This window comes from Dipteris shenzhenensis, chromosome 12 (genome assembly GCF_047967505.1).
Source record: "Dipteris shenzhenensis isolate YYH24624 ecotype China chromosome 12, Dip_SZ_1.0, whole genome shotgun sequence".
NCBI lineage: Eukaryota > Viridiplantae > Streptophyta > Polypodiopsida > Gleicheniales > Dipteridaceae > Dipteris > Dipteris shenzhenensis.
In genome coordinates this window covers 9899747-10043925 of record NC_141607.1, presented here as the reverse complement: position 1 = coordinate 10043925, position 144179 = coordinate 9899747, and the positions used below count along the sequence as shown (strand labels likewise).

The following is a 144179-nucleotide window of genomic DNA, read 5'->3' as shown; positions in this document are numbered from 1 at the left end:
ACCCGCTAGACCTGGAAGTCCTCCCCATACTCTTGTGTTCAAAGAACCGCCTGGCCAGCCAACAGAATCACCGGTCTTGCTGGAAGCAGCACGGGAGCAGATCAGGAGGAAATCGATCGACGTATCTCAAACGAGCCAAATCCAAAACGGCAATGGGCCGTGCGACATTGACGCCTGTGGGACAGATCTTATTTGGCTTCATTCCCTGAACGATTTTTTCTAATCTGCTTCTTGATGAAAGGTTGTGGGCGGTGAATGAATGTGCCTAAGTTTGCATAATTGGCATCTGAAGAAGAAGGTAGCGAATGCCTTGTCTTATATGTCTGTGCGCTCTGTTCTGTCCCAGCGCCCTGGCATGATAAAGTTTAATTCACACATTTGCTCGCAGAATAATCGGCCGATGCGTTCCTGGTTCGCGGTCGCACAGGCCGGCTCTCCTTCGAGGGGCGAGCGATAGCGCGCCGGTCAAGAGACGTACTGTTAAGATATTTGCAGGTGAAGCAATCTCTCCGTCGATATGCTGAGGCCCTCCTTTACTCTTTAATAACAAAAAAGCCATCGTAGTTGTGCAGTTGAAAAAAACTCAGCAGAAGAGTGCGCACTAAAGCGCAGTTTCAGGAAGACTAGTTATTGCACTAGCATTCGAGCTTCTTAATTGCAAGTTGCAAGCCACCGTGAGGGAATTGCTAGATACGTTTTGAGAAATTTGTAACACCATTTTTTGAAAATAAATAAAGAAATTTGTAACACCATGTCACATTTGAAATTCAACGTTGAGCAAAAACACGGTTCCAGAAATTTGTGATGTGTCCCCCAGTAAAGAAACAAGAAATAGTTGCTACTTTGGATTGTTTATAAACTACCGTATTGGAACTACTTATCTACTTTCGAGAAATTTGTAACACCATGTAACATTTGAACTTCAATGTAGAGCAAAAACAAGGTTACAGAAATTTGTAAGCTAAATTTTAGCATTTGCATTCAAGTAAAGTATTTTCTCACTTAACGTGTCCCCCACTAAAGAAATAAGAAATAATTGCTAGTTTGGATTGTTTATAAACTACCGTATTGGAACTACTTATCTTAGCAAAGGGATCATACTTTCTCTCTCTCAAAAATTGAACGAGTGGGCAAAGCTCATGAGCCAATTTTTAGAGGCTCTTGCTGCCACAAGGCTTGGGATTAGAAGTAGGGGTGGTCTATAATGTTTTTTGCTCTTTAATGATACATAAATTATGTTCTATAATGTTTTTTGCTTTTTAACAAATATACATAACACACAAAATAAAGTTTGAAAAGTTTGGAAAGATCGAATTGTTACCTCCCAACAATGGAAGAGATATATATGAAAGCAATTATCAATGCACTCAAATCCACGGTTTCAAGTATTGTGAAAGTTGAAACCAATATTACAAGAGTAACTACTTTAGGAGTACATCCTCTAAAATATAAGCAAAATGAGTAAAGGAACTTTGCAACAATTCAAAGCGTGTATAATATGTTCAATCTTTCAAATCGAAGGAGAGTGTACTTGCTTAGTGGTCTTTCACTTTGGCTCCAACAAGTGTGACATGAGTTTAGCAGTTCGAATCTTCTTTTCCTTTGGAATCATGGTTTTGGAAAATTCCCCCATAAGATAATTTATAATCAACGTTTTGGAAATTGTTAAAAGATAATTAAAAGTGTGGATCTCTCACGTTACAAATCTCTTTATTGCCCCTTGCTTTTGCACTACTCTAGAAACTGCGCTTAGTAGAAAGCTGTTTAGAAAAGATGGTCATTTTTTGCCCTTTTGATTGTAAAGGGTGAAATTCTCCCAAGAGTGTCTAAGCTGTTGCCTTTCTTGCATTTGCCCTCTTGAATAATGACCAACAACTCATATAACTCTAGCGTTTCGTGCTCTTTTTAAACTTCCATTGGATATGGGCATTGCTCATATGTTGTGTTTTCCCTCCATGTAGATGGGAGCTATTGCATAATTGTTTCAGAAAACATGCCCATTGAGGTAAACCCCATTTTGTATCCACCTTGTGCTATGCATATTTTTTATTTTTAATTGGTTTGATATACCTTACATTGTCAGTTGGATGTATTAAATGCAAGTGAGAATTCTCAAATTAAAAATAAAAAGTTTGGATGTGCATGTGTATCTCCATTTGGCATATACATATATATGTTAGCTCTCTAGCTACTTATATATTTTGAAAATATAATGGAGCTGGTACATACCTTTCAAAGGATGAAGAAAGTAAGAGATTACGATAATAAATATAAAATTAAGGAAAATTTTATCGAAATACAAACAATTATTTCATTTTATAATCCATGTAGATGGTCTTATAAAAAAGCCAAAGGCTAGCGACATTGTGACCATTCATTTATGCAACCTTCCCTGATCTCATCCTTCAAAGACATATTCCACCGTACAAAATTTTAAAGATAGCATATGATAGTACAACACATCATATGAGTACAAGATAACATATGACAATAAATTCTAACAGTAAAAGGACAGTTACCGACAACCATTGGTACATTAAAGATGATAGTAAATGCTAGTATCAAATAGTATATGATAAAAAGAAGAAAAAATGGCGTTATATGACATACTCATAAATGATAGTAAGAGACAGTATAGAAACCCATAACAACAGAGGCCAATATTAGATACCATGAGATAGAATTAGTCAAAAACAACAATAGATGGATAGGAAAGATAATACAAGACACTTTTTTGTTAGTATAGACGGTTGTAAACTAGCATAAGACCATGAATGCTAGCCTTAACAGTAGATAACTTCTTCTAGTAGATGAAAATAGAGATCCAAATACTGACAATAAATGATCATATGTTAGTCATGATCATAAATACACTAATATTCTATTGTCATGCATTCACTCAGAGATAAATTGCATACGTGATTAATCCCTCAACGCAAGCAATGAATGTATCCAAATAGCATATCTTTAGCCCATGTAGTGCATAAGTTAACCTATAATGTAGAGAGTGAACAGGACATGTAATGCATTATTCCACATAGCTATCCCATACCAAATATAGTGCATTCTTTCACATCATGCCTCTGTGACCGTTTCCATGAAGTTTTCAGCTTGTTTAAGCAACCTTGAATGAGTACAAAGATAAAAATCTTGTCAAAAAAGTTAAAATTCTTCCTTAGCAAAAAAAAAATGATGGAAATTGACGAAGGAGATGGAGAGGAAGATGGAAAATTGCACACTAGATTCCCTCGCCCACCACCACTAAGTGCTCACAAAGGACAAGGTCTGGGAAATAAGTATGATGAAGATTTGGTGTCAACAGACAGTACTTATGGCTTGAATCGATAGGATCATCGATCCTAGTCAAATTGGTCTTCTGATGTGACCTTTGAAGACACATTTCCAAAACTCCCCAGATAAAGAACACTCGTTGCCAACCTCTGCCAGTCGAGCCTTAAAAGGGGCTCAGGGACCCTCAGACAAGATTGACTTTCTCCCACCTTGAGTGAAAAGCCAACACCACAAGAAAATAATGGACGCGCATCGCCAGATTTCAGAGCTGGGAGGGGAGGCGCCATGATATCTTACTCGGCTACTGCTCAGAAAGCTAAAGGAGGGTTCTTCTCCCTCCCAGCTTACTACTCGCTTACTACTCGCTTTGCCAGCTCAAGAAGGACAGAGGAGGCCAAAGAAGGACTTGTTGCCTCTACTTCAGCCCCCAAGACACAAGAAACTAGAGCCTTCTGGAGCAGTTCAAAGCTCTTCGATCGTAGCAAAGGAGGTGAAAGAGGAACCTTTGAAAATTCTCCAAAAGCCAAAATCCATCGAAGCGGGAGTGACGAACCCCAAGGGGGAGAAGAAGAAGGAAACAAGGAGCCCCTTCACCGTGAGAAGGAAAAGAATGACTCACAGACCCTAGAAGACAGCACCAAACTAGCTGAAGAAGAAGAGGCTACTTGTGATGAGGGCCAAGAATCTACAAGAGGTAAGCAGATTGTTGCCTTCATCAATGAAGACTTGCTTTCTGATTCCATTGAATGGCTTAGTACCCATGCATTAACTGGTTTCCTCCCAGGGCCTAGACCTCCTCTAGCCTTCATTGAGAATTGGGCGAGAGCAAATTGGGTTAGGCAAATTGGGCGAGAGCAAATTGGGTTAGGCAAGGCATTAGTGTTACCAATGTTAGATTTCTAAGGAAAGGGTTCTTTGTCTTCCTATTTGAGTCCCCAAGCATGGCCTCCAAGGCTCTCAACTACACCCTCTAGACTATCAAACACCAACCTCTCTACTTAGAGAAGTGGAAGCACAACTTTAACCCTGATCTCCCTATATCCACTATTACTCCTGTGTGGGTAGAGCTCCCAGATCTGCCCCTCTCTCTGCAACCAACTAGCTTCCTTGTGCAGTTGTTTGGGTGAGGTAGTTGGAGTTGAGAAGGAAAACTTCATCAATCCTAGAGCTAACCCGCAAGTGTGTATTAAGATGGATATTGCTGAGGACCTTCCCAACACCTTGGTTATGGTCAACACGAATGGAAGTGTGTACAAGGAACAACCCCTTCTCTACAAAAATCTTCCAAATTCTTGTTTCCTGTGTGGACTCTCTAGTGTGGACTCTCTAGTCATGCAGTTAAGAACTACCCACAGAGGAGGACCAAAGCTAAGCCCAAGGATCCTGCACCCACCAGTAGTAAACAAGCTGAAAAAGGGATCCCCAAGTCAGTTTCTACTGAAAAAACCCTTCTCCAAAAGATAATGAGAGTGCTCTCAACGGAAGTAGAACGGAAGCAGGACAGAGAGAAATAGAGAGCCACACAAGTTTTTGGTGGGTGCAAAACACCCTAATCTTCTATCTCATTCATTTATATATGTGTTTGACTATTGTACATAACCGAGGTAAAGGCACAGTGACCTTTAACCCCCACAACCTCCCACTTAAAGGACAATGTGCCTTTAAGGGAGAACAACCAGTGAGCATACTATCCAATGCCCATCAATACACGACAATACTCAAACTACTAACTAGGTAGACTCTTTGTCAGCATATCTGTAGGGTTATCATCTGTATGAACCTTGACAAGCTCTATGCGCTTGTCCTCAAGTACCTCCCTGATGAAATGGTACCTGACCTCAATGTTTTTGGTCTTTGCATGAAAGACCGGATTCCGTGCTAGCTGAATAGCACTCATGGAATCACTATGCAATGTCGGTACACCTCCATGAATCCCCAAATCTCCCACTAGCCAATCAAGCCATATAGCCTCCTTGCAACCCTCTGTGGCTGTAACATACTCAGCCTTTGTGGTAGACAAAACACACTTCTGTGCACGAGACATCCACGACACTGCACCACCTGCAAAGGTGAACACATAACCAGAAGTGGATCTCCTACTATCCACATGCCCTGCATAGTCTGAATTTGTGTACCCAAGTACACGCATGTCTCCTCCACCAAAGCAAATGTACATCTCCTTAGTACCCTTCATGTACCTCATGATTCACTTAACTGCCTCCCAATGCCTCTTTCCTGGATTAGCCATATACCGGCTAACAACTCCCACTGCAAATGCAATGTCTGGTCTAGTAGCTATCATAGCATACATAAGACTCCCAACCGCTGATGCATAAGGAACCTTGGCCATCATGGCCCTCTCCTCATCTGATTTGGGACTATCTGTATGACTCAGTTTCACATATGGAGGCAATGGAGTACTCACTGCCTTCCCCCCCTCCATATTGAAATGCTGCAATACTTTTGTAACATACTCCTTCTGTGAAAGCCAAAGGCGTTTCCTACTCCGATCACGCGTGATGCGCATACCAAGAATATGACCTGCAAGTCCCAAATCCTTCATATCAAAGGCCTCATGCAACTTGGCCTTCAATGCATCTATCTCATAAGTATTCTTGCTAGCCAATAGCATATCATCCACATATAGTGCCAGGAGTATTAGGCTATTATCCTTAGCCCTTTTAGTGTAGAGGCACTGATCAATTTCACTCCTTCTAAAACCCTGGGACCGAATGAAAGCATCAAACTTCTAATACCATTCTCTGGGCGCTTGTTTAAGACCATAGAGACTCTTCTTTAGCTTGCAAACTAAATGCTCTTTGCCCTTTTCTTCAAAGCCTTCCGGCTGCACCATGTAAATTTCCTCATGCAGATCCCCATGCAAGAAAGTTGTCTTGACATCCATCTTCATAAGCTCCATATCCTCTAATGCCACTAGTCCAAGCATGCATCTAAGTGTGGTCATCTTCACAACTGGAGAGAAGATCTCCTCAAAGTCCACACCCTTCTCTTGCTTGAACCCTTTAGCGACCAAACGGGCCTTGTACCTAGGCACATCATCACATGTGACCTTCATCTTGTAGACCCATTTACATGGCAATGCTTTCTTTCCATGTGGCAAAGAAACCAAGTCCCAAGTCTTATTCTTCATGAGTGAACTCATCTCTGATTGCATAGCATACTCCCACTTGCGTTGATCCTCGCGCATCATAGCCTCTCTGTAGCAAGAAGGCTCCCCGCAATCAGTAAGCATCATATAGTCTACCCCTAGAACAAACCTATCAGGTGGTCTAGACACTCTAGATGATCTCCTCAAGGGCATTTCAGCTTGTTGTCCCACCTGCATATCAGTCACATTTGGCTTATCATTTCCACCAATAGATGATCCATCATCTACCCTTGACTGTATACCTGTGGGAGTACTTGATGATACCATTTCTTGCACATTTGGTGCATGGACAGCTTGTTGTCTATCAACATATGCAGGTGGATTCACATCCTAGAAAGTGATTCTCCTCATTTCCACATCCCTCATGGGTGCCTTATGCATCTTCTTCTCATTGAAGGCTACATCATGGCTGTGTATGATCTTCTTTGCTTCTAGATCCCAAAGACGATAGCCCATCTCTCCACTTTCACCATAACCTAGAAAGATGCATTTCCTAGACTTAGGATCTAGCTTCTTTCGAAGCTCTTTTGGCACATGTGCATATGCCTCACACCCAAATATATGCAAATGAGAGTAAGAAAGCTTCTTGACACTCCATGCCTCTTCCGGAATACCACCATCCAAACTCTTACTAGGTGATCTATTGATCATGTGCACTGTAGTCTTCATTGCCTCAGCCTAAAAACCAATAGAAAGACTTGCATTGGAAAGCATTCATTGCAACCTTTCTTGAATGGTACGATTCATCTTTTTTGCAACTGGATTTTGCTATGAAGTATGAGGGGATGTTGGCTCCCCCTTAATCCCACGTGTATCACAGAAATGCTGAAAGTCATGAGAGAGATACTCCCACCATTGTCAGTTCATAGGCATTTCAGCATTCTACCCGATTGATTCTCAACCAAGGCCAGCCATTTCTGAAATACCTGGAACACATCACTCTTTTGAGCTATAGCATAAGCCCACATTTTCCTAGTTGCATCATCAATGAATGTCACATAGTATTCAGCCCCGCCTAATGACCATGTAAGCATGGGACCACATATGTTTGAATGCACCAAATCAAGCTTTTCAAACTCTTTCTTTCCCCTTCTTTTATGGGCTGATTTAGTCTGGTTCCCATCGAGACAATGCTCACAAAATTCAAAATCAGAGAAACTCAAATGTGGTACATAACCCAAATGGCATAAGAGTTTCATCCCATTTTGGCTCATATGGCCCAACAGGCAATGCCATAAAGAAGTGCTTGGCTGCTTGATTATTGTAACAATATGATCAAACACCCCTGATACATGTAAGGGATACAAAGTCCCACACTTGGCACCCCTGGCCAAAAGCATAGAGCCCTTCTGAATTTTCCAACTCCCAGAACCAAAGATGGTCTGAAAACTAGCATCATCTAGCTGACCCATTGAAATGAGACTCTTGGTTAGCTGAGGCACATGTCTCACATTTTTCAAAATAAATGCAGACCCATTTGCAAAAGAAAACTTTATGTCACCTAGTCCCACTATGTCACATGCATAGTCATTTCCAAGATGCACACAACCTGTCTTTCCACTGTCATAAGTGGAGAACCATTCCCTATGGGGAGTAACATGGAATGAAGCACCAGAATCCAAAATCCAATCCTGGGAATATGCATCATCTAAAGTGGTAAGCAACTCTGCAGATAAACTAGACATGAAGAGAATGTCATTGTCACTATCATGTGTGATTGCATTGATCTCCTCGATCTTCACTTTTCCTTTGTCCTCCCTTGGACTCTCTTCCTTCTGATTTGCACCCCAAATTTGTATTCTTTTTCTTATCCTTTTGCTCTCTTTTAAGCTTGTAGCAATCCTTTTTCATGTGGCCCTTCTTGCCACAATAGTGACACTCAATGTTCGATGCCCTGGACTTGCTATGGGACTTCCCTCTTTCTTGAAACTTCCCCCTGAACTGTGATCTGCTGCCCCTTTGCACATTTAAGGCAGCATCCTTGTTGCCTTCCATTGACTTCCATCTAATCTCCTCAACCAACAAGCTACCAACCACATCATCAAAGTTCAATACTCCACCAGGTGTAGAGTTACTGATAGCAGTACGAAAAGTATCCCATGAGGATGGTAATGAGCATAAGAGAAATATTGCCCTCATTTCTGCATCAAACTTCAACTTTTGAGCTTGAAGCTGACTGAAAATGATATTAAATTCATTCAAGTGCAAAGCTATGGATACTCCCTCCTTCATGTGCAGCTCAAACAATCTCTTCATGAGATAGACTTTGTTTGAGGCAGTCTCTTTCTCATATGTAGCACACAGCTTTTTCCATAAAGTTTCTGTAGTCTTTTCAGTGACTACTGTGAAATAAATTGTCTCCCCAAGATGAAGTCTAATAGTAGACTTTGCCAATGCATCCAACTCATTCCATTCGTCTGTGGACATAGTTGCAGGCTTAGCTGCAATCTTTTGCAAGGGTTTTATATGCTTCTTTTGAATAAGCACATCCCTTATCTGTTCTTTCCACAAAGAAAAGTTTGTCCCATCAAACTTTTTAATGCTGAAAAACTCCTTTTCAGACATGGAAGAGGATGCCATGATGCAAATAGAGCAAAATCCTAGATGCTAGTGCCTGCAAAATAGAATCACACCAAATACTAGGTGCACCCAAATGTGTATGCCACAATAGAGTGAAATATCACCAAAACTCAAAGCTCAAAGCATCAAAACATACAGCTGACTCATGTGCATGTACTATGCATCCATATGAGCAAATCTGGCCTAAAAGAAAATGCCAACTGCAATGGCAATCCAAAATGCCAATAAGTGCCAAATGGCTCAAGCATAAACACCGTCCATGGGCATATGCATCAACAATATCTCATCCAAGAGAGCATAACACTATCAGTGCATCAACTGCAATGTGTCAAAGCTGTCCCTCAGCATAAAATAGCATCCATGTGCAAAGCGTCCATAAAAAACAAGGCAATCTAGGCCTATCAGCGCATCCAATAAGGATCACAATGCATCCAAATGGCCTATAAATCATCCACTGCAACCCAATGCACACCATGAATGAGCACACACGACTCAAACTACAACCAGAGTGATCTGCATAAGGTATGCTCAAGAAATCATGGTCGCATGGCAATGACCGCTAGAAAATAGAACCTGAGATACCTCAAAACATGGGTGCCATTGCATAATCAAACTCAACAAGACAATCTGCAAATATCTCTCTTCTTCTGGAACTCCAAAATCCCAACCGATGAGTGAGAAATGGGAATCAGCACTTATCCACTGTCATGTGGCATAAATCTAAGGTTTCAAAACCTTAGAATGAAAAATGCATAACAAAGAGACGAAATCAAATACACAGAGATCTAAAACTCTGAAAATACTCCACCGAATCGTGCAAGAATTGACAGATAGCAGTTTTTAGGCATCTGGAACGCAATGGGACAGACGGTTTTGGAAACCGTGGTCCCAATCACTGGGTCCAACACACAGACTGAAAAACGTTTTTGGAAATGAACTGTTTGTAAACTCCACCAGAGTGCCAATGATGAGCAACATAGAAGTTTTAAGACCTCCAAAGTCCACCGGAACTAACAGATTTGCAAATGGTTGCTCCAAACTTGAGTTCTAACACCCGGGTAGAAAAACATTGAAACTGACACAGTGAGTCAGAAATCCAACGAAATGATCCCAAATTCAAGAATGAAGATGTTTCCAAGCTCTTGAAGTAAAATGGACACCAAAAGCAGGCAATGGTTGCCTCTACAAGTCAATACAGAGTCTTTGTTGTCGAACGGAACAGGGAAAAGCTTAAAAAATGACTTTTTCTTTGAAAACACTTAACAGGCTCTCAAAACCACTTTGCAAAACCAAAGTGACTTTTCCAAAGGTTCCTTCAAGGTCTCTGCACGCTCGGATGCAAGTAAAGTCACCCGTAAAGCTTCCCATGGAGCTTCTCCTTCCTTCCACAGAGCTGCTGAGCTTCCAGGCATTCATGCACACTCAGCTAGATCATACCAGTTGAGAGTGCTCTCAACGGAAGCAAGAACGGAAGAGGGAGAGAGAGAAACATAGAGCCACACAAGTTTTGGTGGGTGCAGTACACCCTAATCTTCTTTTTCATTCATTTATATATGTGTTTGAGTATTGTGAGAGTGCTCTCAACGGAAGCAAGAACGGAAGAAGGAGAGAGAGAGAGACAGAGAGCCACACAAGTTTTGGTGGGTGCAGAATCACCCTAATCTTCTTTTTCATTCATTTATATATGTGTTTGAGTATTGTACATAACCGGGGTAAAGGCACAGTGACCTTTAACCCCCACAACCTCCCACTTAAAGGACAATGTGCCTTTAAGGGAGAACAACCAGTGAGCATACTATCCAATGCTCATCAATACATGACAATACTCAAACCACTGACTAGGTAGACTCTTCATCAGCATATCTATAGGCTTATCATCTGTATGAACCTTGAAAAGCTCTATGCGATTGTCTTCAAGTACCTCCCTGATGAAATGGTACCTGACCTCAATGTGTTTGGTCTTTGCATGAAAGACCGGATTCCGTGCTGGCTGAATAGCACTCATGGAATCTATGCAATGTCGGTACACCTGTATGAATCCCCAAACCTCCCACTAGTCGATCAAGCCATATAGCCTCCTTGCAACCCTCTGTGGCTGCAACATACTCAGCCTCTGTGGTAGACAAAGCAACGCACTTTTGTGCACGAGACATCCACGACACTGCACCACCCGCAAAGATGAACACATAACTAGAAGTGGATCCCCTACTATCCACATGCCCTGCATAGTCTGAATCTGTGTACCCAAGTACACGCATGTCTCCTCTACCAAAGCAGATGCACATCTCCTTGGTACCCTTCATGTACCTCATGATGCACTTAACTGCCTCCCAATGCCTCTTTTCTAGATTAGCCATATACTGGCTAACAACTCCCACTGAAAATGCAATGTCTCTTCTAGTAGCTATCATAGCATATAACGCTCCCAACTGCTGATGCATAAGGAACCTTGGCCATCATGGCCCTTTCCTCATCTGATTTGGGACTATCTGTATGACTCACTTTCACATATGGAGGCAATGGAGTACTCCCTGCCTTCCCCCCCTCCATATTGAAACGCTGCAATACTTTTGTAACATACTCTTTTTGTGAAAGCCAAAGGAGTTTCCTACTCCGATCACGCGTGATGCGGATACCAAGAATATGACCTACAAGTCCCAAATCCTTCATATCAAAGGCCTCATGCAACTTGGCCTTTAATGCATCTAGCTCATAAGTATTCTTGCTAGCCAATAGCATATCATTCACATATAGTGCCAAGATTATCAAGCTATTATCCTTAGCCCTTTTAGTGTAGAGGCAATGATCAATTTCACTCCTTCTAAAACCCTGGGACCGAATGAAAGCATCAAACTTCTGATACCATTCTCTAGGCACTTGCTTAAGACCATAGAGACTCTTCTTCAGCTTGCAAACTAAATGCTCTTTCCCCTTTTCTTCAAAGCCTTCCGGCTGCACCATGTAAATTTCCTCATGCAAATCCCCATGCAAGAAAGTTGTCTTGACATCCATCTCCATAAGCTCCATATCCTCTAATGCCACTAGTCCAAGCATGCATCTAAGTGTGGTCATCTTCACAACTGGAGAGAATATCTCATCAAAGTCCACACCCTTCTCTTGCTTGAACCCTTTAGCGACCAAACGGGCCTTGTACCTAGGCACATCATCACATGTGACCTTCATCTTGTAGACCCATTTACATGGCAATGCTTTCTTTCCATGTGGCAAAGAAACCAAGTCCCAAGTCTTATTCTTCATGAGTGAACTCATCTCTGATTGCATAGCATACTCCCACTTGCGTTGATCCTCGCGCATCATAGCCTCTCTGTAGCAAGAAGGCTCCCCGCAATCAGTAAGCATCATATAGTCTACCCCTAGAACAAACCTATCAGGTGGTCTAGACACTCTAGATGATCTCCTCAAGGGCATTTCAGCTTGCTGTCCCACCTACATATCACTTACATTTGGCTCATCATTTCCAACAATAGATGATCCATCATCTACCCTTGATTGTATACCTGTGGGAGTACTTGGTGGTACTATTTCTTGCACATTTGGTGCATGGACAGCTTGCTGTCTCTCAACATATGCAGGTGGATTCACATCCTGGAAAGTGATTCTCCTCATTTCCACATCCCTCATGGGTGTCTTATGCATCTTCTTCTCATTGAAGACTACATCATGGCTGCGTATGATCTTCTTTGCTTCTGGATCCCAGAGACGATAGCCCATCTCTCCACTTTCACCATAACCCAGTAAGATGCATTTCCTAGACTTAGGATCTAGCTTCTTTCGAAGCTCTTTTGGCACATGTGCATATGCCTCACACCCAAATATATGCAAATGAGAGTAAGAGGGCTTCTTGCCACTCCATGCCTCTTCAAGAATACCACCATCCAAACTCTTATTAGGTGATTTATTTATCACATGTACTGCAGTCTTCATTGCCTCAGCCCAAAAACCACCAGAAAGACTTGCATTGGAAAGCATGCATTGCAACCTTTCTTGAATGGTACGGTTCATCTTTTCTGCAATTGGATTTTGCTCTGGAGTACGGGGGGATGTGAGCTCCCTCTTAATCCCACATGTATCACAAAAATGCTGAAAGTCATGAGAGAGATACTCTTTACCATTGTCAGTCCGTAGGCATTTAAGCGTTCTACCTGACTAATTCTCAACCAAGGCCAGCCATTTCTGAAATACCTGGAACACATCACTCTTCCAAGCTATAGTATAAGCCCACACTTTCCTAGTTGCATCATCAATGATTGTCACATAGTATTCAGCCCCGCCTAATGACCGTGTAGGCATGGGACCACATACATCTGAATGCACCAAATCAAGCTTTTCAAACTCTTTCTTTCCCCTTCTTTTATGGGCTGATTTAGTCTTCTTCCCATAGAGACAGTGCTCACAAAATTCAAAATCAGAGAAACTCAAATGTGGTACATAACCCGAATGGCATAAGAGTTTCATTCCATTTTGGCTCATGTGCCCCAACCTGCAATGCCATAGAGAAGTGCTTGGCTGCTCGGTTATTGCAACAACATGATCAAATACCCCTGATACATGTAAGGGATACAAAGTCCCACACTTGGCACCCCTGGCCAAAAGCATAGAGCCCTTCTGAATTTTCCAACTCTGAAAGCTGAAAGTGGTGTGAAAACCAGCATCATCTAGCTCACCCACTCAAATAAGACTCTTGGTCAGCTTAGGCACATGTCTCACATGTTTCAAAACAAATGCAGACCCATTTGCAAAAGAAAACTTTATGTCACCTGCTCCCACTATGTCACATGATAGTCATTTCCAAGATGCACACAACCTGTCTTTCCACTGTCATAAGTGGAGAACCATTCCCTATGGGGAGTAACATGGAATGAAGCACCAGAATCCAAAATCCAATCCTGGGAATATGCATCATCTGAAGTAATAAGCAACTCTGCAGATAAACTAGACATGAAGAGAATGTCATTGTCACTATCATGTGTGACTGCATTGATCTCCTCGATCTTCACTTTTCCTTTGTCCTCCCTTGGACTCTCTTCCTTTTGATTTGCACCCCAATTTGCATTCTTTTTCTTATCCTTTTGCTCTCTTTTTAGCTTGTAGCAATCCTTTTTCATATGGCCCTTCTTGCCACAGTGGTAACACTCAATGTTCCGTGCCCTGGATTTGCTACGAGACTTCCCTCTTTCTTGGGACTTCCCCCTGAGCTGTGATCTGCCCCTTTGCACATTTAAGGCTGCATCCTGCTTGTTGCCAGCCATAGACTTCCGTCTAATCTCCTCGGCCAACAAGCTACCCACAACATCATCAAATTTCAGTACTCCACCAAGTGCAGAGTTATTGACAGTTGTATGGAAGGTATCCCATGAGGATGGCAATGAACATAAGAGAAATATTGCCTTAATCTCCACATCGAAATTCATCTTTTGAGCCTGAAGCTGGCTGAAAATAATATTGAATTCATTCAAGTGAGAAGCAATGGAGACCCCTTCCTTCATCTGCAGCTCAAACAACCTCTTCATGAGGTAAACTTTATTAGAGGCAGTTTCCTTCTCATAAGTGGCACACAGTTTCTTCCACAATTTTCCGTAGTCTGCTCATTTACTACTGTGAAATAAATTGACTCTACAAGATGAAGTCTAATAGTAGACTTTGCCAATGCATCCAACTCATTCCAATCATCCTCAGACATATTTGCAGGCTTAGCTTCAATCCCTGCCAAGGGTTTAATTTGCTTCTTTTGAAATAAGTGCCAAATGACTCAAGCGTAACGTCCACTGGCATATGCATCAATAATATCTCATCCAAGAGAGCATAGCACTATCAGTGCATCACCTGCAATGTGTCAAAGCTGTCCCTCAGCATAAAATAGCATCCATGTGCAAAGCGTCCATAAAAAATAGCATCCCACAAGGCAATTTGGGCCTATCAGCGCATCCAATAAGGACCGTAATGCATCCAAATGGCCTATAAATCATCCACTGCAACCCAATGCATACCACGAATGAGCGCACACTACTCAAACTGCAACCAGAGTGATCTGCATAAGGTATGCTCAAGAAATCGTAGTCCCACGGTAATGACTGCTACTGAAAATAGAACCTGAGATGCCTCAAAACATGGGCGCCATTGCATAATCAGACTCAGCAAAAAATCTGCAAATATCTCTCTTCTGCTAGAACTCCAAAATCCCAACCGATGAGTGAGAAATGGGAGTCAACACTTATCCACTGCCATGTGGCATAAATCTAAGGTTTCAAAACCTTAGAATGAAAAATGCATAACAGAGAGACGAAATCGAATACACAGAGATCTATAACTCTAAAAATCCTCCACCGAATCACACAAGAACTAACAGGTAGGGATTTTTGGGCGTCCGGAACACAATGGGACAGACGGTTTTGGAAACCGTGGTCTCAATCACTGGGTCCAACACACGGACTGAAAAACGTTTTTGGAAACAGAGCTGTTTGTAAACTCCATCGAAGTGCGAATGATGAGCAACATAGAAGTTTTAGGACCTCCTGAGTCCACCGGAACTAACAGATCTACAAATGGTTGCTCCAAACTTGAGTTCTAACACCCGGGCAAAAAACGCAGAAACTGACAGTGAGTCAGAAATCCAATGAAATGACCCCAGATTCAAGAATAAAGGTGTTTCCAAGCTCCTAAAGTGAAGTGGACACCAAAAGCAAGCAGTAGTTGCCTCTACAAGTCAATACGGAGTCTTTGTCATCGAACAGAACAGGGAAAAGCTCAAAAAACGACTTTTTCTTTGAAAACACTTAGCACGCTCTCAAAACCACTTCGCAAAACCAAAGTGACTTTTCCAAAGGTTCCTCCAAGGTCTCTACACACTCGGATGCAAGTAAAGTCACCCACAAAGCTTCCCACAGAGCTTCTCCTTCCTTCCACAGAGCTGCTGAGCTTCAAGCATTCACGCATGCTCAGCTAGATCACCCAAGCTCTGATACCAGTTGAGAGTGCTCTCAACGAAAGCAAGAACGGAAGAAGGAGAGAGAGAGAGACAGAGAGCCACACAAGTTTTGGTGGGTGCAGAACCACCCTAATCTTCTTTTTTATTCATTTATATATGTGTTTAAGTATTGTACATAATCGGGGTAAAGGCACAGTGACCTTTAAACCCCACATATTGTACATAACCGGGTAAAGGCACAGTGACCTTTAACCCCCATAGATAAACTCTGTCAAACCCTTGCTCCCCCAGGATAAAGGAAAAGGGATGATTGATGACACCATAGCTCTGAACAATGCTTTGGACACCCTGGCAGATAGTGAAACTGAGGAATGGGTAAGAAAAATCAAAACTTGGACATTGACTCTCAGATTGAAGCAGGTTGGTCAAAAGATTTTGAGGAGGATATAAACAAAGAGGATGAGATGGCCTCTTCAAAAATCAATGAGGAAGACCTAGGAGGTGATCAAGATATGGGGGCTGAAAAGGATATTGCTGACCAAGGTAAGGCTTTTACTCAGGTACCAAGCAAGAGAAAAATCTCTCAAGGAAAAAATGCCTCCCCTCAAATAAACAGCCCCAATCCCAGGGCTAGAAAGGAAACTAAGAAGAATGTCAAGTAAACCAATAGCCATCCTCTCACTCAATGTCAGAGAGCTCACTGAACCTGGCAGAGGAGGAGAGTTAGCTTATTGACTGAGAACTAATGCTCTTTCTCCTACTTTCCTTACTCTGCAAGAAGTTAAAGTCTCTAGACCTTTTTTGGAGAAAAGACTGACTGTTATTGACAAGAGAAGGAAATGGTACTTCACTGACCATGAGGAGGGCAAGGGTGGGGTAGCAATTGGTATACTATCTAACTATGCTTAGGGTATTTTGGATGTGGAAGTGGATACATATAACATATAAATTATGGTTAAATGCATGATACATGGGCAGACATTCACAGTGGTGTCACTTTATGCTTCTAACAGTTCACAAGAAAGAATGGTTAGCTAGGAATCACTCCTGCTATAGCAAGAAATAAATGTTTTGCGGCTGGTGACTTCAACATGGTGGAAAGCTCCAAGGATAGATGGATGGGTAAAGGAACAATCATCAAAGGCAGAGAACTGACTTTCTGGGAGGACTTGAAAGAAGAGCTAAGTCTAGCGGACATGGGGATGAAGGGCACCTTCACATGGTCAAACACTCAAGTGGGGGACAACATAAGAGAGGCTAGACTGGACAAGATATATGTCTCACAAGATCTAGTTAGCCAAACCAGCTCTTGCCAGAGACTCGGGTCTTTTCCTATTTCTTTCTTTCAGACCACAAGCCAATCCTGCTCAAGTGTGACTTTGGCCTGGGCCAAAAAACCACATCATGGTTTAAGGCTGATCCCAAATTTTTTGACTTGAGTGTTCAAGAAGGTGTTAAACTTATTTGGCTCAAGGCTTTCACTGAGTCTCCTTCTTCTAGTGAATCCTGGTATACTGCAGTTGACCAGACTCAAAAGTTCTAGAAAGGATAGAGCTAAAATTAGGGCAAAGAGGATGGACAGCATTCAGAGTACTACTCTGGAGACCCTAGCTAGACAGGGAGACCCTCACGCACAGGCTGACTTGGTGCTCAAAAGAAATGAGTTTAGGATTCAAGAGCATATTCTTCTAAATGACTCTAAGGTATACTTCAGAGATTGGTGGGCTGGCAAAGCTGACAGACCTACCAAGGAATACTTTAAAAGTATAAGAAGGAAAAGGTCTAATCAAGAGGTACCCCTTCTTAGAACTCTTTGGCCCTTTCTAATGAGGAGAACATTGACCTCATTCAGCTTCATTTTCAGAGTCTATTGTCCTCCACCATTCAAGTAGAAAATGAAGTGATTAAAGCTAGATAACTTTGCAAGGAAGCTAAAAAAAGCACTATTCTCAGCTTTGATAACAAGTACCTAGAGAAACCTCTGACTATAGAGGAGCTGTTTGAAGTTGTCAAGGTGATGGCTGATGGTAAAACACTAAGAGAGGATGGACTACCAATTGAATTCTACAAAAGATCCTGGTCCACTGTTGGCCCATACCTCCTTCTCTTATGGCAGGAAAGTGTTGAAAGTGGGTTCCTACCTACACATATCAATGGTGGTGTTATAAAACTTATTCCTAAAGGAAGGAGATAAGACTGAGCTAAGGAACTAGAGACCTCTTACTATGCTCAACTGTAGCTATAAAATCTTTGCTAAAGCTCTGGCTAAGGATTAAAAACAGAATGGCCAAGTGGATCCTACCAGAGCAGAAAGGCTTCATAAAGGGCAGACATTTACTTGAAGCTATCATCAACATTTGGGAGGGGTACCTTATATTGGGAATAGAATCACTGACTATCCTTGATGAGCTCTAAGAGAAAGCGGTCCAACAAGAACAAAAGCTACTTTTGTTGAAGCTCAAAATGAAGAATTTAGCAAAAATCCATTCCCACATGGAAATGGGAGAAATGTGTAATACACCCCCGAAGATATGCAAGCATTGAAGCTATTAATGCACCTATCCAATAACAACAAAGCCAACCTCTTGAAGGAATATGACAAATTGACACATAAAATATGGGATAAGATCAACCATGTGCACATGGGAGTCAATTGTCAATTGTATAATCAATTGAGGCAATACATCCTACTATTTCAAATCATGTAGCATCATAACTAGCAGATGCAATAAATGTCAAAACAATTCACTAGTATGGCATTAGAAGATCACCAAAGAGAAATGAAAAGGAAAATGATCCCATCCATCCAAATAAACTAGTAGCAAGCAAAAAGAGAGATCCTACTACTTAAGGCTAACATCATAGAAAGAGATGCGTTTGCATGCAAAAGACTCTAGAAGAAAGTATGAGGAGCGCAAAACAAGCTATAGAAACCCCTCAAAAAAATTAGCCAGAGCTCTTAAAACTATAAAAGAGAAAAGAGGCAGCAAATCATTTCCTCCACCAAACACAACTCTCATGTGATAGCTAGAAAAAGGAATATATGGAATTACTAGAAATGATATCACAAAAAGAGAAAGACGTTTAGGGAATTACACAGAAACCTCAAGGACCATAACGTCCAGGTGTAGGAGTAAGAATGGGAATGCATAGCATCAAGTCAACAAGCCCAAAGAAAAATGCAATAGATTGATGCTCAATACCAAGTGTTAGAACAATTGCCAAAGCTAGATGATTAACTTTTAAATAGGCCAAAGTTCTGCAATAGTTCAAGGAATGCAAAATTGCCGACACCTCTACATACAACAAGTATAAGGATAAATAAATGTACAGAACTGCAATACAACACCACAAGTACAAGGAGAAATGTATAGAACTGCAAAGTCAAAGGACAACTATCTCAAAATTGGAACCCCAACTACTAAGTCAAAACAACAACATAGAGGAACCAAGCAAGGTCTATTGTTGCAAGGCACCACGACACTTTACCAAGAGTAGCTAGTGGATACCCTTAAGGGAGAAGACCATCTTGAAGGTCGAGATCAAGGTTAATGGAAGCAACTGCAACTCAAAATGCACTAAACCCCTTCTAATTGGGAAAGGAAAAAGGGAGACACAAACTGTGAGACACACATGCCAACAAACGGATGAGGATGATAAAAATTGACTATGGCTCTTAGTACACGCATGGCTCTTATAAATGAAACTCGATGTAGTCATTATATATGAATGCCTCATGGGAACTCCTCGCAAAGTACAGTAGTAGGCCTACTACCTTCATTTGAAAGGGAATCTTCCTCATCCAAAGGGTATAATCCCAGGGTGACACTAATCATGCCAACCAAAAAGGTAAGGGAGCTATTTGAGGAATACGTGGCATACATTGCATCAAACCTACCCGATCTTGCTAACCTCTTTGCCTTCTCACATTCCCTTTGAAAGTTGCCACAACAATTTAACTTTCAAGCTACCTTGTACTCCTTACCCCTCCTCTTTTCTCACGCTGCATTTCCACCTCACCCAACAATTCCGATCACACCAACCCATAACCCCCATTTCTTCTCCAATCTCGATAACACTACATGGCATCAAACCTACCCGATCTCGCTAACCTCTTTGCAAACTTCTCACATTCCCTTTGAAAGTTGCCACAACAATTTAACTTTCAAGCTCCCTTTTACTCCTTATCCTTCCTCTTTTCCCACGTTGCCCACAATTTCCAACTCACCCAACAATTCCGATCACACCAACCCATAACCCCCATTTCTTCTCCAATCAATCCTAGCTTGCATGACTCACCTCATCCTCTCCCATGTGCCTATCATTACTGAGATAGTTATGAAACTATCACCAATAGAATCAGCATGGAGTATGCTTTAAAACAAGTTTGGGACCCTGGTGATCCCAATTAATATCCATGAGAGGGGCAAACAATCGAGCTAACCAACCAAAAGGGATACCAATTCCAAGCAATCCCATAAGGGCCTTTTAGAAGAAATACTTAGACATGAAAAATAGGGGAGCATGGAACAACAAGGGGATCCCAAAGAATGTTTAGTCTGAGCAAATCATTAAAACCCTCATGAGCAAGCTAGAGCTGCAAACAAATTGGAGAAGAGAAATCTTATACAAGAAAGGAATATGTGCCCATGACGTTCCCAAAAATAAAACTGATTAATTAGTATGGAGGTGATGGGTGTGATGCGAATAACCTAAGCAAATAGGTGCCAAATTAATGCAGAAATAAATACAATTTGGGAAGGTTTGAGATTAGTAGAGAAGTCCAGAAGCTTCCACGGCTTCCACCTTGGGCGAGTATAAAAGGAGGAGGGAGGGTGGAGGAGGGAGGAGAGAGTAGGGTAGGGAGAGGCAGCAGGGAGAGCAGAGGCGTAGGGCAACAAGGAGAGCACAGGCGAAGGACAGAGCGCTATAGAGCTAATCAACTCGCATGGGATAGCTTTAGGTTAATCAATCGCAGCATGGGATAGCCTTAGGTTAATCAATCACAGGCCACGATAGCACTAATTAATAGCGAAATTATTTTTGGAGAGCGAGGAGAGGAGATTGGCAAAAACAAAAGGATTAGGTGGAAGTGTAGGTATCATTTTTTACTCACACATAGTAGGGAAACAAAGACATGCATGCCTATATGCCCTAAGAGATTGTACAGGAAAATGATGAATGTACTAGACTTGCAAGTAATTAATACACCCCATCAGTAAAATATTTTAGCTTTGAGACCTTTTCATGAAGAATCAATTGTCCTTAAAAACATAAAAGCACCATTAAAGTTCTCAATACCTCGTTGTAGAATTTGGAAGAGTAGAATTTTCTTAGTCCTACTCAAACCAACATCAAAATAGCACTAGCAAGAATGTCTTCTCAGTCGTGTTTCTAGTCAATGGTGATGTAGCCTTAAGCAAGCTATGTACAAATTTTCATGTAATATTCTACAAATCCCATCAACAACAAGACCAAGCCAACTCAAACTTGACTTGTTCCTCACTCTTGACAAAGATCATGAGATGCAAATTAGATTATGAATGGTCTTTTATCTTGCCCACAATGCAATTTTCTATTGGGACATACCTTCTAGAGTATTCTTCGAGGAGGCGATGACTCAAACTTCCTTGTGGAGACCAAACATCCTCTTTAGGGCCCTCTAAGAAACACATTCATAGACCATAGTTTAAACATATGCTCTCATAGATACAAATCAACAAACCCACACATACCTGAACATCCATTTATACAAAAGCCATCATATAGTACATGAAGGGTAGACTCAGCCATGACCAAGGTTGGCACTCAAGGAGAAGGATAATCAAAAGTAGTCCACATTTCCTTCATTCAAGCTGCAACTCCTTGTGAAGATTATATGATTTTATTTTAGTCTCTCCCAAACGAACATTTCTAAGCAAAGAATGCTTAGACAATCTAGCCGCTAGGGCAATATCAGCGAGCCACACATGGACAAAAACTTCACAAGGTGAAATTTAAGTCTCCGCTAATACGGTGAAAATATATATCTAAGTGAGTCCAAGAACATGCCAAAACTCATCCTCAAAAACCACAACACATATTGTAGTTTCAATCTCATGATGAAAACCATGAACTCCATCACACATAGCAAGGAATAGCTACTGTGGCATCCCCACCGACATCATCAGCCCCCAACAGTCGGCGTAGACCTTAGTATAGACATATGCCTCACACATACAAACAACTACATGAAATCTTTTCGCCGACATCATACTCATGGTAATCATGCTTCACGTGTACTCGCCCCATACATTATTCATTATATGCACCCCCAAACATACTTTAAGCATTTATTTATACAAAGGTCTTCATATTGAGGTGAAGGGAAGCCTCAGCCATGACAAAGGCTAGAACTAAAGCAGAAGGCTAATCAAAAAGTAGTCCACATTGTCTTCATTCAAGCTACAACTATTGTGAAGATTATACTTTAGTCTCACCCAAATGAGCGTTACTAAGCAAGCTTAGACAATCTAGAGCTATCTAAGAGATTTGTTTGGATTCCTCAATATCAGCGCCATCACTAGAGGCAGATAAGAGGTATGTTTGAACTCTATCTTTCCAAAGGAGCATATGCCATGATTCAGATTCTGGAAGCTTAAATCAATTGGCACCAGTTGAATTCTGAATTACAGCCCAAGGGCTCTAGATTATGGTCAAAGTCCACACTTTCCATATTCCAAGGTCCCACTATCCTATATGGGGCTTTGCCAATTCAGTTTTCATTGGCATTCAACGTTTCCTTTCGATGATGGATATCATTTCATTGTCTTTCTGTTAGATCTTCACAACTCAACTTTGTTTAAGGCCCTTTACCACTCACCTTCGCCCCCATTTTGACAAAGGATGCAATTGTACCTTGGCAAATCGAAAAAAGGGACACAATAATTTCTGAAAAGTTCCATGCATTTTCATTGAAGATCACTTAGATTCCAATCTCAAAACCAAATGAATATTGTTTCTATAAGGATTGCAGACATGTTTTTGCAGGGCAAACAAAAGGACTACAGTTTGGACTTGTTAAGCATTTATCATGTACAGACGAAATAGATGGCTCTTCTATACCAAGCTGATCAAATAGCTTTTGGAGTCATCTCTAAAAGACAAGTTAGAATCACAGTACGCAAAGTTATGAATCAGACATATTATGAATCATAGTACACGAAGTTCAGCAAGGAAAGCTGCACAAAGGTCCAGGAAAAGGAAGTGAGGTCCTTGAACTCTTTGCAGATCCAGTAAGTACTTGTCCTCCTTGGTTTTGTACAGCTGCAAGATCCATGTTTTCACTCCTTTAGAATAACCATGAATAGATCACATATCATAGACGTTAAACTGATTACAAAGCTTCACTAAAATAAAGAGGCGATGATAGTTAACACTTGTTGCATATCTGATACACACCTGTACCTCAAACTTAACAACATCACGGTCATCTCTTGTTTTCCCATGATCCATTTCAGTATGTGAAAAACAATTTTCCTGCAGAGGGCTTGGAGCCATTCGAGTATCAGACATTTCCTGAACTGCAAGCTGATCTTGTCTAGCCATGGGCAGAGGAGGAAACCAGCGGCATTTCATGTTGTAATGCCCCATCTTCTTCCAGCAAACAGCCAGCTCTTGCAAAGCCTTCAAGACTTCTGCCATTATTTCCCTCGGACTTGCTCGTGACTGTTAAGAATAAGATGCATTCGAACATGCACAAATGTATATTAATATAGAGTGGAAAGGATGATATCATGTCATTCTGTAGAAACTAGCCTTTCTAAAAAAATTTCAGGAGTAAATGCACCGGCTGCATCCCTGCACTATGTCATGTAATAGCACGAGTCAAGGAGTGGCTCCAAGCTACACTGATTTTTGCTTGAAGACACTCAACTGATATCTCAATCTGTTGGAAGGACTTTCTACTGGTCTTCACAGATGAGGCTGTCTTGGTGCTACCAATCACAGTGGTACAGTTGCTTCATCTTTTCAAAACACTGGTCAGCGAGCACAATCCATGCATTCTGTTCCCAGAAAGAACTCACACAAGCTTCTCAGGACAATTAACCCAAGAATGACCAAACCATTTACGGCAAGATTACTATAGATTAGGAATTTTTCTGGGCACCTGCTAAGGACTGGTCAAGATCGTCATCAACATGCACTAACAATCTTCCATTACCTACAATCCCAATTTTTCCTTTGCATTTTTAATTCAAAATTAAATTCCTGCTTGGTGGCAATTGCTAGGAGCGCTACCTTTGTACACCAAAATAGATGGCACAGTTTTTCTCCCATGTCTCATGAGTGCTGAACCTTATGATATTCCTACCTCATATAGTCTAGACAGGCATCTCTCTATATGCTGCTTAATTTCTCACCTGGCAGAAGTATCTATTTACAAAGAAGTGCATGCTCCAATCTATTAAATACAAAGTAAATCGACGAAAGAACCATCAACTTCACAATGTAGAGTGCAGAGAAGGTGACATCTACTCATATAAATAATGTTTATAGCTTACCTGAAGACCCAGCGCCCATTTTCTCTCAGATTGAAATCGGGGCAGCTTACTGCCAACCCCTGCAGTTTCATGCAGTCTTTGTATGGGAGGAGATCCCACTTGATCTACAGCCCTGAATTGTGTTCTATCCACCTGAGGGGGGAACAAAACAGCATTCATCGGCATCAACTGATGACAGATCAATCCAAACATCCTCTCTTAAACTTTGCAATAAAATATCTGATAAAAAACGAACACATCTAACATATTTTTTATCTGTATCACCTTAGACCTTTGTTTCTTTGCGACTGGACCAACTTTGATATACCTGCAGTCTATTTAGCAACAATGAAAAAGAACTCATTTGAACTGTGGAGATAAGAGCTTACTGCTGCTTCTGATAAATCACCTCCCAAATAACCATTGGAAATGCGGCGTCGATTGTCCAGAATCAGATAATATGTAACTGTGGCCTGTGCATCATATAAACATCTAGCTTAGGACCAGCAGGAAACCACAATCAATCATTGACAAACTTTTCCAAAAAAAAGTGCAGAGGTGATACCTTGTTTTGCACCCTATTTTGCAAGGATTCCACAAGCTGGTTTCTCTCAAATCCCAGCCTCACAACCTCATGTAGAATATCCTCATCCACCTGCAGGATTTTAAAAGGAAAAATCAGACATTCAGCCACTTTTAACGGTTTAAGTGCAAAGATGAAGCATTGTTCTTTCCATTAAAGTTGGTGATTGCTTTATTGATGCTGGACATGGAGCAAAAGGACCTTACAAACAGTCATAGATCCTCAACTCTCCAACATCTTCTGCTCTGAGACATGCACAAAGCCTCAGAAGACACACCCTTGAAAAGAAGCCTCGCCTCTATGTGTTATGAGAAGAGTTGCAGGATTTTAGAAGGAAAAATTAGACATTTGGACACTTGTAATGGTTTAAGTGCGAAGGTGAAGCATTGTTCTTTCCATAAACGTTGGTGGTTGCTCTATTGCTGCTGGCATGGAGCAAAAGGACCTTACAAAGAGTCATAGATCCTCAACTCTTCAACATATTCCCCTCTGACCAGATCCTCTGTGCTGCAGGGCAACTCCAAAGCAGTGTGGGATCTTGTCTCCAAATCTCCATCCGTGCAGCGACGGTGACAACGCCCATCAACACACATCTACTCCAGCCAGGGGTCAATGGGCAGACCCCGATGGGCAACCAAAAAGAAAAGGACTCAATATAAAGGCTTCCATGAAAAGAAGCCTCGTTATAAAGTAGTGTCCCACTGTAAAGTAAAGGACTTGATATAAAAGCTCCCTACATTGAAGCAAGTGCCTGAACAAGAGTCGAACAATGAAACACATGTTGAGCATAAGTCACTGTTATCCAGGCACGCTTCAAAGTTGTCTCTTTGGTTCATTGAGATCCTTTGCAAGCAGATATCTTCAGTTGATGTCACCCAAGACATCTCCTACCAAGATTTTTAAAAATATCCCAATTAATTAAACAAGTCATGCAACAGATGCAAATACCGCTTCCAAGATGGTTGTTTCCAGCTTCAGATTTAGTGTATAAAACTATTATTTCAAATGTTCAACACAACATCCTCTGAACACAGAGGTAGCCTATAAAGCCTCTTACGAAGACATGTAGGAGGTACAAAATTTTCAGTCTGTGCAATTTAGCCAGTTTGTTAAGAATTTTGGATATGTGCCATATGTCTACAGAGGGAAAGCATTTGCATTTTCATGCAAACCCGTCAAACTGATTACACAAGCCCTACAATGTGAGAGAGAATGATTCTCAAGGAGAATATCTAGTTTCCGACTATCCTAGCTGGCACTTAAACAACACAAGCGGTGGCAGAGACATGCAGACCAAATCGAACTGATTACACAAGCCCTACAATGTTGGGAGAAAATGATTCTCAAGGACTAGACCTAGTTTCCAACTATCCTAGCTGGCACTTAAACAACAAGAGCAGTAACAGAGACTGGATCTGAGGCTATCCTTCTTTTGCTCGTAATCACCATGCTCAAGCAACACACGTGTTTCATCTTCCTTTCCTGAGAGCTTGCTTATACTTTCCCTCCATTAATATTCTTCTAACTCCTGGTTTCCACCTCAAAGTCATAACTTGTCTGGCTTTTATGAACTGAAATTTGATTTTGGAAGGTGCCATGCTCCTTTCATTTTACTTCCTATAGCAATGGATGGAAGAAAAGGGCTGGATCAGCTATGAAATCCATCTCTTGTGAATTATTTGAAATCTTTCCCGTACAATTCGCCTTCTGTGTAGTCTCAACACCTTACCATGAAGCCCACCTCAAAGACAATTCATCAGATTTCCTTTGACTATATGATCATGTCTACCAAGTTCTCCTTGTCCCTGTTCTGGTATTCTCTTCCTTTAAATATACATATATAAATATTGCATGCTATCTCTAGCACTCAATTACCCTGCATTATCCTCCCCCTTCCTACCTTTGCTAATATATTAAGAGCAAGCTCCTTTAGACAGGTATGCCGGAAAACGTACTCAGTAGGGTGTAGAAACTCTCACACAAGGAATGCAGGACATGCCACACATGGCACAAAGCGCCTACTGCCAGCTACGCAAGACAGAGAAGGGAGAAGGCTCTGCAAGAAGTCTCCTGGTTCAATTCAAACTCCTATTCAACAGCATACGCATATTGGCCATCTCCTCCCTCCTCTCAATTATTCCAACAAGGAAAGGGCAAAAAGAAGGGCCGAGGGAAAAAAGAAAGGGAACGACGGGGAACAAAATTCACGACTCAAGAAATAACACTTGTGTCATTCTCACGTTTACAAAAAAGTGAAATACGTTTGGAGAAACAACCCGTAGAGACTAAAAAACAGAGAACCAAAGATCTACTTAAGCTTACACACACAATAAGAGAATAGGAAGCCATAGCTCTTGTGTCATAGCCATTTAGATCAGCTCTCTTAATGCTGCTAGGCTCTCATTGTCCAACACATTTCCTCAGTAGGAGATCTGATAATGAGAGATGAGGTCAAATTTTCCGTCCATATGAAAAGTTGCCATTCGACAAGTTACTAGGATTTTCCCTCCTTATGAAAACTTTGAGCTTATGAAAACGTGCAATGATTTTGTCATGAGTTTAAGTTACATATCCTTCCTAGTGATTGTGTTCTTCATGATAAGATTGTTTATTTTTGTCATATTTACTTTTCTATTATAGCATCCATGTTTCTGTTATCTCACATAGACATGTGAGACAATGAATGCAATACATCGTGTGCTTGTGTATCTAGTGTGCTCCCTTGCCATCTCCTTCTAAATCTTATTCTTGTCTGACATGGTATCAAAGCAAGCCTTCTCTAACCTGGATTACAGCCACGTAGAGATGCTGTTGGTAAGTGTGTGTCCAAGGAGAAATCCTCACAGCTGTTGTGTGAAAGTAATGCTTACGTGAGCCTACTTGGAGAGCTTTAGGGCTTTCATGCCGATGGCGTGGGGCTTCACGATACTCAAGGGAAAAGCTCAGGATTCTGCACAGCAGCAGGAGTCACTTGGGGTCGCAAAGATAGGACCTCTGGAAAACAATAGGCCAACCAAACATTCCAAAACATCTTGCTGAACTTCAAAGAATCTTGAGAATACATTCCCAGGATGAACATCCTCATGTTGCTGCTTGCTATTGTAGCAAGCACGACACACTTCTCTTGTGATTGTGATTTTTGAGCCATGCGGCAGCCTTGGTCATTCTACTCTTGAAATTTGCACTTTGAGCGTACACTTGTATCTTCCCCCTCAGTGTTGACGGCCTCGTCCTCAGTCTTAGTCTCAGTCTCTGAGCGACAAATGCTGTCCTCCACATAGGAATCTGTATCGGTGCACCTGTGAGTTGTAGAGGGAGAGAGAGCAAAGTGTGAGAGCAGGAGAGCAAGGGTGTAGGAGAGTTGGAGAGCTGAAAGCAATGGTTGCAATAGAAGAATATGCTACAACTGAAGAGAGGGATAGGTTTTGTCTAAGTGACAAAACCTTATCCTTCACTAACCGTAGTTAGTGAACTAACTGTGATTAGGGGGAAAAACCTCTAAATGAGGGAAAAGTGCCCCTAACCTACTTATTACATTACATTGGTCACTACTAAATTATAACAATAATTCTAACACCCCCCTGCAGTGCCAATGTCATGTACAAGGAAATGATCAATCACCAAAAGGAGATAAGTTCAGGGCACTGCAAAATGCCTTCTCTGACGTAGTGATAGTAAACCTCAATGTGCTTCGTGTGAGCATGAAACACAGGATTCTTTGTCACTGCAATAGCACTCTGACTATCAGTGAGAATTGGAGAAGGACCCTCCAATGAAAGATGAAGATCAGTAAATAAACGACGCAGCCAAATACATTCAACTGTCGCTGTGAAAGCTGCCCTGTACTCAGCTTCACATGAAGAGATAGCCACTGTAGATTGTTTCTTGCTTAACCAAGAAATACAAGCTTTGCCCAAAAAGAAACAATTGCCACTTGTGGACTGCCTAGTGTCATAGTCTCCAGCCCAATCTGAGTCACTGTAGGCATGCATCTGCAAGTCACCCCCCCTGGGAAACATCAAGCCATAAGACTTGGTACCTTGCAAATAACGGAAGATGCGTTTTACAGCCTGCCAATGCATAGTCTTTGGGCTGTGCATATATCTGCTCACTTGAGAAGCTGCAAACTGAATATCAGGTTGTGTATTGCAGAGATAAATGAGGCATCCAACAGCCTGACTGTAGAGTGTGACATCAATTGATTCACCTGCATCATGCATTGTAAGCTTCAGCCCCGGCTCCATGGGAGTAGCTATGGGCTTACAATCCTGCATGTTGAATCTGTCCAAGAGTTTCTGCACATACTTGGATTGAGACATAACAATGCCACTTTTCTCTTGAGTGAACCGGATCCCCAAATAAAAGTGTAGCAGCCCCAAATCTGACATGTCAAAAGTGGTCTGCAATTCAGCTTTAAAATCTGCAATATTATCTTCATTTGACCCTGTGAGCAGTAAGTCATCTACATAAAGAATGATGACTAAAATATCCCCCCCATCCTTCTTGATGTAGAAGTGCTCTCAGTTGGACTATTGTGCAGCCCCTTGCTGGTCAGAAAGACATGAATTTTGGCATACCATGCACGTGGGGCTTGTTTCAGCCCATACAAAGCTTTATTCAGCTTGCATACCTGAAGTGCATTTCCTGAAATTTTAAAGCCCAGAGGTTGTTTGACATAAACCTCTTCCAACAAGTCTCCATTAATAACATCTCTACTGACAATAATCTTGCGTGTGACAGGATTGTAGAGACGGTAGCCCTTGGTCTCTGCACTGTACCCAACAAAAATGCATTTGATTGCCTTATCAGACAACTTATGCCGAAACTCAACGGGCACATGAGCATCTGCAAGGCATCCAAAAACACGAAAATGATCCACAGAAGGCTTTCTCCCTTGCCAAACTTCATAGGGAGTCTTGGTCTTCAAAGCTTTTGTGGGAGCCCAATTCAAAACATAATTGGCACACATGAGACCTTCAAGCCGAATTTTGTGAGGCAATTTTTTGCTTTTTAGCATGCATCTATCCATCTCCATAAGAGTACGATTTTTCCTCTCAGCTTCGCCATTTTGCTGAGGAGTTAGCCTCACTGTAAGCTGATGTGCGATGCCCTTGTCTTTCAAAAATGCATCAAAATCTGCAAACAAATACTCCCCTCCTCTGTCTGTGCGTAATGTCTGTATCTTGAGTTCTGATTCATTTTTAAGTTTGAAAACCATAAACACTTCTGATTTGCGTTTCAGCCCATAAACCCAAGTGTAGTTGGAGTAGTCATCTATAAAAGTGACAAAGTAAAGATGACCACCCAATGATGAAGTCCTCATGGGACCACAAACATCACTATGAATAAGCTGTAATTTTCGAACAGTTTTTACTGATCCATCCTTCTTGAAAGGAAATCTGTGCATTTTACCAAGAATGCACCCTTCACAGGCATGTGGAGGAGGTGTTTCAAGAGGAGGCAATGCATCAACCATAGCATATTTTTGAAGCGTCATCAAGCTGCCATAATGCATGTATCCATATCTGGCATGCCATAACTCTGCATTCTGCATAGTAGCAGTAGAAGTGGAAACTGCAAGAGCATGTGCTGGTCTTTTCTCATACATGTCAAGCTGAAAAAGACCACGTAACAAAGTGCTAGACAATCTCAAGGCATAGTCATTCTCTCTGTCATGGACTGCACACTTGTCATCTTCAAAAATGACCTGAAATCCAGCTCTGTTAAGAGTGGACACTGAAAGTAGATTTTTTGTGATACCAGGCACATACAAGACATCAGAAATTTTGAATGTTGAGCCATGTGCTGGTCTTTTCTCATACATGTCAAGCTAAAAAAGACCACGTAACAAAGTGCCAGACAATCTCAAGGCATAGTCATTCTCTCTGTCATGGACTGCACACTTGTCATCTTCAAAAATGACCTGAAATCCAGCTCTGTTAAGAGTGGACACTGAAAGTAGATTTTTTGTGATACCAGGCACATACAAGACATCAGAAATTTTGAATGTTGAGCCATCAATGGCTGTAAGTTCAACTTCTCCTGTACCACAAACTGAATAGGAGGAGTTGTTGGCACATGTGACCTTTTTACCAACGGGAGGTGGATGCAGACATGTGAAAAGACACTTCCTGGAAGTGATATGCTTTGAGGCACCGCTATCAAAATACCATGTATTTTGTCTCATTGACACTGAAAGCTGATGCATCCTTGGAAGAATCATAACTGCATGTCAGAAAAGCATAAGAGTCATCATTACAAGTGGCTGTAGTATCCGGAGCAGCCAACTGAGAGTCTGAAATGCAAGACAAGAAGGCATAGTCGTGCTCCACAAAGTTGGCTGTAGCTTGCTCATTGTCAGATGCATGAGGAGCTGAATCTGAAACAGCCATACCGAAGCTGTTTTTCTTTCCTTTTGCGAGCCTTTTCTTGCATTCTCCAATGTAGTGACCTGGCTTTTTGCAATAATGACATATTCCCTTCTTCTTGGGCTTACCTGCATCACCCTTAGCCTTTTGAGAAGGCTGTCCTAAACCACTGGAAGGCTGATTTGCTGATGTCTTTGCTTGTCCCTTTACTTTAGGCTTGAATTTTGAAAGCATGGCATGTTCACCTGCTCGTGAAGCCATGTTTTTCCTGGTTTGCTCTTCCTGCAACAGAAGTCCTATCAACTCGTGAAAATTAAGAGGATTTGCACCCCCCCTCAATGACAAATTCAGCGAGGTATGAAAGCTGAGATAAGGCTCAGGAAGAGAATTCAAAGTAGTGGTAATCATCTCTGAATCAGGAATGATCTCATCAATGTTCAGCAATTGCTCTCGTAAATCCTGTAGCTTTGTGAGGTGCACTGACATGGAGTCACCCTCTTCCATATGTGTATGAGACAATTCTCTTTTCAAAAAAGACACCCTGGCATCATTCCGAGCTGCATACATGCTCTCCAAAATATCCCATGCTGCCTTTGAGGTCTTACACGACCGGATATGCGGAATGATGAATCTTTTCACTGAAAGAGAAATACACGACAAAGCTAAAGCATCACGTGAATCCCATCTCTTTTGCTCTGGAGTGGTAGGTATAACTGCACCAATAACTTGTGCTGCAGCTGTACCCTGTGCACGACCTCTGCCTCCTCCTTGCTGGGGAGGGGTATTAGGTGCCACATTTGCTGGCCGGATCTCATCCCCATTTACATAGTCCCACAAATTACGGGAAATCAGAATATTGCGTACCATAAAACTCCGGAGGGAGTAGTTGGTACCATCCAGCTTATCCTCTTGTGAGAGACCACTGAACTGGAAATCATTCTGATTTTGTTGGGCAATGTCTGAGAAAGAAAATACAGCAAATGCAAATCTGAATTCCCTTGCTGGGAATGGAGTACACAATTCCCAAAAAATACAGCCAAACACTGGCTAAAAATGCAACTCAAATCTCTGTAATGTCTTTGTCAGAAATCTGCCAGAGCATCCAATCTCTCCCAAAACCTGCCAAAAGTGCCTCAAAACACTCACAGAAAGGTAGTGTGAACTGAAACCTGCAAAATTGCTCTCCCAACACAAAAGCCCCAATTTGTGGCTTGAAATTGCAACCAGAAAGGGGCAAATGGTCTAAAAGCCCCAAATGTTGCACAAACTGCTCTCTGCCTGCAAAGGTCCCAAATTTCACTGCAAAATTGCAGTGTCATTGCAAAAGCCCCAAATTTTTGCAATCTCTCCAACAAATGCAAAAGCCCCAAATTTGACAAAATTCCCAATACACAAAATGTGTCCAAATCTGCCCACAAAATGGCCTACAAAGCAAAAATCTGCCTCGAATTTAATTTACCAACCAATAGCTCCCTTGCTGTACGGATGGGTACCCTCCTGTGTACGGGCGTACGGCACAGAGCATATTTCTCTACGGATCTGACAGAGAGCTGTACGAAATTGTACGGAATGTACAGTCATGCTGTACGGATGGATACCCTCTTGTGTACGAACAGGTTCAGCTCGGGCTGGCACGACAGTACGAACTGTACGGGCTGACGACGAACGTACAGACCACTGACAACGAACTGTACGGGCTGACGACGATGGTACGGATACCGTACGAAATGTACGGGAGCAGACACAGCTGTACAGACAGCGAGAGCTCCGTGAGCTTGTACAGCTGTACAGACGGAAGCTGCACAGTGCAGGAGCTGGTACGGACGACATGCTTGTACGGATGGGCAGCGAGCTGTTGAGCTTGGAGCAAGGAGATTGCGAGCAAGGAAGCAGGGAGCAGGGTCAACCCGCTCTGATACCAAATGTGAGTTGTAGAGGGAGAGAGAGAGCAAAGTGTGAGAGCAGGAGAGCAAGAGTGTAGGAGAGTTGGAGAGCTGAAAGCAATGGTTGCAATAGAAGAATATGCTACAACTGAAGAGAGAGATAGGTTTTGTCTAAGTGACAAAACCTCATTTTTCACTAACCGTAGTTAGTGAACTAACTCTGGTTAGGAGGAAAAACCTCTAAATGAGGGAAAAGTGCCCCTAACCTACTTATTACATTACATTGGTCACTGCTAAATTATAACAATAATTCTAACAGCACCAGCACTCAAATGCTTGACATTCTGGTTGTCACCCCACTGTTTGCAAATAGAGTCTCTTGGATGCTTGGGGTATCAACGAAGAACAACTCATTCGCCAAATTGGAGGTTGGTTCTTCTCTTCGGGACTGGTTCTCCTCCTGTTGTTAATCAACCTTCTTCAATCTGTAGTCTTTTGCTGTGTGTCCAGGCTTATCACAGTGGAAGCATTTTCTTTGTTTCTTCTACTCCGAGACTCTCTTTTGGGCTTATCTTGTCCAGGTTTGCATGTTCACTTTTGCTTTTCTTGATGCAAGGAGGCCTTGTTTTACATGTTCACAGTTCTTCTCCTTGTTCCTCAAAATTGAGTTGCTTGGATCGCTCTGCAGTGGTTAGTGTCGTTACCAAAACCTTGAAGCTCTTGGGAAGCATATTCAACACTAACAACGCTATTCGATTTTTGCCAACCTTTTGATTTATAGATGCTAGCTGATCTTTGACAACCTTTTTAATCAAATGCCCACTTACCAAATCTTCTTCCTCCATCTTTATTTTAAACAATGGATTCTAGAGCGTAAGAATCCGGCCAATGTTGTTTGTCTCGTATAAGTCTTATGTATGGTCCAGTCTCCTCTAAAGTATCCACCACATTAAGTATGTGCAAAATCACGCCATCTGAGGTCATGGTAGTGATTAGGGAACACCTTCATGTCCTTCTCCTCCCATTTCCCGCATCATTTGGGTCTTCTCCTCCCATTTCCCGCATCATTTGGGTCAGTTGGTTTCACTACCTTACCTATAGGATTCACTTGATCCTATGGGTTTCAATTCTTCGTCTATGGTGACTTTCCAAACCTTCCTAGCCACCATGCATCTTCTTATCTTCACCTTCTAGACCGGGTAGTTGCTCCCGTCCAACTTGCCATCGTCTCCAAAGTTGGGCAAGGGCATCTTTCACCTTTCATGGCTTTTACATCTCTGAATCGTGAACTAGCTTTGATACCATGTTGGAGTTATATATGAACACGTACTTCTAGCTCAAGTCGTAGCTTCTGGTACCATGTTAGAACACAAGCTATAAAACGAATTGTCCACAAGGTCACAGCTCACAACTCTAGATCGTCCTCGTGATGTCCACACATACTTATTAATGTAAACCTTGGTGAGACCTAGAATAGACAACAAGATATAGCAACTGATAACTGAAAAAGAACGTCCAAAGAGAGGACAGAAAATGTAGTACAAAGGTGCACTCACAAACCACACACGGTGGACAAAGGGGTGCTGCCCACCAGTGCTGGAACTGAGGTCACAAGTGTTTCCCTAATATGCTGCTTGCTTCATCTGCTGCGTGCCTCTGAATGAGGTCTTTGGTGGCTATGGGAGCAACCCAAAATTCTGTCACTGTTATCTCCCTTTCTGCATCTCTGTGTTCCGCTCACTGGATGAGCCCTACACATGGCTAAGGTCTGATGCTGCTGCTGGTGCCTCTGCCAGCCTGCTGCTGCCTCCGTCTCCACCTTCTCTAGTGCCCAGATGCACTTCTGAGGCTTGGGATAGGACAATGCCCCTTGCTGGCTTTCTGTAGTACCTTGGGTGCAATGTTGAGGGCCTTGCCTGCAGCCTGCAATAGGCTCTTCCGAATGGTTGTGTGCCTTCCCAATGGGGGCCCTAATAGGGCTGGATGTCCCTTGGGAACAGCCGACTAGGGTTAGGGTTCGGCCCCCTTTACAGCCAACCAGTCTGCTGGTTGGCTGAGACAGTCTGTGGACTGGGCCGACCAGCCCTTTGGAGCCTTTAAAATCCCCTGTTGGCTGCGCCATTCCTGCCCATGTCCAGACCTAACAGCACCCCCTTGTACGCCTCCAATGGGGCCTCAAATAGGCTGTACACCTGCCCTGAATCCATAGTTACAATCAAACGTTTGGAGGTCCCAAACGTCTGGAGTTTCCAAAGGTTTGATAAGTTTGATAAAATGAGGTGGAGTTTCCAAACGTGGGTTTTTTAGATAGCATAATTTCAATTTAAAAAACGCTATGCTGCATATTTTGACATAGATGTCATTACTATGCTGCATATTTTGACATATTGTCATTACAAATAATAATACACAGCTTACAAACTAGAAATTTCATTTAAATTTAAAATTTTAAAGCAAAAACCAGTTACAAACTTACCACTGCCAAACCAGTCACATTTTTATTTTATTTTTCAAGAAAGAGAATTCTATTAAGTAAGAGAAAAAACCCGCAAGAGCAAGCTCAAAGCGGAATACATCATGTAACCATGAGGATAAATAAACCCCCTCAAAATGAGGTGGAAGACAACCAAGGCTGAGGCTGAAAGTGCCGCCTCAACTCTGTAAGAGTCTCAAAGAATAAAGGAGAATCCTTCCATTCTCTGAAGAAAAAAGCCCTCCTAGCTGAGGCTACACGGGAGTCTCCCTGCATGCTCCTCCATACGGCCATCAAAGTATATATGGTGTCTGTCCAGATACTAGCCAATGTGTGCGTGGGATAAGCCTGAGTTCCCTCCAATGCCTGTGTGCATCTGGCTCTCCAGATATGCCAGGCTGCTATGCTCACCGATATCTCCCAAGAGGTATCCACAGAGGCATGTACTGCTGCAAAAGGAAGGTGTGGTACCACATCCAAAGAACAAGACTCAACCTGATGACGTCGAATCGAAATGGCCCGAGAAGAGTCATGTCTCTCATAAAAGACTTGAGGCCCAGTAAGAGAAAGCCAAGCCATTGAGCCCCATGTCATAAAGAATGGGGAGTGCACAAAGTGACTGAAAATCCTGGCTACCCCCATCCAAATCATCCTCGCATGTCTGCAATCCCATAAGCAATGCTAAATCGTCTTCAAAGCAAAGAGGCAACGAGGGCAAGTAGGGTCGGCTCCGAATCTGGATCTCCAAAGGTTCACTGCAATCCCACCATGGATAGAAAGCCAAAAGAAAAGAGTGATCTTTCTATTCCTGTGGGATTTCCAGAGTCTCCTCCAGAAGCACCTCTACAAATCCGCAATGATATCAAATGCCTCCCAACCAGTCACATTTTGAGTTTTGACTCTCAAAGAGTTGAACTACAAATCTTGGAACTTGGAGCCTAGGCCCATAAATTGAAAACAACATTACAAAGTCAAAAACGAAACCTTTTTTCTCAAAAAACAGCTTAGAAGTTAGAACTTGCTAGCTGCAAAATATGAAACTTGAAAGCGATGGTGTACCCAAGCATCAATGTCAAGGCTAGGAACTACTAACTAGCTACTAAGTAGCTGGGAGCTAGTAGCTAGCATCTAAAAGCTAGAGTAGACTGCACCATCCAACCCTAGGGACAGGAGAGCACAAATGTCACGACCTTGGAGGTAGAGCTTTTGCTTTCAACGCAGGAGGTATGGATGCCATCATGCGGATATGGGTATCAAAATGGGCATGAAAAAAGAGGCGAAATCTTCATAGTTTAAGACTTAGGGTCTTTTTTAAACGTGGGGTTTTTCAAACATTTTCACGTTTGAAATTTTTCAAACTTGTGCATGCAAAGCAAAGTTTGATTGAAGTTTCCAAACGTTCCTTTTTCAAACGTTTCCAAACGTTTGGTAAATCAATCAAACGCGTTTGATAGTAACTATGCCTGAATCAGGGACCATGTGTAGCCCAACGAATGACCAACACCATGGCTATCTTTCCAGGACAGATCTGCCCTAAATGGTGGTTACCATTAATAAACCTAAGAAGGAAGCCCACATGACACCCTATGTGCTGCCCATGTGGCAGTCTGTGCATCCTCCCCTTGCCCCCTATTTTCTCTCCTCATTTGGGGGCTTTGACAGATGCTGGGATGATACCACTGTTGATGAAAGATTCTGTACGGGAGCTGATGGGCAATTCTTTAATAGAGTGGGTATCGGACCACGATGTGTCATTTAGAAGGGGTGTTGGAATATAAGGGTGAATGCCCTACCTCTTACCCCCAACTGAGGAGTGCGAAGGGGCTTGATACCTATAGCATGTTGGATGTAAATTTTACAATGTGGGCGTATGCAACAGATGCCACATGAACACATGTAGAGGGATTGAGAGGGGCTGGGACATGGGCAGCAACGACAATGACAATCCATCCTTCTTGAGTTACTATTAGGGCAGCCACATAGGCCACTATATAGTTTTTTCCATTTGCGTATTGTTCATGTACCAAACGTATGCAAACGTCTGGAAAAAATACGTATGAAATGGCATATCATATGTGACCCAAAATTTGGCAGAGTATGTTTTGAATATCATCCTTTTCAAATGTCTAGATTGAAGATTCTATCATCTGTTTAATGGTTTGAGAGAAATTTTTGGAATGTAAAACTTAAATTTGTTAATAAAATTTTCTATACCTTATGTTTTGAAACTATGACAAATTTTAGGGCCACGTATGGTTCAGCCAGCATACTTATTCCATACTTCCATACCCGTATGCGTATGCCGTATGGAAATGTATGGAAAAAAATATGGGCCACTAAACCCTCCTGAGGTGGTTGTCCTACACCCCTGGCTTAGGGCTGATAGTAATCCCATCTTTTGGGCTGGCTGTGGGGCTGAATGATGCCAAGAAGGCCATCTAGTGGTAAGAACTGCATAAGGACCTGTATGGAGGGTAGTCAGCAGAGGCTACCCTGGTCGGCAATTCCACAGACTACAGTCTGCCAGTCTTGGAAGGAGGGCCACCTGTTTGTCAGCTTGAGGGTTTACAGTTCAGTTAGGAGCAGTCCCTCATCCATGTGGGGCATGTCCTTGGACTATACCTTCACCATGAAGGAGAGCACAAGTCTGGAGGAGGAAGCAGCCTGAAGAGCTTCACCCTTCTGTTTGAGGCACATGGTATTCTAGGAGGAGCCTACAGCTGGAGGTTCAGCTAACAGAGCCTGAGGTTGGTGCCCTACCTCAGCGTACGTTTGATTGGTAGGTTTTGTACATCGGATTTGACATCTATACATGATTCCATTTTGGCTGTACATCTGTGTGTACTTTCTCTCTATCAGGAGTGTACTCTATCTACTTGGTGCGCTGCTAAATAGAGATAAAGTGGATGCAGTATTCTAGCACATCTTCTGCACTATATGCCTTGTGTTCTCAGGTGGTGATTGTAAGAATGGATTTATCTACATGCATAGACAAATATCGGTATTTTTTCCACCATCCACAAGCTCCAATTTTAAGTCTGAATGTGTGAAACTTACCCCACACACGTGGACCTAGAGTCCTAGACCAGTGAATGTACCACCAGTCCAGTTTTTGTGAAGTCTCAGCCTCCATGCTTTGTAAACAAAATTGCAAGCCTTCCACGTAATTACGATTCTCGTGCATGTGTGTGCTGAGTCCTATCAAAACATAAAGGCCTTGAGTCCCCGTTTTCTTAAGGCCAAAGACTGTGTGTTTAAAGTTTTGCATGCTTGAGGCATCTGTTAGGATTCTAACTTGACTGCCACAGTAGAGTACCATCAGTGACTCGACGGACAGATAGAGGGGGTAGTTTCAACATAGAGGTATGTGACACCTTCTACATGATGGCTCAGAGTTGGTGACACAGACTTCTTGGCGGACATGGAGCTGACAAGGTAGGTTGTCAAACAAGCCTTCCCAAGAGTTCTGGCGATGGGAGAACACAAAGAGAAAACAAATGTTACCTTGGAAGACTCAGGACCCGAGACTCAGGACCCGAACCTAAGGATTGCTTGCAGGGAAAATAATCCGAAGAGAGTCAGAGTTTCTGGATGGGGATTTGTCAGATGCTCGCCACTTGAAGAGCGACATCATGGACGAGTTACCAAGTATGACTCGAGTGGAGACTCGAGTGGAGTGTGGATAATGTGGAGCGATTTCCAAATGACAGGGACCATGCCATCAAATAGCAGATGCTAGAGTTTGATCTATGGGTGTTTGGACCAGACATCAAGGACACCTTCCACGTGTTCCTCAGTGCACTTCTCAGGGACTAGATGGAGCACACTCTTCGAGAGAAGGTTGCATCTCACAACGGCTCATTGAGAGGGGGTGTCAAAGAATAAGGGTCAAGTCCCCTTTTGTAAGCCCCTAAATGAGGAGAGCATGGGGGAGTGACACCTCTAGAAAAACAGGGGGCAAGGGGAGGGATAAACAGGCTGTCACATGGGCAGCACATTGGCTTCCATGTGGGCGGCATACACACTTCCTTCTTACGTTTATTTATGACCCACCCTTTAGGGAAGATCTGTCCTGGAAGAGACACACATGGTGTTGGCCACTCTTTGGGCCACACATGGGCCCTGATTTAGGGCAGGTGTGCAGCCTATTTGAGGCCCCTTCGGAAGGCACAAGGGACTGCTGGACATGAGCAGGAATGGTGCAGCCAACAGGGTGGGGTTTTGTAGGCCCCAAAGGACTGGTCAGCCAGTCCACAGACTGAACTGGCCAGCCAGCAGACTGGTCGGCTGTACAGGGGGGCAACCACAACCCCAGTCCAACGTTCCACGGGGCATCCTATATGAGGCCCTATTGGGAGCACAACCATTCAGAAGAGTCCATTGCAGGCTGCTGGCAAAGCCCTCAAAAGTGCACCCGAGGCAATAGAAAGAGCCAGTAAAAGTGCAGCACAAGGGGCAGTGGATCAAGCTCCTGTTCCAGCCGTCAGAATTGCCCAGATGCACCAGAGAAGGTGGAGACGGAGGAGGCCTCGGCCTTTCTCCAGCCATTGGGCAATCAGTGTTCACCTTTCTAGCTGGAAAACACATACACTTGTCTATAGCATAGCATATCTAAAACAACATGCAGATAAGCCAATATCTTTGCAATCACCAACAAGAATTCTAGTGCCGAGAAAACAAAAAGGAGAGTTCAGTTTTAACCTCGTGATGAGTCACCTAAAGACTGAAACCTATTGAACCAAAAGACACAGTTCAGTTTTAACCTCGTGATAGTCATCCAGAAGGTTGGAGCCTATCAGCAAACTTATGTCAAAACAAATGTGGTACTTTCCTACAATTCGATGCTTCCATTTGAAAGCTTGTGCTGATGTGGAGAGTTACGTTGTCACTGGTCAGGAGCCCATACTGGCATTCAAACTACACTACTCGCTCTTTAATGGAGACGATGCAAGCAACGATGTATAGAATGCAGCATTGCATGCCCACAGGGCATCAGTCCAGCTAGCATATATAAAATATATACCCTCTTTGCCTGTTGAATTGTATCCAGCGGAGGAACGGCAAGATAACGGGGAAGTCGGAACTGGAACCAAGGATGCTGTTTAATCTCGGGAATTGTAACCCGCTTCAAAGGATCCACAAGAAGCATTCGTGGGATTAAATCCCTTGCACCAGCAGACAAGTGGCTTGGGAGCGTGTATATACCGCCCTACATAAAGGCACAATGCCAATAAATGTCAGAAGCACAATGTGCGAGATGTTCTACCATCACCCTCCCAATGAACTGCAGAACAACGGTATAACAAATAAATCGCAAGCGCACATTATCTTCACCTTAATTTTCTTGAAGAGATTGGGAATGTTCTCATCATCAAATGGTAAACTACCACAGAGAAGAGCATACAATATAACCCCACAACTCCACACATCAACTTCTGGGCCCGCGTATAATTTTCCCGAAATGACCTGCATATATTCATTAACAGAGGAAAACGTGGCATCAAGATACATACGTGAAGGAACCTCAATGGTGTCCAAATAAGATCAAGGTATACTATCTCCAGAAGAGAAGTACAAAGAATTAGAAAAGGCATAGACAAATGTATTGTGCACAAAGGAGAAAGAAAAGTCACCTCAGGAGCAGCATAGTTAGGGCTTCCACAACTGGTTTTTAAGAAATGGCCATCACGCATAACATTACTGAGACCAAAATCAGCAATTTTCACATTGAATTTGGAGTCCAACAAGAGGTTTTCTGGTTTCAAGTCACGGTGAACAACCATATTTCTGTGGCAGTATTCAACTCCAGAAACAATCTACACAAAAGGGCCATCAACCTGTTTAGAATCAAAACGTTAAATCTGCTCTAAGTCTGCAATTATTACAGCTACTAAAATTACCTCAGAACTCAGATTGAAGGAATAGAAATTAAGTTTGATTTGCGGGGCTTTTATTTTTATTTTATTTGGAAAGTTTAAAAAAGCAAGGAGGACCAAAAGACAAAGGAAAACGGGTCAAATGAAGGGAAGGGACAGAGGAGCCAACATGTGGGTTGTCAAGAGTCTAGACCAATGCTCAGCCTGCTCTCCCTTTCCCTCCCTTGTTGCATGTAGATTCAATAGCAATCAGTCCACTCTCTCCCTTTTCCTTCTTTGTCACATTAAAACTAAACAGCAAGCAGCCCTGCTATGGATCTGGTAGTGCAAGGGTGTAATCCTTTCAAAGGTGCAGTGCAAAGGCAGAAATAATGCAAACTTAGGTATCTTAAGCAGATTTTAAATGAAAAGGAAAAATATAATAACCTCAGTAAACCTACTTGGAAAGGCATGATATAATTTGTGACACAATTACAAATGCGAGCAGATCCTGTTCCTTCCAGGCGGTTGACAGTAGATTCCATTCCTAAACCACTCAAAAGCATTCAAAGGTGGATCTCAATGTTTCCCCAGGTAAGCTCTGGACTTGTGCAGAACACCTATGAAAGAATGATCTTAAGACAATGGGAATATGTTGGAGAGAGAAAAGAAGGGTTAGCATGTGCATAGGGCGGTGGGCGTCGTTGGGAAGGGGGGCAGCAGTGTTGTCAAGATTGCAGACAGATGCTCAGTCTGTTCACATCTCTCTTTTCTTGCTTGCAGCAAGTAGACCAAATACTGGTTGAAACTCATGTTTGATCAGAAGGACTACCCCTGAGAAAGAGTGCTCCCCAGCATAGAAAATATCATCATGAAGTACGTCACTAACAACAATGATGCCTTTAGACGAAACAAAATATGAGTGCCCAGGTTCCGGCAAAGTCAACTGCAAAAGTAAATGAGACATCATAGCAGCCCAAGGCTGATCACACTGTAAAAATTGCAGCATCATTTTCCCCTTAAATATGGATATGAATATTCAATATGTTCAAGCCACCATGCATCTTTGGGGAACATAGATGCCGCACAGAGGGTAATCTAATATTCTTATTGCCATGCTTTGAGCACTAGAGAGTCTCCATAATAGTGGACATGAAAGAAGGAATGTGTTTTTTATCAAACATTATCAAAGGCAAGAAAAAACGAATATAAGCCACCAAAATTGATTGCTTTATAATCTTGGTTGACTAGTTGGAAGGTACGTCATAATTTTGTGACACAACCTGTCAGTTCTAAGCCCAATCCTTCTGATTCCCATGGGTTCCATTCCCAAAGTAGCCAAGAGAATTCGAACTTACAAAAGGATCCTAATGTGTGCTCTTCTGTAACCCCTTTTCAGTTCTGTATCAGTGAGGCTTCACCAACTTTGATTTTTTTGTTCAGCTAACACCTTGTATGCACGAGTGCCTTAGTCTCTTGGCATCAAAGCTTAATCTTACATGATTAATGACAGGGAGGTTACCCTACACCTCTTCCTTTCTTTTGGGGCCCGATTTAAATACATAGAACTAGGGAAGTTAGTTCATGGGATAGGTTTCTTTTTGTATAAGATTGTGTGCATGCAATCATCTCAGTCAAGTTGAGCAGCTGTTTGAGGCTGCAGAAGGTGGTGATTTAAATTTGTTCTGGTGGTCCATCCGGCTATCCATCCTATCGGGCCTCCCAAGAAGCTTTCCAGGATTTGATTGCATTCATCTCTCTCTCTCTCTCTCTCTCTCTCTCTCTCTCTCTCTCTCTCTCTCTCCCCCCCCCCACATGCACACACATACGCACGCACGCACAGATGTGGACGCACGCTTGCATAGATTATGATATGGCGTGTCCTTTTGGTACTTATTTTGAGATGCCATTGAGGCAGTCTCTGTTATGGAGATGTGCATACGTTGTACACAGTTTTTGGTCTCATAGACCCTTGTGGTCTTTTGCAGACATGAATAACGTAAATTTTTCTTTAATGCGTCCCCTTTAGAGTTGAAAGGGAGAAGATGAAAAACATTTATTTCCGATCTGTTGGCACATTTTTATCACCCTTATTCTGCGGTTCAGCAATGGTGAAGCATGGAAGAACTTCAAGCACTATTTCCAAGGAAAAACAGACATCTTACCAAATCATGCCCACTCATATTCAAGCGTGGCACGAAAAATCGTGTGAATGTATGTACACAGCATTTCACAAAGAATTCACCCATTAACACCCCAAGGTGCTTTGGCTCAGCCTACACTTCCAAAAAGAAAAAAGAAAAAGCATCAAGGGGCTGGACTAGACCTGTACTTGTCGAAGCACCGAACCTGCCGCCACAACTCTACTGGGTAACACTTCACAGTGCTATAGACCACAATAGAATTCAAGAACAAAGCAAAAACATCAAGGAGCTGCAATAAAACTGTGCCTATCAAAAATTCACCCCTACTGCTGACCACACTGCTAGCTACTGCCTGGCAAATCACATGTCTTCTCAATTGGCTGGTAGGGACAGATCTGGTAGACCCGCTTGGTCTGCTGGCCTGGCTTGTCAGAGCAGCGGATTGCTGACGTGGTCAGGCAGGAGATTGGGGTGATGCCACGTATGGGGGATCCTCAAGCCCCCACCACCTAACCACACATCCAGAGTGCCACTAGGTTCCATTTGAACACACAAGCAGTGAACACTCCCTGTTTCCTGACTCATGCATGTAGATAATTCACTATTTTCAAGGCACCCGGAATGGGCCTTTAGAAACTCAACTCCTAGAAGACATAATTCCTAACTATAAATCCTTCTTCCAGAATCTCCTTCCAGCAGTTGAACAAAAGCTTGGAATGGATCAATCCACCACCTTGTCGGTTATAATGGAAATTTTCAACTTATTTATTATCTGGTCTCCATCAAAGATTGCCTCATATTTTACTTGCATTCTTTTATTCACCTTCCATGGAATAAGTGTCCCGAGGTTTATGCCATGGAGAGTTTACCCGAAGATGATGTCTCTCTTAAAGCATGAGGTGAAACATTACATGACCTTTTACTTGTATTCTCTTGAATGGGGGATCTATTCACTTGATGGCGATAAATGAATCATTTACTTTTCAGTTCTTTTGTGCATTCTGCTTCAACAGAAATACATGCATCTTCAAATTTAGACAACATTAAAAGTGCTCTCAGGCCAAGGAAAGAAAGTGGTATATCACAATAATGATTTCCAAAAAACTGGAGTTTGTAAGGAAGAAATAGTCATTAAGTAGAAAAGTTCAGAAGAATAGTATGCTTTGATACCTGCTGAAAGAAACGGCGCGCTTCATCCTCATTCAAACGGCCTTTTTCAACTATATGATCAAAGAGCTCTCCAGAATTCACATACTCCATGAGAAGATAGATATCTGTATCAGTTTCTATGACTTCATAGAGGCGGATTATGTGTGGGTGCATGAATAGCCTCAGAATTTTTATCTCTCGTCTTACTGTCACAGAAACAAAAGCAAATCAGACAACTGTCAGCCAGTTACACTATGATGGAGGTCACAATATTCATTTACTACCCTTTTCTATTTCTGCTAAACAAGGAACTTAAAAACACGCAAACAGATTAGTGCCAAAGTTAGCTTGAAGATTTGAAGAAATCTATTGAGTTAAGTAAAGCCGAGATTGCAAGTACTGCCATGTAAACAAAAGCAAGTCAAACATGACTGTCAGCAAGTTCCTAAATGAAGAACCTCACACTCTGTGTCTCATACCCCTTACTAAGGCTAACACCGAAATAAACTGAACAAGCAAAGAGGTGCCACACTATGCCTTGATGTACAGATTTGAATGAATGCATTGATTTTAATAGGAATTCCTATATTCAATTTGGAATGTTAGCTGCAATAATTTTTATGATTTAGTTTCTCTAAGCATTATGAACTATTGCAATAGAATGAATGATTCTAAAAGCATGGCATAAGCTACAAAATAAGGTTCACTATTTTTTATTCCAAAGATGTATGCATCTTAAGAGATGATACTTTACATAAATAATTCCATTCATAACTACGAGTAGCATTATAATCCTCTTTATTGTAACATGTCACACTCCATACAATGCCACAATGTTGTTTATTTAGTGAAGAGGCAAAATTGAAGTAGTCCTCATCAAAATAATAAATCTTTGTGTGCACTTGCATACATGTACATAAAAGCAAGTACGTATGTATTTGTTTGCAAGCACGTACATACATGCATGTGTGGGTGCATGCATGCAAGAGAGAGAGAGGAGAGAGGAGAGAGGAGGGGGGTTTTTTAACTTCATGGAAACAATTCCAAGGAGCCAAGTATGTCTTACTCGAAGTCAATCCAAGGATCAAGCACGTGACACACACAACATCATGATCACAACACATTAAGTCTGCTCGTAGTGAGTGACAAAAATGTTGGTTGTGATGTGTCTATACAAAATGGAGAGGATGGTTTTTTTACTTCATGGAAATAATTCAAAGGAGCCAAATATGACTCATCTGAAGTCAATCTAAGGATCTAACACATGACACACACAATGAACGATCACAAAACAAACCACCAAGTCTGCACGCAGTGAGTAGTAGAAATGTTGGTCGTGATGTGACTATACACAATAGTAGAGAGGGTCGTGATGTGACTATACACAGTAGAGAGGAGGGAGTTTTTACTTCATGGAAACATTGAGAGAGTCATGAAAATCTCATACAAACCTGCATTTTTATCAGAAAAACAATGGCTAGAGGGAAGATTTAGTCTTTGCCCAAATAGTGGCCTCCCCAGCACAAGACAAATGAATAGACTTTGAGTCTCTACTAGTAGCTTGAGACCCTCTTATAAGGGAGTCAACCTCTCAAAAAGTAGATAGAAGAGGTAATAGAGCACTTAGCCTCATTGGAGACCCGAGTGTACAAGCAACTCAGCCCTAATCTCATTCAAGGAGCTATATAAGTGATCCTCCTTTGCATGTCATTTCTAAGCTCGATAATTTGATTTCTCAAAAGTATATATACCTTTGTAAGACTAGAATAAGTCCAATCATACAAATTTAGATTTTATTTTATTTTTTTTTTTGTTCTAAAGATCAAAAATCTACAAAGAAAATAAAAGAGAAAATGAAAGAGAAGAAAAAAGAGGTAAACAAAAACTTTTATGAAAAGCAAAAGGAAGACATACTTAGCAAGCAAAGCAACACTTATGTCGTCATCAGTGCCCAAGCATAAGCAGCTATACTGGGTTTCTAAAGACCCGCGGAGTCTCTTGGGCAAACCCAGTGCTTGCTAAAATACGTCAAATAAACAAAAGAGAATGAAAACAAGAAATAAAGAAGAAACGAAGCAGGTGACTTAAGCAAAAATAAACAAGCAAGTCAAGAAACAAAAACTTCCAAAAAACTAGAATCTCTCTCTCTCTCTCTCTCTCTCTCTCTCTTATTTAAAACATAAAAAGTTAAAAAGGCACTTTAAAGGTTGAAAGCTAATGCCAAGAATAATGTTAATTGGGAAAAGCTAACGTTTCAAATCCAAAGGTCGATTTAACCTCCTTAAACAATTTTTCGCTCAGAAACATAAAACACCAAACAGAAAAAACTTGCAAGGTACATGACTAACAAGCAATCAATCAAGGAACAACCCAGAGCACATTTATCTGACAGCAATAGTGAAGGCCAAACAAATCATTTGAATACCTTTCATTTCAGAAAAGAAGTAGGGATGAATTTCCAGGTTGAAGCTAAGAGTGTCAATAACAAGGTGCCTAGGATACTCTCTCACTAGCTCTGCCTGTCCTAACTACTGTGTGGAATGCTGACTGGAGAGAGAAGAGAGAACTGTGGACATTTCTTGGACGACATCACATCATGGTTATGCTAAATACTGGCTTTATTCCTTATGTTTGGGCATGGCAATCATGAATAATACCCCTCTGTGCAATTGTTTGTACCCTCTTTGAAGAGGGCATGCATCTGAGTGCCCGTTCAAGGGCCATGCTGAGGCTATGGAACTGTCCATGACTGAGGCTATGAAACTGTACACAATGACACTACGCTATATGGCCTAGGGGAGAACTGACCCTATGCGAGGACGGTCCATGGAGAAGCTATGGGGACTACATCTGCTGCTGAAGAACTTAGGTCTGCTGGAGCTGATGAAGCCGCTGCTAGATCTGCTGCTCCTCCCTGAATACTGCAGGAGGTGCTGCTGCTAGAGCTGGTCCTGGAACTGAGCTACTGATGGAGCTGAATGAGGGGAAAGGCCTCCTTTTATACCCTGAAAGATCTTGTAACAGCCATCTCAGACTGATTTGTAACTCCATTCCAAGACTGGTTTGTAACTACCATTTCCACAGACTGCTCTGTAACTGCCATTTTCACAGTCTGGTCTGTGAGTTACAGACTGGATCTAAGCCTATAAAAGACTGCTGCAGATCCCTATTGTATGTGCCTGACCTATTCTGGGTCCTATATTCGGCCTAGAGTAGCTGCAGCTGGCCTGTCCCCTACGTTGTGCTGCTGTACTTATCTGTGGGCCAGGCAGCCCCTGTTGGAAAGGTCACCTCCCATCTGTAAGCCCCCATATGAGGAGAGCGTGGGGGAGGGAGACCTAGGGCAGGATGTGCCCAAGAGAAAAGAAAGAGAAAGGGCCGCCACATGGGCAGCACCTCACATCAAAGAGACAGCATGGCTGCAATGGACGGAACCTGTGGAAGGAGCAGATGGCGGGGACAGCAAGTCCTGGATCTAACCTGGCAGGAGGTCAGTCAGGAGCAGCAGACATGGCGGGGGATTGCACAGATAAAGGCAACTATGTGGAGGGCATCTGTGTGCATTTGGAAGCCTGCAACAGAGCCTACAGGTGGCGCAACCATGGAAGGGAGCAGCAGCACCTGGGTCGGTCATTGGCTGAGGCTGGTAGGACTGGTTGGAGCCAGCAAATCAGGCCTGAAGAAGGGCCGGCCAGGGGGGCTGAATCCTGCAATAAATGGAGGGCTTTATGTCCTGGAACAAAGGCTGCAAAAGGGCTTGGAAAGACCCTTATATAGGGCCCTGGTTGGGCTGGTAGGGGCAGCCAACCAGGTCAGTTTTTTAGGGCAGAGAAAGTTGGCCAGGAAGGGGTCTGCCAGTTGGCTATTTTGAGGGCCCTTGGGGCCTATAAAAGGAGAGGCCCTGGGCCTCACAATTCATCCAACAGATCAGCCATCAGAGGAGCAGCAGGAGCAGCTATACTCACACCCTCAGGCCTACATCCAGGAGGCAGAGGAGACTAGGAGTTGCTGCAGATAGAGTTCAGCTAGGGCTGGACCTTGGCTGTCTTCTAGGGCAGCAAGGTGTTTGGATCTGGACAGAAAGTCTACAGAAGCTCGAGGTGGAGCACGCGGGCTCGAGTCTAGAGATAGCCGGCAGATAGGAGAAGTACCTTGTGGTAAGATCAGAGGACCACACCATTGATGGGACTCTGGATCTCTCTCTTTTGTATTGTGTCCATAGCTTTGGACGGAAATATTTTATTTTGGTATCTTCTATATCTGGCTGGTTCATTGTCTATTGATGAGTCTGCACACCTATGCTATGCACATAAGTTTAAGAAGTTTGTGATTCCACACCCCAGACCACACTGTGTGAGCTCCTGGGCTATTCTATCAGTCTTCCGCTGTGCGTACCCTCTGTTGGTCGATTTCTAACAGCCCCATGCCATGGACTGCAGATGCCCATGACATCCCCTTCTTCTGAAATTGGGCACAAGGACAAGCTGAAGACCCTGTCCAAGAGTACCTGTACCTGTGGCTGGTGCCTAGTCATTGAGAGACAGTTACTAACTGCTCATAAGTCAGTTTGGGCACCTTCCAAAGCACCCGGGACCTCCCATCTGTATCATGTACTGAAATGGAGCGGTGCTGCCAACTGACTAATGCTCAGTGCTCAGTTAACCATCGTGCACCTAAGATAATGTCTGTTGTGCCTAACTGGGTGGCAATAAAGGTTCACTTCTCTACCATATCAATAATATGGAGCTCGACTTCCTGGGCTATCGCACTCGTACAAACTGGTGGCTAGGCACTCCAAAATGCAATGTGAAGTTGGAGCACCATTGTTGACTGTATTATGGGAAGATGGAGCTTGATGGCTAGCAAATCCTTAAAACTGCCACCATGAAAAAGGACAGTGACCATTCTACCTGTTACCTGTCCGTAACACACGAGAACCTCTCAAATGGCTTCTCTTGGAGAATCACTTCTTATGCTGAGTTTCCGCCACCTGCAAGACTGCTGAGACGGCTCTTGAGGTTGTGGCAGTACTTGATGGAAGGGAAGCTGTAATAGCTGCACTATCTGGAGGACGTAAATGAGAGCAATGCCGCTTATCGTGACTGTGCACATGGCAGTGATAATAGAGACGCTCCTTGTCGTGCCTCTGCTTCTTCTTCGCGTTGAGAAAACCCCTATAGTGACTGTCAGTTGCAGGCTTGCTGTCTTGAATCTTGGTCGTCTTGGCACACACTTGCCCTGAGGTCTCCCGATACTTCCTATTGAGAGGGCCCTTGCTCATGACCCTCAAAGTTCTGAGTGAGCTCATGAATATTGCCGTACATCATTGGCCTGAAGCTACAAACATAGCACTGAATATAAGACCGGAGACCATGACGAAACTTACTGATCTGGTCCTTGTACGAAACCTAAAACTGAATGGCCACTTGTATGAAGCGATTCACGTAGTGGTTGACCGAGTTCGTGGCCCCTTGTACCAGCTCAAAGAACTGGGCATGAAGACGGTCCATATATTGGGGTGGCAAGAATCAGCCTCAGATGTCCTTGATGAACTCCACCCAAGCATAGTGAGCTATCTCTAATACTGCATTATAGTGCTTTGTGCACCACTTGTGCCACCAAGTGACAGCTTCACGTTTCAAGTACCTGGAAGCTAAGGTGCACTTCTCACTGTCCTCGGTCTACGCAACGAAAAAATAACTCTCGAATTGGTCGAGCCAAGACAAGAACTAGTGGCTCCATCTCTCTGTCATAACTAGCGAAGTTTGGCTCCCCTGGACAAGAACGCCTGACTAGAGGTGGAGCTAGTCGGTTAAACTCTGCTATTTTGGCCTGTAACAATGACAATATCAATGCTCGATCCTATGGTCGAGCCAAGACAAGAACTAGTGGCTCCATCTCTCTGTCATAACTAGCGAAGTTTGGCTCCCCTGGACAAGAACGCCTGACTAGAGGTGGAGCTAGTCGGTTAAACTCTGCTATTTTGGCCTGTAACAATGACAATATCAATGCTCGATCCTATACCTCCTTTGCTTCTCGAGCCTCCCGGTCTTGTTCCTTCTTTGATTCTTGCACAACTTGAAGACGCTCTTCTCTAGCATCCTAGGCAGCTTCTATGGCTTCCTTGGCCAGAAACATTCCTCCTAAGCTGCTTCATTCGCTTCTTGGGCAGCTTGGAGACTATCTTCTCTGGCCTCCTCACGGGTATCCTTAACACCTGGAGTCATAAAATGTAAGCCACGAGATTCTTTGACTCCTGAGCCTACATCTGCATCATGGCCTACATCATAGCAACCATGTTAACAAGGGATACATGTGCCTCCAGTAGAGCTGCCGGTGGTGGAGGTATGGCAAGGCTTCCTCCTGCATTGAAGCCGCTTGTTCCGCCATGCCAAGGCCCGACCATTCTCCAGGACTCATGGTCATCTTGCCAGAGCAGGTCATCACCATGCTGAAAATGGGATCTCTTCCTTCCCACCAGAGGCTCCTTCCTTCAACATTGGCAAGATCACGAGAGGGCCTCCGTTGGCTCTGATACCATTTCACAAATAAAGACCTACTTGCTGCAGCAGATCCCACACAAGCAAAGATGAAGGAATCGCATATTAACTCCAATATTATTCAAGTACATGAATTATGAACTGGAAATTATGACAGAATGGTGGAAGTGGATGATATTTTTTATCCAGTCAAAGAATATGCCAAGCATGCCATCACTATCTTTTTTCCAGGACGTATGCCTGCTGCTGCTGTAGATGTTGGTAATTGGTTGACTAGAACCCTGGGTGGTTGCTATGTCAAAAAAGTTCACTATGCAGCAAGAGGCTTTTTTGAAGTGATCATGACAGATGAAGAGCACAGGCAAATTTTATTGGAGCACTCTCCTCTTTTCTATGGACAGCAGATGGTTCATGTGTTGCCCTGGTCTTCCACCAAAGATTATTAGGGGTTGACCCGACACAGATGCCAGTTGTGGGTGGAAGTGGTGGACTTCCCTCAATGTCTGGCTTCTCTTTTGCCAAAAATTGTAGCATCTCTTGGCAAAGTGGTTTGTCCACCACAACCTAAAGGCAATTCAAACAGATTTGGTATTTTGTGGGACACAGATAATTCAACCCCAGACTCTTATGCGGCTACAGTGAATAATGTTTCGATGGGCAATGCCTTCTATAAACTGAAATGGGATCTCTTTGCAGGTGTTTGCTTTGAATGCAAGAAGTTTGGGCATATGGCTTCGCTGATAAGACATTTTCACAACCTTCAGAACCAGCCTTTCTATGCCTTTATGGAGATCATCGTCTTCTTGAAAAGCCACAACAGTACGTGGTATAGGAGGCTATGGCATAGAGCCAAGCATCTGACGAGGGTTTCTACTGCCTGGATGAATTGAAAATGTTTCTCTCCTTGAATACAATATAACTTTACACCGAACCTTTATAGAAGGTACCAGATACCTGTAGACAGCATTTGCTCCTCCCTTAAAAAGGCATAGTACAATCAACTAGGGCACAACACAAGGTTTCAGCATTCTTTTCTAGATCCCTGATCAAAGAAACACTCCTTTCCTACTACGGACTTGAGGGCAACTAATGCATGACAAAGTGTTCTCCACTTCAGGCAAATCTTGCAAGTGAGTGTACAATCATTCCTTCAGGTTGTGGCAAAACCTATTTCTAAAATGGTTTCCAGTATGGCTCAGCTTCAATAATTCTGCACTCAAGTCAGTTCCCTTCCTACTTACACTTTTTAAGTGGGAAAAATGACACACAATCACCGCCTTTTTCTTTTGCCTACTCAAACATGTAATTGAATAAAAGTTCGTCATTTTGCGCGTGCGGCCTGTAATTGATGAACGTAAAGACACATGCATGTCTGTGAGCGTATTAAAAGAGGACAGTGTAATTACAATTGCTTTGAAAGAGACAATAGCGTTACCTTTTTCCTCCATGTCCATTGTCCTACTGATCTTCCGCCTGTTCAATATCTTGATCGCAACTTTGTAGCCAGTGATTACATGCTCTGCTAACTTTACTTTCCCAAAAGAACCAATTCCAAGTGTCTTCCCTAACCTATAATCAGGTAAAAAGGACTCCGTACCCCCATGTATGCCGCTTCCTCCTCTCGGATTGCTGGAACCGTCCATTTTCGTGTCTTCTTAGAAGATTCAATGGCGTACTTCTTTGACAGCCTGCCAAAGCTAAAACCCTGATTCCCACCTGTTCCAAGCTACCCTACAAACCTGTAGCACATAAACAGGAAAATCGGGCCCTGCTCATTGCCAGCATGTCTAATCCAAAAAGCTTCTGATTGCCTTTCAGCTTTGTCTCGGCAGCTCACGTCAACATTTCTACGATTGTAAATGATCACTCCAAGTACAGGTCACGAAGCCCTATCAGACTGATTCACGCGTCGTCACTAGCGATGATGTGCGAATGGCAAGAAAGTTGATTGCTCATATTTTCAGAGGCTCTTCCAAAGCTAGCCTCTGCTGCACGCAAAAGTTCTAAAAATCAACGAAGCAGCTAATGCGCGGAATCACGGCAAGCCAGCGAGAAGTACTCACATTCAGATCAGATAAGATCGACATATGGTCCGATGATCATTCTACATTCGCCTGCCTGAAGAAATGGCGATAACAAACGACACTGCTAAGCTGCATATCTCGTCAAAAAAGCGTCCCGGTAAATCCGCCCCGAGCAATAATACGGAATCATTTCCAGAAAATGACAATGACGTGTCAGATCCACGAGATTTGGCAATTCCTCTTGGGATTTACCTCACAAGGAGGCTGTTTCCACGCCCTGCATATGTGTGCACTGCTCTAGCGCTGGCGGCACATTGAGCGATTCTCACACGCCAACCTTTGATAGTGTGTGGTGGCAGGATGCGAGGACTGGTGCCGCACCCAGCCCCCAGTCGACTCCTTGGGCCATTGGTGGGTTTGCTTGCTCAAAGGGCATGCCCAATACATTGGGATGTTTTCTGATGTGCACCTCTTTGACTCTCGGCGGGACATCCACTCGGCACAACTGGAGATGCACCTCACAGACTAGTGTGGGAACCACACCGGTGTGTAAGGCCACCATGATGGCATGGAAACAGCCTCAAGGATCACTCCAATATGCAAAGCTCGTTCCACCTATACTATGTGCCATACCTTAGAATTATTTGTTTCCCTTGGAAACTATTACGAGCAAAAGAGGATTACAACCAAAAAATAGAGAAGAGCCTCCAGAACTGGGCAAGCGTCAACAATTTTTCCTACCAAAGTAACTCAAAGTTGTGTTCAAAACCTCAATAACCTCATAAGAGAGAGAGAGAACCATGCACCCCCTAAAACACCAACTTATTACAGTATGTCCAAATGCACTTGGTAATCAATGCCCGAACCATCTGCCATACTTCCAAGATAGACTCATTTAAATTACCCCTAATCACCAAGAACAGCTTGCTTCCTATCACCTTTAGGATTGCCCAATCCTACCCGATGGGCACCCATGAGTTGGTAGTCTTCAATGGGCAGAGGGTTTACACACCGCTCTAGCAAGAATCTTCGGAAAGGCTAGTATTCACTACATTGTTGACAAAAGACCACAACTATACTTAAACTTGATTGGTGGGATGAGTGGTGCTCGATTGGGTGCACGGCTAGCATTGTCCAGATATGAAAATCAGTACAACTAGTACTAACAAGGTGTCCCTACAACACCTAAATGTTCTAGCGATCTTGACTGTACTAGGACACAAATGGGAAGTAGCCAATGGGTTTAGGGGTGGCCAACGGTGCATCCAGAGGCTTCTAGTTGTTGTGCCTCTACGATGAACTATTGCAGCTAGATAGTGAATCATTCAGTTGCTTTCCTCATGGTCTAAACTATGTGGTGTGGCCGCGCATAGGCTTAAACGTGTGTGCCTGTCCTTTTGTGAAATCCATCCTAGTCCCAAAGGAATGGACTTTGGGGAGGACATCTTACCAAATCGTATGGCACCCCATCCCAATCTGTATCTAACTTGGTCAGGAGCCCAAAATGTCTTTATAGGCCAAATCAACTGGAGGCATTAAAGAAGGCCTTTATAGTGGGATTCGCTCCCACCAGCCCAAAGTGGAGTCCAATTAACTAGTTGTATGAGGTCAAGAAGAAGGAACACAAAATCTTATGAGAATATATTGCAAGGATTAAACATCTAAATTTCCACTATGAGCCTCATGAAAGAATGAGCGATGAGCGCTTACTAACACGCTTCCTCATTGGGTTAAGGGATGCCAAATTGTATGACCATTTATTCACCCTAAATCCCACATTGTTCGAGTTGTATAGCAAGATTGTTGTGCTCTTGGATGACAATATGAAGGATAAGGTGCAACCAAAAAAGTCACCTGTGACTCCATCCAAAGTGTCACATACGGGCAGGACAATTAGCACAAGAGAGGCTAAGGAGGCAACTCTGCTGGCTAAAGGTGTGAACATAGAGGAAGTAGCCACAAATTTACTAAACTGAGTGGCTCAACCACTCAAGGGCCTGGGTTGGCCAAGCATAGGAGGTCCTAGCAATCCACACTTGTTTCCAAGATGAGACAATATGTGGTCTGGAATATGCATGGGTAACCACCCTACAAATGAGTGCCCTCACCTGCAGGCTAGGCTGGCGCTTTACCGTGCTCATTGTGCTAGATGGGAAAACTGTGAGACTTCTCAATGTCGATACCCAAAAACTATGCCCCCGCCCATGTACCAGCAAAGGCAATCATTGCAACATTCCACCATCATGAATGCCTTCTACGTGATTGTGAATAAATGTGATGTAAACAAAATCCCCAAATCAATATAATTAGGGCCAAATAGCTATAGAGGGAGCCTTGGCCAACCAAGGGCCACTTAGGGCTCAAAACATGCCTTTGCCACTGCCTATCCTAAGACCACAACCCCCAGCACCATGGATCTCACCTATAAACTAGGTTATCATTAAAGAGCCACCGAGTGAGTGTGAGCACCGTGACTATGCCATACCGGCACGTGATCCCTCTCCTTATGAAAGTCGCGTGTATCAAACAAGTCAAATAAGCCATTATCAGATAAGCCATTATGTCATGCAAGATGAACAATATATTTTTTGTGTATTAGACTGCTCCCACCATGCAACGAGCTAGGGACATGAACATTGTGAATCATAGACCGGCTATCCACTGCTACACTTGTCAAGGTCCACACCATGCAAGTGAGTGTCCTTACAAGGCGGTTGCTAGTCAGTTTATGGCCTGTTCTGAATGCCAGGGACCTGACTTCCTTAAGAACTGTCCCTACAAGGATGACCAACCCATGCCTGGAATAACTGCAACTAACTTGAATGCTTCGTTATTTTTTGGCTGTAGGGTGGACCATTTATACAAGGATTGTCCCATGAGGAGGGCACCTAGAATGACTTTTGACCATAAAACTAGCATAAACTTGCTGAATATTGAGAGAGGCCAAGTGTCCTCACCATTTTTAGATGTGATCATGAGGGCCCAAGCTAAATCCATGAGTAAGGAGCTCTATAAACAAGCAAAGAGAAAAAAAAAAAAAACAAGCTAAGAGGGAAAAAGCAACCACATCTCAGAGTCTAAGGGTAAAGGCCGCACATGTGCAATTAAGGTGGGAAAGGGATCGGATTGTGTCATCATTCAGAGTGGCTCGGATGAAGAGACGGAGACCATCTCCACCTCCACATCATCAGGACCTGCCTGATCAACCATAGATCCTATTGTACCATCGCCTAACGAAAAGGATAGGGTAAGAGAGACACAGCTACATAGATGTGATGTAAGTCTAGTTGGCCATAACAACTACCTCAACCGTGCTACACTGAGAAACAATGCCTTGCAGAGGCACAACAATTAGTTCTTGATTGTCAAGAAAGATTTGAGCAATAGCTCAAGACTAACAAGGGCATGGACACCATCCATCTCAATCATCACGCCCTAAAAATATCTCCCAAGCCCTTGCCTACCTTGGATAGTCTCAGCACAACGATGGGATGATCTCTCTTACGTCATAAGATGTTTGACAAGGATCATATTTGGCACTAGGCTACAGATGAGGACCCTGTGTCCTTTTACAAGTTTGAAGAACCATAGTATGAAGGCCAAGAACCAATTGTCCAATCTCGAGATGTGGCAGGGCTCACTGCATTCTTGTCCACAGAGGTGAAAATGCCTATAGTAGCTCGGTTAAGAGGGAACCCCATCCTTTGGAAAGATCTCTACAATTGGATGAATGGACAAATGGTCACCTAGAAGGAAGTGGCCATTGGGGTAGTTGAAGGCCCTGTAGAAGAGCCAAATTTGCTAAAGGTACCGGTCAACAAGCTGGGCCAATACTTTGAGAGTGATGATATGAATGTTGTGATCCCGATTTTCTGCCAAAATAAAAAGGCCATGACAATACTGGATGCGGAGCAGGTGTCAACATTGTTACTAAGCACTATTGGGCTAAAGGGGAAAGCTTGAAATGGAAAGCACCAACTTGATTGTAAAATTAGCTAATGGTGTGACAACACAACCAATGAGAGTCATAAAGGACATAAAGATCAAGACCTTCGGTCTTACCTAGCATGTTTGGTTTGTCATGATGGATTTCCATGGGCAGCCAGATGGCTATGATGTCATCTTAGGGAGACCCTTTATGGTGCTACAGGTCTAGTCCACAACTGGGCCTCTAATATAATTTATATGTGCAAGGATGAGGAATTGTGAGGGTCAACCTACAAACATGGAAAGCCCTCAACAACTTATTTGTGGTCGAGTCAGACACTACATAAAGAATTGTCCCCATTAGACTGGGAAGGAGTTTCCACCCAAAGCTTCATTAAACTAGTGAGAAGTTTGGCTCTCTTTCAACACCTTTAGCCCATCTTCCAACAAGAAGGTGAAGCTTGTGTGGGAGATCTCTTCACACAATCCATTTGAATTGGCCCGATGCATGTCTTTCAAGTCCACTCAGAGAATTAAAGATTCCATGACATTGTGGCATTGTTCATCTTGTGTTCCATGTCACTTGTACAAGTAGTGAATCCAATATGTTCCAAGCTTGTAACGAGAAGGACATGGGAGAGGAGCGAGATGAACACTGGTATGCTCTGGTACTAGAACCCAAATTCTCTTAGAATTGGATGCATGTCCTAGTGACCATAGACGTGGTCGAGAAGACAGGAACAAAAATGGTGGTCTTTGACCCCAAGGTGATAGGGACTATAGTTTCCCTAAACATGATAAACATCTTGAGGGCGCCACCGGATGATCATGGGGTATGGAAGGTGAAGACAGATCTTCATTGGTTAAGATATGTGGTGAAGACGGATCTTCATCCAACCAGGGAGCTAGATTGGACAGAATTAAGGCCCACCTCGGATCCCTTAAGGTAGAGAAAGCCCCTCTTGTTGAGGTTAAGCCCCTTGTGAAAGAGAAACCACCTCTAAGAGCAAGGCTCCCAAGGGTCAAAGGCTCTAAGACCTCACCCATGGAGAAGAAAACCACCCTAAAAGTTGTGGAGGATGATGAGGAAGAGGAAATTGATCTGCGGCAAGTCCCCAAGCACTTCTAGGCTTATATGGTCGAGGACCACAAGATACTTAGTAGATCAAGCAAGGCTTGTTCTTGCTCAAGGGTTAGGTCATCGACTATATAGACCGATTTAGGGTCCTTGCCTTCAATGGCAAGGTCCACTTCCTTGACCTTTGCTAGACCATCCTAACCGTATTGGTTCCCTTGCTTAGGTGACCATTTAGCATGCTCAAGATTGTTTTTCTTGGAAGTACACGAACATGAAGGGCATGCTGCCAGAGGTTGTATAGCATCCATTGTTTGTAGGATGTTTCTGTGTCCAAAAGTTTCAAAATGTTAGGCTAGTATGTCTAAATATTCAGGTTTCCCATAATCTTGTGAATTCACATGGGGAGTAAGCCAGGTACTCCTATGTTATTTGGGTAGATTCGGCCCCTAAAAATGTCACTAAACAACTATCAGCAAACATAATAATACTAAGTGTTGTCGAGTGTGCTAGTAGGGTGCCTAAGCAACCAAAACATTACACCAGTATAACTCTTGAGCCAACTGTTAGTCCACACTCCGTACTCATATTCTCAACGAACTTATGAGCAGTAGGTGGACTTTCCCCTACAGGCTCCAAGCCTAGGTTCATAAGGCAAGAGTTCAAATATACAAATATAGTATACATAGTTGTGTGCCATCTTTGTGATTAAGTCATCGTAAAGCCTTTGGAAGTGAGTCTATAAGGCATCTTGGTTCATTGCTTGCCACTATAGGCATAATTGGACAGTAGAATATGTTTAGAAAATATCCAAAGATGACATCCACACATTAGCTCGACAAACTCCACACATTATTTGTCGACCGGATACCAACTCCCCCATGTGATCTCGATCATCATTATTCAAAGAACGGAATACTTCACATGAATAAACCAATCAACAACTGATCAAGCCATAGGAGGCTTTTGGTTAGTGGACGTCCACATACTAGATGTGTGGAGTTGCTAAAGTATGCATAGGGTGAGATTCACCAGTGAGCATAGCAAATCGTAATTGTGTCAGTGAAAAATGCTCTACGTTGGGAAGCGATACATGCTACCATCATGCAGTTGCTAAACAAAAGAACAGGGAGGTGTAGCCGAAGTAACGTTACTCACTCTCAGAGTGTAGAGCTCCATATCGTGGTTGCATTTTTCTGTAGGGAGAGAGACACTGGCTCATGCATTAAGTCTCAATAGAAGAAGATAGTCTCATTCCTGTTAAGCAAGAGGAAACACACAAGTAATAAAAATCATGATAGTATGTGAAGAAGAATCTCCGCTTAGGATTCAAGGGCATACAGGCATGTCTGTATTATCTACAAGGCCAACGGGGGGCTCAACCAAACACTCCAAAGTCAAACAAAGTAACAAGCGACCTCCATTCTAAAAGCAAGAGTCCCTGGGGATGATATTACATTGCATTGGGTTCAAATCTCTAGGGTTGTTCCCAATACCACGTGAGGTGCATGTTTTGATGCGATGTGCTTTGGATACCCACTCAGCTTGGTTGTGGTGTACTCGATGGCCGTTCCCCCATACAACACATGGGCAAATGGTTGGGGATTTAAATGCAAAGGTGGAGTATTCATTGGATCATACCCTGGCTAGCATTAGGCATACCCAAGGTAATTGACTCAAGTTTGGGGTACCCCCTCTTTTACTAGATTATCCCTAACATTTTAAAATCTCCACTATTCCAAATAATCAAATCTCAATATCCATGAAATATAGTTCCACCCAAAAATAAACTCAATAAAGGGTTATGCACCCATAAGATCATAAGTGTATGTTTGTGGTATCCTCCATCTAATCATCGAGGTGAGCAGAGGATTCTACGTGTGAGTGGGTGTGTAATGTTACTCAGTTATGTTTTTGTGATTCTCCGATTTATATATTATGCCATGAATGTGATCCACAAGGCTGGCATCAAGTGTTTTGCTTTAATAAGCTAGTTATACCTCTTTATGATGCATGTTTTCCACTTTATTTCTCTCTCTCTCTCTCTCTCTCTCTCTCTCTCTCTCTCTCTCTCTCTCTCTATATATATATATATATATATATATATATCTATATAGAAACACACACACACATGCGCGCACACACACACACATGCACGCACACACACACACACATAAATCCAATGGGAATGACCTAGGGTCTACTAAGTCTAACCTATAGACATAATGATAGCCCTATGTTACATTCCTTACCAACTATTTGTCTCATCTCGGACTCCCTAGTTTATAATGTTGATGTCCATTAGGCATCCTTGATCGATTAGTACATTAACACCTTAATAGCATATGGAAAATCCCTTGTCAGATGAGCAGTGGTAGTACTTTGAAGTTAATAACCTATTATGAAGCTAATATCATAAGGGTGATGATAATCAGGTCCCTTTGTGATGCTTGTGCAAGTTGCTCAAGTATCCTTTAATCAAAGGTCCAAATGAAGTCCCAAAACCCTACTGCCATCATTAAAAAACAATGTCTATAGTATCATTCACATAAATGCCAGCGTTAAGGAACTTCCCCATCATCATGGGCATGTATTTCTGTCATCTTATAAGTTGGGGTTGTAGTACTACATAGTCTCACTCTTCCAAAACCATGTGTCATACCAAGGCATGTGTGTATGCACATACTTGGAGTAAAATTACATATTGATATACATAGGAATGCACTTAATGATAGCTTCAAGATTTTTCAAGTTCACTACCATATTGCTTTACTAGTTATTCACCCCTTTGGGGTAAGCCTGAGATGGATATTCATCTTACTTGTGAGGGTGACATGGATGACAACTATGCTCTAGCAGCAGTGAAGCCTATCTTCCCTTCACAAAATGACTTTTTATGGTTTGTGTTGGATTTTGGTTGGTGAGCAGGAGAATTTCTCTTGCAAGTTCATGAATTGAAGTCTCTAGCATTATAAGAATGTACTCTTTTGCTGTTGTCCACGATGGAACAGCCATGTGGACTACTTTCTTGACTACTACATGAAGATGAAACCCTTTATGGGCATATTTTGGCTGTTTATCTCTGCCCACTACTGGGTTTTCCATCTAACTTGATGGGAGGTTTCTAATGTACTGCACGATTAGTGGGTTTTTTATTTCACAACATAGGAATGACATTGAGACACCTAAATGATACATAGTGGTACAAAGTTTAGAGATTTTCTAGGGGACCTTATAATGAATACATTTGTAAATCTGTTTGATAGTGGTAGAACTCAAGATAGATTATGAACACTTAACCTTTATGATTTACAAGCAATGAGATGATTTCTTCGTGTAGTTACTGAGTTATATTTGGTACATCTTTTCCAACTTATCGTTAAGAAGAACTATGGAATTAGAGTTTTTGAAACATGCCTCTAAGGGAGCTTTAACCTTTCTGGTGATGTATATATGTATCTATTTTGGAAAGAAGCAATGAGCACTCATACTCTATTTCATGGATGCTCTCATAAGAATTTGCAATGACTACTATAGTATTTGCATAGCTTTAATGTATTTGGATGGTCAACTCCTACAAACATGGTGAATTACTTAGTTACTCATTTGATTTTTGAAGATTCTCTTTGAACACTTGGTAATAGAGTTGACAAAGGAAAGTAGTTTATAGGATTAGTTAGTGGTGGATAGGGAACACACACACTTGCATCGCCATTGTAAGATAAGAAAAATCTTACACGACTAATGGTCTTGCTTCAGGCTGTACTTTGGCACTAGGATTTGAGGCTACTTGGTTATACAAACCCGCTGTTGCCAGCACCTTCCCTTGGCTATCATGTTGTTATGACTATGTTAAACAAGGTCCGTGAGACCATTCTTGCCTTGGATTTCTAGGGAATAAAAGACCATCCGGAATCTTTCGAAAGGGTAATGTTGAGAAAACTGTGGAAGTTATCAACCAGTTGTCTGTCTCATTGAACTAGTTAAAGGAAGATGACAATTCAGCTTTGATGAAGTTTGCTATGAAGTCTCCTAATACAATCAACAATCTTTACCTCCATTACAATCTCAACCCCCTATAGGCCCTACATCCACATATAATTTGGGGTTGAAATGCTTTTCCATTCTAGAGGGGACAACCTCCCATGTTTCAAAACATAGTTTTCATGACATGGAGGGGTTATCTAATGAAGAGCAGCAAACTATTTTCTTTGACCAAATGATGGCCAGCATAGTCACACCTAAGAAAAGCACTACCCACACATATATAAACCCCTTCTTCCCCCTTCGGGTCCTTGAAGCAGAATTACTGGCATATGACAACAAGGTGTGGAAAATGCATGATATGAATTTGCTAGCACCTTTTGCCCCAGACACATGGATCTTTTTAGCGAAACTTGTTGGGACTTCAAAAGAAGTGAAAGCAGAGGCTAAAAGATAGGCGCATAACTTTAATATTAGCATAGTACACAAATATGCTTTGAGCAATTTTTTTGCAATGTCAACCTTTGCCATGGGCAGAAGTCCATCTTTTGCAAAAGCCATGTTTCTGAGATAGATAAGAAGACCCCAAAATAACCAAATGATATCTTCAATGTTGGGCGTGCATATGTCAAATGTAGCTGCTTGGAAGAGAAGCTGAGTTGTAAAGCACAACCTCTATGGTTTGACCATGCTATCTGGTACATAACGAACAATCTTCCAGCTTTCTTCCCCAACCTCCCTCTAAAAGAGGCCTTCAACTCATTTTTCTTATTCATGAAGTCCATATTTTGTTGGAGTCTTTGGAACATGCAAAAGCCATGTTTCTGAGATACAATGATATCTTCAATGCTAGGCGTGCATATGTTAAATGTAGCGCTTAGAAGAGAAGTTGAGTTGTAAAGCACAACCCCTATGGTTTGACCACGCAGTCTGGTACATAGCGAACAATCTTCTGGCTTTCTTACCTCCCTCTAAAAGCGGCCTTCAACTCATTTCTCTTATTCATGAAGAACCATGATATGGTACAATTTTGCAAAGCATCCCTTGTTTTTCATTCCATGAAGGGGTTAGTATGGTGAACTTATGCTACGTTCCCCTGAAATATAACCAGCTAGACCTTCAAGACAGACAAAAAGAGGCCGCTCTGTAAGGTGCATTGGTTATACACATGGGAGGGGACATTCCAGTTATTATTTGAAATTTGTTTCAATTGTATATAAAAATGAGAGATTTTCAAAACGTCTTCATATTTTCATTTGTTTATCAATTTAATACCAAGAAATGAGGTTTTTTTTTTAAATTCTTAACCATTTTGATTTTTTTCTTATTTTATGGCATAAAATTATGGTTTAGGATATAGGGTTTGGATCTTAACTAAGTATATTATTTTAGCTTGTAGGAATTAGGGTTAGGGCTTACATATTAACTAAGTAAAATTTTTTTTAAGTAATTAAATTCTATTTTTCATTTCCATTGCTGATCTTTGTTTTAATATTATAGGTTTCCACCCTCAAAGAGGGTTCGGATGTGGTATTGATGGGAACACTGAAGTGGTTTTCTTGTTTGATGACTTAGAAAGAGATTCAAAAGCATAAGAGAAGATATATTATGCATCATTTTCAAAAGATGGTGTATCTTTACACCACCTCTCTATTGATATCAATAACTCATAAATTATTATATTTACCTCAAGTAATTTTTTGAACTACTCAGTTATTCATTTATTTATTCAAACAAAGGAGATTATTATAGAAATTAAATAGTATTTAATAAATTTATAAAAAGTAATAAAAATTAATAATTAAGAAACTAATTATCAAATAAAGAATCAATAAAAAATGAGTTAGTAATAGAAGTCTCAAGCCTTATGTGCCCACATAAGGCTCAAGCCCTATGTGCCCACATAAGGCACACACCTTATGTGGGCACATAGGGCTTGAGCCTTGCCCATATAAGGATCAAGCCTTATGTGCTCACATATGGCGTGTGCGGCACCTTCCTCTTTTTTTCATCAAAACATTCATTTGGTGTCAAATGTGCAAAAATAATATATTAAAAAATAATTTTCTTTCCCCTCACACCCCTATTTTTGTTTTCAAAGGCCCCAATTGTGTGGAGGTGAATATATGCAGAGTTGCAAAAGCACTCAATTTTTAGTCTAGTAGGTCAATATCAAGTGGAGTTGACTAGTTTGGAAAAAAAGTCCAAAACATGAGAAGAAGTCCCAAATTTTTTTAATACAGTCTTGGAGGTGGTTTTTGCTTTTTTGTTTTTGTTTTTACATGCATTCATATTATGCATTATATGTTGTACATCACAAGTTGTAATAACACATGGATTTTGCATATGTAGATATTGTATCTGATTTGCGAACTTCTACACAGTGTTTACTATGAGATGGAAGATTCCACTAGCTTTAAGGACAAGTTTGAGTTAAGATTGAAATAATGCAGGCAAGTTAAATCGGTGCTTTTGAGAGCAACTGCCTACTAGAGCAAATAAATAGTTTGCGTAAGAGACTTATGTTGATCATAATAGAGAGCATTGTAGGTTATGTAATTTGAAGACCAAGGTTAAATAGGACACAAAGAAAATGCTAAAGTAAAAGTGAATTGGGAGTTTGATGCATTTCTATAGTTTGAATCCCAAGTTGGATATGTCTACACATGGTTTGAGCAAAGAACATGGTTTGAGACATATGATCGACATTTGCCAAGAACAATGTCAATGCAATTGCAAATGGAATAATGGGATGCATCATGTGCTTTGCATAGAAATAAAGTCATATTATTTTTTGACAAAAAGAACCTTAAAATTGAGAGTTTGGACAAGAAGCCAGCCTTAATGTTTGGGATGGTAGAGGAGCGAGCTAATTAAGATAAGGTAGAGGGCATTGTAATCTTGAAAGGAAGGGTGGTTGTTAGGTGATGCACAAAAGCTATAGCAGCAAGCTAGTCACATAAGAGAGGTTGCTTTTGTGAAATTTATCACAAAGTAAGAGATATTTTGAAGTGAATAGATTTGATCTAAAATATACGAGACTATCTATTGGGTCCATTAGATAGGCTCTCCTGGTTTTTGCAACACACGTGGTATGCTGGCAAGCACTATAAGGGCAGTGCTAGCACTTGTGAATGAGAAGCACAAAGAGAGGTGGCCATGCGAATAACACACCTTATCCTTGCTTGAGTTATTACTGCTACCTCATATGAGCCCCTATGAAACCATCACACTATACTTCCATGGTGGGTGCCTGTCTCAAATTTTCCTCAAGTTGCCATTTAATGAAGGTCCTTCAGGAATTACATTGATGTGCATTTGAAGGGAGGAGCAGGGAAGAGGACACAGGCAAAAGGAAAGCTAGAGGATGTAGCCAAAGGCTCAAAAGACGTGGTGTAAGGACTTAAATTATTTTGTACCAATGTGCACTATTTAATCCATGCTCTCTTGGCATGCTTGTATCAGGCCCAATAGTTCCATATAGACTTGAACCCTGGCAACATTTTGCTTGATTTTACTCCAATGGTGCATGTTGAGTTGGAATCATTGATTAGGGAACGTCACAAGATATTTCAAAAGACTGCTGGAAAGGCCTTTAGAAAATCAATGTAGTTGTGGAGTGATAAAGATTGGGCATGATGCATCGTCCCATTGCAAGAAAAAACCATGGTAAAAAGATTGACTTGTACCAGATTTACAAGTTTTTTCAAAACAAAGGAGATATAATCCACAATCATATGCGTTCTCCCTTGGTTGGATTATCACTAACATGGTGCAATTCTTCTTTGATGCTCATACATATTTCAATTTGGGTATTCACATGTTGTTTTCAAGTAAAATTTTGAGACATATTGGTCATAAGATGATGCCAAAAAACCCATTAGAGAGGCTTACACCTTAAGATGCAATGTGAGAACTTCGGTGTTTAGCTGTCATGGGGACTTGTCTATGTGGCCCATTTAAGAGATGAACCTTTCTCTAAAGCTTGTAGAGTAGTAAATTATAATTAAAGGCAAACTCATAGAATGATAGAGTGCGCATATACTTTTTGGTTGTGTAGCTATACCAAAAGATCATATGTTGGTGCTAATACAAAAGAGGATGGATGCACTCACAAAGCGAGACAGTTCATGCACAATTTTTGGCTATGTAGCTATACTAAAAGACCATTGTGCACCAAAAAATTTACCACTTTTCAATTCCTTTGATGATGTCAACAAATCATAAGCACTATGTATTGCGCTTTTTAGAAATGTACATGTTGATAATTTTCAAAAGTGCTACAAAAGGTACACTTGAATGTAGGCATCTTTTTCTTCCCGTAGTGATACTGTGCAGTATTGTTTTTAATTATGATAGAAAGTTCTTTGCTTTTTACCTTTAAAAAGGAAAATTGCATTCGGTTTTCATTTTTGCGCAACGTTACCGCTTTTATAAGCAATAGTGTTAAGGATTTGTGAGTTAAAAAAAAAAGTCCCTGAGGGAAGTATGGTATATGGTCAATTGGTACTAATAAGTCATTGGTATACATCATAGAGCTCCTTATGTGCAAGAATCCACATATACCTCTCCTTTGACATAGTAACACTATAAGGTATTTTTGACCCTAATCTTAACAAAATTTGTGAATAAATAAATTTTTTCCTTAGTATGAAAGTCTTGATATAACCATCAAGATGTTCATAAATACAAGATTGTTGGTACATGCATTGGGAACCAATGCAAATTACATAGAAAAATAGCATCGATATATGCATTAGGCATTGATGTTGCAATTTCTTTAAAAAAATTGGTCGAGAAAAGATAGAGATTTATTGCCCCCATCTTACCCCACCATAAATTTCCTGAGAGAGTGATCAAATGTGTATAAAAAGAAACCTCAAGGGGCATGAATATACATTGAAAAAATTATTACATAAATTCCCTTAAAGAGGCATGAATATATAATGCAAGATGAGGGGGCATGAATGTGTAAGTTTGCAAGGTCAATTATAGGGGGCTTTAATCTAGAGCCCTGAGGGTCCATGGTCTCCTCAATCTACATCACTCTTAGAGGAATCTATCTCACCCTCACCTCCTCCTGTGCGTCCACCTCTGCCAGCTCTAGATCCCCATTGAAACCAAATCCCGCACCCTCTCTAGAGTTACTAAATGGGGTAGGCTGCATGCAACATGAATGAAAAAGCTTATTAAGTACATCAACATTATATAACCTAAAATAAGTTACTTATACTATGAAAGAAAGATTGTCTAGAGACTTCCCTTTGTCATCATAGTTGTAGCTTAATTGCATTGTACTTGTCAAAAGAGAGCTTGAGTATAATGTGCATAAGCATAGTTATACTCATCCATGGTTGGCATATGACCAACCGCATGAGTTTGCAACAAACAATCATCCATGGGGAAGGAGGAAAGCTTAAAAAAATAACATGCATAAAAAAATATGCATTAATGAATAAGATAGCTAGTAATAAAGATACTTACAAAATGCATTGTGAAGTGACCCTTATTGCTACTCCCAATGTGAGAAGGTTTGATCCTTTCTTGTTAGGCATGTGCCACCTTTTGTGTTGCTCCACTTTGTAGGGTCCCTCCTATGTTCATCCTTTTCTTGGTACCAATTCTCATGAGATACATGTTGTGGGAAATGCATGTCCATATTTCACCACATCTTGCATCTCTAATTTGTATGGGTGCATCAGTGCTCTCACGTAGTCTAGCATCCACTTCCTATCAAACTCTAAGTGTTTAGGCATAGAGAACTCTCTACAAAGCACTTCTATAATTTAGTATTGTTGGAGGATTGGCAAAAGAGAGTAGATTGCACAGGATACATAACTATCCACTGTGTTGTTTTGAATTTAAGATGATATATACATGAACCCCCTAGGGTTATGGTTTGACCCATGCCCTTAGGATCTGGTGAAATTTACACCATCCTTAACACCCCCTCTTAAATTGCATATGGTAAAAGATCTTTTTTTGGGATTTTCTTTGGTGCATATGATAGCAACCAAAATTGAAAAAGTTATGTGCATCCATGAGTAGAGTGAATATGCACAAAAGTTAATACAATGAGTAAAAGTTAGTAAATGATGTACATAATGTGCATTTACTCTTAAGTTGTAATTTATCCTTTGAATTTGGGAACAAATCACAAAAAGTAGGTGAAAGTGATAAGAGAAGAATGCCCAAAATAAAAAAGGCCTTGGATCAAAGATTGGTCGATCAAAAGATGACTGTGTGAGTGACTGCATATATGAGTCACATTTGAACATCTCAAATTTGAATATGTCATAATCATATATAGACTATGAAGCTAATCTTTGAAGGCGCATGCAGATGTAAAGTTGTTTGGTATAGCTATGATAAAACAACCTCGTAGGTTGTGACAAATAAGGATGTCACCAACCCAAAAGAACTAACAACACTATTTGAGATATGATAAAGTACAATAGTCTCTATGATATGATGTCACAAACCTAAAAGAATCGACATCATATTTGCGATATGCTACAGTAAAGCAGTCTATATAATATGATGCAAGGGCAAAGGAGACTGCATAGGCACTATGAACAAAGTGATCTAGGGGCTGCATAAAAGCTAGGGCCAAAGGTGTAACTATGATACTATGCTTTGTTGAAGAAGATTAAAAAGTTGATGAGTTATGGCAACCCATTAGAGACTTGTATGCTCAACTATCATGAGCTAAAGGTGATCTTCTTTGTGTAAGGATGAACATTTGTTGGCATATGATATAATATCTATCATAGGCTCATAGTGGATCTAATAGTGAGAAGGCCAAGAACTTAGAAGCTAAAATACAACCGAAAAAACATATGATACCCCTGGGGCATATGAGCTTTCAAATGATGCTATAGGGCTAGCTTTGTAGTCTTGGATCCAACCACTAATCTGCATCAAGTGTGGACTTTATACTATAGCCATAAGGGAATGCTAGTACATTGAGGCTCCCTCACATTCTCTATAGCCAAACTTTATAATATCCAATGCACTAGGATAGGATTGTACTGATGCATATATGTCCTAATGCTGAGGAATTATTTGCTAATCTGAAACAATGGTGGTAATAGAATCCAAGTGTGATGCAATGCGGCATATCTAAACTGATGTTAAGATGTCTTGATAGCCAGTCTATTGACTACAACTGGTGGTTGAAATTGAGTCAAAGAATGTTATATGATTTGTGTTAAAGGTGAAAGCATCAGTGATGGTGGATGCTAGAATGAAATCACACGAGGAGTTGGATGCACTATGGCATTATGTCTGCATGCTACCACGGATAGCATACAAGGCTTAGCAATTATCACCTCTACCTTTTTCTATATTTGTACAACTAGAAACCTCAAAAGGCATCTACAAATAACTCAAATTAACTCTCTCTCTTTTTTCTCACTCACTTTTCCTCTTTTCTCAGCTCATACCTTTTCAAAATACTAAAACCAAATACTTTCACAAAGCTACTAAGTGTTGGGAAATGGGAAGTAACAGGAGAAGCACATGCAAGCAAAAGCATACCTCTAACTCCCTGGCAATGATGCCAAAAATGTGGTCTCCGACGGTCACTCATGTGTCATGGGGATCTTGAGAGTGTTCCCATGGAGCGTCCTACTCTAAGCTACTCCTCATGGGAGCTATGCAAGTATGAACGGTCTATATGTATCACCCAAATGGCTCCCAGAGTTGTTGCAAGAGTGAAGCTACATGAGAAGAAGGGGGAGAAGGTATGGGGGAAGGGAGAGGGAGAGGGAGAGGGAGAGGGAGAGGGAGAGGGGATGGGAAGCAAGAGACAAAAGAAGGGGCAATGGGATGAGTGGCATCACTAAAGGTAAGAAGCAAGAAGAACACAAGACCCTCTCACATCGTACCCTCTCACATCTTGAGCCTGAGCTATAGACAAGGCTAGTACGGGATTTGGGACTGAATGGGCAGCTACCAAGTTGGAATAATATGCTCGCATACGACTTAGGATTCCCTGCTCAAACACCCAAGAAAGAGAACTAAGCCCTTTTTAGCAATGGGGTGTAGACTTCACATGCAAGCTTCTTTTTTGAACATGGTAGAGAACCGTTCTTCACCAGCTCAGGATGTTCGCCCACCGCCAGCTTCAAAGGGGGGAATAGTTCCCATGCAAGAGGATGTGGAGATGGTAATGGTGCTCGAGCTGAAAGGGACATGCGATATGAACAAGACTCCACTACCGATAGAGGATGGCAAGCAAACAGAGGTAGGAGAGGTGCAAAGACCTCGTACTCAACCGTAGGGCAAACGACTAGAAGAGAATTCTTCTCCCTTCCTACCCGATCGAGATTTGCTCCTCGCACTGCCTATCCAGAAGAGTCCCTAATGTTCACTTGCCCAAGAAAAGAAGATGAAGTTGGAGGAGCAACCAGCACAAGCGAGCCCAATAATAGCCCCGTAGATAGAGGTGCTAAAAAAGGAGCCAACAACGAAGAATGAACCTCAAAAAATACAAAAGACGTTCAAAGAGAGGATGAACAAAAGAATTCCGAAGCAACTAGAGGCCAAGCTAAAGTGCAAGACTCCCAAGCCTCCCAAACTCTCCCTGCAGGCATTGGAACGGGAGGAAGCTATCCGAAAATCTCACGCTCACTTCTGAAAGAGAACTCTCAATCTTGTCGATCAGCGATGAGGACTACTAATACAAGTATGCATGTCACTGCTACAATCAACCACGAAGTCGTTTTCGAGTCTATGGAGTGGTTAGGGACTAGTTGTTACTAACGTCATATTTCTCAGGAAGGGATATTTTGTTTTTCTGTTTGAAAGAGCCGACATGGCGGCAAGAGCTTTGTAACATGGGTTATGGAGCATTCAAAACCAACCCCTCTATCTCTCATGGTGGTCTCATGACTTCTCACTAGACAACCCAAGGTCTATTTGGGTTGAACTTCCTAACTTCCATTTGTCTCTCTTTAACCAACTCCCCATCCTCTGTAGGGAATTGGGTAAGGTTCTAGGTGTAGAAGCTAAAAACTTCATAAACCCAAGAGGGAATCCTCATATTTGCATCCAGATGGACATAGCTGAGTAATTGCCTAGCTCTTTGGTGATTCTCAATAGGAATGGGAGCTATTTAGAGAACAACAAGTGCTATATAAAAATATTTCTAATTCCTATTTCCTTTGTGGACTTGCAAGTCGCAAGTCATTCAATGAAGAACTACCTCAGAAGAAGAATAAGGCCAACTTGTAGGTCCCACCCAATCTATGGCACAAATAGAGAAATGGGTGCCCAAGGCCCCCAAAGAAATGCTGAGAAGGATTGATGTGGGATCTCCCTCTAGTCCTAAATCTACTTAGAAACATGAGTTTCTTAAGCCCCTGAGGTCCCTCTCACTAAAACTCTTTTAAAGCTTTAGTTGGTGATGAGACTGAGGAGTGTAAGAGAAAACTAGGATAGAATGCAAGATGATGATTTTGATCCTGGATGGGCCAAAGACGTTGAAGACGACACATTAGAAGTGATGATATGGTCACAGACACCTTGCTAGGTATTGACTTAGAAGAGGAGCTACCCAAAGCTTTCCAAGAGAACAAGGAATCCCCCACACAGAACATAGCCTTCATTGTTGTCCAAAACAAAAGAAGGCAGTCCAAAATAGCCAATCCCCAGAGTGATAGCCTGAATTCCAGGGTAAAAAAAGGAATGGTAAGTAAAATGGTCTCTTTGCTAAACTACAATGTCAGGAGACTAACTGACCCTGGTAGAAGTAAGGAGATTGCCTTCTGGTTGAGAGCCAATTCCCTCTCTCCTCATATTTTAGCCCTTCAGGAGGTTAACATAACTAGATATACTCTTCAAGATAGACTGAAAAGAATAGACAGATGAAGAATTTGGTTTGTTACCAATCACGAGGATGGCAAAGGAGGGAGAGCTCTATAGATCCTTTCTCATTTTGGGGGCTATATCCTTCATGACTAGGTAGACACACAAGATAGATGGGTCTTGTTAAGTTGTCTTTTGAAAGGGAAATGCTTAATTTTCACTTCTATCTATGCCCCCAACAGTTATAGAGACAGAAAGAGCCCTTGGGATTCACTAGATGTAATTGGTGAAAGAGGATTTCCCCTAGGTGACTTTGACATGGTCCAGAGCTCAAGAGGAACTGCTACTAACCAGATGAGATTTAAGACTACAAGACCAATTAAAGCTCAATGAGTCAAAAACTTATATGAGAGAATGGTGGGCAGGTAGAATCGATCGACCAACCAAAGAAACCTTTAAGCTAATCAGAAGAAAGAGGGCTCAGGAAGAACTCCCTCTGTTGAAAAAAGGCGATAACTCTCTAGCAGCTGTCTTTGCAATTGCTATAGATTCTCTAGGATGGCTTATTCAAAATGAAACTGCAGGTGATACCCTCAAAGGTATTGAGCTCCCTTCATGCAAACAACTGATCTATCAATAGTTTGCAGATGACACTAACTTCACAGCAAAAAACACACGACAAGATATTCAAAAAGTGTTGAAATGTCTTGATGTCTTCTGTGAAGGCTCGAGATCCCTCATCAATCACTCCAAAATTGGATATGCAACTTTTAAGTGGAAAGGAACAGGATGACTTGAGGGACCTTGGGTGTTTAAGGATACCTCATGGCTTAGTTTTTTGCTTCCTAGAAATTCCAATGGAATTTCAAAATTCAATGAAGCAAAGAGGGATTGGTTTCTCTGCAAATTCAAGAAAAAGCTAGATAAATGAAGAGGATACCAAGCCAACCTAGCTGGGAGGAGATTAGCTCTTAATCATTGTCTCTACCCAATGGCCATCTTTTACTTATCCTGATGGGCACCCTCAAGAGCTGGGCTTGAAAGCTTTTATCAAACTGTATAGAGCCTTTTTGTGGGGAGGTCCTTCTAGATTGTCAAATTTTTGCACTAAGCCCAAAGGTGCTGCTCATAAGCTCACGGCCTCTTGGATTGTTAATCCCCTTGAAGATTGGGCCTAGTTGTTACTCAGAAACATAGTCCACATCCGTCCTCTCAGAACGCCGAAGTGGAAAATTTGTTCTCTTCTTTCTGCTCTATGCAGTCCATAACCCTACATCACAAAAGGGAGCCTGTTATGGAGGTCTCTTTGGTTTGCCTTTGAGCAAATCAAGAGCTTTATTGTTTTCTTAGGTAAAGGTTCTTTTATTGCTCTTGACTTCATTTGGGTCTCGTTGGTTTTCAATAATAAACCTATGAATGATGAAGACTTCATTAGACCCAGCCTCCTCTTAAAAAAGGACTTACAATGCTGGGGTCAACTTTGGGATAGGGGAAATATCAAGTGGAAGAGCTGGCCAGAAATCCGAAAGGAATTCTCGTTTACTAACAACCAACATGGTCTAATTATGAACAGACTCGCCCTCTGGCTAATGGAAACGCAATGGAAGGGTGGGTCTCAGTTGGTCTACATGAAAGAATTTCTCTGGGTGGGCAACTCTCTTTTTTACCCCACCCCCACACCAACTTTCACCATTGATGAGGTGTACAACAAACTGAATAGAAGATGGAAGCTTGGCGATATTGCGGTCATTTGGAACAGTAGATTTGAGAACATTTGGGTCAAAGACATACCAGAAAAAGTCTCTACTCTCTTATGGATGATTCTTCATATGGCTCTGCGGACAAATGTCAGGAGCCTCAGAATTGGAAAAGGGAACGGATTTTGCAAAAGATGCCCAAGGGTGAGAGAATATATCTTCTGTCTCTTTGAGACCAAGGTAAAAAAGGATTTGTTGCACCCAACCAGAGCACAAGTTGTCTGGTTTATCTAGATTGCCCGAAACAAATTTTAGTTTAACAACACTATTTTGTTTGCTGACATACGCTTCGACGATTGGCGGGACAAGAACAAAAGCACCCCCACAAACCAATCGAAGTATACAATGCAGCACACGCTCAGCTGAACATGGAGATTGAATTGCATGCACTTAGCTGTTTTGAAGTCTCGCATACTATTGTTATAAAGGTGCCTGTTGAAGCTGATCATTGTGTATCAACTAAAGAGATTCCTTTGAATGGTGCTTCTGCCCCACATTCCTCGACTCAGGATATAGGGAGCCCCCCCCTCTACTAAGCCTTTTTTCAGAACCCCCTCTCTAAGAAGACCCTCTACAAGAACTCCCCTCCTTGCTGCTCATGGTCCTGGCCACATGGAACCAGATACTACGGTGAAGGACTCTGATAAGCTTAATTCTGATCTTCCCAAACCTCTTTTCAAGTCTACTTTGTGTGATCTCTCCTCGAGAAAAGAAACATCCTCACGAGTTCCTGTTGATAAAAAAGAAAGTTGTAGTTGAACCGATAGTCAAGGATGAAGATGCTTGAAACTTAGCTGCTCAAAGTTTTTAATTTTTCATTTATCCTGGTAAACACTTCATTTGTGAAGGACTCTTTTTTTTGTGAATCTTTTATAGATTTGCATGATGTAAATTGATTATGTAAATAATATACAACCTTTTTCCGCAAAAAAAGAAGAACACAAGACACAACTCTTGGAAAAAGAGAGAACTTCTATTCCTCAAAAACTTGTCCTTTTATACATGTCACCTTTTGGAGGGAGGACCAACCCTATGCTCTCATTGTCTTCCTATCTTTTCTACTCCCTTGTTCCTAGTGTTTACAATCCTCTTAGACCGTACGGCTCTAAGGAAATTTCTAAAATTTTTGTAAGTGCATTGTGCATATTTACAAGATTATGCGAGAAGGTGCAAAATGTGACAACATCGACCAAGGTGGTTTAACACCCTCCCTCCAAAAGGTGACATGCATAAAGGGCCAAACGGTTGACTTTGGTCTTCACTTCTTCTTTGCTCCCATTCGAATACAAGCTATCTTCCTTCTCTTGGTATGTGTTCTTGTTTCCTTGCATGCCTTTTGTGAATGCCATATTCCCTTATGCCTTCTCTTTCTTCTTGCATTCCCTCTCCCTTTTCTCCACTCCCCTCTCCCCTCTCCCCCCTCCCTTCTACTCTTATGAATTCACGTTGCAACAAGCCAGGAGTTTCTAGTGTGACACTAACAAACGACATTGGCACGCGTTGCTCTTCACAAAGAGTCTTTTGGAGGGACTATCTCGGTGGCATATTGGCTAGATCCCATGGCATGTGAGGCAATGCCGGAGACCATAGATTTTTGGCGATGTTGCCAAGGGGGTGCTAGGTATGCTTTTGCTTGCATTTGATTGGTCAGCAAGCCCAAATGATGACAAGAATGATGATGAAGAGGAGTCTTCCCCAGTTTATTTATCGCCTAGGAATGGACACGTTGTCATCACCTTCAACTCGAAGACACTCAGGAAGAGGATTCTATGACAATCCTATAAGCTAAAGGGGACAAAGATATGGATTGCTGAGGAGCGTACAAGAACCCGATTGAAGAACAAAGCTACCGCGCTTGCTAAGGTTCGGGCAGCCAGGGAAGCAGGAAAATGGGCAGTATATCGTGACAGTCTTGCAGTGATTAGAGAATTTAAGACAAAATCTAAAGACCCTCAGTCTTAAACTGATGTAATGGCCACTCCATAGCCTAGTACTTAGTTCCTTTTATGTTTTATGTTCTATGTGTTTTCTTTTTTTGGAGGAATCTCATGATACTCCCAGGGAGGTTGCCTATGGCCCTCTCTGTACTGATGTATAAGCAGGTCTCTTTTGTCCCATAGACCTTTTTAGGTCTCCAGTGGACATTAATAAACTTTCTTTCTTTCTTTCTTTCTTTTTCTTTCTTTCTCTTGTTATCTTCCCATTGCCCAGTGCTTAGTACAGTAACAAAAAGATATTGGTTTTGGAGTGTAGTAAAGGTTTGAGTGAAAAGAGGAGTGTTGATGTAAGAAGGCAAAGAACTTAAAAGCTAAAATAGAACTAGGAAAATACATGAGGGACAACTTAAAAGCTAAAATACAACTAGGAAAATACATGATGTCCCTCAGGCATATTCGAGATCCTATAGGGGTAGCTTTGTAATACTGGATCTGACCACCTCTAATATGCATCATAGCTTTCTTATATCGGATCCGACCACCTCTAATATGCATCAAGTATGGACTATACACTATAGCGATAAGGGCATATGCTAGAACATTGAGGCTCCCTAGTGTTCTTTATAGCCAAACTCCAATGCACTAGGATAAGACTGTTTTGATGCATATATGTCCTAATGCTGAGGAATTATTTGCTGATCTGAAATGGTGATGATAATAGAATTCAAGTGATGCAATACGACATAATTGATATATGAATCTCTAACTCATATCAAGAAAGACATGGATGAACCTCTATTAACTCGACTAGGACAAGTAGTAGAGTAAACGTTATTGAAAGTCATTTAAAACCCAAGAGTTTTTCTACTCTTTGGAAGGAAATCCCTATGGAAAATAGGTTAAGAGATATGGTATGATCTCTCTTAGTACAGGATCACCTATTTCACCTTCTCCTTTGTCTTCGTCTATCTCTTGCATTATTTCCACTACTCTCGACAGAGGGGTCTATTTCCCAAAACAAGAAAGGTAACAAAGATAGAGGGTCTATTTCTCAAAACAAGAAAGGTGAACAAAGAATCTATCTCTCCGCCCCCTCCCCGCCTCTCCGCCCCCTCCCTGCCTCTCGCCCGCCCCCTCCGGGTGGGCTCCAAGAGAATTTAGGGCTTCAAGCTTGGGTCCATCCGTAGCCGCTTTGCCAGAGCCATGTCCTTGTCCATGACCGTGACGCGCTTTGCGTGGATGGCACACATTGGTGGCGGCTTTGGTCGTAAAGCCAATGGACAAGAGCAACTTTTGGATGCAACCTTTGAAGGAGGTAGCATGAAAAATGGTGCATTCAAGTAAGCTTATTGTGCCCTCTACAAAAGGAGAAAATATGTGGTAATGCACCTTTGAGAAATTTTACAAACCCTCTCAGCTAGGCAATTGGATTCATATCTTTACACTTCTCGCAGTAATGATAAGCAGTTTCTTTCTAACAAATCTTGTAAAGATGGGATGTTCTTTCATTTCTCCTATGTTAATACCTTGCTCCCTCTTATGCACCAAAGTCAAAAATATTTGGCAAGTCTATAATTTCTTGTTGTACAAAATTTAGAACTCAACATAGAAGGAAACATGGTACCCACATATTTTGAAGCTTGAACAACTACATGAAGAGGTTATTAATGATAAAGGGATCCATAATCCAATACACAAGTAAGTGACCACTACCTATAAGTTGCAGTGGGCATCAACGTCCTATTCAACCTCCTTACAATGTTTTTAGATGTGTGTTTAACGTGTATTTCCATAGCTCTTAGAAAACTTACTTGCAGTAAGCTCTGCTTTGAGAAAAGTCAAGTCTTTTGCTTTTCAAAGAACAAGATGGATTTGGAGAAACGTTAGGGAAAGAAATTTTTTCTAAGGAAGTTTCTATTTTGTTTGGATTGCATTGGCTTTTGCCCCCAAGTTTGTAAGAGAGTGTTCATTTCCTCACATTACATAACTTGGAAGGTGTTAGTCTAGTAGCACCATGGAAGAAGCTAGTCATGAGGCAAAAATTAAGGATAATTTTTTGGGAAGAGAGTAGCGAAAAAGAGACTTGAATCCTTTCTTACAGTTACTTCTACAAATAACGTCCATGCATATATTCCCTTAGAAGCTGATATGAGAGAATGACGAATGTAGCGCATAGATACCACAAATGATTGATAGTATGCTAGGACAATCTTATTGACTGGGGATCTCAAATCAAGTGGCATCACTCTCTTTTGAATTTGTTAATTTTCTAGCAAGAGCTAGACACACATCCATAAAATATTTAGCTTTGAGACCACATTTTAAAGTTCTAAAGATCCCATTATATCTCAATCAAATATTTTTTTAAAGGAGTATAGTTCTAGTAGCATGCATAGTGCTCAAACTAGCTCAAAGACGAAGGCAGAGACTCACAATAATTTCTTAATCATACATCTAGCCTATTAACTAGAAAGAATTTCACAAAACATTATAGAAATTATACCCTTCATCAGCAAGGCTGAGCAAAAGCTCAAAGTTGGCTTCTTGTCCCTCATTTTGACAAAGACCATGAGTTCAAAATTAGAGAGGCCCTTTTGAAAGCATGGGATTATGAACACTCGTTTATCTTGCCATCACACAATTGGTTGCAAGGATGGACTTTCTATAGTATCTTTTGAGGGGGTGATGAGTCAAACTTCCTTAGTGAATATCTATCACCCTCTTCACGACTCCCCATCTATCAGCTATTAGTCTTTTCCAATATCTAACTATTAGTCCTCTTCATGACTCCCCGTCTATCAACTATTAGTTTTCTCCAATACCTAACCCTTGATATATAGACATCTATGTTTAAGGTCATGCATCTTAGCCAAAGCATTCACTTTAAGGAAATCACCTAAACGCAACATTTGATTTCTGAACTAATATCAATGCCATCGTTTGAGGCACATAAGAGATTTCTTCCAACTCTTTTAGTGCATAGGCAAACTTGAGGCAATCTCAAAAACCAAAACATTGGCATGAGTAAATTTGGGTTATGGCATAAGGGACTCTAGATTGGGATCAAAATCCATAATTTCAATGGATATCCCAAGGTCTCACCATCTTGTATTGGGCTTGCCAATTTAGTATTTCGAGGCATTTAGCATTTCCCTTCAACAGTGGACACTCTTTTGTGGCAAAGAGGACTCATAAGGGATTTCTTACAATTCTTGACTCCTCCCCAAAGTGTATTTGTAGAGCATACAAAGAAGACCTTTAGCTCATGATAGTTGAGCATACATTCGAGGCACATAAGGACTTGTATGCACTTGACATGCACAAATACTATACATTAGGACTAGAACTCATCAATCCTGATGTTCACCGTCAAGCACTACTTAGCAAGCTTCTTGTTTGTATTTTGACTTCAAGGGAGTAGCTTTGGAAGCAACTTCCAAGATTGAAAATTCAACATTGCACAAGGTACAAGATAATCGTCTCCTATTTAATCTTTATTATGGGCTATAGCTAGAATTTGCATGCATAGGTTATATGTCGTAGTCCTCTCAATTGGCACCCCTATGTGATGATGAAGTACATGATAATACGCAGTCACAAAAACAATCTGGGACTTGATTGGTGTTCTAAAAGCACATAATGTTCATCCTATCATGCATTCCCTTGTTCTTGTCCCTAGCAACAATAGCCAGGACTCCATTTGTTATTGAGATTGGTTCCAAGAATCTCCGAGGGCAGCTCAAGATCAATGCAAAGCTTTCACAAGAGCCATATAGGTGATTTTATTTTCTCCTCCAACACTTGAGTTAGTATCTATGAGAGCCTCACTAATTGTTGACCATACCTACCTTCCTTAAGACAGTTTAGAGTCAATTTCTATAAAAAATGATTCCAATTGCTGAACTTCCCTCTCACTTTCCTATTTCAAATTTATCGGAGGATTTACACCCATATATGTAATGCAATTTGGATTAGCTACATTTGTAGGATACTCTACAGTGAATCTTCACATCCAGCACTTTAACAAAGGCCTTTTCACTTCTCACGTTTTGCCCCATTTTCGCAAAGGGTACAATTTTACCTTGGCAAATGGAAAAAGTAACACAAAATACTTTCGGGAAATCACCAGCTAGAAAATTCCATGCATTTTCATCGACAATCACTTTAATCCAATTTCAAACCAAATGAGCATTTTCTATAAATTGTTTATCCTAAAAAATGAGAAGACTACAATTTGAACTGGTTAACAAAGCGCCTAAACAATACAAACACCAAGTTATCAGGTTATATTATGTACAGACAAAACAAATGGCTTTCCTACATCAAGTTCAAAGACATTTTATAAATCAGAGTAAGCTAAATTCGGCAAGGAAAAACACACAAAATGCCAAGGAAAGAAAGTGAGTTCCTTGACTTCTTTGCAGCCTCAAACTTGGCAAACCTCTCATTTTCCCATGATACATTTTCGTACTTGAGAAACAATTTTCTTGCAAAGGACTTGGAGCCACTCGGGAATCAGACATTTCCTGACCTGCAAACTGATCTTCTCCAACCATGGGCAGAGGAGGAAACCAACTTGTTTCATTCTCCAATGTCCCATCGTCTTCCAGCAAACAGCCAGCTCTTGCAAATCCTTCGAGATACTTGCCATTATTTCCCTTGGACTTGCTCGTGACTGTTAATACGATTAAATTGGCACATGCACAAACGATTTACTATAAAGAAGAGGACTAAATAAACATACCTCATATCTTTCCGCAAAATGCTATTAGATGCAAAAATGGCATCTCATAATATGACTCCCTTAGCTAGCAGCAAGAAACATAAAAACACAAAACTGTGATGAACATAGTAGCACTACTCCCTCCGCTTTTAAACCCTTCTAGCCTTCCACTTTTGTCCCCTTCCAACCACACCTGCCCTCTAGATCTTAGGAGAATATGTTAGAACATGAAGTCAAGTTGAGTGTGTTTTAGTGTGTTCTAATAAAAGTTCTAGTAGTGTCTTATGTGCGAGTGCCACGTGTCATATTGGGAGCCATCCCATATACATTTGTGCACTCTAGTGTGTGAGCCTATCCATCATTCAATCTAATCAATCCTACAAGCACTTTGGTCTACATGTAAGTACTTTCTTTTGGTTCATGCTCTTTCATTATGTCTTTCATACTTTCTAGTTGTTTTCTTTGGTCTACATGTGAGTACTTTCTTTTGGTTCATGCTCTTTCAATATGTCTTTCATACTTTCTAGTTGTTTCCTTTGCTTCCATCCTCCATAGCTCTCTTCCCTTCCTACCCTACCTCCTCTCCCCACTCCACTATGTTCCTTCATGTGGTATTAGAGCCATTCTTCCTCCTCCCTTTCTTTCTACTCTCCCTTTTTCCTCTTGGAAGTCAGCCCCCATCTCACCCTTAGTCTCTCCATGAGCTGATCTTCTTCAACAAATTCAAGCTTGGAGCTGCTGCCATTGGTGAAGATGAACCTACTGGTCTTGGAGCTCTTCGTCGTAAAAACTTCATTCTAAGTTGCTGTTCCAACTAGGGCGACTGCTTTAGACCCCTTTTTCGGCAAGTAAGTTTGGAGGCACTTCATCATCGAAAATCAGCTCCAAGTAGCTCCTACAAGCTGGGCAGCTATTGTAGAGCCACTTTCCATCTATTCAACAGCTCGAATTTGTAGTTTGTGGCCTCTCTACCAGCCGCCACACTGTTTTTGACAATTTAGGATTTCATTGAGGTCGTTTTTCAGCTACCGCCTTATTCTCTACAGTCATAGGGCAAGACTATTCAGTGTGACTGAAATAATTTTCTTATCCCTAATGCTCTCATCAATAGATGCAAATTGATCACGTAGATCAGCCAATTTGGTGATATGCTCAAGAATGGTTTGATTGTCCTGCATTTTTAAGTCCTTAAGTTGAGTTTCCAAGGACAACAATCTAGGCTGATTCTTGACATTGTACATCCAGGCAAGTTTATCCCAAGCATCCTTTGCCAACATAAATGATTTTCAGATTTTGCATCACCAATTTCTTGACTGAATTCACTATCACTGACATAGCTTGTCCATTGCGCTTGCAAAAAATTTTCTGCTCCTTTGATGAAGTGATAGCTATAGTAGTAGATGCAGATGACGTAGGAGTTGCAGGTATGTCAAGAGGACGAGTCTCTTCTCCTATCACTATTTCCCAAAGGCCTTTGCCAATAAGAAGGTGCTTGACCATGAATGCCCACATGGCATAATTCGTGCCATCCAATTTGTATGACTCTGAAAAATGAAAGGAACTCTCTTGTGACATGATTGTTCAAGCACTTGTACAGACAGAAAATACACCCAGCCACTACGAGAACAAATCAATAGATAATCTCCTTTGCTGCACAAATCTGATCTGTCCAAGGAAGAAAAGTGCATACTCAATCAACACTAATACCACAAATGTATCTAGAATTACTCAGACCTTTCCATTGTTGATGCACAGCCCACACAGGCCAAGATGCCACGAAATGTATGTCTCTTCTATTGGTGATGATGACCAGCAAGATTATGTCTCATGACAAGCAATAATTATGCCTCACGACCAACAATAATTATGCCACGAAATGTCTGTCTCTTATGTTGGTGATGACAACTGTTGTTGCTGATGACCAGAAAGATTCTGCCCTAGTTTCTTTTTACACAGACTTCCTCGACAAGAGCTCAACCTTAAAGAATTAAACCTTTGAAAAATTAATGCAACGTTGCTCTCCCCACAGAAGCCTCACGAAGACGCGTAATCTATTTGACCTTTCTCCACCCATGCTGACTGTCTACGTTGGCTGATAGCTATTCTTGCTTCTCCACGAGTGACAAGGAAGTCGTTTCCTTCTTGCCTCCACGTCTGCACATGAAGTCCCTTGTGCGCCTCTATGTTTGCTTGATTCTCTCCTTAATACGACAAGTAGAAGCAAACATTTTCTTCTATCCTCCATCTGAATCATGTGCTATAGAGGCTGCCAAACAGGAAAGACCACTGATCTTCTTTATTCTCACGACATCTCAGCAAGTCTCAGCTCGACATCCGCAACAACCTCGCTCTAATACCATATGTAGGAACACAAAGTGAGGGAGAGAGCAACTGCAACATGAGCATACAGAGAAAACTGACGTGAACTCAGAATAAGGAATGAACACAAATATGAGTGCATCTAGTGACCACTGGGTATATATATGGACCCACAGTGTCACATAACAAGAGCAAGTCTAAATAACAAAAATAAATCTAGACTAGCCTGCATGTCCATACCAGTGACATAAATGTCCTACAAATCCGAAAAGCTGTTGTCCAAATGCTCTCTACCGCAGGAAAACTCCATAAGCAATGTGGGATTGTCTACAACAAACCCTCCATATAGTGAACACATCTGCCCTCCACCAGAATTTGCTCCAATTAGGGACCGATGGGTAGGCCCCCATGAGCCACCATCTAGATGAAGTAAGAGATCTTCCGTGATCTCAGACTGGACCAGGCCAGAAGCTGACCACCTCACTGGGACCCTCGTGCTCTAGCCAGTGTCACTCCCTCGAGGGGGTCCAAGCTGCTGCCTCCACCTGAATACGTTTGCCGATACAGGTCCTGTAAGAAAAGAAGGGCACCTCCTCTCTCGTGTCGGGCTGGCCAGAACCACTCTCCTGGGTCCCACTGGATGTCCCTAAGAGACCTACCCTCCTAAAGCTAGAGACGCCAAACCGCTCCCTTCGGACCTGGTAATATCGTGGTCGGGTCGATATGCCACTCCTTGCCCAAATGGCCAACAATCCTGATCCTCTACCACTCTAGATCATCCAAGGCTGCCAGCTCCTCCGACTCTCTCTCTGACTCTATCTACAAAAGGCCTCCCTGTCCCACCCTGTCGAACCTACGTCGGATGGATCCCAAATGCTCTCTATAAAACCAGACCTTGAGAGGCAACCCCATCCAAGAGAATTGACCGTCCTAGCAGTGGGGGGTCCAAGGACTGCACAACCCCTCCCACCACAACTCAAGGATCGCTGAGTCAATCTTGGCCATCCATATAACCTGCTACTCTCACGTGAGAGAGTGCTTGTGCCCCGGCCTCTGTTTTTTTAGGGAGCTTTCTCCAAGAACCAAAGGATCTCGCTAGGCCGCTGTCCCATTGTGCCCAGCCAATGTGCGTTCTTTGCCCTAATATTCGTCCGTCCGCATCTCTGATCTCTGGGTGCCAAAGAATCAACTGTCTCTCGAACTCCTCCCTACAAGAAGGAAGATCTACGTATAAGATTGTTGCCATTGACCACCTGTTCGGGGGGTGTTTTTGAGACGTCCTCTCTAGGGGAGGAACTCCTAGGGCTCTGTGCCGGGTGTGAGACCTCAAACAACCAACATGCTCAAGATGGCCTAGCTTTGCACCTCCGGGTCTATGACGCCCAGCCCACCACGCAACTGTGTAAGGGTCAATGTTTGCCAGGCCACTCTAGTCTTGATATTCCACGTGCCATTTGAACCCGCCCATAGAAAGTTGTGCACCAACCGTCTGAGCTGTCCCATGCAGCCCTTATGAAAACACCAGCAAGATGCGATATACCAAGACATAGCGAGAAGGACCTGGTTGACCACTGCTCTGCTTGCGAGGGAGAGTTTGGCCGAGCTCCAGTATAGAAGCTTGCGCCGAATGATCTCTAGAACCGGGGTGATCTACTGCTCTGCTATAATATCCATCCCCACCTGACACCCTAGGTAACTCGTTGCCTACCCACGTGGGATTCACTTGAAACCGAGGGCTTCCCCCTATTCCCAAATCTCCCGGACCTCTTCTGTGCTCGTGAAGAAACTGACAGATTTAGTCCAGTTAATCCGTGCGCTAGAGGCGAACTTCTCCTACTCTTATGTCACTTCCTCCTCCATTAGCCCCCTCCCCCCCCTTCTACCTTCACCACCCTCTTGCCTTGCCACCACACCTCAAGACTCCCCTCTTGCCTCATCTGCCTCTTCTTCAACAAGAGATATTTCTTTCACTTCTCTAGCCACCATTCCCGAAGGCTCTTCGATGTATAGCTTCGCATCTATTTGCAAACCTTAACAGCCCCTCCTCACTATTTCTACCTGCCCTTAAAACTACCTGAGGCTTTCCCTTGGCCTACTCTCCAGCTCATTTTCCTTGTTGCCCGATGTGGTCCTTTTTGGAGTGACATCACTACATGATGAATGCTTGTTTGCTATAGATTGCTTTTCACCATGGTATGCCAACATAGTACGATTGTTGTCCACGGGTGGATTCCCTCTAGGTATGACCCCAATAGAGCAATGGAAGAGGATCATTCAAGCCGCCCTCTGCAAGTTGATTGTAGGTCAATTGTACAAACTCGGAAAGGACCACATCTTGAGATGGCATGTGCTTCCTCACATCAAGGAACTCACTTCCTCAATGACACCATTGCTGCCTTGGTCAAAATGTTAAAAATAGTTCACAAATTTTTCGCTTCCTATTACCCAAGTGCCAATGGTTTGGCCAAGAGCTCCAATCAGACAATGTGTGGGATCTTGACTTGTTTATGCCTCAGCTGTTTAGAAGACTGGGATGTCTTGCTCCCAGATGCTTTATTTGCCTACCGGACTGCATACAAAGCAAGTACTAGGTATTCATCGTTTGAGCTGGTCTATGGCCTGAAGGCAGTTATGCCTTATGAATTCCATATGGATACCGACCAGGTGCTCACGGAAAGGGATGACAACTGTACAACCTCAGGAAAAGAGAGTTCAAAGTCAGTGATTTGGTACTATTGTATTCAAGTAAGTTTCTCAAACACAAACCTAAGTTTGTCAGTGGGGTTGGACATGCCCATTTTTCATACCCAAGCTCATTCCAAGTGGAGTCGTCTACTTGGCCACTTTGGAGGGCCAGCTCCTACATGCCCCATTGAATGGGTCACGAGTCAAGAAGTACCATCTTCAGTGAGGAGATTCCCTCCCATGCTTGTATATACCATTTGTGTTGTTTCCTGTATTTCATATTGTCTTCCAACTTCATCCAATCAAGCATGTTGTCTTTCCATCTTCTCTCTCTTATAGAACGCCTCCTCTTTTCACCTCTTCTCACCCAACTCTCTTCTACATGGGGCTTTATCTTTCCACCCCTTATCACTCCACCTTCTCTCTTACAGAACATCTTCTCTCTCCACCCCTTGTCACCCCCCTCTCTCTCTACATGGGGCCTTCTCTTTCCCCCTTCTCTGATGCCCTCTGCTTGCCCTATCTCAACCCGTACCTTGTGTGAAGATACCTGGAGCTATCCAATGGAGATCGTCAATGCATGTGGGAGATGAATCTAGGTGTACCCCGGCGGTCCAATAAACCCCTCCTCTGAGAGGAAGAAAGAGACCATTCAGTTCCATGGGAAGGTGTGATTGCTCCAAGAGCTCAAGGCAGTTTGGGAGTCCCAACTGTGCAGCCAAGGGTGGCGGCCGCTCTTGCAGGACACCTTCTCTTTCCACCCCTGGTCACCCAACTCTCTCTCTACATGGGGCCTTCTCTTTCCACCCCTTGTCACTCCACCTCTCTCTTACAGAATACCTTCTCTTTCTATCCCTTGTCACCCCCCTCTTTCTCTCTACATGGGACCTTCTCTTTCCACCCTTGTCACTCCACCTTCTCCGCCCCCTGTCACTCCACCTTCTCTCTCTTACATAGAACCTTCTCTTTCCACCCCTTGTCACCCCCCCACATGGGGCCTTCTCTTGCCACTTCCTGTCACTCCACCTTCTCTCACCCAACTCTTCTCACCCAACTCTCTTCTACATGGGGCTTTATCTTTCCACCCCTTATCACTCCACCTTCTCTCTTATAGAACATCTTCTCTCTCCACCCCTTGTCACCCCCCTCTCTCTCTACATGGGGCCTTCTCTTTCCCCCTTCTCTGATGCCCTCTGCTTGCCCTATCTCAACCCGTACCTTGTGTGAAGATACCTGGAGCTATCCAATGGAGATCGTCAATGCATGTGGGAGATGAATCTAGGTGTACCCCGGCGGTCCAATAAACCCCTCCTCTGAGAGGAAGAAAGAGACCATTCAGTTCCATGGGAAGGTGTGATTGCTCCAAGAGCTCAAGGCAGTTTGGGAGTCCCAACTGTGCAGCCAAGGGTGGCGGCCGCTCTTGCAGGACACCTTCTCTTTCCACCCCTGGTCACCCAACTCTCTCTCTACATGGGGCCTTCTCTTTCCACCCCTTGTCACTCCACCTTCTCTCTCTTACAGAATACCTTCTCTTTCTATCCCTTGTCACCCCCCTCTCTCTCTACATGGGACCTTCTCTTTCCACCCTTGTCACTCCACCTTCTCCGCCCCCTGTCACTCCACCTTCTCTCTCTTACATAGAACCTTCTCTTTCCACCCCTTGTCACCCCCCCACATGGGACCTTCTCTTGCCACTTCCTGGCACTCCACCTTCTCTCTCTTACATAGCACCTTTTGTTTCCCCCCTTGTCACCCCCCCCCCCCTCTCTCCAAGGGGCCTTCTCTTTCCACCCCCTGTCACTCCATCTTCTCTCTCTTACATAGCACCTTCTCTTTCCACCCCTTGTCACCCCCTCTCTCCCTACTTGGGGCCGTCTCTTTCCACCCCTCGTTATTTTCTCCTCCCTCTACATGACACCTTATCTTCCACCCCTTGTCACTCACCATATCTCTCCACCCCTTATCACTTCTCTCTACAAGCCCCCTTCTCTTTCCACCCCTGTATCACTCCACCCGCTCTCTCTACATCTCCCTCCTCTTTCCACCCTTTGTTCTCCCACAATTTCTCTCTACCTCTTGCCCTTCCACTTTCCCTTCTACCCTCTCTCGCATGGACCACCTTGAAGAGCCTCCCCTACATTTAGATGGGACTTGCTAAATTTAGTTGGGACCTGCTAATTTGGGGCTAACCCAAGCAACGCTCATCACTATCCCTACAATCCCTCTGCACCTACTGCTGTTTTTAGCTCGACTAAGCTAATATTAACAGTTCCCTTCTAAACACAACTACCCCAGTTGAGCTGCTCCTTTGCTACCCCCTCTCAGTCCCTCCTCCCCCTCAGCCCTCCCTCCCTCCTCCCCCCTCCCCTCAGCTAGCCCCTCCCCCTCTCCCTCCTTGCCCCTCCCCCTCCCCCGCCTCCTCTCCCCCTCCCCCTCCCCCGCCTCCTCTCTCCCTACCTTCCCCCACCCCTACACCTGCCCCCTCCTCCCCTCTTCTCTGCCCCCTCCCCCCACCCCTACACCCACCTCCTCTTCTCCCCTGCTCTACCCACTATCTCCGACCCCTACCCCCGTCCCCTCCTCCCTCTTTCTTCGCCCCCCTTACCTGCTCCTCTCCCCCCCTCCTACCCCACCTCTTCTCCCTCCTCTCAGCCTCCCTTTCCCCTGGCCCCCTCCTCTCCTCTCAGCCCCTAAATCCCACCCCCTCCTCTCCTCTCAGCCTCCCTATCCCCGTCCCCATCCTCTCCTCTTAGCCCTCCTAGCTCTGCCCCTACTCCTCTCCTCTCATCCCTCCTAACCTCACCCCCTTCCCCTCTCTTCCCTGCCACCCTTCCCCTCTCCTTTCAACCTCTTCTTTAGCCCTCTTCTCTCAACCCTTCTCAGCCCTCTTCTGCTCTCCCCTCCTCTCCTCCCTCTCGTCTCTCAACCTTCCTTCACCTTCTCTCTCTCCTGCAGCAGCAGAGGTTGGCATATGGATCTTCATCGTGATCGAATCAGCCTCTTCGCCTTGATTGATGAATGGCTTCCCATTGAGTCAATCCTAAACCGCTCCAATAGGCCGCAAGACAAGTAACTTTTTCTAAAGATGAGTTGCAGTAGCTCAAAAAAGATGTAGCTCTACTTCTCTTCATGCCCGGGTCTTTGGATCCCATCCTTCCAGGCTATAGGCCAGGGATTGGATGCTTGCAGCGTCACCTCCAAACATTGCAGCTCACCTCACTGAGGTTCGCTTATTGAGACGTGGGTTCTTCCAAGTGGTTTTCGACACTCCGGAGTCTGCGGCCACAGTGCAGAAAGCTAACCCTTTGATGCTAGGCTCCAAGAGGATCTTCATCTCACAGTTCCGTTTTGGCTTTGACCCTGTTGAGGAGGATAGCCAAATTTTTTCCCTATTCATGAGGTTTCCTAGCCTCCCTCAGGTTTATCATCGTCTCCTTCCTTCCATTGGTGGGGCATTTGGTCTGGTCGCAGAGATCCCCGCCATGCCCTCTTCAACAGCAAAGGCAGTCAGGTATGATGGGGTGCCTATAGTTAGGGTCTTAGTAGTCATGGACCCTAATATCTTCGATGACCATATCATGCTTCAGCGTCAAGATGGCTCCTTCTTTCGCCATAGAGGTGAGATCACAGGAAGCAGGACCAGTGCAGGATATGCAGAGCCCTTGAGCACTTTGCCAGAGATTGCCCAAGGAAAAAGAAGAGACCCAAAAGGCCTTCTCGTGCAGCTCTTACTCCTACCACTCCTTCAACACCGTCTGCACGTTGCGCACCTTCGACACGTGCTACTAGGCCTTTGTCGGCGCATCCAGAACCTTTGGCACCAGCCTCTCATCTAGGATCTTCACCTCCAGCATGCCTAGGACCTTCAGCATGTCCTCCACTGGTTGTTTCCCGTTGGGTACCAGTGAGGGTTGTCGCTCCTACTTCTCAGGAGGATGCCCCTAGTGCCACGGACCTTGCTACTTTGTAGGCAGGGGACATCCCTGTCATACTTTCAGGTGTTGATGTGGTCGCCCCCGTTGCCCCAATTGCAGAGCAGGAGGGATCACCCAATACCTCAGGGCCCGACAGAGGTGCCCCTTCTTCATTGGTGGATAGAGTCAGAGATGTCTCTCATGCTCATGTGCCTTCCCGTGGCCTTCCACCAAAGCAGCCCCCTCCCTCTTCTCCTCTTCGTGCTACCTCTTTTGATAGAGGTAACAAGGTTATCTCTACCACACCACAGAGTGCAGGGATTCTTTCCACATCGGCGCTAGGAATGATTCGCAAGAACTCTTTTGCAGCACTGGAAGAGATGGCCGAGTTTAATCTAGACGAGGAGTTTGTACCCTCTACTTTCGAGGAGCCAAATATCAGCATTCCTATTGACAAATCCTCCCCCTCTGCAGGTGTGGGGGCCCTTTCCCAAGTTGATTCTCCTCCACTTGACAAGAGGAGTTTTTCTCAGGAGAGGGTTGTCTCCGCCACCAGGTCGGGTAAGGTATTTCACCCGACTTCCTCTCGTAGATGAGGATTGTTAGCTGGAACGTTCAAGGCCTAGGTGGTGTGCCACATAATAGATGTGGGCAGCTGATTGGTAACCAGCTTCATCCAGGTGTTACTGGGGGTCCCATTGACATACTTTTTCTTCAGGAACACAAATTGGATGCCACAGATTGTGCCAAGTAAAGCAAGTTTCTTTCAGAACACACATTTTGGTCGCTTGCCTTGGGCACTAGGGGAGGTACTTGCATTTTTGTCTCTTCTTCTATGTTCCCCTTGGTGGTTGGACACGAGGTTATTGTTCCCTATAGGACCCAATGGATTATTCTTTTGATTGGTGGGTGGAAGATTGGCTTTCTAAATGTATACACCCCCAACATCAGAGGGGATCATGTCGTTCTATGGAAGGAACTGCTCTCTTGGGCCTCCATCGCAGAGTCATGGATTATTGGAGGCAATGTCAACATAGTTGAGATGCCTTCAGACCAAAAAGGAGGCAAAGAAGGTGGCATTCACTCTTTGGAGAGAGTATCTTGGGATGCCTTCTTGTTTCAGCTCTATGGCAGAGATGTTTGGTTTGATGATGCTTTTAACACTCAGTCACAGTCACTCATGTTTTCATGGGGTCGAACAGGAGGGTGCAGATGCTTATCCATGCACGAATTGATAGATTTTATGTAGATGATTGGGCTGTGGGTAAGAGGTGGGTCAGTATACATTAGCACTGGGGTGTCCACTTTAGACCACTTTCCAGCTGTTTGATGGTTTTTCGGAGCCTCGTTCAAGAGGCCACTCACCAGTGTCAAGATTCTAGATGCCTTTTATGCAAAGGAGAGCCTCGCAGAGGCAGTTTTACAGATTTGGGTTTCTCACATACAGAGTGGACACTGTTCCCGTCCCATGTGGTTGCAACCCTCACTGATATTAGCAACTTTTATCACACGTTACTCGTACTAGGACGTGAGATTCTCAGGCAAGAGGTTGGTATTCGCCACCAATAGTTAGCAGCTCTTTAGAGAGAAGAGTAGAAATGGCCTACAGATGCTTGGATTAAGGAGCGCCTTGCTACAACAAGGGCTCATCAGCAGCAAACATTGTTAGATCGGAGAGCAGAGTAAGTTTTTTCTACCCGGGAGGTCACAACCCAATTCGCTCAGCTCCAAAAGCCCTCAATTTGGAGCAAGACCAGATTTTCGTTTTTGCTAGTCACCACCAATTTTCAGATTTTCGTTTTTGCTAGACACCAAGGAGTTTTTTTAAAGCAGCTCCCTGAGCTCCCACCTCAGCCCCCCTCCTGCCTCCTTCCACCTCAACCTCCACCCTCTACCCTCCTCTCTGCCTCGCCTCCCCCCCCTTCCGCCTCCCTTCTACATCCTCTCCTCCCCACCTCCTTCCCCCCCTTCCTCCTCCTTCCTCGCCTCCTCCCACCTGTAGGCCTCCCCTCCCCATCTTCCCCTTCCACCCTCCCCACCTCCTCCCTCCGACAGCCTTCGCCTCCACCCCGCTCCTCCACGCCTCCCTTTCACCATCTCCTCGCCTCCTCCCACTCCTTCCGCACCCTCCTTCTGCCGTCTCCTCCCGCTTCCCCCTCTCTGCCCTCTCCTTCCGCCCCTACTGCCTCCCAACCATCTCTTGCCCTCTCCTTCTACTCCTACCCCCCTTCTTCCGCCTACCTGCACCTCTTGCGTCCTCTTACCTCCATTCCTCCTCCACCTTGGCAGCTCCCTGAGCTCCCACCTCAGCCCCCCTCCTGCCTCCTTCCACCTCAACCTCCACCCTCTACCCTCCTCTCTGCCTCGCCTCCCCCCCCTTCCGCCTCCCTTCTACATCCTCTCCTCCCCACCTCCTTCCCCCCCTTCCTCCTCCTTCCTCGCCTCCTCCCACCTGTAGGCCTCCCCTCCCCACCTTCCCCTTCCACCCTCCCCACCTCCTCCCTCGCTGACAGCCTCCGCCTCCACCCCGCTCCTCCACGCCTCCCTTTCACCATCTCCTCGCCTCCTCCCACTCCTTCCGCACCCTCCTTCCGCCGTCTCCTCCCGCTTCCCCCTCTCCGCCCTCTCCTTCCGCCCCTACTGCCTCCCAACCATCTCTTGCCCTCTCCTTCTACTCCTACCCCCCTTCTTCCGCCTACCTGCACCTCTTGCATCCTCTTACCTCCCCGCCTCCATTCCTCCTCCACCTTGCCTTCATCTGCTCTCTCCCCTTCGCCTTCTCCTCGCCTTCACCTCACCTCCTCTGCTTCGCCTCAGACCCCTTACCTCCACCTCGCCTCCTCTTCAACTCCCTCCTTGCCTCTCGTTCGTCCCCTCTTCGCCCCCCTTCGCCTTCTTCCTCTTTGAGGGATCTCCCTCTCCATTGGTAGCCAACTGCAGGGCTGTGTAGCATTATGACCGTTCCCCCGCAGCTGGCCCTTGGTTTTTTTTCCCTTCCCTCTGGGCAGCGGCGGTGAGCGGTTTTTGTTTATCTTCGGGGAATATTTTCTTGTTGGTGACCGGGACTCTATGGCAGCACCCTCAAATCCCACAGCCATTAAAATTCTTCTTTCCCCAACCGACAAGCAACAGGTGAAGCATGCAGTTTGGTCACTTCAAGACAAGGCAGAAGTGGGCAGAATAGTTGGTCTCACACCCACGAGGAGACAAGTGAGAGACTGGATTCAGGCGAGTCTAGCACTAGAAGGAGACCACATTCAGGAGGTCACCATCCACGGAAGAGGCCTTTTCCTCATTCACCTGAACTCTCCTGCTACCGCCTTGACACTTGTGAAGCAAAGTCCCATCCTCCTTGGCCCGCATCTGGTGTACCTCTTCCCTTGGTACCATGGCTTCGCAGTGCAGGACATGAACACGACACACCATGTTCCTCGATTCTCGATGACGCTCCGCTTTTCTGGGGCTTCGAAAGGAGTACAGATCCATCCTTACCTCCATCGACAGAGCATTTGGCACAGTGTTAGAATCCCCACCAGATTTGGCAGCTTCAGTGGTAGTAGACGATGGGGTCCCTAGGATCAAATTGGTGGTTGAGAGCCCAGAGTCCCTCCGAGAGTTGATCCTCCTTGAGACCCTCGAGGAGGGTACACTTCGCCAGAGAGTGGAGATCTCCGGTTATCCTAGCCGGTGTCTTCATTGTAGGCTGATGAGACATTTTGCCCGCAACTGCCCCTGTGGTTAGGGAGGACGGACTCCTCTCCCAATCCATTTCAATGACTTGTGTACATTGGCCGACTCGTCACTCTCTTGTCATTTCTATGTTCACGACTCTAGCGCCCATGATGATTGTTGCTCCTTGTGTTCATTCTCTAGACTTCTCTTCCTGACGTGACCATCACCTTACATAGTGTACTCATATAGCGCAAGTCACTGCATTACAGCCTACAACACCAATACATCCTTGCACAATGCGATCCGCCGCATTAGAGCTTACGACACCCTATATGCCCTCTACACTTCTCACACTAGTGGCCATTGGCCTTTGTAACACCTCCGGAAGGGATAGAACCACCGCCCCCCCCCCCCCCCCCCCCCCCCTCTCAAACAACAAGCACCTCACTTTGAAGGCTTGTGAAGACACACCTCGCTTTGAGGGCTTGTGTTTCTACCTCATCATAAAAAACTAGCCTCTTGTATTTGTATACCCTGGTTCATTGATTGGTTTGTCCTCTAGTACTTGCAAAAAGGAAACATGTCACCTTCAAGTCAACTGCTTCGGCTAGAATTACTCCTATGGAAGGATATTGTAGCAACATTTATACATTGGGATACATAAGTCCTATGAATATTCAACTTTCTTAAAGATCATCCCCCTTAACCAGCCTTAACCCTTTAACCAGCCTTAAAGATCATCACCCTGAAGGATATCAATCCCCCAAGTCACACATCAGATTCGCATGGCTGCCACTTGGTTCATACACATTGTAACTCACATGAGCATATTTTGACTACATTTTGGTTTATTTGTAGAAGACATGAAGCACCTAGTCTCTCCCTTGATTCTTTGACTAAGTCATGAAGTAGACCATTATGCTTGCCCCAAGATGGTAGTAAGCTCTTTCTTTATAGCAAACTCCTCCATTACCATTGGCATGCTTCTAACATATTTGATGGACCTAGTTCATACTGGACAAGTGGGGTATAGGTTCATTGCGGGGTTTTCAAATTATGTGCATTTTCATCTAGGACAGTAAAGGTATAGTGACAATCTTCCATTGCTGGGTATTAAAATTATGTGCATTTTCATCTAGGACAGTAAAGGTATAGTGACAATCTTCCATTGGACCTGCAAGTCCCAATTAAATGAAATTCCTGCTGGGTGGCAATTATAAGATAGCTACCTTTGTACACAAAAAGGGGTAGCATGATTGTTGAGCAGTGCACTGATAGCATTCCTATCTAATGTAGTCTACATAGGCATCTCTCTTTATGCTGCTTGTTTCTCACCTTGCAGAAGGATCTTTCATCAAAGAAGAAAGATGCTCCAATCTATTAAACAGAATAAATCAATAGAATAATTACAAGCACTATTTTTCAAACCATCAATTTCACAATGAAAGTGCAGAAAAGGTGACATCTAATCATCACATCAATGTTATATCTTACTTGAAGACCCAGCACCCATTTTCTCTCAGCTTGAAATCGAGGCAGCATACTGCCAACTCCTGCACTTTCATCCAATCTCTGTATGGAAGGAAATCCCGCTAGATCTACAGCCCTGAATTGTGGCCTATCCACCTGGAAGAAGAAAATAGCATTAATCAGCAACTGATATCACTATCACTCCAAAATTCCTATGTTATACTTTCCAATAGAAAGCCTGATAACAGCAGACACATGAAACATACTTTTGATCTAGGTCACCTAACAACTTTGTTCCTTTGTGACTGGATCAACTTTGATATAGATAATTGTTTTCCTTCTTGCTATGGTCTAAAATTCTCTTTGAGAACATATTAATGTACACATTATTCCCTCAACTATTGTATCAATTTCACTAGAAATACATATACTCAATGTCGTCGCTAGGTCTTCCAGAGTAAGAAAATGGACACATTTAGCAACAGTAAAAAATGAATCCATTTAGTCATGAGCCAGAGACAAAGATCTTACTGCTGCTTCCGATAAATCATCTCCCAAACAGCAATTGGAAATGTGGCATCGATTATCCTGGATCAGATAATATGTGACTGTTGCCTGTGCATCATATACAGATATCTAGCTTTGAACCAGCAACCACAATTGATCCTTTATCCAAAAATTTGGAAAAAATGCAGCAATGCTACCTTGTTTTGCACCCCATTTTGTAAGGATTCCACAAGCTGGTTCCGGTCAAATCCTAGCCTCACAACCTCATGTAGGATATCCTCATCCACCTGCGGGACTTTAAAGGAAAAAATAGATCTCAGCCGCTTCTCAAGCATCTGGCCCTCTGAATCATGCACAAGACCCAACCATGAAAGAAGCCACGTCCTCTATGAGTTACAAGTAGAGTCCAATGGAAAGAAAAGGACTTGATATAAAAGCTCCCTGCATTGAAGTAATTGCCTGAACATGAGTCAAGCAATGGAACCCATGTCCGAGGTGGTACAAACAGATGTCATCTGAAAGTCACCCAAGACAACTCCCTTGAACAGTTAAGAGATTCTAAGAGTATCTCAAAAGATAAAACAAGCCATGCAAACGGTGCAAATACAACTTTCAAGAAGGCAGCCTCCAGCTTCAGATTTGGGTGCTTAGGGTGTAAAGCAATTCATTTCAAAAGTTCACCAATACAACATACATGCTCCAATACCTACAGAACCAGTCTAGAAAATGCAGTAGATCACTGGGATTTGTGCCCAAAGTCTCTGGAGGAAAACATTTGCACTTTTGTGTAGACCCATCAAGCTGATTAAGCAAGCCTACGATGTGCGAGACACTGAGAAGAGGAAAAAATTTTGTAGCTACATTTTCCAAGCTCTTATTCTGTTTTTGAAAAATTCCTTGAGGTAGTTTCCAACTAGCCTAGCTGGCAGTTGTACAACAAAAGCGGTTGCAGAGATTTGATCTGAACTTATCCCTTGCTTGAAATGGCTTTGCTCAAGCAACAGGCAATATCTTCATACTCCTAAGCTTGCTTTTCCTTTCTCTTTAATTATATTCTTCCATTGGCTTGTTTCCACCTCAATTTTATGAACTGAAATGTCATTTTGGAAAGTATTATCGTTTCCCATAAATATGTGATTTCTTTAACAGATATCTCCCTTACCACTTGATCTTGAAGTCCTAGGCAGAAAAACCTTAACCATTTTGTAAAAAACTGACATTGTCACATCTTCCTATACTTACTACTATGGAGGCCCTATTCCCACAATTGGGATAAGTACCTAAGGGCCGTACTCCCCAGCCACAATCCTCTCACTTCCTATAGCAATGGATGGAAGGGAGGAGGCTAGACCAGCTATGGAAGCCATACTTTTGTGGGATATTTGAGGTCTTTCCCCCGCAATTGCCTTCTTCATACTCTTGATAGCTTACCCTAAAGCCCACCTCAAGTTCATATCACCAAATTTCCTTTGACCATGTGATCACGCCTACCAAGGTCCCCTTTTCCTTGTTCTAGTCAAACACACTCTCTTCCTTATGTCATCAAAATATTGCATGCCTTCTCAAACACTCAATTATGCTACACTATCCCCTTCATGTCTTTGCTAATATCTCAAGAAAAGTTCCCTTAAGCTGGGTATACCAAAAAGTTTTGAATTGGGTGGAAACTCTCCATTCGTAGGGCCTACTACCAGCTAGCTAAGAGGGAAAAGAGGTTTTGCAAGAAACTTACAAAATAAACGCCACTAGACACTAAAGAGACATGGCAGTAGGAGAATGCCAAGCTAACTAGGAACGGAATGGAAATCTAGAAAGCATAATGGAAAGGAAAAATGGAAAGCAAATGAAAGAACAAGTGCCAAGCAATGATAACCAAAATACTCACATGATATAAAGCTTGATGTTGATTGATGTGATAGACAATAGACAAGTACAACACTATATAGTGTGCCACTAGACTCTAGAAAGTCACAATGTCTATGGGATATCTCCCAATATGACACGTGGCATGTCTAGGACTCACTAGACTATAAAACTACACCTAGACCACCTAGAACACTCATTTTAGACTCACTTTGGCTTCATATTCCAACACCCCCCCATGAAACAAGGTGAGAGACTACTGGAATGAAACCAAGAACAGAACATGACAATGACGGTCATCAAAACTGTGCATGCCGGTCTAGAACTAGACATGGCTCCCACATAATCTCAGAGGCAAGTGAGCATGGCTCAGAGGCTAGTGAGCATAACATAGAAAGCTCATCTAGCATGGCTCAGAGGCTCATCATGCATGGATGCATGATCAACTCAGAGGTCTAGGAGACCAATGCACCAACATCCTGGAACTCATATGCCAAGCTTGATAACTAGACCCTATCAATGCCAATACATGGCTCCCACAGTACATCCCCCCTTGGCTTCATAACACGACATGTTAGGAAGCCACACACCAAAAAAAAAAGGAAAACCAATATATCTTTTTAGGAGGACTATCCAAGGCAGAGGACCTTTAGACTCAATGAAAACCAAACACTCAATACATATCATTTTAGGGGGACTACCCAGGGCAGAGGACCCCAAAATACATCAAGCTGTAAAAATAATAAAAATAGATCTCTTAGGAGTAAGAGATGTCCTCCAAGTAGCTAATGCACATGTGCACATCCCTGCGAGTCGATGATGATGTCAATGAAATACTAGGCATGGATGCCCCAAAATACGTGTCTGTGAAGTCCATGGGGTAGCTACATGAAGCCGTCACGGCATGACTCTCAAAAGATGGAGAGTCACCCAAAAGTCAATGAAGAGGCCGGAGGTGTCATGAGCCAAAAATATTTTGGGCCGGATGTCCCAAAATATGTCGGTGAAGTCCATGGGTAGCTACATGGAGCGGCCACGGCATGACTCTCAAAAGATGGAGAGTCACTCAAAATAGAAGATGGAGAGTCACCCAAAAGTCGATGTAGAGGCCGGAGGTGTCACGAGCACTTCGAGGAGCCAATTAATGTGTACCACGGGCACCACGAGCACTCGGAGAGGTGATCAAAGAAGACTCACATCAAGCTCACATTAAGCTTCTTTTTGCTGTTCGGATCGCGAGCAGTGGGAGGCAATCTTGGCGGATTTTTGGCAGAGAAGGCAGAGGCAACGTGGACAGCAAGTGCTGCGTGGGCTGCCGAAGTGAGTGGGAGCAGGTGAGTGGAAGCAAGAGCTGTGTGGGCAAGTGAGGCTTGGGTAGGAGGAGAGGAGCTCAAGGTGGAGAGACAAAAGAAGAAGAGGGAGTGCTCAAGGAAGGACAGAAGGAGAGGCTAGCCCTCCAAGTGGAAGAGAGGACCTTCCAATGAGGAGGAGGGAAGGCAACTTCATGGCTACTCTCTTACCTCAACCTCTTGGAGGTGGCTCTGATACCATATGAAGAGACATGGCAGTAGGAGAATGCCAAGCTAACTAGGAACGGAATGAAAATATGGAAAGCATAATGGAAAGTGAAAATAGAAAGCAAATGAAAGAACAAGTGCTAGGCAATGATAACCAAAATACTCACATGATATAAAGCTTGATGTTGACTGATGTGATAGACAATAGACAAGTACAACACTATATAGTGTGCCACTAGACTCTAGAAAGTCACAATGTCTATGGGATATCTCCCAATATGACACGTGGCATGTCTAGGACTCACTAGACTATAGAACTACACCTAGACCACCTAGAACACTCATTTTAGACTCACTTTGGCTTCATATTCCAACAGACATAAGTTTCAACCAAAGCGCAGACACACACAAGTTTCAACCAAAGCACTTCTCTCCTACTCATGCTCCTCCCCCTACCCTTCTGCCGCACCTTGCCCTCCCTCTTCCTCCAGCCCTTTCCTCCCCCTCTGCCCCCACCTAGCCTCTCTCCGCTCCATCTCTTCCACACTCCCCCCCCCCCCCTTGCTGTTCCATTACCCTCACCCACTGCTCCGCCTCCCCTCCCCTCGTCTTCTTAGGCACCCGCTCTCTCCAATCCCTCCCATCTCTCCTTTCTTCACCCCGCCTCATCCCTATGTGCATTCTGCATTTCCTTCCTCCTTCACGCATTCTGCGCCTCCTCCCTCTATCGCTGACTTGCGACCTTTTTCAAGCAACTGCTCACGAAAGCTGCAACCCTAGCCTAGGAACATCACAACCAGGTTGTGTGGGTTTGTTTCTCTGCTCCCTTTTCCTGATAGTAGCCCTCAAGACAGAGGCTGCTGTTTTGTTGTTAGGCGCATTGTTGACTTCAGGCACATTGTTGGCTTTGAACCAGTAGGGCTGGACAGCAATTTTGGGGGAGTTTGAAGCTGGACTTTTTTTTTTAAAGCACCCCTTGGCGGAGCCTTTTTTCGGAAGTGATCTTCTGCCCCCTCTCCCACCTCTCCCACCCTTTTTTCTCCTTTTTCCATTCTTTTTCTCTTGTTTCCCCTCCTACTTTTCCATACTCCCACTAGCTGCGACAACGTGTTTGATTTCTTAATTCTAGGAAGCCCTCGGTGGAGTAGAGTCCCATTTTCATTGGCCCGCACCTAGTGTTCTTTATTTAATGGTATCATGGGCTCACAATCAACGACATGCACACAATGCGCCACGTGCCACGATTCCGGGTGATGCTCTGCTTCCTAGGGCTCTTGAAGGAGTATCAGTCCATTTTGTCCTCAGTTGGAAGTTGTTTTGGCACAAGGTTAAGAGACCCCTCATACCACAACCACCTTGCTTTTGGTAGGTCAAGGTTTCTAGTCTCCTTGGTCAGTGCCATTACAGCCAATGATCAACCTCACTACCCGCGCTCCACCCATTCTGTCTCCCCTTCCCCCCCTTCCACCCCCTTGCTACTACAACAGACTCTCTTGCTCCCTCCTAATGCCCAGCCTCTCCAGTGCCCCAACACCCCTCTATGCCTAGGCTATCCGGCTTGGGCACGATTTCAGTCACTAGGATTGAAGCACCTCTGGAAAGGTTCTAAAGGCTAGGGCCCTAGAACTACCTGGATGTCCCAAATGATTACCCCATTGCCATGTAGATATCGGTCATGATCCTTCAGCGAAATCCCGCATATGGAGATCGTTTCCACCTATCTCTCCAAAATCAACGTGATGCTTTCATCTGTGGCAGCACCAACGCATCTTCTTGGCTTGTACTTAATGGCTCGTCGTGAAGAAGGTTTATAGTGTGTTTTGGTTCAATCATCTACTATGCAGCAGTCTCTTCTACAGTACTAGGATCCTCCTACAAGCCCAGAAGGGATGAAGAGGATCCCATGATGGTTGTTCGTTTCTAGTATTTCACTGCCTGAAATCTTATTTTCTATCAGTTTATGTATTGTTCTATGCTTCAAAACGAAATCATTACTTGTAGCGAAGTGTAGAAGCTATCAAATGGTATCAGAGCAACGGTCTGAGAGACCTGTGAGAGAGATATAGGTCATGAACGTAGCAAGAAAATAGATGGAGACTAAAACCAAATCAGTTGAGAAAATAATGGTGTTTACTAGAGTGAATTTCGCTGCATCGCAATTAAGCTTGAGACTTTAAAGAGTCTTTGGGTGTTGTTGCAGGTAGTGAGAAGAAACCTACTGTTAAGGTAGCTCAGGAGAATCAAGAAAAGATCAGCACATGGGAGACGAAGAATGAACGTGCTCTCGAAATTCTAAGATGAGCCTTAGGTGCCAAGTTTCATCACCATATCGATTTCACGAAGAATGTTTGAGATAACTGGGTGTCAATTGATACTATGTTATTCTTTAGGAGGTTGCCTTTCAGCCCGTCACGATTGCAGGTTTCATGGAGTGGGGCACGGACTCACAGTGGTATCTTGACCCCAATCCTCTTCTCCTTGCGCTGGAGTCTTGGAGACTCTGGTTATACGGTGAATCTCCTATTAGGTTCCTGCAGTGGGACTCAGGGGAGTGGGAATGGATTGATGAGGAGCATCAAGAGAAGAGCATCCCCTTCTGTTGTTATACAATCAGAAATGCCCGAAGATTTCAGCTCAGCAGTAGAGGTTGCAGGCCCTCTAAATTTCTGCAGTTGTGCAAACAAACTTTTGGCATGGGCTCTGGAAATCCCTCAAGAATAGAAAGACCACTCTTTTCTTTTGGCTTTCCATTCATGGAGGGTTTGCAGTGAACCTGTGGAGATCCAGGCTCGGGGCTGACCCTACTTGTCCTCGTTGCCACATAGCAATTGAGTCAGTACAACATTGCCTTTGGGAGTGCAGACATGCGACGACAATTTGGAAAGGTGTTGCTAGGATTTTCAGCATCTTTCATACGACACCTTTCTATATGACTTGGGGTTCAGTAGCATGGTTATCTCTTACTGGCCCTCAAGTGTTCTTCAAGGGACATGATCTAGATCCAGCTTTCATTGTATGGCAACGCTCAGTGGAGTCTTGTTCCCTCCAAGATGTGCCTCAATAGGCACATCATGGGAGATTCTGGCTAGCATTGCAGCTTGGCATATTTGGAGAGCCAGGTGTATAGAGGCAATGGAGGTACCCAAGTTCACCCCTCTCAGGCTATGGCTAGTATTTGGACCGACAACAAATACACACTCTGATGGCCATCCGGGCGAGCATGCAGGGATCCTCCAGAGCAGCCACTGCCAGGAGAGCTACTTTTTTCAAAGTTTGGAGAGGATCTCCTTTCTTCTCTGAGTCTCCCTCGGGGTTGAGGTGGAATTTTCAGCCTCTGCCTTGGTTTTTATTTAGCTTTTTTTGAGCTTTTTTTTAAACTCATGCATAGCATGATGTATTCCTGCATTTGAGCTTTCTCTCGCGGTTTTCATTCATACTCAATGAAGTAATTTTCTTGAAAAAAAAAATTGATACTATGTTTGGAGCACGTATGAAGAACTCCAGGGTTCTTCTCAAGCAAGAATTCTTCGAATTAAAGGTGAAGCATGATACTACGTTGGGAGAACATCTCAATTACATAAACGAAGAGACATGGTAGCTAGCTAGGAATAGAATGGAAATACGGAAAGCATAATGAAAGGCAAAATGGAAAGGAAGAAAGTACAGGTGCAAGGCAATAATCAAAATACTCACAATGTATAAAGCTTGATGTTGACTGATGTAATAGACAATAGACAAGTACAACACTATATAGTGTGACACTAGACTCTAGAAAGTCACAATGTCTATGGGATATCTCCCAATATGACACGTGGCACGTCTAGGACTCACTAGACTATAAAACACCACCTATAACACTCATTTTAGACTCACTTTGGCTTCATATTCCAACACCCCCCCATGAAGGCAAGGTGAGAGACTACTGGAATGGAACCAAGAACAGAACATGACAATGACGGTCATCAAAACTGTGCATGCCGGTTTAGAACTAGACATGGCTCCCACACAATCTCAGAGGCTAGTGAGCATAACATAGAAATCTCATCTAGCATGGTTCAGAGACTCATCATGCATGGATGCTTGACCAACTTAGAGGTCTAGGAGAGGCATGGATGCCCCAAAATATGTGTCTATGAAGTCCATGGGGTAGCTACATGGAGTGGCATGACTCTCAAGATAGAAGATTGAGAGTTACCTTAAAGTCGATGTAGAGGCCGGAGGTGCCACAAGGACTAGTAGAGTCACTCAATGTGCAAGCCTAGCACCACAAGCAATCAGAGAAGTAATCGGAGAATCCGGGAAATAACCGTGCCTCACATCAAGATCATTTTTCTTTATCTTCTTGCTGCAAATTAGTGTGGAGTCTTCACACCGTTATAGAAGGCGGATGAGGTGTGCAATGTGGCAGCTCAAATGGTGAAAAGATAGAGCTTCGTGGGCAACAGGAGAAGCGGGCAGGTCTTGGCAGCAATCTCGAGGCTGGAGCAACAGGTGTACGGGCTGTTTGTACGGCCCTGTTTGTACGACGCAGCAGCAGCATCAACGTGGATTGTAGGCGAGCAGGCTGTACGGGCTGTTGTACGGCAGGTACGGACATATGTACGGCAGGTACGGGCTACCTCATGGAGAAGCAAGGAGGAAGGGAAGGACTAGGAAGGAAGGCTCTGATATCATATGAAGAGACATGGTAGCTAGCTAGGAACGGAATGGAAATATGGAAAGCATAATGAAAGGAAAAATGAAAAGGAAAGAAAGTACAAGTGCAAGGCAATAAACAAAATACTCACAATGTATAAAGCTTGATGTTGACTATCTCCCAATATGACACGTGGCATGTCTAGGACTCACTAGACTATAAAACACCACCTAGAACACTCATTTTCGACTCACTTTGGCTTCATACAATGAAGACAATCGTTCGACAACTTTCATACTCGGTGTTGAGGAAGACGAAGATGACTCCAAAGTTGTCCTTCTTTCCAGTCTGCCTCCTAAATATGATGATATTGCCAAGATTTTACGTGTGAACACAAGCATAAGCCTTGAAGAAATGATTGCTATACCTCATGATGATGAAGGGCATCAGTCGAATGAATGGCTGGAGGATAGATCACTTGCATGCAAAGTGAAGAAATTGAATTGTGGCTACTGTGGAAAGCCTGGTCACAAGGAACAATTCTGTTTCAAGAAGTGGGAAGACAGAAAAGAGAAACAAAGAAGCCGGAAAAAGCAAGGTCGAATCAGCTCATGCCATTACTAAGGAGTTTGCATGGATGTGTGTCGTTAATGAGAACACCGACTATGACGACTATGCTTTCTAGGCCAATGACTTGTAGTTTCTCAGTAGTTTCTATTGTTTTCTATCTTTCTGAATCTCTTTGGCGCTGAGTCCAAAAGCATGTTCACTTATTTGGACGACAGTGAGTGGCAGCTTATTTTGAAATTCCCACTTTGTTTTGTTAGGAATTGTTTGTTAATCTGTCAATTTCTTCCTCTATCATCTTGGAGTAGCGCTCTTGGTTTTGTGCGCATCTCATTTGTTGAAAGTAGAAGTTTGTCTCACAAAGTCATCTTGCAAATCACCCATTCTCAGTTTGAGGGGGGTGTTGGGTGAGCAAACTGTGTATGGGTCAAGGGGGGTTGGTAAGCAAGATGGCTACTTGGCGGTATGCATGCATGATTGCATGGAGTAGAATAAAGCCACCTAGGGAATCCCGCATATGGAGGTCGTTTCCACCTCTCTCTCTGAAATCAGCGTGATGCTTTCATCTATGGCAACACCAACGCATCTTCTTGGCTTGTAATTGATGGCTCGTCCGTGAAGAAGGTTCATAGCGTGTTTTGGTTCAATCATCTATTATGCAGCAGTCTCTTCTATTGTACTAGGATCATCCTACAAGCCCAATAGGGATGAAGAGGATCCCATGATGGTTGTTCATTTCTCGTATTTCACTGCATGAAATAATAAGGGTTCTCGTATTGTTTTCTATCAGTTTATGTTCTTCTATGCTTCAAAACGAAATCATTACTTGTAGTGAAGTGTAGAAGCTATCACTTTAGGCCACAGAGATCCACACAGATTCACAGAGAAAAGTTCTCTTACCACTTCTCCAAGGCATGCTGGGTCCAACAAGGAAATAAGATGACCAGGTAGTCCTTGCAGGCCACTGAAATTGCAAGTGATGGCTTGTATACCTATTCTTCCCCAAGATCGTACCTGAGCGACAAGGTTGTAAGCTCCTGCGAGCTTCCCCCTCCCCCTCCGTACCTCTACCTCCCCCTCCCTCGCCATCCCCGCTCACCTCCGTCTCACCCCCCCTCGCTCCTCCGCTCACCCTCGCCACGCTCACCCCCCCTCCCCGCTCCGTCCACGTTCACCCCCCCTCCACGCTCACCCCCCCTCCCCGCTCCGTCCACGCTCACCCCCCCTCCCCGCTCCGTCCACGCTCACCCCCTCCACGCTCACCCCCCCTCCACGCTCACCCCGCCTCACCCTCCCCGCCTCGCTCCGCCCCCCCTCGCCACGCACACCCCCCCCCGCTCCGTCTCTCCCCTTGCCCCTCCGCTCCATCCCTCCCCGCTTCCGCTCCACTCACACCCCCCCCCCGCCTCCCGCTCCGCCCACCCACCCCTCGCCCCCCGCCCTCGCCCCCTTTCGCCTCACCGCCCCCCCCTCCGCTGCCCGCCCGTCGCTCCCCTTTTTTTTTTTTTTTTCGCCTCCCCCGTCCCTTCGCTCCTTTTTTTTTTTTCCCTTTTTTTTTTCACCTCCCCCGTCCCTTCGCTCCCTTTTTTTTTTTTAATTTATTTATTTATTTATTTCACCCTTCCCCCCGCCCCCCGTCCGCCTCTCGCCCCACTCCGCCTCTCCCCCGCCCCCGCTTCCGTCCCCACCTCTTCTCCACCGCCCCCGATCCCCGCCCCCACTCCTCCACCCCGCGCCATCTCCGCTTCCTGCCCCCCCATCCCGCTTCCTCCGCCCCCCGCCCTCCATCCTTCCCGCCACACCCAGGCTCCACCCTCCCGCATCTACCCCCCTCCCTTTTTGGGTGGCAGCCTTTTCCTCATCGGAAGCCTCGCAGTTTGTCTTGGCGGTATGGCGGCCCCTTGCCCGGAACCGGAGGCCCAGACGGACCCTCCCTCTCCAGATGCCTACCGCGTCATCCTGACAGAGCAACAATCATCTCGGGTTCAGGAGGTTGCCAATGACTTTGCCCTTACCTCTGTTTATGGCAGAGTCATTGGACATTCCCCCTCCAGATCAGCCATCAGGGACTGGCTCCAGTCCACCCTCATGCTAGAGGACGGCCATATTGAGGAGGTGGCCCTTATGGGAAGGGGCATCTTCTGGCTCAAACTCTCCAATGCGAAAGCGGCGAGCAACCTGATTGCTGGCTCCCCCACGACTGTGGATGGAAAGATTGTCATGATAGTCCCGTGGTACCGCGGATTTAGCGCGGCGGATTTTGATGCTCGGTTCCGTATACCTCGTCATCCAGTGACGCTAGTTTTTCCAGGTCTTGCTGCTGAGCTACGGCCGATTGTCAGGGACCTGGGCTCCCACTTTGGCTGGGTTATGCACGATACTTTCGCCGATGCGGTGACTATGGCAGGAGCCCCCCGAGTCCGTGTGGCTGTGGCGGATCCTGCGACTCTCCCGACAATGATCGAGATCGTGACAGATGCCGGCAGCATCACCCAGAGCATGGTACCGGACAGCCAGGGCAGTGTTTGAGGTGTCACGGCTTCGGGCACCTGGCGGCTGTTTGTCCACGCTTCGCCAGCTCTTCTCGACCCCCCCCCGCCCCCCCCCCCTCTCCGCCCCCTCCCCCCACCTCCGGGCAGCCACGCCAGGAGGAGCAGAGGCAGCCGGAGTCCGGACCAGAGTTAGCTGGCGGCTGGACTGAGGTTAGAAGGAAAAGGGGAAAGAACAAGAAGATTTCTGATAAAGGCAAAGAGGCTGAGGTTACCCAACCTGCAGTTGCACCTCAGAGACCTGACAGGCAGCCGCCCCAGGGACCTGGGAGAGCATCTTCTTCGACGGTAGCCCGCCCTCCACAGACTCAGGTCCCCCTCTCCTCCTCTCCCCAGCCTCTTCCCATTCAGCCCCAGGCCATCCCCCATCTGCACCCCACTTCTCCCGACCCGCAGCTTCAGCCCCCCCCTCGTCCTCCTCAGTCTTCTCCCCCTCCTTCTCAGCCCCAGTTCCAGATGCATCCCCATCCCTCCCCCCCCCCGCCTCTTTCAGCTCTCCCGCAGATCTAGTTGCACCGACGATTCCTCAGCCGAGGGCAGCCCCCGAACCCCCTCCTCCTCCTCCTCCACTAGTCGCCCCTGAGGAGTCTGTGTTGCCTATTCCCCAGCCTCCTCCCCCTCCCCCTCCGCTGGCAAGACACCCTGAGTCTACACCTTCACCGGAGCAGGCTTCTCTGTCCGCTAGCCCCTCAGTAGCAGACTCCGACGGGCCTCAGCTTCAGGAGAGAGAGCTCCCCCGCGACTTTTACAGATCTGGCCCCTGGGACTACTTGGATGTGGCCGACCTCGGGACTTTCCCTGCTTGCCTCGACATCAGTATCTTCCTGCTCCGCAAAGGGGCGGATGGGAAGATAGCCGCCTTGGCCCCCAGGGATGGCCCTAGCTTTGCTTTCACGTTCCTTAGCGACGGCACCGAGACCTGGACAGACGACTCAGTATGGGAGGCTCTCAGGGAGCAGACACATGCTCAGGTTTGCTCCTGGATAGGCCCGTCCGGTGGGCATCTTCTCGAGACTCAGTGGTCCGAGGGTGACGTGCGCCTGCGGTGGCGTTGCGCCGCCAAACGCTTCAGACTGATTGTGATCCTCAGGCCCCCCCTGTCTTGGCCCCTCCCCCAAGATGTCAGAGCCTGGACCCCTCAGAAACTCCGCGCTTTCTACGGTATGACCACCTCAGAGATCTCGAGCTGGCTCGAGAAAGCTTTCGTTCATGGTACCAAAGGCCTCTCACCTTTGCTGAAGGTGTTGAAGGACGGGCAGGATGACCCCGCCTCCCCCCCCAAACCTTCCCATAAGCGTCAGCGTCTCCACTCCGAGATGTCAGCTTCTTCTTCGACTTCGACCGCGAGCAGACAGCTGTTCGCAGCCTCCCAGCCCTCACCATGAGCCTACACCTCGTTTCCTGGAATGTGAACGGGTTTCACTCTTCTAGAACCCGTGGTCCTAGGAAGCTCATTTTGAGACAGGAACTTCAGCCAGCAGTGATAGGTCGTTTGGATGTACTTCTGCTCCAGGAGCACAAGCTTTCTGCGGCTCACTCCCGCAGATGCGGGAAGATTCTCCCTGGACGTTCTCACACTTATTGGGAGCCCTCGATCGGCGCACTGGGGAGGAGTGGTGGTGTTTGTACCTCCGTGGGCGAGCAGCTAGCCCAGGGAGTTTTCGGTCATGGCACGCTGATTCCAGGCCGTGCCCTTTGGGTAGGCCTAGAACTGGAGGGATCCAGAGTTGGAGTCCTCAACATTTATGCTCCCACAGATCTCCGTTGTAGAGCCACCTTCTGGAAGACACTTACAGGGATTCTCCCAGACATGGATTCCTGGATTGTTGGAGGTGACTTCAACAATCTGGAGACCTTGGAGGACCAGCAGGGCAGAGGACCGGAGTTTACAGGTATGTCTCAAGCAGAGCAGTCAGCTTGGGAGTCTTTTATCTTTGCGACAGGAGGAAGGGACAGTTGGCGAGACCCGTCCTTCCGACGCTGGCACGGGAGCTTGGACTTTTCGTGGGGCTTCCGCAGGGAAGGAGGCAGACTCCTGGAGAGGCTAGATAGATTTTATGTTAGTGATTGGGCCATCGGCAGAGGCGGTCAAGCGGGTATAGTTCCAGGGACGACACTGTCCGACCATGCGCCTGTGTTCTTATCATTAGATTCGGCAGCTCAGTCCCTTCCCCCCCGCTCATGCCGGATTCCTGACTCCATTTTCTCGAGGGAGGATGTGCGCAGCAGTATTTGCAGTCTTTGGGACAGAGACTGGGGCGAGTGCGTGGATCTGGTTGGCTCGGTGGCGCAGGCTTTGCAGGAGTCCAGCCAGATCTACCAGCTCGCAGCCCTACAGGTTCGACAGGATTGGTGGGGCAAAGAGAGAGCTCTTCAGAGGGACCTCGCCTCCATTCAGCGACTTCAGCAGGCTTCCCCGGCTCGGAGGAGCTTCGGATCCAGGCCCTTCTGGAGGAGACACTCCAGCGTCGCTCAGAGTTTTCCTATCACGCCTCTCTCTCCTTCTGGGCCCGGAAGGGTGACCGGATGTGCAGGGAGTTCTTTAGGACGCATGGCCAGAGAGCTGCAGGTGATCAGCTTCGGAGTCTCAGGACAGCGGATGGTCACATCGTTACGGATCCGGGGGAGGTCTTGGGGTTGGCCACTGACTTCTACAGGACCCTCTTCCAGCAGGAGCTGCTTGCCCCCCTCGTACTCGACGTGACCGTGAGGAGGTGTGGAGGCACATTCCATCCTTGGTCCAGCCTAGCATGCAGGCGACGTTGTTGGCACCGTTCACCATGGACGAGATGTTGGAGGCCTTGATGGCCATCGACGGACAGAAATGCCCAGGTGAGGATGGGCTATCCCGGGCATTCTTCACCTCCTTTTGGGACCAGATCCATCAGCCCCTCCTTGCAGCTCTGCAGAGGATTTTCAGCAGCGGTCAGATGCCAGAGAGCCTTTCCTCGGGACTGATTTGCCTCATCCCGAAGGGAGGAGATAGACGGGAGATCCGTCAGTGGCGCCCGATCACTCTCCTTACCACTGCCTACAAAATCCTCGCCAAGATGATCAGCGCCAGAGTTCGGCCTCTACTCCCAGACCTCATCCATGACACTCAGACAGGCTTTGTCCAGGATCGCAGTATCCTGGATAACGTCTTCACCTTCTCAGAGGCGGCGGAGTGGGCTCAGCACAGCAGATCACACCTTGCCATTCTACTTCTCGACTTTGAGAAGGCCTACGATCGAGTGGACTGGTCCTTTTTGGAGGGGACTCTGGAGCGGCTAGGTTTCCCAGCGGGTTGGATTCAGGGTATCTCAGCTTTGTACAGGACAGCTTCTAGCAGGGTCATCATTGGAGGCAGGATGGGTGAGCGCTTTAGCTTGGAGAGATCAGTGCGTCAGGGCTGCCCCCTTGCTCCTTACCTGTTTCTCTTCTTTGCCGAGGCTATGACTTACTACCTTCGGGCGAGGTCTACAGGGATCAGGGGTGTTCACCTTCCACTCCGGGAGGACACGGAGCTTTTGGACTCGGAGTACGCAGATGATACAGCCCTGTATGTCCAGGACGATGAGAGGATGCTAGAGAGGGTGCGGATGGCCCTGGAGGTCTTCTGCTCGGCCGCTGGTGCGAAAATCAATTGGAACAAATCAGTTGGTTTTCTCACAGACCCCGGGGCGTGTTCTCAGTGGGGGAGGTTTTTGGGTTTCAGATGGATTCCACGGGGACATACCGCTAGATACCTTGGTTTTCAAGTTGGCCTAGACATCACGCCAGCTCAGCAGTTTCTCCTGGTGCTAGACTCCATCCGACGGAAGCTGGCTTTCTGGAGCACTGCTAAGCTTTCCCTTGCAGGTCGTGCCCTGGTAGTTAACCAGGTCCTCCTAGCCACGGCTTGGTATGTGGCTTCCTGCTGGTGTTTCTCGAGATCCAGCGTGGCACAGCTCAGGAGACTGGTTCGGAACTTCCTTTGGTCCGGGGAGGATGGTCTCAGAGATACCAGAGCCAGGGTTGCTTGGCAGACAGTCATTCTTCCGCAGGCTGAGGGTGGCCTGGGGGTCATCGATCCAGAGCTTCAGAGTCAGGCCTTGTTAGGCAAGCTTGTCATCCGCGGTTTGACCCCGGGGAGGCAGACGTGGAAGATGTTATTTCAGCAGGGAGCCGGTTCTTGTGTCCCGCGTCGAGGTGGAGAGTGGCTACCGTCCCTCAGGTGGATCTTCACTTCCGCCCCGCTCACTCAGCCCCGTTCCCCACTCGTTCGTAGCCTCCTCATGGTTTGGAGGCAGCTCCGCCTCAGTCTCATTCAATCCCCTCCTAGCTGTCAGGAGGAGATCGATCGCCAGCCGCTTATCTGGAACGGTCAGGTCAAAGATGCCGAGGGCCTTCAGTTGGGGGAGAGATCACATATCAGGTGGGATGGCTGGATGAGGGGGCCAGCCCGGTCCCTTCGAGTTTGGAGGGATACGTACAGACATCTGGAGACGGCTGATCTTGCAGACGTAGCTGGAGGTGCACGTGGAGCCCAGGCGAGACGCACGGAGATCGACGGCGCGATCAAAGCTGATTGGTTGGTTCCACCTGAGCCTCAGGCCCTCATGCCTGGTGACGCCCGCTGGCTGGGACAGTTCACCCCCCGTGGCATCCCATTGGTGATCGCAGGACGTATGGATGACTCCTCTATCTCCTTCTTCGCGGTTGTTGGGGATGGACGACTCAGGAGAGAGGATGCGCTCATCGACCCCCTACTCCCGTGGCAGAGGGTTCGGGTCGTAGGCCTTTTGGGGAAGGTCTGGCGTACCGATCCTAGCATCGAGCAGGACCAGATGCAGCTTTGGCGTCTCTAGCTCTGGGAGGGGCGGGCCTTGGTAGAGCTTGATTGGGACCCAGGAGAGTGGTGGTGGCCAGAGATTGTGACAGGACACGGGCCGACTTCCTTCTTCGCCTACAGCACGACTCTGGGCAGGCGAGTTCTTGGGAGGATGCAGAGCCGCCCCCCCACCCAGCGGCCCAGCTGGTATGCACAGGGTATTTCCAGGTTCTTTTTGCAGGCATTCTGGAAGGCCTTATGGGAGAGCTGGCGGCCGCGGAAGATCTCATACTTCCTGTGGCTTCTTGCCCACAAAGGTCTTCCAGTGGGGAGCTGGTTGCGGCAGATAGGCCAGGACGGATGCTGCCAGATTTGCCATGAGGATGAGGAGTCACCAAAACACTGCCTGTGGAGCTGCACTCGCGCCCAGGAAGTGTGGAGGTGGACTTTCGGGATTCTTACTCGCGCAGCACCAGAGCTAGGATTGATCACTTGGGGCGCGTTCTGTTGGTGCAGCACCGCACCTGGTCTTCATCACTTATTCGAGGCATGCCAGCAGGACCCCACTTTCCTTATCACACAGGGGACATGGGGGCCGCTCGAGGGTATCCCGCAGCACCTAGCAGAGGCTGATACAGAAGTTCGGGAGAGACAGCCAGTCTGGGAGATTATTAGCAGCATTGCAGGGTGGCACATCTGGACCTCGCGCTGCGCGCAGATCCTCGGTGGCACCTCCTTATCGACTGCCCAGATCATGACGGAGATTTGGAGCGAGATTATTCATACCCTCAGAGGCCAGTGGGACCAGATTCAGGGAGATTCCCCAGCCGGTCAGGAGAAGCGGAGACGCTTCCTCCGGGCTTGGGACACACAGGGCCTCTTCTTTGAGCAGACTTCGCAGGGCCTTCGGTGGCACTACTCACCACCCCGATGGCTGTTCATTCACACTCGTCTTATCCCTCCGTGAGAGTATGATTTATTCTGTTACCTTTTAGGGCTGTGTCCGATTTGTGAACGCAGCCCGTCAGCTACAAGCTGACCTTTTGTATCTTGTTCTCGAAGTAATATAATTAGCACTGTTTTTTCGGAAAAAAAAAAAAGTCCTTGCAGGCCACTGGTCCATAGTCTGTAGGGCCCCAGCTCCAACGGCTACAAGATGAGGGAAGTCAAATTCACTTGGATTCTCATGTCAATTTTGGAGATGACCACGGCCTTCTACTATTAGTTGTTTTAGTCAAAGGAGGAGACCTCACATGTCCTTATAGCCCGGGAGTCTAAATGGGCTCACACCTTGTTACATTCAAGTTAGAATGTGGCATGACCTTGGATGGGTCGGTGACAAGAAGTCCTTAGGAGACCAACGATAATGTTTGTAAGTGCAAATAGTTTATTGTTTCGATATGTTATAAGGTTTGGTCAAGGATTTAACTGTCCTGGTCTTTGGTGATCGAGGTCTGAGACCTCCACATGCATTAGTTCGGGTTAGTTCATTATCTATGTACCTAGGGACATGTGCCTAGCAGCAAGATTAATGTTAATGAATTAGTGAGGAGACAAAAGGGCTTAAATGATAAATGCGTTGGGAGGAGGACCAATTTTTAGCAAGGGGCTAAAAATAGCAAGGAACCTTCTAGGGACACGGGGGATTCCTGCACATATACTTTTTTTTTAAAAAAGGCATTATTATTTGATTGGGACGATTTGCTGACGCATACACCTAGCCGCACAATCAGCAAATCGTGCACCATTTTGGGCTATCCAAGCAGTTGGTTTGCAGGCTAGCTTGGTCGCCCAAGGTCGGCCCAAAGGATTGACCAAGTTGGTAAAGACCCGACCAAGCAGGTTGGTCGACCAATCGGATTGGTTGGTCAAACTCCTTGGTCTGGTTGGTCAAATTGCCTTGACCAATCAGCTATTTTCCAGTCCTATATAAGGGGGCACTCATGCCCTCTATGGCCATCCACTCTTGGATCATTTCTCCTCTAGAGTTCTAGGCTATAGCAGTATGGCACGATAGATCCCGCATATCTAAAAGCCATGGGTGCCATAGCAGCCGAGCACCTCCTCCTTAGGCACCTAGTTCAACAGGAGGCTTCCATAGCAGTTGGGGGAGTTCCCATCGCATTTTTGCAGTCATTTTATAGCAGCCAATGGGTCTCCATTTTGTATGCCATTCTGGCATTCTTGTACAAGCAGATGTAGGCATTTTTGCCAACATTTATATATCCTAAATAAACCAGTGTACATTAGTTAGGAAGATCCCTGGTGTCCTTCATGCTTGAGGTCTCTACATGCATTCATATTTCCATAGAGTAAGGCCCCACATTATTACATTGGTATTAGAGCAACATGGTTCCTTTAGATCTAAAGAAGGTTCCATACAAAGGCCCTACATGTTGTTAGAACATGAAGTCAAGTCGAGTGTCTTTTAGTGTGTTCTACTAGGAGTTCTAGTAGAGTCTTATGTGTGAGTGCCACGTGTCATTTTGGGAGATATCCCATATACACTTTGGTATTCTAGTGTGTATCCTATCCTATATATGATTTTACTTGTGTGTCACATCTACACACATCAAGGAGTCTACATCAAGCTTTATCAATGTGAGTCTTTCCATTTTGGTATATTGCTCATTTCCGTTTCCTTTCACTTTCATTATGTTTCCATTTGAGTATTATCTTCTCTCTCCCTAGCCTACCCTCTCTCTCTCTCCCTCTCCCTCTCCACCATGTTCCTTCATGTGATATCAGAGCCATCCTTCCTCCTCCCTTTCTTTCTTCCGCCATCCTTCCTTCTCCTAGTTCTTTTCCTCTTGCTCCTTGCTCTTCCAAGGGATTGAGGTGAGGGAGCCAAAAAGAGGAGCTACTCTCCCTCTTTCCTCTTGGAGCTGCTACATGATTTGCTGCAGATTTCTACTGCGATTATCAGCCTCGAGTTTTCTGCAGTTTTGTGCTTAGATTTGGAGAAAATTGGTCACCATTCTTGTGGGCATTAGTGGGCGTCTTCATAGAGGAAAAGACAGCTTTTTTTGTGCTCAAAAGCAGTCCATTTTTTGCTCAAAGATAGCCCGTTTTTGCTGTTTTGGGGGCGTTTTTGTGAAGGAAATAGTTGCTTACTGTTGTGGATATGTTTCTACTACTAGTCGCCCTAAAAAAGACCTCATTTGAAGTCCATTTTTGAAGAAACAACCTACTACAAGAGAGTTTCTGTTGCTGCTATTCACGCCTCAAGAATGCCGCCATCTGCCCTGACTGCAACATGAGCTGCTGCCTACGCTATTCCAGCTGGTCCGATGCCTTTTCTTAGCCGTTTTCTGCCCCGATTGCAAGCTGAGTTGCTGCTACAGCCCATACTATTCTATCCTTTGCTCCAGGCTTGCACTTGAGCTCGTATTGCTGCAACATTTGAAGCAGACATGAAGTATTCTAAAGCAGGAATTGTCATTGAAAAGTTTTCTGGTAAGAACTTCCCAACTTGGCAAACCAAGCTGAGGCTTGTGCTTATGAAGGAAGGTGTGTGGAAGGTGGTTAGTGGCAAAGACAAGAAACTTGAATCTCATAAAAAGAAAATTCTAGTGTGGGAAACTCTCAATGACAAAGGTCTTTCTATCATTGGTTTGGGTTTGTCTGATGATGTTATTCATCACTTGGATTTTGATAACACTGCACATGAATTATGGGACAAGCTAGAGCGCTTATTTGGCAACAAAATTATCAATTCCAAAGCGTTTCTCAGACAGGCATTCTTTAAGCTCCATATGAAGCATGAAGATTCTCTTAATACTCATTTGAATCATATGGAATCCCTCATCACTCGACTTGCTGCTTTGAAGGCCCTTGTTGGGGAAGATGATCAAGTGGCTATCCTCCTTTCTAGCATTGAGGATATTTCTCAATTTCGTGATATCATACCAGCGCTTTGAGTAGCATGGGGTATATCCTTTGATGAAATGGTTGTAATGCGTCTCGATCATGAACAAAGGCACAAAGATTTTCTCGAGGAGCATGCATTATATTCCAAGGATAAGAAGCCATTCAAACCTTTCAAATGTACGTATTGTAAGAAGCTTGGCCATATAGAGGACCGTTGTTTTCAAAAGCTTGCCAAACAACAATCCAAGGAGCATGCTAACTTGGCTGCAGCTGCCACTAGTGAAGAAGAAGAAATGACACTCCGACACCAGCTTTTTCTCACTGCTCATCTTCGAAATCTATTCTTCCCTCAGGAGGTAGATGAGTGCCACTCGCCTTGAAGCTCAACATGAGGGGATGTCTCAAGTGCCTGCCAAACTAGTTTCAAGCCTGGTATGCGGGAGTAACCTCATAGAAGTAGTAGTGGGTGTAGCTATCAGCAGTATGGAGGTTGACAATTCCTTGGTAGATAGTGAGCATAATCATGTAGTTCCATCTACGGTTCTCTTTCCTTAGTTCATAAGGAAAGTTTTTTCAGAAGCTACCTGGCAAAACAAACAACAGAAGAGGGATGCATCATGGGGAGACATGATACAATTTATTAAAGAATTATGCGAAAGAGAAGGAGAGGAAAAGGTTAGACACAATTTTTTTGTCAAAGCAACGTACAATGCCATAATAGAAGATGATGTGGAAAGTCGGCTGAAAAAACTAGCAAATGGAAAGGATGGCTCTAGAAGAAGGTTTTCCCACATAATGGCAACTAAGTAGAATTGTACCAATCCACAAGGGAGGGGATAGTAAGATGGCAAAAAACTATAGGACCATCATGGTGAGCAGCCTGATGGCCAAACTATATGGAACCCTTCTTGAGCAAAAACTCAGCAAGTGGGAAGAGAAAGAAGGGGTAAGAACACCATCACAGGCGGGTTCCGTCCCAAACACTTGACGGTAGATCATCCAGTAGCCATAAGAGCAGCAAATGAGGGAGCAAAACATAGAAAAGGGGCCATTTACTGCTGTTTTGTAGACTTCAAGAAAGCATTTGACACAGTACCACGCAAAAAACCATGGGAGAGACTAGAAAAGCTCCCCCAAGAACCCAGAGAAACCATGTACAAACTCTACGAGAAGATACTAGCTGCGCTAGCACAACCAACCCATAGATGGATCCAATTCCAAAGGAAAGGTCATCATAAGCAACGATATAGGGGTCAAGCAAGGATGCCCCTTGTTACCAACTCTCTTTGGTCTCGTCATGGACGAGTTGGAAGATTGGATGACAAAAAACAGCAGAGGAGCCCAGGTGGTTAGCTACGCACTGTTGTTGCTCATTTATGCGGATGATGTGGTCTTCTTTGCAAAAGATAAGAGAAATATGCAGGCACACTTGGATGCCTTAAATAATTCTGCCAAAATTCAAAAATGCGGGTCAACATAGCAAAAACCAAAGTAATGGTGATCAGGTCTCGAAATTAACAGATAAATTTCACATTCAAAGGGGAGACTTTGGAAGTAGTTGCTTCCTACAAATATCTAGGGCTGGATTTTATAGATAATTACAAGTGGAATGCATGTGTGGAACGTAGGATTCTGGGAGGTTTAAAAGCATTCTACAGCTTCCAAAATAGATGCAGAAAGGCACATTTGTGGAATTGGGAGATTAAGAATTTTTTATACACCATGCTTATGCATACAGTGGTTCTCTATGGATGCGCAGCCTGAGCGCTCGGACTCTCCAGGGCTTATTGGAAAAGGATAGAAACAGTGCATAAACGCTTTATTGTAGGCGAGTTAGGAGTTAAAACACAAACACCGTATCCCATCCTGTTAGCTGAAACAGGTATGATACCACTGGAAGGTGAAACACTATGCCATTATCTGGGATACCTCAGCAAGGTTAAGAAGATGGATGCACACCAGATACCACATAAAGCAATGGAAGCCACTAAGACCACGAGCTGTTACAAAGATGAGGAGGAGTGGATGGAACTATGGGGGATAGAGGCGGCTAATATACCTGAAGAATCATGTGAAATCATGGACTTAGTGACGTTGAAAATGATACAAAAAATATGGCACAATCCAGGTGGCACGATCCAAGTACAAAATGCAGTTCTACAAACTGGAAATCAACCTGATGGACAGCCATGCAATCCAATATCTTGGGGAGGACATCTCAATATTGAAAAGGAATTTAATATGCAAAATAAGGACCACCTCACATGATCTAGAAGTGGAGAAGGGTAGATGGATATGACCCAAGATCCCAAGGGAGGAGAGGATATGCAAAATCTACCCTACAAGGGAGGTGGAAGACAAGCAACACGTTCCATCCTCTTGAATTCCAGAAAAAAGAAGTATATCCGTGATGTCTGGTACGTCCCTGACTTGATGAAGACTTGATTTCAGTTCCCTCAATTGCTCATGACCAGCATATGTTGGTAGAGTTTCAGGGTGATCAGTGCAGGATCAAGGATCCCAAGCAGGGCTACAAAATAGTGGCTACACATACATACGAGAAAGGGCTCTATAAGCTTGATGATCAGCCCTTCTCAGCATGCATTGTCAGTGTCATATGCCTCACAGGGTGATTTATGGCATGCTCGTTTTGGCCATGTGCATCACAGGGCACTATCGTATTTACATACGCATGACGTGGTCCAGGGATTTCCCAAGTTACAGCAGCCAGCTCCTGATGTTTGTGAGGGTTGTGCACTTGGAAATTTGCATCGTTTGCCGTTCAAGAAAGATGGGACAGCTTCTGTGAAAGCTACCCAAGTGTTGTAGATAGTGTATTCAGATGTCTGTGGTCCAATGAATGTCTGAACTCACAGGGGGGCTGAATACTTTGTGACCTTCATTGATGATTATTCCAGGTTTACTTGGCTCTTTCTCATGAAAAACAAATCAGAAGTGTTTTATTGGTTTAAGGCTTTGGCCGAGAGCCAAACCAATTGCTACACACACTTTGTTCAGATAATGGGGGAGACTATAAATCTCATGCAGGGATAAGGCATCACTTGCAGCATACACACCTCAACATAATCCCATTGCAGAGAGGAAGAACAGAACCAAAGACTCCAAAGCATTTTGGGGTGAAGCCATTGTTACACCAAAGCATTGGTCACAAAGACTCCATTTGAGGCATTCTATGGGTACAAGCCCAAGGTGGATCACTTCAAAGTTTTTGGGTCGGTTGCATATGCTTTGATTCCAGCCCCAAATCGATCAAAGCTAGATGACAAGAGTGTCAAATGCATATTTGTTGGGTATAGCACTAAGAGCAGAGGATTCAGACTCTGCGACCTTGCCACCAAGAAGATCATTAGTAGTAGGGATGTTGCCTTTGCAGAGAATGAGTACATGCAGCCCGCGAATGTTGAGCATTTACTGCCCTATGATGATGTCCCCTTGGATATAGTTCACTTTGAGGACGATTAAAATTGTTCCCCACAGGATATGCCTTCTACTTCTCATGCTTCAGATGGGCTGCCACATGATGAGAAGGCATCTCCCTCTCATGTTCTAGATACGCAGCCAGCAGGAGGGGAAGGACAGCCCCATATTCAGCCCAACATTTGGAAGCATTACCATCATCGTGGCAAGGATGCCATTCCAGATGGTGCAGCCAATGGGACAGCCGAGAAATCAGTCCCAAAATGGTCTAGGTTGACTCTTCAGGATGCCAGAGATCAGCCTATTTTGGGGAGAACCAGCGTCAATACACGGTCCACTCAAAATCATGTGAACTTTGCACTTATAACCTCAGTAATGGATGCTGAAATTGAGCCTCAGAGGTTTGAGGATGCTCAGGGACATCCCGCATGGCACAAGGCCATGGAGTCAGAAATTTGATCCATTGAGAAGAACCACACATGGGATTTGGTTGATCCTCCAGTTGGGAAGAATATTGTGGGTACTAAATGGATCTACAAAGTCAAGCTTTGCAGATGCCATAGCCAGGGTGACTTGGGAGACCCTGATTCTCCCACTGGGGAAGGGGGTCTCAATATTATTGACCTAGATTTGCAATGGTGGTGAGAGGGTTGATGTAGCCGTGGAAGAATTTTTTTATACGCAGCATATAGTCCTATAATCCCACCTCAAGAGGGGACTGGATGGACATCACAAGAATATATTTACTTCAACCCAGCTCAGGTCCCCTTCTTCCCCTCTTATGGCTGCCATTCTGAAAGCTTGGGGCAGCTTCAGAGGTATGAGAGTTCCATCCTCCTCTCGCGAAGAAATTGATAGGAAGCCCGTCATGTGGAATGAAAGCATACTTGATTAGCATGGCAGACCACTAGGCACTTCACATTATATGCGGTGGTCTAGATACGAGAGGGGCCCTACTCCACTGCAGGGTCTTGGAAAGCTTTCAAAAAGCTTCTAGAGGACTAGATTGTTTTATTAGTTAGTCATCTCAAGGAGACTGCAAGGAGGATTCAGCAGATTGATGCAGCCATACTTGTGGAGTGGATGGATACAGATGATATGACTATTATGGATTCCACTTGGTTGGGTGCATTCACTAGGATGGTTATTCCTCTTCAAGTTATTGCTTTGCAGGATTCACAAGAGGATGCCCTTGTTTTTTATATTCAGTTGGAAGGGAGACTTCATACATCTTCAGATGACATTCTTTAGGAAGTTCCCTTCCATCCGGTCAGGATTGCAAGGTATATGGAGTATGGTACAGATTCACACTGGTACCTGGATCCTAACCCACTTCTTCTGGCCCTAGGTTTATGGAGACTTTGGCTCTATGGAGGTGTCCCTATTAGATGCTTGCGGTGGGACCCTGGGGAGTGGGACTAGATTGATAAAGGGCACCGAGAGAAGAGCATCCCCTTCTTTCGTTGTACAGTTAGAAATGTCAGAAGATTCCAGCTCAGTTGTAGAGGTTGGAGGCCCTCTAGATCTCCTCATTGAGACGACTTTCATATTTCTGCAAATGTGCAGAAATTCTTTTGGAGAAGACTCTGGAAATCCCTCAGAAATAGAAAAATCACTCTATTCTTTTAGCTTTCTATTCACGGAGGTGTTGGAACATGAAGTCAAGTTGAGTGTGTTTTAGTGTGTTCTACTAGGAGTTCTAGTAGAGGCTTATGTGTGAGTGCCACATGTCATATTGGGAGATATCCCATATACACTTTGGTATTCTAGTGTGTGTCTATCCTATATATGTACTTGTGTGTCACATTATATACATCAAGGAGTCTACATCAAGCTTATCAATGTGAGTCCTTTCATTTTGGCACTTCCATTTCTCTTTCTTTCATTTATGTTTCCTTTCATTATGTTTTCATTTGAGTATTATTATCTCTCTCCCTAGCCTACCCTCTCCCTCTCCACCATGTCCCTTCATGTGGTATCAGAGCTAGCTCTTCTCTCTTCCTCCCCCCTTGCTTCTCCAAGGGAATGAGGTTGAGGGAGGCCAAAGGAAGCTACTCTCCCTCTTCCCTCATGGAGATCCCACTTTAGCCTTTTCATTCCCTTCTGATCCTTCATCACCTTCTTCTCCTTCACGGTGACCTCTTTTCCTTGTTGGATGCTCCTCATTTGGCTGATGCGTGGAGCTGATTCTTGGCGGCTGCTGTCGAAGAGTTGATTCGTAGCTACATTGATTACTGCGTGGAGACTTCATGGTTGCTCGTGGTTGCTACATGGAGAAGGTGCATTGGAACTCATTCGTGGCTTCGGCATTGGAGGAGATTCATTGCTGTTGCGTTGAAAGCTGAAGCTGACTACTGCATTGAAGAAGCTGCATTGGAAACTGGTTACTGTGTGGAGCTTCTACTTGCTGAGTTGGATCTGAACATGATGGATATGCTCTCTTGTTGGCCGATCTAAGGAACAGTTTCACACTGACCAAGCATGAAAGATGGCACTGAAACACTTTGACAGAAATATCAATGTCGACAGCCTTAGAAAGTGATACAATGTTTACTAAAGGAGCCACAGCCACAAAATAACTATTTTTGTAAGAAAGGGCAGTGCATAGTCTGGCAGTGGATTCTACAAGGCATGCATGCAAATGATCAAACATCAATTTAATCCTTGCCATCACTTGATTTGAGGCGTGATTGCTACACTTTGCGTGCACTGGACTTTTGGCTTACTTCGGACAGAACGACGAGTTTTTCAGCAGTAATCTGAAAGTGTGTTGAGAGGCTGCAACATCCTACGATTATGCTTTTGCCAGCCACGACATAATGGGCATTGATGAATGGTTTGCAAAATCTTGTGGATGCTGTACTTTTGTGGAAAATGGACATCGTAAAAGCTGTGAGTTGGGTGTGATTTTGCTACACACTATCTGCGGCACCAATGTGCCCTATCTCAGGGAGGCTGTGAGATTTGTCATCGTATGAATCACCCTGGTACATCAATGAATGCAAGTATAGAGCAGATTTTTGCTAGCAGTTGACCAGCTCATAGGTCTAGGAATACACCAACATCTTGGAACTCGGCCAAGCCTGATAAAGAGACCCTATCAAAGCCAATACATGGCTCCCACAATACATCCCCCTCCTACCTCCAAAACAGGGTGACATGGAGCCATAGAGAATTAAACATCATTTTAGGAGGACTATCCAAGGCTGAGAACCTTTATTGACTCAAAGAGATTATTACATTCATGTTTTTGAAGGACTACCCAGGGCAGAGTATCTAAATACATCAAGCTCATGGACATAATTTAGAAGACATATGAAAAACAAGTCTGCCCGTGTGTTTGAAAAGTTTATAGCATAAGGTATTGGTTAATCATTGAGCTTTTTGGCCACAGCATGCTCCACGGGTTCTTCCATAAAGGGCTCCGAGTTCTCAACGCCATGGTGGAGTAGCAGAACTGAGGTGGCACTTTCAGCCTCTTCCTTGGTTTCTTTCTAGTTTGTATTCAATTTTTCTGTTGACTTGTATTAAGAGGTTTTTGGGTTCATGCCATGCATGATGTATTTTCACTTTGAGCTAGCTCTTTTGGGGCTTTTTCATACTAAATAGAAGTATTTTCTGAAAGAAAGAACCAACACAAGTCAAAGTCAAACGTAGGCGGATATGGAAAGAAATGAACGACTAGAGATGAAGGTAGATGATGACACTTGTTGTTTGAACTTTGTAGCATCGCTCACTCTCACACTCACTCTCTTTTTTTTTAGTGAAATCTTTTATTTCTGTGTGGAAAACCCCAAGAAGAGGTAAAAACCCACCAATAAGTACAAAGGAAAAATTTACAAGTAAAGCCTCAGAGCAAAAGTCATGTTCCGCCTTTAGATTGTGCAATCCAGCCTTGTGGCGTACGTATGGTTTTATTAGCCACTGATTCCTTGGTCCTCACTTGATATTCAAAAGTTTATCACCAAGATTATGGTATGCCTCTGGCATGCCAAGCATGATTGTAGGTTGCTTCACCTTCTCGCATGTGGGGGGCGTATGCATGGCTGCCCTTTTCCCTCTTGTCTGATACACGATTGGCAGCAGATTCTGGCTTATTTGCACTGGTTAGGGCGTCCTCCCAATCCAGGCAATTCCCTCCATTTGCAAAGTATTCATTGGAGCAGGGTGTTTGATCCTCCTTTGGCTTACCTTCAGCCTAGAAAGGCATATTTCCTACATCGTTTGGCTGTTTCTACGGTGCAGGATGTGGTAGCTGATGCTTTCTTTTCCACGGGCTACAAGATAGTATTGTCTGGCTATGCATCACAGATCTATGTGGCGCACTCTTACAGTCATGTTGTAGCCTTTTCAGCCTATCCCCCATTTGTTTATCACACATATGTTGTTAGATTGGAAGCTTGATTGCCATTCTCCCAACTATCCTTCCTTTTCATTTGCTGACCTCTCTGCTAAGAAAGCTTATCAAGTCTTTCTTCCACAGCCTTGGATTCTGCAGCATGGGAATTTATTTTGGCATATTCACAAGCCTCTTGCTTGGTGAAAGACATGTCTTTTTCGCATTCAGAATAGCAAGATTCCTCTCAAACAGCGGGTCTTTTTATGGTGTTGTTGGGTAGGGGCCTTACTGGTGAGTTTTGTTATAGGCTGCTCTGCAATTGCTCCCTTAGTCTGCCCTACTTTTTCAGGCTGAGGACGGCGGATCTTCATGCTCATTTTCCTAGGATTGCCTTTGGTAGACAGTTTTGGTTGTTTGAGCGCTAGGCCTCTTAACCAGTACTCACTTCTTTTCCTCGTGTTGTTTTTGGGCTTTATGTTCTATCTATCATGCCCGTAACATTCGGCTATATGGGCATTGTTCTTTTGATATCTTTCATTTCTTTTGTTCATCCTTGCCAGGATGCGCATTTTCTCGGAGACCTTCCTTTGTCCCAACTGGAAGTTTTCTATTGGTGTTTTTAATCTTGAGCAGTAGCTGTTCCATTCTAGGATAGCTACAAATGTACATTCTTCTTAATGAAAAGTTTCTTTTATTAAAAAAAAGGGTGTGAGTGTCAAAGAGTGTAGGCGTAAGCAAGTAAGTGTGCATTAATGTGCATATGTGCATGTGAAATTATGCATGTGCATACACATTGTAGTCACCCAAAGGGTTGGAGCCTATTAAACCAAAATGAACAGTTCAGTTTCAACCTCACGATATTCATCCACAAGGTTGAATCCTTAAACAATAAGGTTTTGTCAAAACAAATGTGGTACTTGCCTACGATTGGATGTTTACACTCGCAAGTGTGTGCACATGTGGAGGGTTGGGTTGATAGGAAGGTGTGGGACAGACATTCATGACAAAGCCCATACCCACATTCAAATTACATATTCACTCCTGAATGGAGACTATGCATGCAATCGTGTATAAAATCAATGTTACAGGCCATCAGAAACCCTTTAATGGAAAGAGGCATACTTTGCTTGCTGTCCAGCTAGCAAAGATCACAAGCACATACCCTTTTTTCCTGTTGAGTCCAATGGAGGAACGGCAAGATAATGGGGAAGTCGGAATAGAAACCAAGGATGCTGTTTCATTTCGAGGATTGTAATCCACTTCAAAGGATCTACAAGAAGCATTTGTGCAATTAAATCCCTTGCCCCAGCAGACAAGTGGCTTGGAAGCGTGTATATACCACCCTACATAACCACACAATGCTGATCAATGTCAGCAGCATGGTGAGCAAGGTGTGCTACCATCATCCTCCCAATCAACTTTAGAACGATGCTATTACAAATAAATTGCAACACTGAGCATGTTCACCTTAATTTTCTTGAAGAGATTGGGAAGGTTCTCATCATCAAATGGCAAACTTCCACAGAGAAGAGCATACAATATAACCCCACAACTCCACACGTCAACTTCTGGGCCCGCATATAATTTTCCAGAAATTACCTACATATATTCATTAACAGAGAAAAATATGGCATCACTATACATATGACACCAAGAGTAGAAACCTCAATGGCGCCCAAATAAGATCAAGGTATACTATTTTGAAAAAAGATAAGAATTCCACACAAAAAGAAAAACAGCTATAGATGCATATATATGCACAAAGAAGAAAGAAAAGTCACCTCGGGAGCAGCATAGTTAGAGCTTCCACATCGGGTTCTCAAGAAATGGCCATCACGCATAACATTACTGTGATGGAACTCAGCAATTTTCACATTGGATTTGGAGTCCAAAAAGAGGTTTTCTGATCTCAAGTCACGATGAACAACCATATTTCTGTGGCAGTATTCAACTCCAGAAACAATCTATACAAAAAGTTCGTCAAGCTGTTTAAAATCAGAATAATAACACTGCTTTAGTCCTCAAGTATTATAGCTACTAAAATTCCCTCAACACTTGAATTGGAAAACTAGATAAATGAACTGTAAGGTTTTAAATTATGGAAAGAAAAAAAAAAAGTATGTGGGAGCCTCGAGGACAAAAGACAAGGAAAAGAGGCTAAGGGCAGGGAGGGGAAGGGCAGAGGATCTGGGAGGATTCAGGCAATACGAAGGTGAACCTCAATGTTTCCCCAACTAAGCTATGGACTGCCAGCAGTGCAGAAGACCTATAAGAAGACCTATAAAAGAATGATCTTAAGCCAAGGGGTTGCAAGTCAGAAGAGAAAAAGAAGGGTAGAGCATGTGTGTTGGGAACTGGGCGTGGGGGTCTCATCAAAACTTTAGACAGATGTTCAGTCTGTTCTCACTCTCGATGGATAGCCAACAAATCTCTGGATGGATAACCAATTTGTTGGCTGACAGCCAGGGGGCTCCCATTGTTACCCTTTAGTTTGGGTTCTCTCTCTTGCCAATGACAGCACGATGCATTTATTTCATTGTTCTAGACACCAGCCTTGGGGTATGGGTGCAGGTTTTAGTGGCCCCACCCCTTAGCTTTCATTGTATCTGGTTTTCTTCAGTCTCGTAGGCCCTTTGGCCTTTCATAGACTTTAATAAACTTTCTTCCTTTCTCTTGTAGCAAGTAGACCCAATAGCCATCAGACTGTAGCCAAACCTGTGGTAGATATGTTTAGCATGCAAAGGATTTAAAGCTTACAAAGGTGCAGTGCAAAACTCAAGGATAATACTGAAACATCGGTATCAGATATCTTAACGAGATTATAGGAGAAGACAAAATTTAGAATCTACTTGGAAGAGACAACATAATTTTGTAACACGACCAGGTTCCATTCCCAAACTAGCCAAGACCATGCAAAATCAGAAAAGGAGTCATTCTTTCCCAACTAACCCTTAACTGCCCTCAATATAACGAGCTATGACTTTCTGGAGCCCCCCTTCAGTTTCTGTCAGTAAGGCTTCCCAAAACGTCAACTTTATTTGTTCAGCTGCCATCTTTCATGCAATAGTTCTATATTATCTCTTGGCGTCAAAGTTTAACCTTAGATGGTTGATGACAACTCCCAAATTAGACTTCTTTGACAAAACAGGCCATAAAAGTATGATAAAACAATTTTGTCATTCCCCCACAAACGTATCTGCAACAGCATTGCCAAGAAATATGAAATAGATATTAAGAGTAATTTTTTCCGTTTATCTCTAAAGAGGGATTTGAAGGTACATGGCACGCAATGGAAAGGAAATGGAAAGACTAAAATGAAGATACAAGTGCAAAGCAATGATAACCAAAGTACTCACATGATAGAAAGCTTGATGTTGACTGATATTTCAAGACTAGACAAGTACAATGCCTTTATAGAATAGGCACACACACTCTAGGTGTCATATGTATATGGGATAAGTCCCATAGTGACATGTGGCACTCTAGGATATAAAGTAGTCTAGTACTACTCTAGAACTCAATAAAACACACTAGAAACACTCACTTTGACTTCACGTTCTAACATCTCCCCATGAAGGAAAGGTGAGGAACTACTAGAATGAAGCCAAGAACATAACATGACAATGATGGACTGCTAATCTGTGCAACCCATGTAGCTCAGAGGCTCATATCATAGCATGGCTACATGACCCGCTCATAGGTCTAGGGAATACACCAACATCTTGGAACTTGGCCACGCTTGATAAAGAGACCCATCAAAGCCAATAGAAAGGCTCCCACAATAGATCCCCTCATGAATCCATAACAGAATGGTCGGGAGTCAGACATGAAAAAGCAGGAAAGATTACAACATTTTAAGAGGAAATCCAAGGCTGTGAACCTTTATTGACTCAAGCACACAAGACTCATTATTACAAGCATTTTTTGGGGACTACCCATGGCAAAGTACCCAAGCACACATACAATAGATCAGAAATAAAAGTCATGATCATCAGGTACATAGACCTCTGAATGGAGAGAGAGATCTCTGATGTCGGCAGTGAGAGCATGAGTCGGTGTCGAAGCATCATCTTCTTCTTCATCTTCACTTGCTGCAGCCCCAACCAAGTTGGCATAGTGCTTGTTTTGTTGCTTGGCAAGCTTCTTGAAGCAACGGCACATTCACTAGATTGAGATTCCGTTTTCATAAGCAAGTACAAGAGCCTCATTTATAGGCTGGGCAGCCTTATCTTCTCACACCCCTAACACACCAGCCACTAGAAGGTGGCATTAATGCCTCACCTACTAGGTACATTCACACCCACACAACTGTAGGACACCCTTTGACTCTAGGACACACTCACACTTGACTTCATGTTCGAGGCATTTGAGCTGAAGGGGTAGTTGATGGTGAGAAACCATGGCGAGGCTAAGGAACAGCTGATGGTGAGGCATTTCAAGCTGAAGAAGGGGTAGTTGATGGCGAGGTAGATCAGCTCCAAATCAGCTCCCGAGGTGAGGCTAGGGTAGGAGGAGAACAGAGCTCAAGGAAGGAGAGAAGAGGGAAGCCTTCCAAGGAGGAGAAGGGAGAGTAGCTTCATTGTCCTCCCTCACCTCAACCTCTTGGAAGGGAAGGGAAAGGGAAAGAGAGAGCAGGGCTAGGAACATGGCTCTGATACCACATGAAGGTACATGGCACGGAATGGAAAGGAAATGGAAAGACTAAAATGAAGATACAAGTGCAAAGAAATGATAACCAAATTACTCACATGATAGAAAGCTTGATGTTGACTGATATTTTAAGACTAGACAAGTACAATGCCTTTATAGAATAGGCACACGCACTCTAGGTGTCATATTTATATGGGATAAGTCCCATAGTGACACATGGCACTCTAGGATATAAAGTAGTCTAGTACTACTCTAGAACTCAATCAAACACACTAGAAACACTCACTTTGACTTCATGATCTAACAGGATTAAGAAAGAAGATAAAACTTCATTTACATATATGCAAATGACCATAGAGGTCTCTGAGACCAAAAACTATGTACGATGTATGACATCTCCATAACAGAGAGTGCTTCAATGGCATCTGAAAATAAGTACCAAAAGGACACACCGTATCACGATCTCTATGTTTGCATGCACGGCATGAGAGAGAGATAGAGAGAGCGAGAGAGAGAGAGAGAGAGATGATATGATATGATTGTATTAAATTCCTTACCTATGGGACTGGTGACCACTATCAAACTAAATAGTGGTCAATTACAACCGTTGAAATAAAATTCTCACAAATCTTTCTACATTGTGAGTATTTCTTGGGCTATTTTTGTGCTAGTCTGAGAGCTTTGCTGCAGTGTTCCAGGATTTCTTTAAGGTAGCTTCCAAACTTGTGGGCTGGCTGTTCCAATAGATCCTTCAGATTACATCTAATTGTCTAAATGTTATTGGAAGGACCAATAGGATGGACAGACAGAACGCATAAAAATTGCCAACTCACTTTCTGCAGGATTAAATAGCTACTTAGTATGATTGAGATGATTGCATGCACACAGTCTTGCATAAAAAGAAACCTATCCTTATGAATGAACTTTCCTAGTTCTAGGTATTCAAATTGGAAAAGAAGAGGCATAAGGTGGTGGTGGAGAGTTGCGGGATAAAAAGGCGGAGGCAGAGGCAGAGAGGGAAAAGGACAAAATAAGAAAATAGATATCAGCAGTAAAGATGGGTGGTCAATCCATTCCCCTATCAGCTTTAGACCTGGCTGTTCTAACCTTCCACATTTTGGTCACCCAAGGGAAAAACACACCTTAACAAACTATGCTCAAGCTCATTCAAGCATGGCATTAAAAATCATGTGATAAAATGTTCCGAATAAACAATGTACACATGTAACATGCGGGGACTAGCTGTGTGGAAAATAGATGAACATACAAGGAGAACTCAGCATGAGAGACACAAGTGATCTTCCTAACTATAGTACACTTCTTTACTTACACTGTTGTACATGATTGCCAAATCGGCACAAAACTGTGCTGAGACATGCTGTGGAAATAGGATACCCGACCTTGACCATATGCTGGCTAAAAGTAGTTGTTGCCTGGAAGCTGAGTGCTGAAATGAGGGGGAAATCCCACTTTATATAGGGGCTGGAAGGGCCTATTTTGGCCGACCCAACCAGCCCTAACTGGCCGACCAGCCAGTCGGCTGGTTGGTTGGCTCAGCCCTAGGGGCTGACCTGTAGGGGGTTGAGCTGCCTATAAAAGAAGCCTCCCCAAAGCCCACTTTTGATGCTTGTTTCCCTTTGGAGGCCCCAAAACCTGCCATATATGTTGCGTAGGGAGGGGAGCTGTGATTGGCTGTCACGGCAACCTAGGCTTGACCCTAGTGCATGTGACATTCCCCTCTTTTGAACTTGGATGGATACCTCGCAACGCTTTGCCCTAGTGACCTGAACTGCTCCACCGTGTCCTGTGACTTTAGAAAATGGAAATGGACCCTCGTAGCTTGTGCCTGACTCGTCCTTGGACTAGTGCTCACAAACGGGTCACGGCATATGACAGATGGGTCAGACTGTGTGTCACGATGCTCCCTAGTGCAAGGCTGCATGTGACATTCCCTCCTGCTTAAATTCTGGATACAAGTAGCTGCTGAGGGATTGAGTGAATCTGCCAAGCGAAAGTGATCTTGATGACCACCAATTGTTGCTCAAAACTCGACTGTCCTCCCAACAGTATGACACTGAGATTGATCTTGTACCGCTCCAACAGGTTGAGGAACGAATGCTTTGCTATGATAACACGGCGGCTCAATAAAAACTCCTGAGAATCAGTACTGCCATGAAGACTGAAAGCCGAATTGCTGAGGCCTGTCATCCCACCACGCTACTATTGCGAACTCCTGATCCTCAGGTGGTATGGCACTCTAATAGGCTAACGAAAATATGAAATGCACGTTGTCCTCATGAATTGTTGAGGATTGACTGGGCTACTGATAATGTTGATGCTACTCCATGAACTGCTAGGGTGATGATAAAGCCACTGAGTCTAGGCAACCAAAACTGAACAACCTGAAAATTTCCAGAATACTCACATGCACTCCTAGAAATCGTGGTACTGCTGTCTACTTGACTGTGGTGAGGGAAAGTTGGGATACACCTGCCTGCTCTGTTAGCATGATAACTGATGAGGGTAAAAGTTCTGCCACCCTCCTAGAATCTGAAACTGTGTATGTAAATGTCTCCCGGAAAACCTGAGTGATGCCGAGAGCTGCTGAAAACTGTAGCTGAAAATTTCCAGAATACTCACATGCACTCCTAGAAATTGTGGTACTGCTGTCTACTTGACTGTGGTAAGGGAAAGTTGGGATACACCTGCCTGCTCTGCTAGCATGATAACTGATGAGGGTAAAAGTTCTGCCACCCTCCTAGAATCTGAAACTGTGTATGTAAATGTCTCCCGGAAAACCTGAGTGATGCCGAGAGCTGCTGAAAACTGTAGTTGTCTCTTTGACAAACTCCGAGCGAGATGGAATGGTAGATGTCTCCCTAGGGAGCTGAGAGGAAACTGTCACTGTAGAGCACCCCTTCAAGAGGTAGACTGTACTAGATACTCTCCGCAGGAATGGAGGAGCTACTAGGCACCTCTCTAATGAATCTACTGAATGGGATGCTACCTGAAAGGACTGTGAGATGTCCGAAACTACAGAGAACGCCTCAACTATGATAAGTGACTCGTATGCCTCTCGAAAGGAGTGAGAGATGGATGGCATAGCTTCTTTGTGAAGGGATATTGGGACTGAGCTTGTCCTCCTGAGGTATTGAGGAAGGACTAAGGCTGATGAGCACATCTTTGATGAATCGACTGAATTGTTGTCATCACCAAGGGAGTTGTCGGGGTAGACACTGGTCACTACTACTACTGGTGGTTAGCGATCTGATGGAGAGGACATTGTATGGCTAACCTCTCGGGGTGAAGGACACGATAATCAAAAGGTGTCATCAGCCTCTCTGTTGACTGGTACTGCAGCTGTTGCATCCCTAAAGAACCGAGAGAGGGGAACTACGGAGGGAACTACATAGCTTCTACTCCAACTATGAGGGCATTGCCTCCTGCTAGGCCTGACACTGGTCTGGCAAACTCTTGAGATGCCCTCTCTTGCTAAGCATCAAGGCCAGTGGGACTGGAAACTGAGCCCACTAGTCTTGAACACTCGCAATGAGAAGGTGAAATGTGAGTCATGCCAACTAAAGCTGATGTGACCAATTGAGCTCCAAGGGTCGAAGCCCCATAGGGAAGGGGCCTTAGCTGATGAAGAGACTTGATGGGTGGAAGACCCATCACTCCTATCTGCTGCATCTAGGGTGTCCCCTTGGATGGAAGCCCCAAGCTAACTAATAGTGGGGACTAAAAAACCCATGCCTGATTCACTTACAGAGGGTCTCATACATCTTATTCCAAAGGGAGGTTGCCGAAATTTGGTCTCACAATGGATGCCAATCACCCTTTTGGGCACTTGCTACAAAATTCTGGCAAAAGCAATCAATTTGCGTTTGCAACCCATCCTTCTAGATCTCATTCATGATACACATATGAGATTTGTGCATGCTAGAAGCATTTTTAATAATTTGGGAAGCTTCTAATTGGGCCATACAGAGCACCCTGAGATTGGCCATTCTATTCTTGGATTTTGAGAAAGTATATGGCAGGCTAGACAAGGATTTTTTAGAAGAGATCAGTCTTCGTTTTGGATTTTCAAATTCTTGGATTAGAGGGTTTCCTCCTCATACATACCAGCCCACAGCCAAGTGATTATGAGAGAAGCACGGCGAGGGAGATTTCAGATTTCTAGATCAGTGCGTCAGGGATGCCCTCTAGCCCCTTTCTCTTTTTGTTTGTGGCTGAAGCTATCAGTATCTTTCTTAGATCTCAAGCTGATATATTAGGGCTGACATTTCCCCTAAGATAGGAGGAAGAGCTTTTAGACATTGAGTCGGCAGATGACATTGCAATTTGGATGCCACTCCGCAAACTCTCACTTCTTTCAAGGCAGCCTTGGATTTGATTTGTATTGCAGCAAGTGCACACATTAATTAAAATAAATCCAATGGCTTTTGGATTAATGATGAGGACACTCCGGATGGGGCAGCTGATATTGGTTTCACTTGGATTCAAAGGGGTGTCACTGTCAGATATTTGGGATGCCAGGTCGATATGGGTATCTCTCTATCACAACAGTTTGCTCCAATATTGGAGAGTATCAGGAGAAAGTTCCTCTTTTGGATTTCAGCCAAACTTAATCTTGCTTCTAGGGTGCTGGTTGTCAACCAGGTTTTGCTGGCCACAACATGGTTTGTTTGTTGTTGTTGCCTATCTAGGGATTGCATCACTCAGCTTAAGAGGACTATAAGGAATTTTCTATGGAGTTTGACTAGATGGTACTATAGATGCTTTAGCTAGGGTGGCTTGAAAGACCTTGATCCTTCCCACAAGGGAAGGGGGTCTCAATATCATAGATCCAAACTTGCAACACAGGGCCTTGCTTTGCAAATTTGTGGTAAGGGGACTTATACCAGGGCAAGAGCCATGGAAAATTTTCTTTATTTAGTGCATACAATCCTATTCTTCGGGTGGAGACTGGATGGATAGTACCAGATGGATTTTTACTTCAGCCCATCTCAGATCTCTCCTCCTCTTATGGCTGCTATCCTGGAAGCATACTTGATGATGAGCATGAAAAACCACTTGGCATTTCTTATTATATTATAGATGGGAGAGAGGCCCCAGGGCACCTCTTCTGTGGGATCTTGGAAAGCTTTCACAAAACTTCCAGAGAATCCTAAAGTACAATTGCTAAGTCACCTCAGAGGAACTGTAGAGAGAATTCAACAAATCGATGCAGCCATACCCATGCTTTCTATTCATGGAGGGATTGCAATGAGCTTGTGGACCAGTTTTGTTCTTGCCTATAGGCTGGTCGTCCTTCTACCAAGAGCTGCAAGTCTTTCTGCAACATTTGATGATTCATTGCAGTTTTGAGGAAGGTTTTATTGTCACGGGTTGGCTGCATTGTGGCAACTCATAGTCAATTTGCTCATCACTTGATCAACGAAGGTGCTTGAGTACTGCAGATCTATGGCTTCTTTATCTACTAGGGCTCCTGTGTAACTTATGCAGAGTGCCAAGCCGTTGTTGGTTTTGACACGGCTTTGAAGGCTTCGTGTGAATTTCCACTCTCTGCAAACTGCCATCACGAGTTCAGTGGTAGCAAGCTGAGATCTTCTCTTAAGCTTCTTGTGGCTGTTTTTCCCTCGGAATCCACAGCGACGATTTCGTTACGACTACGACGTTCAGCCTTGTGCGCCTTCTCATGGGGGAGATTGGTTGGACTACAGCACATGGATCTTTACTTCAGCCCATCTCAAATCTCCCCCTTCCCCTCTCATGGCTGCTATTCTGAAAGCTTGGGGCTGCTTCAGAAACACACTTTGTAGAGTTTCACCCACCTCTTGTGACGAAATTCACAGGCAGCCAGTCATGTGGAATGAATCGATTTTGGATGATCATGGCAGGCAACTTGGAGTGTCACATAATATGCAGTGGTCTAGATCAGAGAGGGGACTTGCCTCTACTGCAGGCGCCTGGCACACCTTTATGAGACTTCCAGAGGATCAAAGACTTTTAGCAGTTGGCCACCTCAGAGGGAGTGCACTTAGGATACAGCAGGTACAGGCAACCTTTCCGCCAGAGTGGATTGACACAGATGACATGCTGCTTACAGAGTCCACTTGGTGGGGAGCGTTTTCAGGGACGGGCATTCCGTTACAGATTATTGCATTGCAGGATGCACATGAGGATACCCTTGTCTTTGATGTTCAGTCGAAAGGCAGACTTATCTCAGATCTTCTGATGATATTCTTTTGGAGGTTGCATTTCATCCCATCAGGATTGCAGGATTCATGGAGTGGGGCAGGGACTCACTGTGGTATCTTGACCCTAATCCTATTCTCCTTGCGCTGGGGTCTTGAAGACTCTGGCTGTATGGTGGTTCCCCTATTAGGTTCTTGCAGTGGGACCCAGGGGAGTGGGAATGGATTGATGAGGGGCACCGAGAGAAGAGCTTCCCCTTCTTTCGCTACACAATTAGAAATGCTCGGAGATTTCAGCTTAGCAATAGAGGTTGGAGGCCCTTCAAAGCGCCACATTGGGATAGTTTTCAGATTTTCGCAGTTGTGTGGAAGAACTTTTGGCGTAGGCTCTCGAAATCCCTCAGGAATAGAAAGATCGCTCTTTTCTTTTGGCTTTCTATTCATGGAGGGATTGCAGTGAACATGTGGAGATCCAGGTTCGGGGCTGACCCTACTTGTCCTCATTGTCACATGGCAATTGAGTCAGTACAACATTGCCTTTGGGAGTGCAGATAGGCGAGGACGATCTGTAAAGGTGTTGCTAGGATTTTCAGCATCTTTCATACAACACCTTTCTATATGACATGGGGTTCAGTGGCTTGGTTATCTCTTACTGGCCCATAGGTGTTTTTCGAGGGACATGATCTAGATCCAGCTTTCATTATACGGCGACACTTAGGAGTCTTGTTCCCTCCAGGATGTTCCCTTCACTCCTTCCAGAGCTGCTCATGCCTCAATAGACACGTCTTGGGAGATTTTGGCTGGCATTGCAGCGTGGCATATTTGGAGAGCTAGGTGTACAGAGGCAATGGAGGGTATCCAGGTTCACCCTTCCCAGACTATGGCCAGTATTTGGACTGACACAGTACACACTCTGATGGCCATTTGGGTGACCATGCAAGGATCCTCCAGAGCAACCATTGCCAAGAGAGTTACTTTTTTCAGAGTTTGGAGAGGATCTCCTTTCTTCTTTGAGTCTCCTTCAGGTTTGAGATGGCATTTTCAGCCTCCGCCTTGGTTCTTTATTAGCTCATTTTGAGCTGTTTTTTCCTCATGCATTGCATGATGTACTCCCGCATTTGAGCTTGCTCTTGCGGTTTTCATTCACACTTAATGAAGTAATTTTCTTGCCAAAAAAAAAAAAAAAAATTGTACATTGATGACATGCGCCACTTAATATTTGGTCCCTCATCCTTTTCTTAAGGTTCTAATTCAAGCCAATTGAAAGGTTGAGCTGTTTCTAGCCTTGGTCATCATCATGTTTTGAGGAGTGTCTTTTGAGCAATTCATTTGTTGTCCTCTCCTCTACCCTTCTGCATATTTCTACATTGAAGATATTCACATTGCTGTTTTGAAATCAAAATGTCAACAAATGAAATTTTGTTTGAAAACATCAAACCATTTGATGGGTTGTAATGTCCATTTGCTTATTCATTTGGTGACGGGAGCTATGTCATCAAAAACAGCCTCGAATGAGTTGGATCGACTCTATGGAGCAAATGCCAAGCAGCTCAAAGTCAAATGATTTAGTTTATGCTGAAAATTTAAGTGGTTTTATTAGTGAGCTCCATAGTATCACAACTCAATTGGCCACTATGGATGCAAAGGTGGAAGAAGAGGATGTAATTGTAGTGCTCTTGAAGAGCATGACCGAACCATATGATAGCCTTGTCACAACCTTAAAGCATCTCCGCGACCCGAGATCATTATTAGTGATTTGCTCGATGAGGAGAGAAACATAAAAGCAAAGATAGGAGGGCGCCTCTACATCTACTCAAGGGCAAGCCCTATCGATGGATCATGTCAAGAAGAAGAAGTCTTTCTATGGTTTCAAATGTAACTATTACAAAAAGGAGGGTCATGATCAGGCCCATTGTTTCTTACAACAACTGTCACGAAAAAAATGTCACGATTGTGGTGAAATAGGTCATCTTGCAAGAGATTGCAAGAAATCATGTCAGGCGGGCAACTTCGTAAGCTCGTCAAATGACAACTCAGATGGAATCCTCTAAGTATTAGAGGAACATGTATGTTGTAACATCGGCATTCTAAACGCATGTTCTTGCCACATGCACTATAATCTTATAATCAGTGAAGGTGAGTATGCAATGCTCATCATGTGTGCCACATGTTGACATTGAGTGGGGATGTTAGAATATCTCCATGAAATGTAAACAAGAAGAGTGTGCTAAGCATGTGAGGAGCCAATGAGGTGTGGGTTTGTCGATTTGGGGATGAGGACCCTAATCCTAATTTTTGTGCACGTACACACACAATTGGAGTGTGGTGTGGCATGAAGTCCAATATTGAAGTTGGATAAGCTCTTGTCTCTCTTGCCCTTGTCTCCCACGTTTGAGTTATTGGGAGCTTTCTACATTTTGAGTGAGCTTCCACCATCTTCTCTCTCATGAGCACTTAGGGTCCTACTTTTTCCAGGGATCCTTCATTAGCTTCATAGTTTACTCGCCCAAACGAGGGCCATTTTATACGCTCCAACCACAGATGGCATCACTGCTTGCATGTGCAAAGGGAGCCTAGTGGCAGCATACACACATGGAGTTAGGGAGATGTGTAGTCCCATATACAAAAACACACACTATAAATGTTAGGAATGTGACAATGTATGAGCCCTCCTATGAGTTCTATGTTGAGTTCTATGAATTTCAACTCGTTATCTGGCCTTTATCAAAGAGCTACCTCATATTTTATTTCACGGTTCACCTCCCATGGCATAACTCCCCCAAGGCTTATGCCATGGAGGGTTTACCTGTAGATGAAGGATGAGGTAAACAGTTACCTTATCTTTTACTTGTGTTCTTCTAGTCCTTGGATTCTCTCTCTTAAATGAGGGGTCACGTCACTTGATGGCCATAGACCATTTTTAGTTCTTTTGTTCCATCAGACTCAATAAAAAGGATGTGTTAATCCAAAACACAGAAATACATGCATACTCAACATTAGACATTGTCAAAAGTGCATATAGGCAAAGGCAAGAGAGTGGTATCACAATTAAAATGCTGCAAAACATGCGGTTTATAAGGAAGAAATACTCGTTAAGCAAGCCAATTGAAAAAGCCTCTACAAAAGACAGGGTCAGAAGAGTAGCATGCTTTGATACCTGCTGAAAGAAACAGCGTGCTTCATCCTCTCTCAGACGGCCTTTCTCAACTATATGATCAAAAAGATCTCTGGAATGTGCATACTCCATGACCAGATAGATATGTGTATCAGTTTCGATAACTTCATAGAGGCGGATTATGTGTGGATGCATGAATAGCCTCAGAATGTTTCCCTCTCGTCTCACTGTCACAGAAACAAAAGCAAATCAGACATGAATGTCAGCAACTTTACCCTTTTCTATCTGTACTAGCAAAAGAACTGAAAAACAAGCAGACAGAGTACTGCCACAGTACAGCTTCAAAGTTTGAAGAAATCTGCTGAGTTAACTAAAGCCAAGATTGAAAGCTAATATTGAAAGTGCTGTCACATAAGCAAAAGCAAGTCAAGCATGACTGTCAGCCAGTTCCAAAATGGGGAACCGTACTCTCCTCATATCTTTTGCTGACGGTAGCTATAGATCGTGAGATTGAAACTTCCAAAATCCTCAAATGGTCAACAGCATCACAGAGACTCCAGATGCTTTTCCAACATATGGCAAGCTGTAGCAACCACCTGACAACTCTATTTCAGCTGCCTAGATTCAACTGAAGATGTGTGGCCACTCCTTGAAACAGCCAGAACTTTGAAAATCAAAGACTCAGGCTGTCCTCCCTAAAGGACGTTGGATAGGAGGCCATGTAATACAACCAAGCATATGACAAGGGTTTCCACTGCCTAAACGGGTTGAAGATGTTTGTCTCCTTGAATGTAAGCTGTAACTTTACACCTAACCATAGTACAAAGAGCCATAGATTCTTTGTGCTTCTCCCTTCAAAAGGCATAGCACGGCCAGCTAGGGCACAAAGCAAGCTTTTGCTAGCTGCCTGATCTCTTTCCTTGAGGCAGCTACTGCAATATTCTATGGACTGGAATATAAATAACCCCCTCTGCGGATTTATCTCCTATGCTAGTCCACGCTGAAGTCAGGGAGGACAATTCATGCATGACAGTGTTCTCCAGCTCGAGCAGAATCACAGCTTGTAGGTGGGCGTGAACCTATTAGTTCAAATTCTATAAATCCCATTGCTAAAATGGTTTCCCATAAATGTTTAGACTTCAACCAAAACGTAATAGCTCAAGCTTGATTCACTGTCAGTTCCTTTTGAACTTAAATCTTTTAGTGGAAAATATGACACAAAACTATCACCATCTTTATTCTGCCAGCTGCACTCAAAGACGTAATTTGAAGGAAGTTTCTCATTTTGCTCGTTCGGCCTGTAATTGATGAACGCGAAGACACATGCTGGAGTTTTTGCGTATTAAAAGAGGAGAGTTAATCACAGCTGTTTTGAAAGAGAGAATATATTACCTCTTTCCTCCATGTCCATCGTCCTACTGATTGTCTGCCTGTTCAATACCTTGATTGCAACTTTGTAACCAGTGATTACATGTTCTGCCAACTTTACTTTCCCAAACGAACCAATGCCAAGTGTCTTCCCTAACCGATAATCAGGTAAGCACAACTCCGTATTCCCATGTATGCCGCTTCCTGCTATTGGATTGCTGTAACTGTCCATTCTGATGTCTTCTAGGAAATTCAATAATTTTCCAGTTCAAAATCGTGGCGTATTTCGTAAATCCAGCTATCTTTCATATGAAGAGCTTAGAAACCCTCAGCATCATCCTGCAATTTGAAGTTTCTACGATTCCCGCAAGTTCTGGCACACAAACAGGAAAACCTAGAGGTGTCATCAGTTAGCAAAGCTCAGTGCCGGCATGCCTAACCCAAAAAGTTCTTTCAACTTCGCCTTGGCAGCTAGACAATTTGGCGAACTGTCAATAATACTATGCAATGATCCACATGCCCTGCCAAAAGGAAAGCACAAATTTCTGATGAGTAATCCAAATTAAGTGCGTGCGCATTATTGACATGTAGGAGTAGGTCCCAATAAAGTGTGTAGGAAAAACCCCGTCACGTCATTTTCTACGATTATAAATGATCAATCTAACTCGTTACTATCGACGATGTATGAATTGCAATTTTGTTGCCCATTTTTTGAGACTTCCAAGGCAAGCCTCTGCGGCACGAAGCAATTCTAAAAATCAACGGAGAAGCTAATATGCTAAACCAGTATCTCACACCAAAGCAGGCACATTCTAGCGTGAAACATCGATTCACATGCAGGTTCGATGAGTCAGATGTGGTCGGAAGTCATTTCTATAACTTGCCTGCGTGAAGAAACGATCGCGTGTGATAAGAATGATTGATTGCCATGACAATCGACGGTATGTCGCGTCAAAAAAGCGTCCCGATTATTCCGCCACAGCGACAATGTTGATGTTTGAGAAGTCAGCTGCCGGCAGGTACAGTTACAGCAGACACCCATTTTTCCTTATCTGATCTCGCATGTCGAATCCACTCGGTGTATTCTCGTGCAATCCTACTAATTGCTTTCCATTGCGATTTCCATGTTTTCTTCGATTCATTCTCCATTTCTCCACTCTCTTTTTCCTTGCAAGGTCTGTCTCTCACACACACAAAACAAACCCACCAACTTACGCATACGTGCGCACACTCATATCCATATCCATGCAAGTTAATTGATTAGCAATTTAAGAACCGATCAATGGATGTGCCAAAAGGAGCTCTGGCTCTCTCTATATCCCTCAACAACGCGCGGGTTGCATACTAGTATCTATTGATGAGCACACTTGAATGGATTTCTTCCTTTGCAGCTATTGCCTTTCGACTAATGAATGGTTCTGTGAAATATGTGGACAGATGGTGTGTCAGCACAGTCGATCCGATCTCATGAATGATGCACGCATCGCTTTGAATCAACAGTAAATATTGCACAAGCACATGACTCTTCCCTTCTAGCAGCCGTCCATGGCGCTGTTGTTTGACTTCCGCGTTTCGAACCAAGATTCTATAGATAACCATTACTTACGGACGAGGACAAAACGTTACTTGGGAAGTCTGGGCGGAAGTCGAATTTATTGGGCAAAAGCCTGATTGATTCCATGCTACAACCTTTTTTCATTTTTGGGAAGTCGCTCGCAAACGATTATGCCCGAAAAGTTCCGCAATCTAATTTCGAATCTCTAGCCATTTGGAAGCCGAAGAACGACCGTGGTAACGGACGAAGCTCGTCGTCAAACCCGACAACTCGGTTGCCCCGTAGCCAAGGACACTGGCGGATCAACGAATCAACTGTCTCCGGAGTCCGACGTCCCAAAGAACCAGCTAATTGCTGGATTTTTTGTGCATTGATATCTGCGCGTGCGGTTCAGGACGTAGCAATCACACTCTGCTGCGGCGTATGATGGTTTAATTCATTCCTTTTTTAAACTTGCTTGTCCGCAACACGTTGATGCTATCTCTATTGCCCAGGTGCACATGGCGAGTCTGGTAAGTATAATGTATCATTTGCTGAGGAACGTATACTACACACACTTCTCGCTCACAAAAACCACAGATTGCACTCAGGTTGGAATTGTCAGGTCATTTACGACCCTCAACCATAATCATAGCCTGGAAAGCATCACGTGGAGTAACACATGGAGAGCTCCATTATATATCATGTGCACCGAATGCATTAGATCCTATATTCTAGGAGAAGATCACATGCGTGATCGTTGTACTGTGATCTATAAAGATCACTCTGTATCTTTCAATCGTAGGGCAATTGTTCGGTTTTGCATTTGTTCTCTGTTATTGCTATCAGAGTATTCTACTGTTGTATTGCTTTGTCGTTGGTATCAGAGCAAGCTAGGATGTCGACTGCTACGTCAACATCAGTCCATCGACTTGTTCCTGTGTTTGATGGAACAGGATTCAACGCATGGAAGAAGATGATGATCCTGTACTTGAAAGGAGAAGGATATTACTCGATTGTGTCTGGCACGGAGCAGAAGCCAAGCTGAAAAGAAAGCTTGGCAGACTCGGGAGGACAAGGCTTTGGCAGCAATTGGCCTTAGCCTCAAAAGAGAAATCATTTTGGAAGTACCTTGTGATACGAGCGCTGAACTCTGGGAGTGGCTCATCCTACGGTACGAGAAGCATTCGGAGATGAAGATACTCCATATCTTCCACAAGCTGGAAAATCTGCGATACACTGAAGGAAAGGACTTGCGTGCTCATGTTTGGGACATGAAGGAGTTATTCGATCAACTGGCATGTTGTGGCGATGCATACAAGGTTCCTCTTGAGCAACAGAAGCTCAAGCTTTTCCAATCGCTTCCTAGTTCATGGCATAGCATAAGAAGTACGTTGATGGCAAATAAAGGGCTTACTTGGGAACAAATTGCGAATGCTCTCTTTGAAGAAGAGATGATGAAAGTTGACCTAGGCATGCAGTCTTCAAGCAGTGAAAGTAATCATGCACTTGTGACACAAGGTCCCCAGCCAATTCTTGGTGAAAGAACGTAGAGATCTCCCTCGAACTTTAGAAGCAATCGACAGAAAGGCAAGTACCACTATTGCAACATAGATGGACACTTTGAATTTGAATGCAGACGAAAGCTTGCTGATTTGGAGAAACAAGTCAAGAAGCTGATTATGAATTCTTCTTCATTTGACAAACCTCGCATGCACAATGTTCAGGAGGTTCCGTCTTCACGTCAGCCATCAAAGGTACAAGCAATAGAAAATCTCATTATCGATTCTGGGGCAAATCAGCATATGACGTTTCATTCTGATTGGTTCATTTCTTTCAAGCACTGTCATTCAAAACGAACAGTTCAAATGGATGATGACACTGAACATTATATTTAAGGAATAGGTGATGTAGAATTTCAGTTAGCCACTGGTGATGTTTTTCGACTGTGTGGAGTTCTTTATGTTCCAAAATTAAAAAGAGATCTTATTTCAATAGCAAGGTTGATAGATATGGGCATGTCAGTTGAATTCACAGCAGATGAATGTCTCATTCGCCGGGAAGACACACGTGAGCTTGTAGCTAAAAGTATACGTCGTCATTCTTTGTATTTACTGACAAATACCTCTGAGATTCAAAAGGTTGTCTTCTTAGCTACAAGCACAAGCAACACTGATACATGGTACAAGCGTCTGGCTCACGTAAACTTCAAAACTATTCGTCACATGCACAAGAAACAGTTAGTCAATTGCTTAGAACTTGCTCAAAGTCTAAGGTTGGGAGCATGTGAATCATGTATCATCGGAAAGCATTCCAGACGCTCTTTTCATCGTCATGCTCCTCGTTCTACAAATGTTCTAGATTTAGTACATTCTGACTTATGTGGACCTATCTCAATTCTTTCTAAAGGAGGCAGCAAGTACTATATGACCTTTATTGATGATGCAAGTAGGTGGACAGAAGTTTATTTTCCATAGACAAAATCAGAAGCATTTCAATGCTTCCAACAGGACAAAAGCATGGCAGAGCTGCAAACTTGTAGAAAGCTCAAGGCATTACGATAATGGAGGGGAGTATCTTGCTCATGATTTCCAGATGTTTTGTCGACAAGAAGGCATTCAATGCCAACTCACTCTTACCATATACTCCACAGCTTAATGGAGTCGCTGAAAGAAAAAATCAAACTTCCAATAATGCAGCTCGAACCATGTTGGTGGAAAGTCATCTAGATGCAAGTTTCTGGGCAGAGGTAGTTCACACAGCCATTTATGTGCAGAATCGATTACACACCATAGCATTATCCAATTCAACTCCCTATGAACAGTGGCATGGTTCCAAACCTGATGTCTCCACACTTCGAGTATTTGGTTGTCGGGCTTTTGCTAAGATACTGGTTTCACAATGTTCAAAGTTTGATCCTCGCAGCCACAAAGCCATATTTGTTGGGTATCTTACAAACTGATGTGGCTATAAGCTTTGGGATCCTTCTGCAGCACGCATGATCCTGATGTTATATTCTCTGAAAATATTTTTCCAGGTACAATGCATGGTCGTGATGAGTCTTCCCATTTTGAATTTCCAAGCGTACCTCTCGATCGTGCTATTCCATCTGGTAATGAACTTCATGACATTTAGCTCATTGGTAATGATGATCTTCCTGATCTTGCCATGAACAATGATGATGTTTCATTGCCTGAGGAATTTCATTCTGACACTCCTATAGCTCATGCCGAATCCTCAATTCCTGACCAGGCTTCCTCTGATGTTTCCTCTTCCCTTGATTCATTTGAAGCCTCCTCCTCCATTCCATCAAGTTCAGCAACAGATTCTCCTTCCCCTATTCATGATGCTTTTAATGATGTTTACCGTGACATGGATGATCTTCTTCTGGTAGAGCCCGATACTATACCACCTGGTCGTCTTCCTCCTCGATCACGAAAACCATCTGCTAAGGTAATCGAGAATGCTCGAAATTTTTATGCAGGAGAGTGCCCTTGGTTTCAAGCTCAAGCCTATTGTCATCTTGACAATGGACCCGAACCAGCTTCATTTGATGAAGCTATCCATGGCCCAGAAGCACAACATTGGAAACAAGCTATGGACGAAGAATATGCTTCTCTCATTCGCAACTCCACTTGGATGCTTACTGAATTACCACCTCAGAGGTCACCAATTCCTTGCAAGTGGTATTACAAAAAGAAATTTCATGCAGATGGCTCTCTCTCTAAACACAAAGCTCGACTAGTGGCCAAAGGGTATTCTCAGGTTGCCGGCCTCGACTATTTTGAGACTTTTTCTCCAGTTGTCAAGCTAAGTACCATTCGAGTTTGTTTGCTTATGCTACACAAGAGGACCTTCATATCCATCAGATGGATGTAAAAATGGCATTCCTGCATGGTGACATTCAGGAAGAAATTTACATGCTTCAAGTACCGGGCTATGAGGACTCTTCTCGTCCACAGCATGTTTATCATCTGCTCAAGTCTCTTTATGAACTGAAGCAAGCATCACGTTCTTGGTTTCAGAAAATCGACACTTATCTCCACACTCATGGATTCATCTCCTCCTCTGCAGATTCCAATCTTTACATTTTTCATGAATCCTCTGCTATTGTACTGCTGACTCTATATGTGGATGACATTATTCTCTTTGCTAACGATGTCATTACTTTGGCACAAGTTAAAGATAGTCTCCATACTCATTTTGACATGGTTGATCTCGGCGAGATTGGTTATTGCTTGGGCATGGAAATTTTTTGAGATCACGATGCTGGTATCCTCCAGCTCTCTCAGCATAAATATGTTCGTGATTTGCTGTCCAAGTATAACATGGCTCAATGTAATTCAGCTCCTATTCCAATGGATCCCAGTGCCATCTCTATCTTCAATGCTGCTGCTCCCACTTCTGATCAAGCTTCTCCTCAATTTCCCTTTCGCAGCTTACTTGGAAGCCTTCTCTATACTATGGTTTGCTG

The 144179-nt window shown here is 43.9% G+C and overlaps 3 protein-coding genes across 6 annotated transcripts in view; 1 reads left to right on the top strand and 2 right to left on the bottom strand.

Annotated features, from left to right (window-relative positions):
• LOC147895792 (ethylene-responsive transcription factor ERF037-like) overlaps positions 1 to 390 on the top strand; it is a 794-nt gene extending 404 nt beyond the window's left edge. Inside the window, exon 1 of the mRNA XM_087382794.1 lies at positions 1 to 390. This exon is cut by the window's left edge and continues 404 nt beyond it. Within this exon, the coding sequence (XP_087238920.1) occupies positions 1 to 223 (223 nt within the window). The 3' untranslated portion in view covers positions 224 to 390.
• A 22573-nt stretch (positions 391 to 22963) lies between these two features.
• On the bottom strand, positions 22964 to 53682 carry LOC147895791 (SNF1-related protein kinase catalytic subunit alpha KIN10-like). 4 transcript variants are annotated; one of them, XM_087382154.1, is made up of 11 exons: positions 53527 to 53682; positions 52899 to 53202; positions 44985 to 45169; positions 41449 to 41631; positions 41150 to 41281; positions 40839 to 41024; positions 25074 to 25163; positions 24898 to 24981; positions 24530 to 24661; positions 23427 to 23693; positions 22964 to 23291 (listed from the first exon to the last, which is right to left on the bottom strand). In XM_087382154.1, exons 2-11 carry the CDS (start codon positions 53104 to 53106, stop codon positions 23178 to 23180), a joined length of 1581 nt encoding a protein of 526 aa, XP_087238280.1. In that variant the 5' UTR covers positions 53107 to 53202; positions 53527 to 53682; the 3' UTR covers positions 22964 to 23177. The 4 variants fall into 4 exon arrangements, with proteins under 4 accessions (XP_087238280.1, XP_087238283.1, XP_087238281.1 ...); XM_087382157.1 differs by having other exon boundaries at positions 23433 to 23693; XM_087382155.1 differs by having other exon boundaries at positions 52899 to 53451; positions 53527 to 53673.
• Positions 53683 to 80374: 26692 nt separating this feature from the next.
• LOC147895790 (SNF1-related protein kinase catalytic subunit alpha KIN10-like) lies at positions 80375 to 138699 on the bottom strand. Its single transcript, XM_087382294.1, has 9 exons — positions 138196 to 138699; positions 136846 to 137030; positions 124620 to 124802; positions 124306 to 124437; positions 124001 to 124181; positions 95465 to 95562; positions 95292 to 95375; positions 94785 to 94916; positions 80375 to 80652 (listed from the first exon to the last, which is right to left on the bottom strand). The coding sequence occupies exons 1-9, from the start codon at positions 138401 to 138403 to the stop codon at positions 80422 to 80424; spliced, it is 1434 nt and encodes a 477-aa protein (XP_087238420.1). The 5' UTR covers positions 138404 to 138699; the 3' UTR covers positions 80375 to 80421.
• Between the last annotated feature and the right edge of the window lie 5480 nt (positions 138700 to 144179).

What these genes read in the sequence shown, in the direction of transcription:
- LOC147895791 (XM_087382154.1), bottom strand. Translation starts at nt 53,106, where the DNA reads ATGGACGGTTCCAGCAATCCGAGAGGAGGAAGCGGCATACATGGGGGT. An exon ending in CGCGCCGTTTCTTTCAGCAG is followed by an intron (nt 41,632 to 44,984) that starts GTATCAAAGCAT and finishes CCTTTTGTGTAG; the next exon opens with ATTGTTTCTGGAGTTGAATA. An exon ending in ATCTCTTCAAGAAAATTAAG is followed by an intron (nt 41,025 to 41,149) that starts GTGAAGATAATG and finishes GCCTTTATGTAG; the next exon opens with GGCGGTATATACACGCTCCC.
- LOC147895790 (XM_087382294.1), bottom strand. Translation starts at nt 138,403, where the DNA reads ATGGACAGTTACAGCAATCCAATAGCAGGAAGCGGCATACATGGGAAT. An exon ending in CACGCTGTTTCTTTCAGCAG is followed by an intron (nt 124,803 to 136,845) that starts GTATCAAAGCAT and finishes CTTTTTGTATAG; the next exon opens with ATTGTTTCTGGAGTTGAATA. An exon ending in ATGATTTATCGGAAGCAGCA is followed by an intron (nt 94,917 to 95,291) that starts GTAAGATCTTTG and finishes TTCTTCTTCCAG; the next exon opens with GTGGATAGGCCACAATTCAG.